At 34.9% G+C, this 144,179-nt stretch overlaps 9 protein-coding genes, 1 long non-coding RNA gene and 3 pseudogenes across 10 annotated transcripts; 7 read left to right on the top strand and 6 right to left on the bottom strand.

Moving 5' to 3' along the window:
* Nucleotides 1–1,031: 1,031 nt before the first annotated feature.
* LOC106417318 (ABC transporter B family member 14-like) lies at nucleotides 1,032–15,089 on the bottom strand. The gene is made up of 9 exons (XM_048756933.1): nucleotides 14,645–15,089; nucleotides 14,502–14,556; nucleotides 14,254–14,429; nucleotides 13,737–13,937; nucleotides 12,220–12,479; nucleotides 11,601–12,141; nucleotides 2,877–3,651; nucleotides 2,500–2,741; nucleotides 1,032–2,391 (listed from the first exon to the last, which is right to left on the bottom strand). Exons 1-9 carry the CDS (start codon nucleotides 14,882–14,884, stop codon nucleotides 1,186–1,188), a joined length of 3,696 nt encoding a protein of 1,231 aa, XP_048612890.1. The 5' UTR covers nucleotides 14,885–15,089; the 3' UTR covers nucleotides 1,032–1,185.
* Nucleotides 15,090–15,751: 662 nt separating this feature from the next.
* LOC125586959 lies at nucleotides 15,752–18,737 on the bottom strand. Its single transcript, XR_007323495.1, has 2 exons — nucleotides 17,470–18,737; nucleotides 15,752–17,068 (listed from the first exon to the last, which is right to left on the bottom strand). It is a non-coding gene; the product is annotated as an uncharacterized LOC125586959 (long non-coding RNA).
* A 3,974-nt stretch (nucleotides 18,738–22,711) lies between these two features.
* Nucleotides 22,712–23,170, top strand: LOC106417319. Its single transcript, XM_013858140.1, has one exon. The coding sequence runs from the start codon at nucleotides 22,712–22,714 to the stop codon at nucleotides 23,168–23,170; it is 459 nt and encodes a 152-aa protein (XP_013713594.1).
* Nucleotides 23,171–26,259: 3,089 nt separating this feature from the next.
* Nucleotides 26,260–29,658, top strand: LOC106417320 (putative pentatricopeptide repeat-containing protein At1g43010). The gene is made up of 2 exons (XM_013858141.3): nucleotides 26,260–28,300; nucleotides 28,502–29,658. The coding sequence occupies exons 1-2, from the start codon at nucleotides 28,022–28,024 to the stop codon at nucleotides 29,462–29,464; spliced, it is 1,242 nt and encodes a 413-aa protein (XP_013713595.2). The 5' UTR covers nucleotides 26,260–28,021; the 3' UTR covers nucleotides 29,465–29,658.
* An 11,256-nt stretch (nucleotides 29,659–40,914) lies between these two features.
* On the top strand, nucleotides 40,915–45,834 carry LOC106417321 (annotated as a pseudogene).
* A 12,852-nt stretch (nucleotides 45,835–58,686) lies between these two features.
* On the top strand, nucleotides 58,687–60,183 carry LOC106418650. Its single transcript, XM_013859394.3, has 3 exons — nucleotides 58,687–59,092; nucleotides 59,491–59,779; nucleotides 59,865–60,183. The coding sequence occupies exons 1-3, from the start codon at nucleotides 58,776–58,778 to the stop codon at nucleotides 60,072–60,074; spliced, it is 816 nt and encodes a 271-aa protein (XP_013714848.1). The 5' UTR covers nucleotides 58,687–58,775; the 3' UTR covers nucleotides 60,075–60,183.
* An 18,536-nt stretch (nucleotides 60,184–78,719) lies between these two features.
* LOC106418652 (nuclear transport factor 2B) lies at nucleotides 78,720–80,231 on the bottom strand. Its single transcript, XM_013859395.2, has 2 exons — nucleotides 79,230–80,231; nucleotides 78,720–78,966 (listed from the first exon to the last, which is right to left on the bottom strand). The coding sequence occupies exons 1-2, from the start codon at nucleotides 79,536–79,538 to the stop codon at nucleotides 78,892–78,894; spliced, it is 384 nt and encodes a 127-aa protein (XP_013714849.1). The 5' UTR covers nucleotides 79,539–80,231; the 3' UTR covers nucleotides 78,720–78,891.
* A 66-nt stretch (nucleotides 80,232–80,297) lies between these two features.
* Nucleotides 80,298–82,503, top strand: LOC106418022 (F-box/kelch-repeat protein At3g04660-like). Its single transcript, XM_013858712.3, has one exon. The coding sequence runs from the start codon at nucleotides 80,945–80,947 to the stop codon at nucleotides 82,106–82,108; it is 1,164 nt and encodes a 387-aa protein (XP_013714166.2). The 5' UTR covers nucleotides 80,298–80,944; the 3' UTR covers nucleotides 82,109–82,503.
* Nucleotides 82,504–92,039: 9,536 nt separating this feature from the next.
* On the top strand, nucleotides 92,040–93,240 carry LOC106417322 (protein Brevis radix-like 2). The gene is made up of 4 exons (XM_048757294.1): nucleotides 92,040–92,262; nucleotides 92,347–92,353; nucleotides 92,684–92,822; nucleotides 92,896–93,240. The coding sequence occupies exons 1-4, from the start codon at nucleotides 92,040–92,042 to the stop codon at nucleotides 93,238–93,240; spliced, it is 714 nt and encodes a 237-aa protein (XP_048613251.1).
* A 22,601-nt stretch (nucleotides 93,241–115,841) lies between these two features.
* LOC111206129 lies at nucleotides 115,842–116,534 on the bottom strand (annotated as a pseudogene).
* Nucleotides 116,535–117,112: 578 nt separating this feature from the next.
* LOC111206127 lies at nucleotides 117,113–118,048 on the bottom strand (annotated as a pseudogene).
* Nucleotides 118,049–119,054: 1,006 nt separating this feature from the next.
* Nucleotides 119,055–120,458, top strand: LOC106417329. Its single transcript, XM_013858147.1, has one exon. The coding sequence runs from the start codon at nucleotides 119,055–119,057 to the stop codon at nucleotides 120,456–120,458; it is 1,404 nt and encodes a 467-aa protein (XP_013713601.1).
* A 13,771-nt stretch (nucleotides 120,459–134,229) lies between these two features.
* Nucleotides 134,230–138,393, bottom strand: LOC106418374 (non-specific lipid transfer protein GPI-anchored 1). Its single transcript, XM_048756869.1, has 2 exons — nucleotides 137,803–138,393; nucleotides 134,230–134,637 (listed from the first exon to the last, which is right to left on the bottom strand). Exons 1-2 carry the CDS (start codon nucleotides 138,158–138,160, stop codon nucleotides 134,411–134,413), a joined length of 585 nt encoding a protein of 194 aa, XP_048612826.1. The 5' UTR covers nucleotides 138,161–138,393; the 3' UTR covers nucleotides 134,230–134,410.
* Nucleotides 138,394–144,179: the final 5,786 nt, after the last annotated feature.

The following is a 144,179-nucleotide window of genomic DNA, read 5'->3' as shown; positions in this document are numbered from 1 at the left end:
TTTCAAATGTTCCTCAATTAATATATAAGGGATTGTAGATGAGTTATTCTTGGGTTCACCCCCTAGGTTCACCAACCAATAGGATTGTGTTATTTCATATTCGATATCTTTTAAAAAAAGAAACAAAATATTGTCAAATTATATTATATTTTTAAAATTAAAAGGTAAAAAAAAAAAATTAAAAATAGTAGTAATTACAAAAAAAAATATTTTTGACGTCATCAGCAAAACATTAAACCCTAAATCCTAATCCGTAAACCCTAAATCCTAAACCCTAAACTCTTGGGTAAACCCTAAACTCTAGGATAAATCTTAAACTCTAGGATAAATCTTAAACTTTTAATCAAAATCAATAAACACTAAAACACTAAAGGGTTTAGGGTTTAGGATTTAGGGTTTAGAGTTTTAGGGTTTAGTGTTTTTATTTAGAGTTTAGGATTTACCCAAGGGTTTAGAGTTTACCCAAGGGTTTAAGATTTACCCAAGGGTTTAGAGTTTACCCAAGGGTTTAGGGTTTAGGATTTAGGGTTTAGGGATTAGGATTTAGGGTTTAGTGTTTTGCTGACGACGTTAAAAATATTTTTTTAATTTTTTTTTTCTGTAGCTATTATTTTTTTTTCACTTTTTTATTTTAAAAACATAATATAACTTGATAATATTTTATTTCCTTTTTTAAAAGATATCAAATTTGAAATAATGAAATCCTATTGGCTGGTGAACCTAACTCTAGATTGTATCGTTGTTGGCAAAAAAAAAAAAAAATTCTATTGTTTGTTGTCATCTTCCGTTGCAGAAAATACGCTGATGAGGTATGTTTTTTTTTCCTTCTTTAATATGGACCTCTAATTTTATTTTATTTTATTGGCCTCTAATTTATGAAATACATGTTTGCCTTTATATATGGTACCGACATTCAGATCAAGATAAGCTATGAAATAAATATTAGTGCAATGTGATAACTTAAGAGTTCTATACGCGTTAAAATTAATTTATGTGTGCTAAATTAGATGCATATATAACAATCAAGCATGTTGTGTAAATACGTGTATATTTATTAAAAAATTCAAATAGACGTCCATATATATAATGTATTAACTAAACTATGTGATAATTTAGCGGTATCAACGAGAAAGCTAGATGCATGTCCCATGCTGTGCCAGTAATTCCTTGTTTTCAATTTTCACTTTACACCACTTCTTGAAGACTCGTCAATTTCTTATAAAATCCGTCCGACTTAGAAACAAGCTCTCTGTGAGTTCCCTTCTCCACAACTCTTCCTTTGTGCAACACAGCGATCGTGTCTGCTTTTCTTATGGTTGAGAGCCTATGAGCCACCAGCACCGTGGTTCGTCCCTTCATAAGCTTGTCAAGCGCCTCTTGGACCAGTTTCTCCGAGGTCGTGTCCAAAGCACTCGTTGCCTCATCAAGGAGAAGCACTGAAGGATCCTTTAGGACCGCCCTAGCGATAGCCACTCTCTGTTTCTGACCACCTGATAACTGCACTCCCTTTTCACCCACGTGCGTCTTGTACCCTTCTCCCATCCTGCTTATGAACTCGTGCGCGTTCGCAGCTTTCGCGGCTTCGATTATCTCTGCCTCCGACGCGTTCTCGTTCCCGTACTTGATGTTCTCGTGTATGGTTGTTGAAAAGAGAGCTGGTTCTTGCTGGACTAACGCTAGCTTCTTCCGCAAGCTACGTAGGTTTAAGGTTTTTATGTCTTCGCCATCTATGCAAAGTTTACCGTAGTTCACATCGTAGAATCTCATAATCAGACCAATCACCGTGCTCTTTCCCGAACCACTAGGTCCCACGACCGCAAGACTTTTCCCGGCTGAAACTTTTAGGTTTAGGTTTTGGAAAATGGGGATGTCAAGTCTTGCGGGATACACAAAGCCCACGTTTCTAAACTCTATATTTCCTTTAATCTGAGTGACCAATATTGAGTTAGGCTTGTCCGGATGTATCTCAGTCTCTCGTTGTAAAACCCTAAAAACCGACCTGAGTGCTTGCGTGCCCTTCACGATATCTGGTGTCAAAGCAAGTGTTTCCGCTACGGAGTAAGCCGTGACAAGCAATACCATGAAAGATTTGATACTATCCGCAAAGTTCGTCTCCTCCCGCTTAATCAAAACCGAGATGTACCAGAGTCCAAGAGCGTAGGAACAGAACGCGAGACACTGAGACAAACCGTATCCAAATCCAGAGATATGACCTCTTAGAAAGGCATTCTTGGTGGGTTTCCTTAGCTCACAAGCAAACTGCTCCGAGATTGTCTTTTCAGCACCAAAGGAAGCGACTGTTCTTATATTCTCAATAGCTTCACGCGCCACTGAAGTTGCTTTAGAGTAAGCCCTTGTGTAATCTCCTCCAAAGCCTTTTAGAAACAATTGCTGCACCATAACACATATCAAGCTTTATTAGATTCAAGATCAAGGGAAGATACACAAGGAGGGTTTACTCTAAAGCAACTTCAGTGGCGCTTGAAGCTATTGAGTTACCTCGGTAAGTGAAGCGGCAATGAGAAGAGGGAAACAAGCAGTCACAACAGCTGCGACACGCCAACTATAGAAGAAGGCAACTGCTAATGCAGTGAATGTGAGAGAGAGGTTTTGGACGATTGTTGAGAGGCGATCTGCTAGAGAACTCCTCACCAAAGTTGCATCAGCAGCTAAGATTGAAGTGAGTGAGCCAGTGTTGTTATCTTCCATATCGAACCAACCAACCTCATTCGAAAGAACCGCTGCAAATGTTGCAAGAAAAATAAACATTTAAGAATCAAATCAATTCCAAATAAGTAATTTTTGGGGGGGGGTCCAAAGCCATTGTTTCATTTTTGCTATGCTCTATAAAGGATGTTTAAATAATATGTGCATACCTGAGAATAAGGATAAGCGAACCCTAGAAGTAAGACGCTCTCCCATAAGTGTATAGAAATAATGTTGGAGGAGATAAATGAGAGGTGTTACAACTCCAACTCCAACGAAGACAATAGCTACCTTCTCGACATCGCGCTTAATCACACTTGCAAAAGGCGAATAAAACACGTTTAACACGTAAGCAATCCCCGTGGAGAACAATGCTGGCTGTGCTCCAGCAAGAACTGCACCAATTGAGCCAAGTAATGCATAGGACCACTCTGGAACATTTAGCTTTATAAGTTCCCATACCATAGAAGATGAGCTTAAAATTTCTTGATTTGAATCTTTTTCATTAGTCTTTTCTTGATCATCCCTAAAGCTTGAAGTCCTCCTTGAACTAGCAACCCTTCTTGAACTTAAAGATCCAGCCAGAGATTTACAAGATTCCAGCATAGCTGATTGAGGATCTGGCTCTTGGCAATTCACAAGATTAGCGTAATCTCCTCCTCTTGATATCAGTTCTGCGTGGCTACCGATTTCGATAACTTGACCATTTCTCATTACAAGAATCTTGTCAACATTTCTGATGGTTGATAATCTGTGTGCAATGACGATTGTTGTTCTTTTTTCCATAATATTGTCGAGTGCTTGCTGAACAATCTTTTCTGATTCAGCATCAAGTGCGCTTGTTGCTTCATCTAACAGTAATATTTTTGGGTTCCTTAGAACCGCCCGAGCAATGGCAATCCTCTGCTTCTGTCCTCCTGAGAGCTGAGTTCCTCCTTCTCCAACCTATCATAGTGGTGTGACCAACAAGGAAGTGGATATATGAAAGATGTGCTATGCGAGTGGCTCTAAAAGGTGACCATAAAAGAAATAATAGGACAAAGAGAAAAATAATTGAAGAGGAACAAAATAATAAGAACTAGGATAAGATCTGCGCCTTGGTGAATTTATTTGTATATATTTCGATAGTTTCTTTTATATTTTTGATCATTTTATTTATATATATAAAATATTTTTTGTTGTTATTTTATAATTTCTTTCCGATGGATCAGATCAATTTTTATTAAAAATAATGGAATAAAACTATAATTAATACATCATGGGTTGATCGGATTAGACATTAAACAAATTATGACATAAAAACTGTATTTTTCCATCGAACACATTCTTGAAAAAAATGAAGAGTATTGTTTTCACAGTTGAATTATTTTGACTTTTATCTTCCATATGGTTTTGAAAGCTTTCAAATCAACCATCGAATTGATATATGTCATTTTACTGTTTTTAGTCGTATACTTAAGGAAAACTTACATTTTTGTAATTTAAAGTCGTTTTAAAAAATTCAAAATATAACATATAAGAAAAAATCTAACATATAAGAAAAATATAACATATAAGGTGTCCTCATTTTTGTATTTTAAAGTCGTTTTTAAAAAAATATATAACATATAAAGTTTTCTCATTTTTGTATTTTAAAGTCGTTTTAAAAAAAATATATAACATATAAGAAAAAATTTAATTTTTTTATTATATGTTTAATGTGATTGTTTATTTTTTTAATAATATAAAATTAAACAAAATGAAAAAGGATGCAAAAATTGTTATCAAATCTTTATTATTTATAATCATTAATTGTATATATATGTTAATCATATTAGGTAATTTCGTAGCTTTTATTTAAGGAAAGAATACACACTTCTTACATTTTAGGTTAATATAATGTTCTCTAGTGGACATTAAACAAATTATGACATAAAAACCTTATTTTTTCCATCGAACACATTATTGAAAAAAATGAACAGTATTATTTCCACAGTTAAATTATTTTGACTTTTATCTTCCATATGGTTTTGAAAGCTTTCAAATCAACCATCGAATTGATACTTGTCATTTTAATGTTTTTAGTCGTATACTTAAGGAAAACTTACATTTTTGTAATTTAAAGTCGTTTTAAAAAATCAAAATATAACATATAAGAAAGTTTTAACATATAAGAAAAATATACCATATAAGATGTCCTCATTTTTGTATTTTAAAGTCGTTTTAAAAAAATATATAACATATAAGGTTTTCTCATTTTTGTAATTTTAAAGTCATTTAAAAAAATTCAAAATATAACATATAAGAAAAAATCTAATTTTTTTATTATATGGTTAATGTGATTGTTTAATTTTTTTAATAATATAAATTTAAACAAAAATGAAAAAGGATGCAAAAATTGTTATCAAATCTTTATTATTCATAATTATTAATTGCCATATATATGTAAATCATATTAGGTAATTCCGTAGCTTTTATTTAAGGACAGAATACACACTTCCTATATTTTAGGCTAAATAATGTTCTTTAGTGTTATATAATTATGGAATAATGTGACACCATTAGATTAAACTATACTTTATATTAGATGTTCTAGAATTCTTTGAAATGGTATTTAGAAGGCATTTAGAGTGACACCTAGGATTTGAGGTTTTTTTTAATTAATAAAAAATTAAGGTTCTAATTTTTCAAATGCTTCTCAATTAATATATAGGGGATACTTATTCTTTATTATTCCTTGCCTGATTTAATAGTTTTGATCTATCTATACTATTAAAACATAATCCATCGTAAAATTATGTCCTTGTTTTTTGATTTATTTACAAAGCGTCACTCATTAAATTTAGGGAATCATTATTAAACAAAATCAGCCAGCAAACAAATCTATTTAAGGAATATTCCAAAAAGTTATCAAACTTATTCAGACCATTTATGTTACATAACATTACATGTATTAATAATATATGATACGTTTTATGTTTCTTCTTTTGTTAATGATACGTGAATTATGAATATTAACTATATAATTAAATTTTAACAAAAAATTACGAAATATATATCACCAAATAATATACGACTAGATGATAATCCACGCGCATGCGCGGGATGAGTTTTTTATGTTAATGTTTGTTCATTAAATGGTTTAACATTTTGCAACACTATAATTTTTATCGACTGTAATATGACGAATACAAATGTTGGTCTCTTAAATGTATCATCGTTGTTGAAGAGTTAACGTATTGCAACTCATTTTAATTATTTTAACACTTCATATGCACATAAAGAAAACATATTGTGGTGCATGTGGTCAGAATAGTTTTGCGGCTGACACAAATCATCAAAACCAAATATGCAACATTGATTGTAAAATAACAAAAGGGGATTAGGTTTTCTGCTTTCGATTTGTTTACTTTTGACTCTCCATAAGTGATTTCATTTTCAACTTCTATAAAATTGGGCTCTCACTTTCTTTTTTGTTTCACTGATATAAGTTTTGTTTCTTTTTTTTTTTAAATTTTTATGTGAATTCGGTGAATTATAAGTGTCAATTTAAAAAGATTGACATCTGTAAAGATTAGTTCCACTCCAGATACATATTTAAGAATCAAAATTTTTAAGAAAATCACTGAAAAACTCTATTCACAAGTTAGTGTTCAAATCTAATATATCAAGTTGTTATAGAATATAAGTGCAGACTCGGAATATAAAATGTTTGTCTAGTATATATTCACCAGTTCGGTCTAAAAATCATCTAATTCTAGAACAACAACAAAAATTACTTATTTTATTAACCTACGCTTTTGAGGTTTAGTTACTTAAGAATATACCGATAAAAATATATAATACTTTACCATTTTAGTACATGTAAACTTTGTATAAACTAAGAACTGTTTGATTTATTAAATGATAAACTAGAAAACTTATAATAAATCGTTCAAATCTCTCATTCTTACAATTATAATAGATAGATAGAATTATAATATATAGATATGATATTATATATGGAGAAACAAACATTAGACGAATGATCAAATCTCTCACTCTTCGAACAAACTCAAAAGGAGGTGATTGGAATCTTGTCATGATATTTCATTAAAAGCTTTTTAGGAATACAAATTAAGACTAAATCCTTTAATCTCAGAAATAATATATATATATATATATATATATATAGTGCTTCCATATTAAAAATCACTTCGATTTGAAGAACTGTATTTCTGGGATTGACAGGATCAAATAACATATTAGGAACAACCTATTTAAAAAATAATTTGTATATAAAAAAGTATATATACAAGAGTAAGTACATAAATAAAAACTAATATCTTTTGTTTATTTACAATCATGTTTTTAGTAAATAAATAAATATAAATCATTTTATTTACTTTATATGTTATATAATTAAACTTTAGTGATATTGACATAAATATATATATATATATAGTATATTTTAATATAAATATTTATTATTGACACTTCCTACTCATATGATTTTATTAACATTTGTATATTTGCTGTAACACAATTTTAAACCGTCAACCACAAAACTTTTAATGTGAGATTCTTTAATACAAATTTCAAAATTAAAATACTAAAATCTAAATAATTTTTTGATGCAAATTTTAAAATTAAATACTTATATATTTTATATAGTAGATACTTTAATTTAAATGATATTAATATATATATATATATATATATATATATATATATATATAATATGAAACTTCATTTTCATACGATTTATGATCATTTGTTTCTTGCTTGAACAAAAAAAATTAAACCATAGATCACAAAATTTTCAATGTGAGAATTTTACCATTTTTAGTAATTTATAGTCGTTTTACAAAACTCAAAATATAACATATAAGAAAAAAATCTAATTTTTTGTTACATGCTTAATGTGATTGTTTAATTTTTTAATAACATAAAATTAAACAAAAAAGAGAGATGATACAAAAATTGTTATCAAATATATATTATTCATAATCATTAATTGTAATATATAAGTTAATCACAGTAGGTAATTCCGTAACGGAAAATTGCCACAAATACCACATTCATAGTACCAATTTTCATGTCTACACTTAGAGATGGCAATTGGGTCTTCCCGTCCCGTCCCGTCCCGCCCCGCCGCGGTCTTCAGTTCAAACGGGTCTCAGCGGGACAGGCCCGCGCGGGATGCGGTCTTGTCGAGGGCTGACCAATCCCGCCCCGCATAGTACATGGGCTTTGCGGGTCGGCCCGCGGGACGTCGGGTCATCATACCTGCATAAACGAAACAATATGATCAAACATAACTCACTTGCGTCTGGACACAGAAACAAACATCAAAATATATATATAAACTCTTGTTCAGTTATCAAAACTAATTTTTTTCATTAGCTCTAAACATTAAAACATGCACGATTGGTTGTTCAGCTATAGAAAACAAAAGGCTTTGGAATATTCAGGGACAAAATTTAGAAACACATAATGACATAATCAAGAAACATAACAACATCTTGCTTGTTTCTTAACAAATCAGATGCCGCAAACGTATGTAAGTTTCTTGTTTGTTATCTAAGCTCTTAAACATAAAACGTTTTTCTTACTTGTGGTTTCGTCTTAGTGATCTTAAGCATGCTCTCATCTCCTCTGCTTTTGAAGCTGGGCTTGGAGACAGCAGTATTGTTCAAAGAGTCCATGGGAGCAGCTGTAGAGAACAAAGATAAGAGTAAATGCATTATTAATAGATTTTTTGAACATGGATGCTGGATAATTAGGTATCTGTTGAGGAAGTGTGTTCTGTACTAAAAAAACAGAGCTTTGGATGTAGTTCGGTGTAGTCTATTGCTCTACTATGTCGACGACGCTCTACTATGTAGAGGAGAAGAAGAAGATGCTCTGTGGTCGTTGATCGAAGAAGAAAAAGTGATGAGACGGAAAGAGATGAAGAAACGAAAAGAAAAGAGAAGAGAAGAAGAAGGCGAGTCTTTGATCACATGCAAAAAAGATGAGTTGTGTACAAGAACTTGTGATTGTCGATCGAAAGGGAAAAAACATAGAGAGCAATAATGGCCATAGGCCATAGTCATCACCCGATCACCATTTAGCTCTGTTCTCGGTGAGAAAAGTGCAGCGGGCCTCAATGTTTGCCCGCATCCCGCTTCGGCCCGTCCCGCTTCGGCCCAGTACCGCCGCGGTCCTGTCCCGCGAGACCCGCAACTAAACGGACCACAATATCTTTGCCCAATCCCGCCCCGCAATGGGTCTTTTCGGGTCAGGCCCGCGGGCAAGCCCTTGAACTGCCATCTCTATCTACACTAATCACTTTTACTCTCACTTTTAATGAATGGTAGAAGACACTTATACCCTACGGTTAACTAATCTAGACTTAGGGTTTAGAGTTGAGGGGTGAGGTAGAGTTTTTGGAATATTAAATTTAGGATTCTAATAAATATATAAATAAATATTTAAAAAATATAAAAAAAATTTAGAAAATAGTTTCAAACATAATTTTCGATTTTCAAAAATAAAATTTGAAAAAAATAAAAAAATTCAAAAAACAAAATTCAAAAACAAAAAATTATAAAAAAGTTCGAATTTGAAAAGTATAAATCGAAAACATAAACAAAACATTATTTTTTTATTTTTTGTTTTATTTTTTATTTATTTAAATAATGATTTATTATATATATTGAGAACAAATGTATAAGATTTTTTTGCCAGTTAATGAAAAATGTATTTTTGAAAATGTCCGTTTAGTGGTGGTAAAGATGAAAAGTGATATCTTGAAAGTGGTAAATATGAAATTTCCCATTCCGTAACTTTTATTTAAGGAAAGAATTGAGAATATTCTTTTCTACAATACTAATCAATTTGATTGTTAAATTAATAAAAAGTATAATATACATTTATGTGGACCAATTTATTTTCCTAAGAATTCTAAGAATCTTCTTAATGATGACATGTGGCTACAAAAACATGTTGTAATGCTCCAAGATTAATATATATGAGATTTTTCATTATTTATATGTTCATTTCCTATATATACAGGTCAAAATTCGTTTTTATTATATACAAAGTAAGTTAATACGGTTCAAAATTTTCAAAAATTTAGATAATATTAAAATAAAATAAATTATACTGGAATAAGTTTTATCTTATATATTTTTAAATTAAATGTAATTCTTTATAAATTGATATTACATAAATATTCTTAATATATGCGCTTAGAAAACTGTAATTTTACATAAATCCTATTTAATAAATTCTAATTATTTTAAATTAATATATTTTTTTGTCATCAACGTAAACAAACTCATAAAATTAATATTTAAAAACTTAAAATAATGTTGTTTTTTTTAAAACCAACCTACGATTTATGAGTAGTCATTTTTATAATTATTGTTTTCCAGGTTATTTCATTGAATGTACAAAATATTTATCAAGTGACAACGGATTGAACAAAAAGATTTTTTATTTATTTATGTTATTAACTAACAAACAGGTTAATAATTTTATAAACAAAAAAATAATCTTACGCTTTAAAAGAGCTGATCAAAATCTAGTGATTCTTTAAATTAAAAGGAACTAGATGATAACCAGCACACATGTGCGGGGTGAGTTTTTAATACTATTTTTTGTTCATTAAATGGTTTTACTATTTTGCAACAATACAATCTTTACCGATTGTAAAATGACGAATACAAATGATAAAATTTATTATATTTTAATATAAATATTTATTATTGACACTTACTGCTCATGATTTTATTAACATTTGTATATTTGATGTAACAAAAATTTAAATCGTCAAGCACAAAATTTTTAGTTTGAGATTTATCAATAAAAATTTCAAAATTAAAATATTAAGATCTCAATAATATTTCAATGCAAATTTTGAAATTAACATATTTTTATATTTTTATATTGTATATAATTTAATTTAAATGATATTAATATGTGTATATATATATGTGTAATATGAATATTTATTAATGAAACTTCATATTCGTACGTCTTATGATCACTTGTATCTTGCTTGGACAAAAAAAGTTAAACCATTGATCACAAATTTTTTAATGTGGGACTTTTACCATTTTTAGTAATTTATAGTCATTTAAAAAAATTAAAATATAAGATATAAGAAAAACCTTATTTTTTTTATTTTATGCTTAATGTGATTGTTTAATTTATTTTAATAATATAAAATTAAGAAAAAAAAAGGATACAAAAATTGTTATCAAATATATATTATTCGTAATCATTAATTTTCATTTATATATGTTAATCATATTAGGTAATTCAATAGCTTTTATTTAAGGAAAGAAATGAGAATATTCCTTTGTACACTAGTAATCAAATTGATAGTTAATTTAATAAAGAAATGTTTAATATATATTTATATGGACCAACTTATTTTTCTAAGGATTTTAAGAACGTGATGTCTACGAAAATATGTTGTAGTGTTCCAAATTAATATATAGGGGATGAGAATGAACATTTGGGAAAAAAATATTCTTTATAAATGGCGTCAAATTGAAGGAATGGAGAAAAATTAGTCATTCCCACACATTCATTTTGATCACCATTCAGAGCCACGTGAAAACATATGATAAACAAAAGAAGTAAATGATACAAAGATTTAATATGGTTCACTCGTATTTGTCCACAATTTTTTATTATTATTAAATGATGAATATATTTAATGCTGGATGCTATATATATATCCGTTCTAAGCTAAGCCAATACAAGTGTTTGAATTAATAATCGTGGTGGTCCATCCAAAAATGACCCTATATTTTTGGGTCAGCGAGATCTCCAGCTCACTATACTACTAACGTGTCATACTAGATTTAAGGTATATCAACATGATGACTATGAAAATAAAAATAAAAGAATTGATGACTATGCAAGTTCGAGTAGATTACCTGAGTACTGTAACCATCGGGTAATGATTTAATGAAATTATCTGCATTGGCTGCTTTAGCAGCTTCTATAATCTGATCCATATGTGCATCCTCTTTACCAAGAAGAATATTGGAAGCTATGGTCGTGGCGAATAATGCCGGTTCTTGACTCACTAAACCCATCTGCTTCCTCAACCATTTCAGCTTCAAGCTCTTGATGTCATTCCCATCTAAGAGAATCTCTCCGGACTTGGGTTCATAGAAACGTTGAACCAATGATATGATAGTGCTTTTCCCTGAACCACTTGGACCGACAAATGCAAAAGTCTTGCCTGAATTTATGGTGAAACTCAGATTCTCAAAAACCATGTTTGGTCTGGAAGGATAAGCAAAAGACACTTGATGAAACTCAATATTTCCAGATACATTTTGCAAAGTTGTTCCGTTGTCTAATTTTTCAGAACCTTTATGAGTCTTGTTTCCTATCATTCTGAATATATTTGCAGCAGCAACTCTGCCTTTAGAGATCGCGGATAAGCTAGGGGCGGCTTGACCCAAGGAGCTGTAAAATTGCAACAAATGGATCAATACTATGAAATGTCACATTTCAAGCAAAAAGTTCACGTTTTTTTGGACTTACAATCCGCTGTAAATGACATTCAGGATCGTTGTGAAGGCTTTTGCACCGTTTGTTTTGCCGTGGCGTACAAGCAAACTAGCATACCAGAAAAGCAAAGCCCAAGCACAAAACAAGAGGCCATATGTTAATCCAACTCCTAAGCCTTTAGCAAGACCACTCCTTTTACCAAGCTTCAGAGCTTTCTTGAGAGATTTTGAGTAAGAATTTACAGCTTTTTCCTCTCCCACATATGCATACACAGTTCTGACCTGTGACAAAACCTGTAGATCCAAGTGTTCATAATGAAATATAAAAAAAGAGATTTCGATCCATAGTTAAATCCACAATTTTTAGCATGTTTTTCTTTGGTTGATCTTTTTAGCATGTCAAACAAACTTTATTCGTTAACTAAAATCATAAACTCAACCACAAACGAAATGAGTTTTGCGTTGGTATTTACATTTTCTATATTAACATTCTTATAAAAGAACTTAAAAATATATTCTTACAATCCCTTATATATTAATTGAGAAACATTACAACATTGTTTTATAGCCACGTGCCACCATGAGAATGAAATTCAGAATTCTTAGAGAAATATGTTGGTCCATCTTAACTTATATTATACTTTTTATTAAACTAACTATTAAGTTAATAAATAGTGTACAAAAGAATATTCTCGCACTTTCCTTAAATAAAAGCTACGGAATTGCCTAATATGATTAATATATATATGACAATTAATGATTATAAATAATAAATATTTGATAATAATTTTTGTATCTTAGCTATTTTTGTTTAATTTTATATTATTAAAAGATATTAAACAACCATATTAACAATATAATAAAAAAATAATTTTTTATATTTTATGTTTTGAATTTTTAAAACGACTATAAATTACTAAAAACGTCAAATGTGTCCCACAAAAAAATTGTGATAAATGATTTAACTGTTTTTGGTAATAACAAGATACAAATGATCATAAATCGTATGAATATGAAGTCTCATTTACTAGACATTCATATTATATATTAATATAGTTTAAAATTAAACTATATAGCATATAAAAATACTTAAATATGATAATTTCTAAATTTGTATTGAAAAAATATTGAAATCTTAATATTTTAATTTTGAAATTTGTATTCAAAAAATCGCACATTAAAATTTTGTGTTTATCATATGAGTGTGAATTCTCAATAATAAATATTTATATTAAAATATACTATATATCTATGTCCATGTCATTGAAATTTAGTTATATGTCATATAAAATAAAAAATGATTGCTTTGATTTATTTACCAAAAAAATATCGTAAATAAACAAGATAAATAAACAAGATGTATTGTTTTGATTTATGTGTTTACTCTAATTTAATTATATACATAATACATAAATGAATACAAATAAATAATAATAGATAAAAATTATTTTTATATATAACATAATTGCGCGGGTCTTAAGCTAGTGGGACTTTATTTGTGAAAACGTTTTTCACATGTAAATGCAAACGCACGTATGAAGCAATGCTAACCTCTTCTGCTACTTTGCCTGCATCAGCATAAGCAGCTTCACTCTTCTTTGAGATGGTTGACATTATTAAGGCATATCCTCCTCCTGCAATTGCTATCAATGGAACCACTGCTAATGTGAGCAGCGTTAGTTGCCATACTGACAAAAAACCGATCACAAATCCAGCGATGAACTGACATAGGTAACGCAAAACATGGCCAGTCTGATACAAAACAGAAAAATTTCTTCAGTTACATTTGTTTGCCCTAATTAATTCATTCTCCTATTTTCATATAATATATTTTGTGTGTTGCTCGTTCATATTAAAAAAAAAATTAAAATTTAATTATAAATGTATTATTTCTGTAATTTATTATTTCTAATGATTTTAAACCAATAATAGATTAATTAAGAGTTTTGAAAATATACATTTCACGATTACTAATTTAAAATGAACAAAAAGTTAAAGATTATCTTTTTGAAGTCATTTTTAAAATAACTATCGTTCGTAAATGGTGGGAATGTATTTGAGAAACTACCTTGTCGCCAATTGCATCTTGAACCAAGATGGTGTCACTTGAGATGTGGAAAATGAAATTTGAATCTCTAGCTTCTGTATCGAAGAAAGTAATGTCTTTTGCTAAAATTGATTTGAGATAAATTATACGCAGTCGTGCTGTTTGTCTTTCCCCTGTTTGCATCCAACAAGCAACTCCTGCCAATACAAGCACTCCAAATTTAAACATGAGAACACAACTAAAACTCGGTAATATAGCTAGAAACCTACCCATCCAGGCTGATACCAAGTTGACCAACCCTAAGTAGACCAAGTACAGAGCATTCTGGAATAGAAAAATCACCAAATTGTTATGAACCATAATCAAGAAAGAGACTACATAAACATCCACTAATAGCGGGTTTCTGAGAAACCTTTGAAACACTGGAGGATATGGCTTTAGAATCCGTAGAAAGATTGCCAAGTGAGTCTAACATTTTCCCAAAGAACACGAAGAAGAGTGGAAGTGTACCACCATGAACACACGTCCCGAAAGTACCTAGGAACATCAAAATGTAATCAACTTTATCTGCTGCGCTAAACAAACCCATCAGGGACACTGATTCTTTCTTCATCTTTTTCTTATCCTCCTTTGCTTCCCTATCGTTCTGCATGTTTACCTTAAAGGATGTCTCTATACTCAGTGAGCACAGAGATGTATTTGAAAGCGCAAAAGAGCAGAGAAGTATTTAGGGTGTGGGTTGCTTGCGGGGAAAGGGGAGGTGAGGAGAATAATATATATATATATATACTTGGGTAAATCCGCCCTACGGACGGTACAGTAACGTTAAAATAATATAGAAATATCTTATATTTGAATGAGCATTTGTAAATATAAATGTTTGGATTGACATTTGTTTTTAACTTCAACGGGGGTTGGTTATATCATTTGTGAACCATTATTTCTATGCCATGTTTAATTAGTTATGTAGGATATTAGAATATTCAGCGTGAGAACCGTCATTGACTACATAATACATCTTGTAATATATTGTCCTTACTTCATGCTTTATTTGGTTTGGACATCAGAGCCATAATAGTTTATTTGATAACATTCATGCTCTACCAACAAAAACCGCATTCATGTTTGTTATTTTTTTTGGTATGGCACTCATGTTTGTCATTGTAATTCGTATAAATGGAAATATATTTTTATTTGTATGAGTGTTGTTGTAAGATCAACATAATTAAAATATAAATTAAACTATTAAATATAAATAATATCGAATCTTTGATTCAATTCGTAATAATTAAATGTTTGGATTTTATATTGTTGGTTGAAATCAAGTGGTGATTCCAAGTTGCCACACGGCCCACACCCACTTTTTTTTTACAATCTTTGTGTAGTTCCACATTGTATACCAAACTCGGTTAGATGTATCGAATTCCCAAAATGATATAAATCAAATTTACGCATGAAAAGAAATATTAAGAGGAAAACGGGAGACTCTAGGCAGAGCTAAGAGCAGGAGAAGAGATGGTTAAACATAGAAACCGAAGAATGCTGTCAGTGTTTATACTCGGATAAAACCGGCCCTCACAACAATCCTTTCACTAAGACCACCTCGTGAATAAGCTCGATCTCTTCTTCTGTTTAGGACTACCGTCTAACCATTCTCCCATTACAACAAAGTTTTCATTAAAACCACCAATTACAAACCATGATTCAGCTTCAACTCTGGGCTCAACCTGAAATGTGATAATGATATACCTCAAAACCAGGAGGAAGCTTATAACATGGAGAGAGATCAACAACTACTCATAATAAACCTCAGGTTAAAGAGAACATAACTCTTGAGAAAAATATACAATGACTGAGGTGACAGAGAGATTATGTAAGGATGTTCACGATTCACCTGATTTATTACTGGGTCGCTTTATTGCCGCTAAATACTGTAACCCTATAAGAGAGATTGAAAGAAGAGAATGCTCATTCTGTAAAAAGGTTATTTCTCACTTTCTTGATTGTGGCCGACCATGAACACAATGAAGATATATATCTGCAAAAAAATATAAAAGACATAACAAAGTTTGGTATAATAAGTTTTCTCCTTTAACTTTCTCACAATCCCAACAAAAGTCCAAAAATTTTGTATACTTTTTTATTTCATTCAAATTCATTTAAACAGCCAAAGTCGTCATAATGTTTGCGTTTTACACGGCTGACTTGACATAGAATTCCTAAATTATGTTTGTCATATTGATTGTTGTTTCCTCTGATATTTGGATTTCTCAGCAGAGAAATCACTAAACACAGTTAGTTCCCCACCCTAGAATAAAATCAGACGGTGCAGTTTGAGTTGTTGGTTTTACGGACCTGTTTCTCAAAATAACATTATAAATTAGCCAAAGAGCTTTAAAATTGTAACTTTAGAAAATCTTTGTTTCTCCAACTGATTTTTCTACAGGTGGAACAATGGTCATTTGTAAGGTAAGGACATAAACTTTCCAACAATAACATAACTCAAGAATAAATAAAAACAAAGAATGGATGCTACACTGAGATTCAAGTTCCTTAGTCTCTAGTTGTCAGCGAGCTAAGATCAACTGATCAACCTTATCCTCATCTTTTAGATTCGCAATCTCTCCGTCTTTTACCCCAGTAGCCTATTCATTCGCGCAAAGTTGTTTGGAGAAACCTCTCCAAGATGTTTCCGGAGCTCACATTTTGTGTCTTTCCCAAACTGCAACAAATGTGCTTTTTCACGCTAGATTCTCATAGCTTTGTCTCTCAGCTACTTCTGAGAACACTCTCTTTGAAAATGTTTTTTAAGTACATCAAACTTACTTTTCATAACCTATAAAGATTCCATAATTAAACAAAAATTACATTATATTCTAGCTAAATTGCTCAGATGTATTTCTTTGGTGGTGAAAACGTTAATTTGGAAGTAGGGTGAAGAAATTGTACCAATCAAAAGATAGAGATTTATATATTAACTATGCTCACCAATATCCCGCCTTTATAATCTCGTTATGAAAAGTGTATTTTGAAGCCTTAATTACTTTGTCACTAAATAGATGCACAAATGAGAAAACGAAACATGGGTTGATGATTTTACAAACCCTTAATGGTTAACCAAAAAATATAAAAAAAAATCAATCTAATCTAATTAACTTTATGAAATTGTAAATATCAGAATTGCTCTTAAGTAATCCGAAACTGAAAAGAACTGCGAGGGAAGATGAGGAGGCCAACCTTTACATCAGTCAAGAGCGTGTCACACCTTTATCCTGGTGGAGAAGCCTCCTCTGGTAAATCTAGGACTGGTTTCCATGCCTCCATCATCTGATTCATCACCTCTCTCCAGCTTAGGAAGAAGCATCTGTCTTAACCGAATCGTCCGCCGCAAAACACAAAGCTGTTTTCGTCTCACATTAACCTCATACTCTGTAAAAAGTCTGTCTGCAAACGGCTTCATGAGTGCGCAAGCAAAAAGAGGTTTCGTTGTCCAGGAAGAGAAATGATAGAAGATTAATCTATTTATGACTGCTTTAAAATCAGCAAGGAGGAGAGAAGGATTCTTCACCATTCTGGTTTGCCAAAGTTTATATGACTGTAAGAAATGAAATGATGAGTTTTACAGATTGAAGACTAATCTACTTATAGTTGTATTTCACCGACTGGGAAAAGAGAGATGCATTGAATGAGAAATAGTGCATTGAAGGAGCTCTAGAAAGGTTCGTCTATAGTTTTGAAGATGACGTTTGGAGTTGTTAGGCTCATCATGTGTATTAGCAGCCAGTTTGACCAAGCTTCCTAAACCCAAAACAATTGTTGCAGTTAATATTGAAGCCTATTAATTGATATCCGGTTATTGAAACTTAAAACCCATTCAAAACGTAAACAAACTAAAGAAATCAGATATATTAACGATCAAAGCCCAATTGGCTCAAGCTTAAATGAAACGATGAGTTTCATTCGTGTGGAACACGTGTCGCGTTTAGAGGAGTCGATTTTATGACGTGGATGCTTATGTGTCTCAACCAGGAGAGAGGAAACCTTCTTCTATATAAATAGATAGATATTTTTTTTGAGGAGGATAAATTGATATAATGGGAACTCAAAAAACAAAAGAGCTATCTACTGAATTAGTAGTTCAAATTGTATTTAATGTAAAGAGTTAATATGGAACTGTAATCTATCCATCCCTCAAACTGTATCACGGACTCTGACAACTCATATAATTAATGCCAGACCCGACGCTTGAGGCACGTGAGACGTCGTATACTTTGATCATATGGCCAAGTTAACTTTCATAGGGACCACACATTTAAATAATAATAATATGCCGGCGACTACTTCCATAATTGGTATACATCCCAAGTTTAACTCTCATACCCTCGATCTAGGCGTTCGGGTACCCGTTGGCGTTCGGATTGGGTTTTTCGGATTTCGGTTCTTTTTGATAACACCTCCTAGATTCCATTCTAGTAAATTTGCAAGTACAGGTCGGATTCGGATATAACACATCGGGTTCGGATCGGTTTTGTATCACATCATAGAACCAATAAAGTAACCATATATCATTCGGATTCGGGTTATATCGGATCGGTTTGGATATACCGGAAATAAAATCTAAAATTCAAAAGCAAAACATAAGAAATATATATTTATTTATATATAATTAAGTATTTAAAGTAGTTATTTAAATTTTAAATACTTATTGCTAGATACCATATAAAAATAAATATGAAATTGAATATTTGAAGTATATATTCATGTTTCATATAATTACATTGTATATTTGTTTGGACATTCGGACCGGTTTCTTCGGATATCTTTTCAGATTTTTTGGTTTTTTCGGGTTTTCGGGTTATCCGTTCGGGTTCGGTTAATAACACTTCGGGTTCGGATATGTTTTGTACCACCTTACGAGATCCATTCGGGTAGTTTTTACATTTCGGACCGGGTATGGATCGGGTTTTTCGGTTCGGGTTCAGTTTGGATTTCGGATTATGGATTTTATGCCTAGACCTATCCTCAATTATTGTTTCTATTTTTATCGTTATTTTTCATTTCAGAGATTAGCTGTGTTCTTTTTCATTGGTTTCTTAATATGGCATGTATATCATTTGTCGTTAAAAGTTATATGTATATATGTGTACGCGTGTAAGGTAATTTGCTGTCTACAAAACAAAACGAGAATCAGAATTTTGTAAAGTGAACTTTTTCATTACAATTAGCAGTGTTAGAATCATGTAAGAGCAGGGCCGGCTCAATAAATTTATGTACTTTTCAAAAGGAACAAAATTGGACTTTCAAAACTTATATTTTATCTTATTAATTTTAGAATAAAATTTTATATTAAAATAATAAAAGTTTTTTGGTTCTTTACATTTATTTTTCTTAAAAATATGTAATTTTATATAAAATAGGTATATATAAAAAATTCGAGATCTCTAAATCTAATTATAAGAGCTTTTCCATTGGCAAATTCTGGAGAATTATCTAACGAGATAAAAATATAGAAAAATAAGGAAGATAGATGGCTGAGGTACTTTAAATACCCGTTGAAAATTTTTGATGACACATGTTTCACTTTTATTAGTAACTAGTGGTTTGCCCGCCCTACGGGCGGGATGTTGTTTCAATTATTTATGTGTTGTATTCTATTGTATTTTTAAATTTGATATGCAGTTTTTTTTTTTTTTTTTTGCAAGTGTATGGATGGTCAATAGTTTTGAGTGTGAAATTCTTGTTATCATGGCTGTTTTGAGCAGCTTCAGCCAGTGTTAGAGATGATGGCATGACATGTCGGATGTTGGTTCTTGACGACTACATAACTCTAGAGATGATATCTCATTGGATGTTTTGAATGAGTTGTTCGAAACTTGATGTTGGTTGATCTGCTTTCATTTTGTTACATATTTTGTGTAACAGATAGTTGTTGTTTTTGTGTTGGAGGTTTTGATTTATAGTCATGTAAAATTTATATTTATAAGACGTTTCATCTTTGGCGTGGTAGTGTAATCAGTTGTAAAATTTTATTGAGTTAATTATAAGACATACTCCTTCCGTTCTCGAAAATAAGATCTTTTAGAGTATATTTTTGTTCCACCAAAATAGATTTTCTATATTTTTAAGGTGTATACTTTTGAGAAACATTAATTGTGAATATTTGAATTAATCAAATTTTATTGGTGGATAGTTATTAAAAAATGTATTGAAAAATAAATTATAAATTAAATTGTAAATATTTATTATATTCTTAATAAAATTAAAAATTCTAGAAAATCTTACTTTCGGGAATGGAGAGAGTATATTTTTGTAGCGTAGGGGAGCTATAAATTATTTTGAAATTAACAATGATCCTCTTACATTGGTAATAGTTTAGTAATTAAGTTTGGGGGATCAACTCGGTGTTCCGTTTGCCAAAATAATTTATCAATATGTTTGAGTTATTTATTAATTTCACTAAGGAGTATTTATTTGTTTTGTTTGGTTTATATGCAGGTTTTATTTTAAAATCAAGCACTGTTTTATGCTTTGTACTTAGCTGAGTTTGTCTATATTATGTGCACGTGACACTAAGAATAAAATTCTCCTAAATAGACCATTTTAAAGCTTTTGTTACAAAAAGAGATTCTAAGGTGGAAAATAACCAAAATGTTCATTTAATAAGTCTTCTTTGCAGTTTCAGATTATTATTTTTTTTTTTCAAATTTGAACATTTTTATAATAAAAAATTTTGAAATTTTTTTTGAAATTCGAAAATACTTTTTGAAACTATTTAAAATATTTTTATTTTCAAATTTTTAGTATTATTTTTTATTTATAAAATTTTAAACATCTACCCTAAAGTGTAGATTAGTTAATCCTAGGGGTATAAGTCTATATTTACCTCTTTAATGAAACATTTTGGTTATTTTGATCCTTGAAAACTATATCTGTGACAAAAACTTTTTTTAGGGCTATCATAGGGTATTTCTCCACTAAAAATATTGTTATAAGTTAGGGTAATGGGTAATGTTAATAAAACGTAAGGAGTATGATTCATGTGTAGTTTGTTGGGATTCATGTTGCATTCAAATGATTTCTTATGTCTGCGTACGTATTGTAGCTAGTATATATGTGACTTTGTATGTCGTTTTGGAGGTCCATTAATTAACTTAATCAGTTATGGCTTTGCTTAGGTGGGAATTTTTTTGAAAAAACTTAATGAAAACAATTTACAATAGTAGTTGAAGGTGAAAATAGAAGCAAAAGCTCAAGGAGAAAAACAGAAGAAAAAGTTCTAGAGGAAAAATGAAACAATAGCAATGCATTTGTTTGTTTGATATTCTCTCAACAATTGAAAATGAATTTCTTCATCTGCAGTGATAGTTCATGTTATTGATGTGACACTTTCTTGGAGGTTTGAGGAGCTCGATATTAAATAACGCTTGTTTTTAACAATATCGAAATGTGGCAAGGATCTTTTTATCCTTCTCCAGCAGCGATCTGATTTTGATTTACTGTTCTCTCCACCAAGAACATCCATATATTGTTTTCTTTCATCAAGGTTGTATTTGCACATAATATACCGTAAAGATATGTAATGTTAAAAACATACGTATAATTGTCGTACACCCATCAAACAGAACAGGGGAGGTGATTGAGTCATTTATTAGTGTTATTAAAGTAGAATAATTGTTTCATTCTCTCGATATAGTGGACCTCAACGTTGTTATTCTCCAAACATTTCTCTATTATAAAAGTGAAATTATCCAATATACTCAATGGATTATCAGAGAAATATCGGAGGTTCATGTTTCTAAAAATGACAGGCAACTTCTGTCCCTCAAGCGTAACCATTAGAACCATCCAAGTGTAGTTAGTGTTATAATTAACTGATTTTCGGACAAAAGGATTATGATTGGTTAATTGTCCCCTTCTTGCCTAATTTGTAAAATAAGTTTGCATATTCATTGATTAAAGAAAACGTATTACAAAGAATTAAATGGAGGATGATCGTTAAAAAAATGATTAGCTAAATATTTTTTAGAATACATGTCTAAATTAAGATTGTGCCATGTCCAAGATGAGATTAATTGGAATATACTGTAAAATTTGTGTGTTTATTGTTTGGCTGCTAGTGCTTATTAGAAAGAATGACCAAGGGACTATTGCAAAAACAAAAACTCACGTTGGAACAATTTCATTGACGGTGTTTTTTTGAGTTATTGACATCTTCCTAGTACGACATAACTATTTATTAGACTTTAGGCCTTTAGGGCCTTATACATACGGTCTCTTTTCATATTAATAGATGATGTCTTCTCCATGGGCCTTAACTATTAATTGGGCCACATGTAGATGAAATGAAATCGAACAGAACGCAAAAATACGACCTGAGCTCCGAACTCCAGATTCTGATCGAGATCCACCGTCTTCCTCCACCGCAACGCTTTTGATCGCCACTACTCGCCACCTATCCACTGTCGCATCTCCCAAAACCATGACAAAGAAGATCGACCGAAACACCGACGGCTTGCGCAAACTAAACATGATTAGCTTTACGATTCCAATTCTCTTCAGCCATAAACTCGGTATCAACTGTTACGGCTCCACTGTGTCTGTAGCTGCCGATAATCTTGCCGCTCACGCATCTGGCTCAGCTGAGAATAGAGCCGTAGAGAAGACAGCTTTTGATGTGAAGCTGGAGAAGTTTGAAACGGCGTCGAAGATTAAGGTGAATAAGGAGATCAGAGCATTTACGGAGCTGGGACTGAAAGGAGCCGGAGGCGATGAGAATCCAAGAGGCACGAAGATCTCGTCAATGTTTGAACAGCAGCCAACTTTCAAATCCGCTAGGAAAATTCTTGAATCCGCCATTGGGTTGATGCTTAACAGAGAGTGTTCTTTCAGAGAACAGAGAGATGTAGTTGCTCATCACATTCACCGAACACATTTATAGGCGAAGGTGCAATCGGTTACCGTAGATGTTGATGAGGATGATTAATTGCGAGGAAGTGGGAGGAGAGATCGAAATCACTTGAATGATTGGAGTAATGTAGAGGAAAACAGAAAATGCAAACGTTACAAAGAAGCTTCTGGGATTTGATTGCGCGTGTTCTTAAGCTAGTACGCTATTAAATACCTGGAGACTGCACTCATTATTTCCCGAGGGTCAGCACTTAGTAGGATCAGGACTTTACGGGTCCCCCATCCGTTCATATAATCCCAACAAAGTTAGAAAATATGGATTGATTTTATATGGTACAGTACGATGGAATCTAGCTAGTCATTATTAGTCACGTGGTATTCTCTTTTTCTACATATTACTAATGGTTATATGGTTTAGTAGTTTTTGGGGAACAATTAGCCATGTTAACAGAACTTCAGTGGATACACTAAACACTGTTAAAATTTTAGTTACTTAGAATTTTGATTTAAAATGGTGGATCTTGTATGCACTTGAACGGGTAGGATTTAAAGTGTTTGATTCGGTTAGTTGAATTTTGGTTCAGTTTTCAATTTTCAGCTTAGACAAATTTAACTACCCAATTAAAATCATATGTACTATAGTTTAGTTCGGATACCTGTGTTTTTGGTTTGTTTGATTTTGAACAGAAAACTACAACTATTATATTTACTTTGAACGGGCAGGATTTAAGGTGTTTAATTCGGTTAGTTGAATTTTGGTACAGTTTTCAATTTTCATCTTACACAATTTAACTACCAAATTAAAACCATATGTACTATAGTTTAGTTCTATGTTACATGGAAACGGAAGCGGGTACGTGGAAGCGGGTACGTGGAAGCGGATACGTGGAAGCGGAAGCGTATGGAAGCGCGGAAACGAGATTTTTAAAATAATTAGGAAACGGGTACGTGTTAGAAGCGTATTCATATATATATATATATATATATATATATATATATATATATATATCCACAAGGTTATGATTCCGATTCCGATTCCGGTTCCGAAACGGGAAGCGGACGTCCGATGAAGCTTCCGTGCAACGTAGGTTTAGTTTGGATACCTGTAGGTTTTGGTTTGTTTGATTTTAAACAGAAAACTATAACTATAATTACTTTTTAATAAAAACTAGGTGTTTCGTCCGCGCATACGGACATAAATTTTTTTATAATTACTTATTTACTTATCAATACAACCATTACTAATTAAAAGATTATAATAATAATTTATTATTTATGTTTTCATTTGAAATTTTTTAATTATTATATTTTTGAAAATTTCTTTGTGCACTATATTTATCATATAGTAAAATCATTTAATATTCTCTTTTCAATTCTATAAAATTAAGAATTTTTCCTGATTAATATTTAGGTATGTGGTTTTTGTTTTAAATTTTTAATTAAAAGATTTTTAGATAACAATACAATATATATATAAATTATCTTCTGAAAACGTATATATAAGAATTATCTTTTTATTTTTAAATATATTTAGATTTTGGATAATTCTTATTATATTTAATTTTAATCACTTATCTAATAAAAAATCTTTTTTATTTTGTGATTAATATATATGTTTTATTCATTAAATGTATAAACAAAATTAACCATTCTAACTTTAACGTAAGAGTTCGAATTCAAAAATGCACTTCGCAAATAATAGTATAGATTAGTGAATTTCAGTATATATAGTTAGAAATATAATTAACTAAATAAGATTTAGTCAAAGTTCATTGGACAATTTTTCTTTACGTTTTTTTTTGGTAAAATGTTAAATTTATGTTTTTTGGTTTTTGGCAGATTTTACAAAGGTGAACTAGTAGCAGAAGAACATAAATTAAGCTAATCAGAGCATCTAATAGATAGAAAAGCTTAAGCAAAACAAGACATGGACCGGAAAGAGACTGGTATTAGCGGAGCAGTGACGGACATAAGACAGAGACATGAGTGGATTGAGCACCCTGTTGCCACGAGCAAACCGGAGAGAAAGGCGCCCTCAAACCTTGGATTCACCGGCGCCTACAGCTTCCGGGAACCCACTCATCACCACCTCCACTAAGAATCACATCTCATACCCGAAAGTCCGTCCAAAATCACCTCACCGGCAGCACGAGGAAGAGTCAACAACCGGCGATGCCGTCGTTCGGGACAGCAAAAATAGGAGATTGCTGCCTCCGCTCCACCATCCCGGGACCGTTACACCCGTTTAACCCACCGCCCATATAGGGTAATGGGACAGGTTGGGCACAATTCCTCCAGAGCTGCGACCGTCGAGAGAACTCGAAGACCTAATAGCCAAACTAACACTTATCCCTTGCGTCGGACCCAATCCGCTTTCACAGAAACCACCGCACAGATGAAGAGAGGACAGAGATACAGCGACGAGGAGCGCCAACCTGTCAATTCCACACCGCCTCTGGAGAGAGGCTTGAGCCCCACGCGCCAAGAACGGGCTCGACGAGCGATGGAATGACTCAACATCACGCGTCGCCACATGAGAGATCCACCAGGTTAGACGATGACCAACCCCGGAAACCCTCTACGCGCTGCCACCGTAGGCCAACAATGGACCCAAATAGGAGCAGAGGAACCAGAATCACAAGCTCCAACCCCACCAAAAAACTCATCACCAACTAGCCACGCGCCACACTACACCGGAGACGAGCACAAGGGAGATTGCTTGATGACTCATGCGCCGCTGACTCGAAGAGACTCAGCCGAAGAGATTGAAAACTGCTCCGAGTAGAAGAACCAACCGAAACCTAGAGATGAGTTCAGCGGGAGCAAAGGCCGTCCTCTAGCCCTTACCAAACCACTAAACACGCTCCAGATCTGGAAAGGATCCGCCGGATCTGAAATCGGAGCCCACCACGACTGAGTTCCACCCTAGTCGAAGAATGAGATGATACGGAGGAAACAAATGAGGCGGGAAGAAGAGAAGAGGAGAAAACGAACGAAGCTCCGACGACCGCCTAAAAAGGACACGGCGGTCGCCGGGAAAACGAAAATCAAGAGAAGAGAAAAGTTAGAGAGAAAACAAGAGGAGAGCAATTTTTCTTTACTTTCTTGGGATGCATTCCATAAACGATTCATGTTCGAGAACTTCATAAGACAAGAGAACATAACTCATGAAGATAAGGTGAAATTTTTATTTGACATGTTTTTATGACAAAAAAAAAATGGACATGTTTTTATTCAAAACTGAATGAATGCCAGTTATATATGTGTGTGTTTCGGTGTGTGTAAGGCATTAATTTCTTTCAAAATTTGACGAAAATATAGTGTCTAAGTGGGATAACGAGTTTCAAGAGAACTTGTGAACAGTTTGGATAGTGATATACTTCACAATTGTGTGAATCAAAAAGCTTGGAAGGTCATAGAAGATCCAAATGTAGCAAGAGGAGAATGCGTAAAGATTGTATCCCAGTGAATGATTCTAAGAATTCTACAAAATAAGAAAAAAGGCAAACAAGTGTAAAAGATCTAACAAAGTTCATATATAATATTGCATGTCTGGAGTCACTTTTCCGGCGGGCACATGCATAACTGTCTGTACCAAAACATGAATGTTCTAAAACGTACACATGAACAATAAATTGGGTTGAATCTCAGAGTGGAGTAGCTCTTACTCTTCATGTACAACCTTAAATTCTACTCAACACTTAGTCACTAACTTGTTTGGCGTTGATCAGTCCACTTCAAAATCTAACTGATGGAGAACTCTCAAATCTTCAATCTAGCTAGTCTATATTGCATCGTTGTTCAATAGTTAGATTCAGCACTAAAATTCTAACTTAACATGTAAATTAACTTATTTGACAATTGACATGAGCCTTTGTAGACATGGAACCACTTTTCTTATTTTTGTCAACTCATCTGATAGAGACCTATCTTTAAATAAATTAAAAGTTATTATAATAAAAAATATTGTAAAAGATTTTTAATAATAATAATAATTTAAAGATAAAATAAACATCAAAAATAAAATAATTAATAACATAAAATAAGAATTTATTGAGTAATAAAATGAATTACTGCTAAATAAATTACCTTTCCAAAATATAATATTTTTATTATGAAATAATATATATGTTATAGGTTTTATGTTAGTCCATTGTATATGTAGATATATTTTTATATTTTATTTATAAATTTTGAAAATATATTATATCCTTAAAAAATTAAGGATATAATAAGATTTACATTAATAAAGGTATAGTTGACCAAACTAATAAAAGAAAAAAAAAATTAACAAAATATGATCAAAGTATTTTTTTTTTCAGTTCTCCTGAAAGGAAAAAAACCCTTAATAATTTTTTTAGCGTCTAATTAAGTCATCTTCACGCTTGTAGTTGTAGGCTTGTAAAGCACACATGTTACATAGAAAAGGACGCATGAACAAAACACCCGAATAACATCTACCATGATTTATTCAAACCCTACCGCTTCTGCTGATATGCTCTCCTACTGGTTTAGCCTGGCCCTCTAATATCTCACTCGCTCTGGATCTTCTATGCATCTTCTGTCTTCATCTTTCTAGGGATTGCCCGTCTACTGAAGCTCTCCGCCTTGCATGTTGTCTCTCGACTGATCCGTCTAATAGGTTCAGATTATTTTCTTCATTTTGGATGTAAATTGGGCCTAGGCCCGCAGCTATTAACACTCTATAGGCTGACTGTAACTACCCAATGGGCTCACCAATTCTCCCAAATTTTACCGACTCTTTTCTCTCGCCAGACCCAATGGGCCTAATACTTTGCTCTTTTCTCTCGCCGGACCCAAGCTCTCTGTCGCCGGATACGCCGCATCTCTCTCTCTCTGTCTCTCTCAAAACGATTAGAGAATGATGCAAAGCCTTGGACGATACTCAAAACGATTTCTCTTGTTCAGGAAAACACAGCCGATGATTCAGTTCACGCGTACCCTAACGTCGGCGAAGCTGAATGACACTTTACATAGTCGGGTCATGGCGGTGGAAAACAGGTTCCCGTTCCTATGGAGAGTTAAGGTCACACCTGTGCTGAACGAATGGCTGAAACAAGGCAATGAAATAAACCCTACGGATCTTAGAGCCGTCATCAAAGCTCTCTGCGAGTCTCAGCGATTCGACCACGCCCTCCAGGTCTCACTTACTTTCTCTCTTCTACGTTTCTAACTCTTTGAACAATGACACTTTAAAAAAAATTATAATGCCTTTGTGATAAATTTTTATAATGTCCTAATTAAATACAACTAAAGTTGTAGCATCAAATCTTAATGTTATATAAGCTACTACTACCTATGGCTCCTGGCCTGTTACAAAAGTCTGTTTTTGGTGATGTAGGTCTCGGAGTGGATAACTAAACGAGGGGTGTTCGAGCTAAGCACTGAAGATGTTGCATCTCGGCTTTATCTTATTGAGATTCATTCAGGGTTGAGTGAAGCAGAGAATTTCTTCAAAAGCGTTCCCGAGAACATGAAAGACGACTTAGTCTACACCACTCTCTTAAGCTTCTACGCAAAAGACAAGGAAACACGACACGAAGCCGAAGCCACTTACCAGAAGATGAGGGAGAATAATATGCTCTTCAAACCTAACCCTTACTACAAGATGATCTCTCTCTACGGCCTTCTTGGAGAAACAAATATGGTCGACGAGATTGTTAGGCAGATGAGAGAAAACGGAGTTCAGCATGACATAACTCTCACGTCCAATAACGTTTTGAAGACTTACGCGAGTGTCCCTGATGTGGAGGCAATGGAGAAGTTTCTGAAAAGAATAGAAGATGAAACGCCACCGCTTGCGTTGGCTTGGCAAACGGGAATAAGCATGGCGAAGGCTTACTTAAAGAGTGGTTCAAGTGGAAAAGCGATAAAGATGTTGCGTAGAACAGAACAAGTAGTTGATGCAAAGTCGAAAGACGCAGCGAACAAGGAGTTAATGGAGATGTATGGGGAGGCTGGAGCTAAACGAGATGAGTCCCGCCTCTATATCAGTCAGAATGCTAATCAAGGACGGAGAAAGGGGGCGTATCGATGTAAAGGAAGTGGCGGACGAAGCTCTAACCACCCGGGATATTACTATGGTGGCTGTGGTGGTGGATGTGGCAGTATACGTGGTGGTGGGGATGGTAGCCGCGCTGATGATAACGGTGGTGGTGATGATAGCCGTGCTGATGATGACGGTGGTGGTGTCGGTGCTGATAATGACGGTGGTGGCGTCGGTGCTGATAATTACGGTGACAGTGGCAGCCGATGTGGCGGTGGGTGTGGTGGTGGTTGTGGTGGATGTGGTAGCTGGGATTGAGAGTAGAAAACCAAGTAGAGAATCATTGGTCATGTTTTTGTGAAAATAATGGTTTACTTAATTTTTTGTAATTTAGGCTTTCATTTAAACTAAAAAGAGAATGAAAAATGTTTACAAGCTTTTGGCTTTAGATAACCGGGCCAAGCCCACACTTAAAACTCATAATAATAGAACCTTTTCTGACCCAGAACCCATTAGAGTACAGTTGGAGAAGATGATCAGTTCTTTGCTTCTCGCAGCGGAAGTCCCGAAGCTTAGAAAACGGTTGTGGAGATGAGAGGAGGGTGGGGATCGCGATGTGATCAGATCAATCTGGAGAGAACCATGCTTGCATCATCGCCGAGGATAGAACAGGGTTTGTTTCTCTGAAACTTAGAATCTAATTTCTCAGTTGCCGATCTATGATTGCGAAGATTGCATCCACTGGTCGGAACACGTTAGTGTGCAGACGAGCATTTCTTTCGTTCCATGTCCAGTACATGGTTGATTTCCAAGCAAGGAGGGTGAGGAGAGTCTGAGGCCGTCTTTGCTTGTTCCTAGGGAGTCCGATCATGTGCGCCACTGTAGAATCCCAGTCCCTTGCTGGAGTAATCCGACATCGAGAAGCAACCCGCGACCAGAGATCGAAACTGAATGAGCAGGAGTGGTAGAGATGGTTTATAGTCTCCATTGCAGAGTTGCAGAGAAGGCAATGTGGAGGTACCTGTAGCCCCCATCCTAATAGCCTATCTCTTGTGGGACAACGATTTTGGATCACCAACCAAGCGAAGAAACTGTGCCGTGGAATCTCATATGGAGACCAAACCGTCTTTGCCCAAGTTACATCGCTAATGTCACCACGAAGGTATGTGTATACTTCTCCCGTACTAAAGGATCAGGAGATTTTACCTGCCAACTCCCATTTATAGTAGTCATCTTCCTGAGTGAGGGTGATGGTAGTTAGGTAAGTGTAAAGTTGAACTTGCTTTTCTGTCCTTGCAGGGGGAAGCCGCCACACTCCGTTTCTGCAGAGCGATGCTACTGAAGCTTTTGAGGGGATGCCAAACCTAGTCGGGGAGTTACTTAAGAACGTGGAGAGGCTTCCAAAAGGAGTCCAATTGTCATGCCAGAACCTCGCTGATTCTCCATTCTCTAGGCTCATTTTTATTAGGGGGAAGACCTCTTGTCTCAGTTTGAGGAGCTTGTTGGCCAGCCAAGAGTAGGAACTGCTTGGCTTAGTAGTCCAGTAATTGTGGATGGAGCCTTTGAGGATCACTTCTTTAAACCATGCTACCCACACCGAACCTGCCCTGAAGAACAACATCCAAATCAGTTTAAAGCAGCACGCCTTATTCCAAGTGTGGAGGTCTCTGATTCCCAAACCTCCCTGATCTTTTGTAAGTACCACTGTCTCCCATGCAACTCTTGCAGAGTTGTGACTCTCAATATTTCCCTTCAATAAGAACACACTGCATAGGGAATCTATTCTCTTTACACACGCTTTTAGCAGGATAAACGCAGAACACCAGAAATTAGTAATCCCTGCAATCACGGTTTTGATGAGGAGGAGCCTGCCTGAGAAAGAAAGCGACTTCACCGACCAAGAGGAGAACTTCGATTTGATCTGATGAATGAGTGGCTCACAGTTGGCTAAGTTCAGTTTCCTTGAGTTAAGGGGAACTCCCAAGTACCGTACAAGTAAGATCCCACACGCCATTCCCGTTGACGCTTGTATTGTTTCCACTTCTTGAGTTGAGAGGCCTGATGCAAAGAAACTTGTTTTCTGATAGCTGACCGCCAAACCAGATCTCTGCTCAAACTCATGGAGGACTTGGAGGACGTTCTGAACTGATTCTAACGATCCGTCGATGAAGATCAGGAGATCATCAGCGAAAGATAAGTGCGTTAGTTTCATCTTGCTACACTTGGAGTGGTACTGGATGTGTCCTTGGGCCGCTGCATTGTTAAGCATAAACGATAGGCAGTTCATGGCTATCACAAAGAGGTAAGGAGACAAGGGATCACCTTGTCTTAATCCTCGTTTCCCTTTAAAATAACCTGAAACCGTACCGTTGTAGCCAATCATAAAGCTCGTTGTGCAAATGCAGGCTCTAAGCCAGAAGATGAACTTAGGAGGAATGCCAAGACCTTCAAGGCAAGAGAAGAGGAACTCCCAGGAGATAGTATCGAAAGCCTTTGCTATGTCCACTTTGATGGTGATTTTTTTTTTGAACCCTTGTTTTTATGATATTCATGGATAAGCTCACTAGCAAGCACCGTGCTTTCAACCAGCAGGCGATCCTTCACAAAGGCTGTTTGGCAAGGGAGTATAAGGTGCTGCAGGATGGGCTTTAGCCGCGCGACAAGGAGTCTCGAAATGACCTTATACACAGTGTTCAGGCAAGCTATGGGGCGGTACTCCGATATTTTTGAAGCTCCAGGGAACTTTGGCACCAGAGTTAAGTCGTAGAGTTCGTTGCAGCTGAGAGAAAGCTTGAGGAAAAGAACTGTTGGACGGAGAGTACCGCTTCTTCACCCAGAGTGGCCCATGCCCCTTTGAAAAACCCTGAGGTTAGTCCATCAGGGCCTGGAGCCTTGTTTGGGTTGAGTTTGAAGAAGAGCCTTCTTATTTCTTCGGATGTAGGGGTCGTGATCATCGCCTGGGCTTGCAGAGAAGTGCAGGAGAAGTTTAAGAGCTGCACGAACCAGGAGGCTGACGAAACAATTGACGGAGGATGATAGGTCTGAGGCCCCAAAATCGATTTGAAGTGTTCTGCAACTAGTAAACTCATCTCCATAGGGTCAGTTACCAAGGCACCAGAACTTAGGAGGAAGGACCTGATGGCGTTGTAACTCGCACGGACCTGACAGATACGGTGGAAGTAAGTAGTGTTTAAGTCTCCCTCCTTGAGCCAGTTTATCCTTGATTTTTGCCTGAAGTAAGCTTCCTCAATCTCACGCAGGAAGAGCCATTTTTGGTGGAGATCTCTCTCCTCCTGGAACAGCTGAGGGGTGGGAGCTTGAAGAGCTTGTACCTGCACACACTGTAACAAACCGTAAGTTTCACTCACTCTCTCTTGTATTTTTGAGTAGTTCTCTCTATTTAAAAGTTTTAGATCTCTCTTGATAACTTTGAGCTTCCAACATAATTGTGTCAGGGTAGAGCACATGCTTCCGGCGCGAATCCAGGCATCATTTACCACCGTCGAGAAGTCCGGGTGTTTGGTGAGATAATTTTGGAACTTGAAGGGTTGGGTTCCAGCTTTTGGGAGGGTGAAGGCTAGGTCAGTTAGACATGGGCAATGATCAGAGAAAATCTGTGGGAGGAAAGTTGTGTGGGCGTGCGGGAAGGAGGAGATAAGGGAGCTGTTGACGAGAAGCCTGTCAAGCTTTTTTGTGATAGGATTAGAGGGTTGGTTGTTGGTCAAGGTGAGAGTGGGACCATTATAGCGAAGATCAAAAACCCCAGATTGCACTAGATAGTCCTGAAGAGAAACATTTGAGTATCCAGCGCTGAGACAGTAGGGGAGGAGTGCTCATCATGGTGTAGTATTTGATTAAAATCACCCCCAATCATCCATGCAGTGTCGTCAAGATTTAAAGTGCTTTGAATCTGTGTGAGTTCGATCCAGAGATCATTCCTCTCAGCAGACTCATTGGATGCATAAACTGCAGTGTAGTATATGGTTGGTTGATTGGGAAGGGTGAGTAAACAAGTGAGGGTTTGGCGACTCTTGAATACAACCTGAAGAGTGACAGGGTGTTTCCAAATCAAGACAATCCTTCCATCTTCATCCTCAGAGTGATTCGAGGTGAAGTTCCAAGAGGGGCAGAGATGCGACATAATAGGGTTCAGAAAAGGTTCTTTAATATGAGTTTTAAGGATGGCTCCAAAAATGGGCTTATGAAATAGAAGCCAGCTTGCAAAAGGCCTATGCTTATCCGGGTCATTTAGACCACGGACGTTCCAAAAAAAGAGTTTTACACTCATTGGAAAGTTGAAGAAGGCTTCTCATCTAACTGGGAGGGGCCAAGAGAACCAAAAGAAGAAGTAGAATTAGCAGGGTCAGGGTGGGAAGAGGAGGTAGAGGTGAGGGTTTGAATGGAGGAGGGGTGTGAATCAAAGAGGGTTAGGACAGGAAGGTCAGCGAGCGGAGCAAAAGGGTTAGGATTTAAGGAGTGGTTAGGTGTGAAAGTTGGGGAAGAACGGGATCTTTTAAGGGAGGGCCGAGGTGGAGGGTCAGGAGAGTTTAGATCAAGAGACGGAGAATGACTAATCAAGGGTTGATGAGGTAGTGGAGGAGGAGGTTGATGAGATAATGTGGAGGAGGGTACTTGGATTTCCATATCAACAGCAGGGGGTTGTCAGTGGGGGTTGAAAAGGATGGAGGAGGTTCAGAGGAATTTGGAGGGGGAGCAGTTTGAGGTTCCAAAGGTTTCTTTCTGGTTTACTTAATTACCGTCGAATGTTTTACTTATTGGTAATATATAATATTACTTTACCATATTGCCAACATCGTGTTCTACATCTTGTCCAGCAACTTTAAGATATTTTTAATGCACCAATACGCAACATCTGGACTCAAATCCCGGAAGACTTATTATCTATGTATCCAATATAGAGGTGGTCATAAGAAAATCGTCAACAGCTTCATTACTCTTTTGGGTTTTGTCAATATACGCTTACATCTTTAGACCTGAGCTTTTCCTTTTGTACAAGAAGACATTAAGTCATCAACAACTTTGAAGCATTTTCTCAAAAGAATAAAGAAATGAACTCTCAAAAAATTAGAAAACCCATTCTCAAGTAGATGTTCATATTGTAAATACCAATGCTTTGAATCCAACGGAACTTTAGCAACCAAAATATTGGAGATGGGCTTCACTCCATCAATAGAACTTATTAAACAATGAATTCGGCATATTTAAAAGATGGCAATTTTTTTAAACCTGACCGGTAACTGAACCGGAAAATATTTGGGTCACAGTTTAATATGGTTCGAACGGGTTCAATTGGATTTAATTGGGTTAAACCAAATTCAATTTAATGATATTTTGTAAATAATATATATATTCTTTACAAAAATCATATCAAATAAAATGTTTCAGTAACCAAACTGTTTTAAATACTTAAAAATGCCAAACTGAAAATGTGATAAAAAAGTTATAAAATAATTTAATAGTTCAAATCTAAAATCAATAAAAAAACACATTTAAACTTCATTCTCCAATCATCACTCCAAATATTCATCACCTTTAAAAAAATCATGTAAACTATGTTTTTATTTACTCGTGTAATGAGAAGAAAGAATAAGTATAATGCTTTGTTTTTTATACAAATTTAGAATTTCATGAATGTTAATTAAAGTCTTCAGCACAAGAGATCATGTAATTATATTTAAACAAAGTGAAAAGTAGACATAAACAATATCTTGGCATGAATGTGAATCTTGTAATTTGTGAATTGCAAAAAAGGAAAAAAATGAGTTACGGCGTTGTTTTATTAATTTCTTACAGACTTCATTCTTATTTAAAAGAAGAAAATTTAATTATCTTATTAACAAAACTTTGGTTTACATACGAACCTCGGTTTGGCCATTTCATTGGATCGTCGGCTTTCAGGTTTTTTAACGGTTTAATACGAATTTTTAACTAGTTCAATTTTAATTGGGTTTTGCTATTAACTCATCCCGGACTGGTCTCCGGTTCGCGATTTAACCCGGTCCGACTGCTGGTCCAGGCTTAAAAACACTGAAGAATGGAAATCACCAAAAATCGGTCAAAACCTTAGAAAAAGGAAAAATATCTTGACTTCAATCTTATATAAATAAGGAAACTCCTCAAAGTCTAAAGGAAAGAGGTTCATCTAGACACATCACCTATCATCTAAGCACTTAGCCAATCATCTATGTACATCGCCTATCATCTAGGCAGCATTCCACCAAGGCTGAAAGGAGAAGCCGAGTACAACTCACCTTGACAGGTTTGAGTTACTAGCTTAGTTGATCATCACAATTTAAGACGATTTCAACTCACCTTGACATGTACGAATAACTCGCCGAGTTGAATGACTAAAAATATTTCAAAGTAAACTCGCCTTCATCTAGGCACTAAGACAGGTTCAACTCAATTCTTATAAGCTATTATCACTTAATCTACTACCACAAATCCAAGGTACTACATTACGACCTCTCACAAATTTTCAAGGGAATTATGAGAGGTTTAGTCAAGGATCTTAGTCATGGGCATTTGTTCTCGGTATTGGTTCCAGATCGGTTCTTCGTTTTTTCGGTTCTTTGGTTCTAAATTTTAGGATCTGTTCGAGTATTTAGCAAATTCAGTGTGCACCGGTTTCGGTTTCTTCGGTTCTCTGTTCGGATGACAAATTTGAGAACCGGATAATGTCCAAGATAATTTTGAATCCTAATCGGTTACGATTTTCCGGTTAATTTGGGTTAACAATTAATTTTTTTTGGATTTTTGGATTAAATATCAGATTTTTGGGGTTTCAAATAAAAATTTGGATAGTTCTGTTAATTTTAAATATTTCATTTAAAAAATATTCTAGTAATTCGTTTTTTTGGTATTTCAGTTTATAAATAATATTTTAAAATTATTTGATTATTTTAAAACTAAATACAGTACAATTAATTTTTATAAGTATATAAATTATATTATATAAATTTAGGTATATGTTCGGTTCTTGATTCAGTTCCAGTTCAGTTTTGATTCGGTTCCGGTTTGATTCTAGTTTTTTGGTTCTAGAGATTCGTTCGAATAATTGGTAGGATCCAAACCCGAACTAAATCTTTTTTAGGTTCAGTTCATTTCGGTTCCAAATAAATGTGTTCATGCTTAGATCTTTGTGTTGGATTACACATTTAATTTTGACAATTGATGCTTGCTTAACATGTACGTAGATAATATTTTGGAAAATTTGATCAACTACGGTTATGAACTCAAATCCTGACACATGACTTATGTGATACGAAGTACTTAACATCAAAACCCTATAATCTATATACATCAACTAAATTCTGAACATATTTTCACGGAAAATAACTTTTTCTGAAACCGAATGTGGATAACTTTTCCAACGCTTGAACTAATATTACGAATTACTTATATCAAACCATATATATAAAACTATACAATCAACATACATCGACAAAATGACAAAATTTATAACATATTTTCATGTTACATAATTTTTCGGATACAGAAAATACATATTACTCCACCAAAAACATAACAAATCTCAGATTTGCAAGGGATTTGCATGGAGAATTAGGTAACATATAAACTCATACATGTTCTCTCAACCACTCGAGCCGCTTACTCCTTTGCTCTTCTCTCTCGCCGCCCCGCCGGACCTCTCACTCTCTCACAGTGCATCTCTCTCTCACCTGATCTCAAAACGATTAGAGAATGATGCAAAGCCATGGACGACACTCAAAACGATTTCTCTTGTTCAGGAAAACACAGCCGATTCAATTCTTGCGTACCGTAACGTCAGCGAATCTGACACGTTACATAGTCGGGGTCATGGTCGTGGAGAAAAGTGCTGGAAATGTCATAAAATCATTTGTACTTACTCTTGCTAAAGTCGTAACGTCGAAGTTGAACAATCGTATAATATTAGGTAGTTATAATGTTTTGCTAGAAACCGTTTATAATCTATGAATTGTGAATTCATTGCTAATAGTATATGATCCTACAGGGTCATACATCTAAACAAATTGGATCATAAATATTTGGGGTTTTATACATTTATTTATATTATATATGATATATAATATGAATGTAATGTTATATAATTTGCATATGCACGTAATGTGCAATGGTTGCACGTGGGCTAAGCAATTAATGAAAATGGGCTTAGTCTTTTATTCTAATGAGATTAGAATTAGGTTACTCTCGTATAAATTATATAAGGTGGCAACGTGACTTGTTAATTGTGTAACAAACGTGTCTGACCAATACGAAACCCTAAGAGACAAAAGAGTTTGTCAAGTTTTTTGAGATTTGATCTAGACGGCACTAGCATTCCGTATCGATCTAGTTTGTGTGCGTATGGATACCAGTAGAGACACGACGTTTGGAGTGCTTGAATTTTTGACTTGGTTTGTTTGTCTTTCCGCTGCAAAACTTCCAGGTATATTTGAGACTCTAAGGTCTAAGTTTATTTCAGTATTGGCATGATATTCTAGGCAAATTGAATTCATAGGTTGATTTATAAATTGTTATAAACCAGTATGAATTCCAACAATGATATCAGAGCCATGTTGTTTAATATGAAATTAGATCTTGTTAAATCTATAATTTGGTATAGAAAATAAATTGATATGCTCGTATCTAATCTGATTAAGGTAGATATACGGCATGGTTAGTTACAACATTACGAACATCCAAACCCGTATATGGAGATATATGTTTTTGGTTGTGGTGTTCTTGAAAACTAATACGTTTATGTTCAGAATAATATTATTTAACATGAACATTATGATTATTGTAATCGATTAGTTTTCACATGTTGTATTGTCTTAAATTGAACTTGCATGTTTCGTAGTTGCCGCTTGTATAAATATATTATTTACATTTTAACATATGCATTATAGTAATGTCTCAATTTTTTATGTAAATAAATATATTTAGATTATCTCGGTCATATCAAAGTGTTGATATGGATTTAGATATTTATATACATGTATATATATATATTGATTTGGTTAAATCAACTTATTAACGTTCTAATTGGATTAGAACTAATATTATTCAATAAATAATATATTATTTTAATTAGATTAAAATAAATAAATTATTTATAATTCAATTAAAATACATATTAGATATGTATTAGTTATATTCATATTTTATATTAGATATAAATTTTAAATATAAATTGAAATTGAATTAAAATTTGTTCCTCAATTAATTTCATGTACTTTTGATGTCTATCCAATATTATCAACTATCAAGGCTCGTTTCGTTGTAAAATGGGCTTGCCAAAGCAAACTGTCTGCAATTACATGAGTGAGGTAGATGGTAATGGTTACCATATGAATATAAGATTGGTTCACTTAACTAAGCTTTCAAAACGATTTTGGGCTTAGAGACATAGGTTGGATAAGACATAAGATGTTGTCTGACAACCAAGAATTATATTGGATATAATTAGCAAAGTGTTGCTTACCTAAATAGCTAAACATTCGGGCGATGAGCCAAAGCTCACTCGGGTTCTAGTGAAATATGGATCTTGGATTATTATATTCATTTGAGGAAAATGTTTTGAATATAATATGAGTTTTCTTAATTGTTGAGATTTCTCTAATTCCTATACATCATATTAATATTTGCTATTCTTCTATTTCTGAAAAATTAACTCCTCACAACCCACTTTCATTGCGATATGTCCTTGAGAAGGACATATTGAATGGATAAAATTTTCTCCAATGGTATAGAAACCCGAGAATTGTTCTCAAACAAGAGTGTAAAACTTTAAAGGAAAGGATAAGCTAAGCTGGATTAGGAATCCTAGCCAGCTTGATCCTTCTCCTAAGTTTAAACCCTACTTGGAAGATCTGAAAAATAAAAAGACTTTTGAAATATCATCTAGGGGTATTTATGTTATAGAAGTAAATGTTACTACTTCTGGCTCTACTTCTTGGGTATTGGATACCGGCTGTGGTGCTCATATTTGTACGGATATGAATGGCCTAAGCAATAGTAGAATTTTGGAGAAAGGACAAGTAAACCTACGCTTAGGAAATCGAGCAAGGGTTGCTGCATTAGCTGTGGGAACATTTCACTTGTCTTTACCTTCAGGCTTGGTTTTAGAACTTAAAAATTGCTACTATGTACCTGCTATAAGTAGGAATATTATTTCCATTCCTTGTTTGGATTTGGAAGGATTTCAGTTTTCGATCAAAAACAAGTGTTGTTCTTTGATCGTAATGATATCTTTTATGGTAGCGGTCCATTAGAGAATGTACTTTATATTCTAGACCAAAGCGTGTCTGTCTATAATATCAGTACCAAAAGATTCAAGTCTAACGACACGAATCAGACTTTTCTTTGGCATTGTCGTTTGGGCCACATAAATAAGAAACGCATTCAAAAGCTTCATAGTGATGGACTTTTGAGCTCATTTGATTATGAATCATATGAAAAATGTGAATCTTATTTATTGGGTAAAATGGCTAAGACTCCTTTTACTGTACACGGTGAAAGAGTCAAAGACTTATTGGAACTTATACATACTGATGTATGCAGACTAATGAGTATAAATGCTAGAGGAAACTATCAGTACTTCATTACATTTACTGACGACGTCAGTAGATATGGTTATGTTCATCTAATGAAACATAAGGCTGAATCTTTTGAGAACTTCATAATGATGTACAAAATCAGCTTGAAAATAAAATAAAATCTCTTCGATCTGATCAAGGTGCAGAATATTTGAGTCAAGCGTTTAATGATCATCTGAGAGAATGTTGAATTGTTTCACAAGTCACTCCTCCAGGAACACCACAATGGAGTGGTGTGTCCGAAAGGAGAAATCGAACTTTATTAGATATGGTTTGGTCTATGATGAGTCATACAGATCTTCCACCATCTTTTTGGAGATACGCTCTAGAAACGTCTGCGTTTACGCTAAATAGATGTCCATCAAAATCAGTTGAGAAGACACCATATGAGATGTGGACTGGAAAGGTTCCAAATCTGTCTTTTCTGAAAGTTTGAGGTTCTAATGCTTATGTCAAACGTATGTTTACTGATAAGCTTGGACCTAAATCTGATGAATGCTACTTCATTGGTTGTCCTAAAGAAACCAAAGGTTATTACTTTTACTACCCTACCGAGAACAAAGTGTTTGTTGCTCATAGTGGTGTTTTTCTTGAGAGAGAATTTCTTTCTAAGAAGAACAGTGGGAGTAAAGTACAACTCGAAGAAGTTCGAGAAACACAGGAGATGGTTTCATCATCTTAGGAAGATGATCAATTAGATTTACGAAGAGTCATAGAATCTACACCTGTGGAACCTGAAGTGCATAGGTCCGAAAGGACACGTCACGAACCTGATAGATATGAGGTTTGGGTGGCGGATCATCATGATCTATTGATAATAGAGAGTGATGAACCTACGTCCTTTGAGGAAGATATAATAGGCCCTGACTCCAATATATTGCTTGAAGCAAGCATCTCGGAGTTGGAATCTTCGTTTTAATGAGGCAATCAAAGAGTTTGATTTCATTAGAAATAAAGAAGAATCTTGCGTTTATAAGAAGACTAGTGGGAACGCAGTTTTCCTTGGAGTTGTACGTAGATGACATACTTTGAGGTTGTTTCTTAATGAAAGACATGGAAAAAGCTACATATATCCTTGGAATAAGAATCTATAGAGATAGATTAAATAAGACTATTGGATTATATCAAGATGCTTATAGCGATAAGGTCTTACATAGATTCAAGATGCATGATTCCAAGAAAAGCTTTTTGCCAATGTCTCACAGCATAACTCTTAGCAAGACTCAGTGTCCTTCGACACAGGATGAGCGAGAGCGCAAGAGTAAAATCCCATATGCTTCTGCTAAAGGATCTATCATGTATGCCATGATCTATACTCGTCCAGATGTTGCATGTGCTTTGAGCATGACAAGTGGATACCAATCTGATCCATGTGAAAATCACTGGACAACCGTCAAGAATATCCTCAAGTATTTGAGAATACTAAGGATAAATTATTAGTCTATGGAGGAATTGATGAGCTTGTTGTAAGTGGTTACACCGATGCTAATTTTCCAGATTGACAAAGATGATTTTCGATCACAAGTTGGTTTAATCTTTTGTCTTAATGGATAGTGGTGGGTTGGAAGAGTTCCAAGAAAAGCACCATAGCATAGTCTCAATGGATGCAAATGTTGTTGACCCATTGACCAAGCCTCTTCTATGGCCTAAGTATGAGAGTCATATTGCAGTTATGGGTACTAAATATCTTAAGATGTGATCTTGATTTTAGTAGAAGACTTTATGTTTTTGATATATGATGTTCATATTTACATACATTAGTTATGTTTTCAAACTAATGAAATTGTTTCAGATTTATTTGATTATTGGATAATTAAATAAATGTACCAAAATAATTTATATCATTCTTATAGGTCATCAAGTACGTGACTTGATCATGAAACCCTGTAAGTGAAAGATGCTATAAATTACTTAGGTCTCTAGTCAAGGTTGTTAACGTGTGACATTAATAACCATGAATGGCTAGTATGTGAGGTGATTGATGACTAAGTTTTATGGAGTCATTCCATATGTGGTATTGAAGTCAATCACATGGATATGTGTTAGAGAACACATGATCGGATTGACCCGCTATGAGAACTCTACAAGATTGTTATATGAGTGTCATAAGAGTTTCTCATTACGACTATAGAGTATAGTCCTTAGACCCGAGTTCGTCATGATTCTTTATTTATGGATTAGTTCACTTTGACCTTGTCAAACGTCAGCTGTAACTGGTGATTATAAAGGCATTGATTAGGTGTTCTATGAAGTTTGTAAAGAACAGGGATGGAACAAGATGGGATTTGTCCCTCCCATATAACGGGAGATAAATATCTCTGGGACCATCGAAGATTTGATACTGTGAAATGCATGGCCATGCTCAAACGAGGTGAATGTCAGTCATTTGTTTTTATTAGTATAAATCAGAGTTCGATAAACGTGATCTAGCTTAATAAGGATGACACTAGTTCTTGCCTTATGCTGAGATCGAGATATAGAGACAAATAGATTATAAGAATAGATGATTCTAGTATAAGTGGGAGATTGTTGGGAATTTTCTAAAAACTCTTGCTAAAGTCGTAACGTTGAGGTTCGACAATCGTCTAATATTAAGTGGTTATAATGTTTTGATAGAAACCACTTATAATCTATGAATTGTGAATTCATTGCTAATAGTATATGATCCTACAGGGTCACACATCTAAACAAATTGGATCATAAATATTTGGGGTTTTATATATTTATTTATATTATATATGATAAATAATATGAATGTAATATTATATAATTTTCATATGCACGTAATGTGCAATAGTTACACGTGGGCTAAGCAATTAATGAAAATGGGCTTAGTCTTTTATTCTAATGAGACTATAATTAGGTTACTCTCATATCAATTATATAAGGTGGCTACGTGACTTGTTAATTGTGTAACAAACGTGGCCGACCAATACGAAACCCTAAGAGACAAAAGAGTTTGTCAAGTTCTTTGAGATTTGATACCGGTAGATTCACGACGTTTGAAGTGTTTGAAATCTCGACTTGGTTTGTTTGTCTTTCCGGTGTAAAACTTCCAGGTATATTTGAGACGCTAAGATCTAAGTTTATTTCAGCATTGGCATGAAATTATAGGCAAATTAAATTCATTCGTTGATTTATAAATTGTTATAAACCGGTATGAATTCCAACAAAAAAGATTTCTAAGGAGGGTTAAGGTCACACCTGTGCTTGACGAATGGCTTAAACAAGGCAATGAAACAAACCTTACGGATCTGAGAGCTGTCATCAATGCTCTTTACGAGTCTCAGCCATACGATCACGCCCTCCAGGTCTCCGTTTCTTCAATCTTTCTAAATCTTTATCACTTAAATCTCACGAAAGAATATACATATATATATATATATATATATTATATATATATATGATCTTGGTGATGTATTTAGGTCTCAGAGTGGATAACTAAAAGAGGGGTGTTCGAGCTAAGCACTCTAGATTTTGCATATCGGCTTTATCTTATTGAGATCAATTCAGGGTTGAGCAAAGCAGAGAAGTTCTTCAAAAGCATTCCTGAGAACATGAAAGACGACACAGTCTACACCACTCTCTTAAGCTTCAACACAAAGTCCAAGAAAACAAGGCACGAAGCCGAAGCCACTTACGAGAAGATGAAGGAGAAAGATCTTCTCTTCAAACCTAACCCTTACTACAAGATGATCTCTCTCTACTGCCTTCTTGGGGAAGCAAATATGGTCGACGAGGTTCTGAGGCAGATGGAGGAGAATGAAGTTGTCCATGACAAGACTCTCACGGAGAATAACGTTTTGAAGGCTTACGCGAGGCAATGGAGAAGTTTCTGAAAAGAATCAAAGATGAAACTACGACACCATTTGCATTGGCTTGGAAAACGGGAATAAGCATGGCATAAGCTTACTTAAAATGCGGTTCAAGTGGAAAAGCAATAGAAATGTTGCGTAGAACAGAACTAGTGGTTGATGCAAAGTCCAAAGACGCGGCGAACAAGGTGTTAATGGAGATGTATAGGGAGGCTGGAGCTAAATGTTGAGAATAACTTGATCCTTAACCGGTTTATTCTCACTTGACTAATTCACCTTAGCACACTTCTTGTTGTTGAAGTTTGTTAAGGACACACAAGATTTGGTGACCTAGTTCCCTTTCGGTACATCTGGGGAGAGACGATTCACTAGTATCAAGTGTATACAAGAGCTTTTTTACACAACCACCTCTGTGTTTCTCTATTCACCTAGAGACAACACTAACAATAAGCTAAGACTTGAGCTTACTGAACCTGTGTGTATAAGAGATGAAATCTACACTCTAAAGAAGAAGAAGTAGTCTGAGACTCTTGACCGGATCTCTCTTTGCTTCTCCTTAACCTTCTGTAGATATTCCTTCAATCTTCTCTTCTTGCTCTAGCTTCTTGTCTCTCTCTCTCTAATCTCAGATCTGTGTAGAGTGAGTGTTCTCCTCTAGGCAAGAGTTAGGTTTAGAGAGTTTATATAGTGTCTCCCTAAACCCTAACACTAATGGGCTTCAGTCACTAAGGCCCAAACATAACAGATATCCCTAGAGCATCAAAGTGCAAGATGCAACTTTTCTGAAGTGGACACTTCAGTGCTCTAGATAACTTCACATTCCCTACAGCCTCAAACTGCAGAAGACAGGTTTCTGAAGTGGTCACTTCAGTGCTGTAGGTGAAGTGCAGACCAAAGGCACAAAATCAACAAATCTCCACCTTGGGCATTTGGTCACTTGTGCTTGCCATATCTGTAAATGAAATGCTATCTCTTTGTCGATTTACCTCAACGTAAGATGAACCTGAGACTTTTGTCATGGTCTCAACTAGTGAATCATTCCCGCAACCCTTCCAGCTTTACCACCAAAATATAAGCAGACCTGTCACTTTTACCGGCGACCCTTAGCTCTAAAACCGAACTGCCTTGGATTTTCTTTTCAGACTTGACCACCTGAACCTTTTGTCGATTTCCCAGACTTAACTGTCTGAAATCTCTTTGCTGCTGCGAGGTGATAAACCGATAAATCATCTCGCGCTTCCGCTATCTCAACTCAGTTGGTGACATTGAGTGTCACCAGACACCTCTCAAAGTTGTTTCCTGGTAAACTTTTTGTCAACATATCTGCAGGATTTAGGGAAGTATGAATCTTCTGCACCTTAGCTGAACCATCCACAACCTTGTCCCTGATGAAGTGCACTTTATTCTCAAAGTGCTTGGTCCTGTCATGGTGAACTGGGCTCTTCGCCAAACAAATTGCACAATTTAACTTGAAACTTTCTGACTTAAACCCCAGTTCACTGCAGAAAATCTTCAACCAAATCCCCTTTTTAGCTGCCTCTGTGAGTGACATGTACTCAGCTTCAATAGTTGAAAGAGCCACAACATGCTGAAGAGTAGACCTCCAACTCACAGTATTACCATCAACCTTGAAGACATACCCATATATTGACCTTTTCCTGTCAAGATCTGCAGAATAATCTGAATCACAGAATCCTTCAATCTCAAACTTGTCTGACTTCTTGAGGTTTAGACACACATATGATGAACCTTTAGATATCTCAAGATCCACTTAACCGCAGACCAATGAAATCTTCATGGATTCACCATGAACCTACTAACCAAACCGACCGCATACACTAAATCTGGATGAGTACCAATCATGCCATACATCAGACTTCCCACTGCACTTGCATAAGGAACTGAGCTCATCAACCGTGTCTCCACAACCAACTCCTCTGGAGTTAGACTCTTAAGCTTGAACTGAGAATATGATGGAGTTACAACAGCCTTGCAATCCTCCATGTTAAAAGTTCTCAAAACCTGCTTAAGATACCTTTCCTGTGATAGCTTCAGAATACCCTTCTTCCTATCCCTGATGATATCGATACCAAGGATCCTAGTTGCTGGCCCTAGATCCTTCATCTCAAACTTTTCCTTCAAACTTGCTTTCAGCGCTTTGATCTTCTCCATATCCTTTGCTGCTATAAGCATGTCATCAACATACATTAAGAGATATACTCTATCATCAATACTTGATCCCTTAGTGTAAATACATGGATTTTTCCTGCATCTCTGGAACTTTTGAGACTTCATAAAATCATCAAACTTCTTGTTCCACTGCCTAGGTGACTGCTTTAACCCATACAGAGACTTCTTCAGTAGACAAACTTTGTCTTTGTTTCCTTTCTCTATGAAACCTTCTGGCTGACTCATGTAGATGACTTCATCAAGTGTATCGTGCAAGAAAGCAGTCTTGACGTCCAGTTGCTCCAACTTCAGATCAAAATTCACCACAACTGATAACATGATCCGAATAAAAGCATGCTTAACCCCCGGAGCAAATATCTCATTGTAATCCACTCCTTCAACCTGTGTAAACCCTTTAGCTACAAGTCTCGCCTTATGCATGCGATCTTCCACTCCTGGAATACCTTCCTTAATCTTGTAGATCCATTTACACCCGATTATCCTCTGCTTTTCCGGCTTTGGAACAAGCTCATAAGTATCATTCTTATCCAGAGATTGCTTCTCCTATCCCATAGCTTGGTTCCACTTATCCCAGTCTCTACTTCTTCTAGCTTCTGCTAGTGACTTTGGTTCATCCATCTCCATGCTTTCTGCTGCAGCCAAAGCATAAGCTACAAAATCAGATCCTTCAAACCTCGATGGTGGTCTGATGACTCTCCTTTCCCTATCTCTTGCCAACAAATAATCATGAAAAGACTCATCTTGGTTCTGATTTTTCCTCATCTTCTTCCTCAGATTCCTCTTCTGATTCTGTTTCTGATTGTGAACTTCCCGAAGTATCTCCACCTTGACCAGTAGATTCCCCACTTCCTGAAGCTTCTCCACCTTGACCGGTAAACTCATGAACTGAACCACTTGTAGTTGGCCCTTGAATAAGATCAGTGCTAAAAGTGACTTTCTTCTTCTTCTTAGAATTAGCTACTTCCATCTGACCTGGATCTTTATACAGCTTCTCTTCATCAAAGACTACATTCCTGCTAATAGTACATCTTTCCTCTTCCGGTAACCACACACTGTAACCTTTAGTACCTTCTAGATAACCTACGAAGAATCCCTTAACAGCTCTTGGACCTAACTTGTCCTCTGTTCTGTGTACATAAGCAACACAACCAAACCGCCTAAGGTGACTGTAATCAACATTTGACCCTGACCACACTTCCTCTGGAATCTGAAACCTCAAAGATGCATTAGGAGACATGTTTATCATATAAACTGCAGTCGACGCTGCCTCAGCCCAAAACTTCTTCTTCATTCATGTTTCTGCCAACATACACCTGATCTTATCTGCTATTGTTTTGTTCATCCTCTCAGACACTCCATTCTACTGCGGAGTATAAACGCAAGTCCTATGTCGTTTAATCCCTGAGTCTTGACAAACCTTATCCATCAGATTGTTGCAGAACTCCAATCCATTATCTGTTCTTAGACACTTTATCTTCTTCTTGGTTTGATTTTCCACAAGTACCTTCCACTCTGAAAAATTCTCAAACACCTCATCTTTACTCCTTAAGAACCTGATCCAGACCTTCCTTGAGTAATCATCGATGAATGTAAGAAAGTATCTACATCCCGACAGAGTTGGCTCATTCGAAACCGAGCCCCATAGATCACTGTGAATGTATTCAAGAATACCTTTTGTAGAGTGTTTGCCCTCTGGAAAGCTTTGCTTGTGGGACTTTCCAAATACACACTCCTCACAGAAATCTAAAGTGTGGACCTCCTTTGAGTCTAAATAACCTCCTTTGACCAGAAGATTCATGTTCTTATGACTCATGTGTCCTAACCTTGAGTGCCATCTGTTTGTCAAGTTCACATCAGCTCTGACAACAGATGCTTCTCCCTTCACCATTGATCCTTGCAAATAATACAGACCATCTTGATATTTCCCAGAAATAACCGTCTTGCCATTCTTGTAGAAAGTAACTGTGAAGTCTTCTCCTTCATACTTGTAACCGCTCTTTTCTAACTGGCCATAAGAGATGAGGTTCCTGCTCATGGTTGGCATGTATCTCACCTCAGTCAAGAAAACCGTATCTCCTTCTGAGTTTATCACTACAAGAAAACACATGCTTAACGAGGAAATTTAACGAGGAAAAACAATCCTCGTAAATTTACGTCGATTTTACGAGGAACTTACGTGGAAAACTAAAGTCATCGTTATTTCCTCGTAACGTAACGACAAAAGTGTTTCGTCGTAAAGTGGATGTAATTTGACGAGTATTTTACGAGGAAAAACTATTTCCTCGTAAATACGACGTAAACTTTGCGTGTTATTTACGAGGAAATAGTTTACGTGTATTTAGCGAGGAAATTTTGAATCCACCAACTTTGTAGGTGTTACACGTTTTTTTTTGCCACCTAATTAATTTTCGTCGTAAATTCATAGGAAAATTACAACTACCAGATTCGAAATTTCCTATAAATATGGATGTTTGAACATCATTTTAAACACACCAACAACAAAAAACGTGAAAGAAAAAAAAATGGCTGGCTCCGGGACTATTTACGAGTTGCGGAAGTGGATGTATATGCATAGAGATGCTAACGGGAGAGTGACGAAAGAATACCTTGCGGGTCTGGAGACATTTATGCATCAAGCAGATTCAACACCGCTCGCCCAAGAAAGTGGTAAGATGTTCTGTCCTTGTCGGAAATGCAACAATTCGAAACTGGCAAACCGTGAAAATGTTTGGAAGCATTTAATAAATAGAGGTTTCACGCCAAATTACTATATCTGGTTTCAACATGGAGAAGGTTTTAATTATGATCAGAATGAAGCTAGTAGTAGTAATAGCAATTTTCAGGAAAAAGAACCGGTTGATCATCATTTGCATAATGAACATAGTTACCATCAGGAGGAGATGGTAGATTATGATAGGGTTCATGATATGGTAGCTGATGCATTCGTAGCTCATGATGAAGATGAAGAACCTAATATAGATGCAAAAAAGTTTTACGAAATGTTAAACGCGGCGAATCAACCACTTTACAGTGGTTGTAGAGAAGGTCTCTCTAAATTGTCGTTAGCTGCTAGAATGATGAATATTAAAACTGATCACAATCTACCTGAAAGTTGCATGAACGAATGGGCGGACTTGTTTAAAGAGTATTTGCCGGAAGACAATGTGTCTGCTGATTCTTATTATGAGATTCAGAAACTGGTTTATAGTCTTGGGTTGCCTTCGGAGATGATAGATGTTTGCATCGACAACTGCATGATCTATTGGGGAGATGATGAGAAGCTAGAAGAATGTCGATTCTGCAAGAAGCCACGATTCAAGCCGCAAGGACGGGGACGTAATAGGGTACCGTACCAAAGGATGTGGTACCTACCAATTACAGACAGATTGAAAAGATTGTATCAATCAGAGCAGACTGCTGGAAAGATGAGATGGCATGCCGAGCATACTCAGACGGATGGTGAGATGACTCATCCATCAGATGCAAGAGCCTGGAAACATTTCAACAAAGTACATCCGGATTTCGCTAGCAATATCCGGAATGTGTATCTCGGACTATGCACAGATGGATTTAGTCCGTTCGGAATGTCAGGGAGACAATATTCATTGTGGCCAGTCTTTCTTACACCATACAACCTGCCACCGGAGATGTGCATGCAACGGGAGTTGCTATTCTTGACCATATTAATACCTGGTCCGAACCATCCAAAAAGGTCCCTGGATGTTTTCCTACAACCACTGATAAAAGAGTTGAAGGATTTGTGGTCAACAGGGGTGAGGACGTATGACTGTTCAACGAAGACGAATTTTACGATGCGAGCGATGCTTTTGTGGACCATAAGTGATTTTCCTGCCTATGGGATGTTGTCTGGATGGACTACACATGGGAGATTAGCTTGTCCATATTGTAATGGAACGACAGATGCGTTTCAACTGAAGAATGGTAGGAAGACAAGTTGGTTTGATTGTCACCGTCGATTTCTTCCCATTGGCCATCCTTACCGAAGAAACAAGAATTTGTTTAGGCACAAAAGGGTTGTGAGAGACACTCCTCCTCCATATCTAACTGGAGAACAAATTGAAGCGCAAATCGACTACTACGGAGCTAACGAAACAGTTCGTTGGGGTGGTAATTGGCATGTCCCTCGTAATATGCATGATTCTTACGGTGTTCATCACAACTGGCACAAGAAGAGTATATTTTGGGAGTTGCCATATTGGAAGGATCTTCTTCTGCGCCACAACCTCGATGTGATGCATATAGAGAAGAATTTCTTTGAGAACATCATGAATACAATATTGAATGTCCCAGGGAAGACAAAAGACAACATAAAATCGAGGTTGGACTTGCCGGATATTTGCTCAAGAAGCGAGTTACATATTAAAAGCAATGGACAAGTTCCCGTTCCGATATTCAGATTATCTTCAGAAAAAAAGTCGGTGTTGTTCAACTGGGTGGCATCAGAAGTGAAGTTCCCTGATGGGTATGTTTCGAATCTCTCTAGATGTGTTGAAAAGGGTCAAAAGTTCTCCGGGATGAAGAGTCATGATTGTCATGTCTTTATGCAACGACTACTGCCCTTTGCATTTGCGGAGCTACTTCCAACAAACGTACATGAAGCACTTGCAGGTACGTAGTGTATTATATCACAATAATTTATAAAATAGTGTGTTTAATTTTTTTTGGAATATAAAAGGCATTAGAGCATTTTTCAGGGATCTGAGCACACACACTCTTAAAGAAGAAGTTGTGGAACAGCTCCAGGAGAACATTCCCATCTTATTGTGCAACTTGGAGAAGATATTTCCTCCCGGATTTTTTGACGTCATGGAGCATCTAGCTGTCCACCTCCCATATGAGGCATTGCTTCGTGGACCTGTACATTACAGATGGATGTATCAGTATGAGCGAGCCATGAAATATTTGAAGGGAAAAGCAAAGAACCTCGCCAAAGTTGAAGGTTCTATAATTGCTGGAAGTTTGACGGAAGAAGTTTCTCACTTCACATCGTACTACTTTGCGTCAAAAGTACGTACCCGGAGAAGAGCTCCAAGAAGATATGATGATGGTGGTGTTGCGCCAACATATGCAGTTGCTGGTGTTCCAGACATCTTTAGCCAGATTGGGCGACTCGGTGGGAAGTCTAAAGAGGTTTGGTGGTCGAGTGAACAAGACGCTCATAGTGCACACACCTATATTCTACTCAATTGCGAAGATCCATTGATGCGTTATTTTGAAAGGTAACATATATTGACACTTCGAAACACATATAAGTATAATTAATTGTATAATTGCGAGAGATTCATTCCTATAAAATGTGATTTTACAGCCTATTTGTTTCTCAAGTCGAAGAAACATTTCCTGGTATATCCACAAGTGACGTAGACAAAAGGAAAGATCAACACTTCATTAAGTGGTTGCGGAATCAGGTATTAACTCAAACTCTTTTTTCATACATGATCTGTATTTCATTAACATTCTCTTTATTTTTGCAGGTTGATTATGACGACGACGATGCAGATTATCCTAAGTGGTTACACGAAGTAATTCAATCTCCACTTGTAAAGGTCACCACATCACAGATGTATTTCACACGAGGCTATACTTTTCATACATATGAGTATGGTAGACAGCGGGCGACCAGTAACTATGGAATATGTGTGAAAGGGGAAACAGATTTCTACGGGATCTTGACGGAGATTATTGAAGTCGAATTTCCAGGGATACTGAAGCTGAAATGCGTCCTCTTCAAATGTGAATGGTTCGACCCCGTCGTCAACAGAGGTGTTCGGTCTAACAAATTCGGTGTAGTTGATGTCAACGGTGGACGAAGGTACAACAAATTCGAGCCTTTCATCTTAGCTTCACAAGCAGACCAAGTTAGCTTCTTCCATACCCTCGGATGAGAGATTCAGGTATATATTGGTTAGCAGTGATCAAAGTTACACCTCGAGGACGAATCATCAGTGGAGAAGAACCACCATTGCAAGAAGAACAGATAAATGAAGTCGAGGAACCTGAACAAGAAATTGATGACATCCTTCTCATTGATCCGCATAATCACGAGTTCGAAGATCTTACCGATGATGCCACAGACGAAGCTGTTGAAGACGAGTTTAATGAAAATGATGATGTTTCTAGTGATGACGAGAATGTCGATGTATCCGATTGATGTATTTGTTTTATGAATAAGATGAGGGAGTTTGTTTTATGAATAAGATAATGTGGGGTTTGTTTTATGAATAAGGTAATGTGGGAGTTTGTTTTATGAATAAGCAAATGTGGGAATTGTGGTTTGGAATGGAAATAAAGATTGGGTTTGGAATATATGAGGTAGAAAATAAGGAATATGGGGTTTGGGGTTTCGGATTCTAGGGATTTAAACATAACACTCGTTAATTCCACGTAAGCACAAATCGTCGTAAAGACCACGTATAAGAAATCGTCGTAAATTCCACGTAAGCAGAAATCGTCGTAAATACCTCGTAAGCCAACGAGGAAATAACGACGAAATTTAAAAATAAAGATGGAGTTTGGAATATATGATAATAAGGAATATGGAGTTTGGGGTTTGGGGTTTGGGGTTTCAGGTTTAGGGTTTGGGGTTTGGAATATGGGGTTTGGGGTTTGGGGTTTCGGGTTTGGGGTTTGGGGTTTAGGGTTTCGGGTTTCAGGTTTGGGGTTTGGGGTTTGGAATATGGGGTTTGGGGTTTGGGGTTTCGGGTTTGGGGTTTGGGGTTTGGGGTTTAGAGGTTTAGAGGTTTCGGGGTTTGAGGTTTGGGGTTTGGGGTTTCAGGTTTGGGGTTTGGGGTTTGGGGTTTGGGGTTTGGGGTTTAGAGGTTTCGGATTTTAGGGATTTAAACATAATACTCGTTAATTCCACGTAAGCAGAAATCGTCGTAAACACCACGTAAAAGGATTTAAACAAAACACTCGTTAATTCCACGTAAGCCCAAATCGTCGTAAAGACCACGTTGGATGAAATCGTCGTAAATACCACGTAAGCAGAAATCGTCGTAAATACCTCGTAGTGTAAAAACTAGAAAAAAAGGAAAAGGAGAAAAATACCAGATTAACATGTGGCAAGACTTCCAGCAATTATAATACGTAAGTCTCGCCCACATGAATTCTAATATCTTCTCCTTTTCCTATTTTTTTTCAAATATTTATAATTTGAATAGGATTTTGCTGAGGAATGTGATTTGAGATAGGGTGTGTTTTGGGAGTTTGTGTGTGGTTTGAGAATGAGAGTTGTGGGTATATTTATAGGAAAGCAAGGCTCGTTAATTCCACGTAAGCAAAATCGTCGTTAATACCTCGTATATAAAAACACGGGCCTTTGTGATTCCTCGCAATTTCCTCGTATTGAAAAACACGGGCCTTTGTAACTGCTCGCTATTTCGTCGTAACCTTACGACGAATTTGCGACGATATGTAATCTTATATATACCCCCGAGCGCTCACTCTTTCTTTCCTCTCTACTTCCTCTCCACTTCCTCTCCATTTCGTAGCAATGGTAAGCCTCTCTAATTGCTCTCTAATTTGGTTAGTTTAGGATAGATTAGGTGGTTAGTATAGGGAATTTAGATAGGTTTACGGATTTTATGTTATTTAGTGTTCATTAGGTGGATAATGTTGGAAAATTTACTGTTGATATTAATTTTAAAAATCTAATTTTTTTCTTAGGTTCGAAAAGGAAGACTTACTGTCCATTACAGAGAGATCTTCGGTGAGCCGGGTAGTCGTTTAGACCCGGCCTCTTCTTCAGCCCCCGGTTCATCGGGTCAGGAGACTGTCCCCGAGACTCAGTACACTCAGAGAGTCTTTGGGTCTACTTCTTCTAGTGCACCATCGGCTCCTCATGTGCCTTCCCCGATGGCTCATCCGACGATGCCTCCTCCTGTGCCTCCTCCGATGGTACCTCCGATGGCCGCCGATATTCATCCCGATTTGATGGTGCCTCCGAGTGCTCCTTACTCGCAGTACACTGTAGAGGACATTCTTCTTCTGCCAGGCAGAGAAGGTTTACCAATCATCGACCCCGACCGACCGGACGGAACTTTGTGGTATGTTGCATTAATTTTTTTTAGTTCGTTTAAAATCCTTTTATAACATTAAAAAATAATTTATATTTTAAATTTGTATTTTCCAGGTGGGGGGTTGACGGATGTCTTGCATCGGACGTAACCGACACGATCAAAGGTTACTTCTCCATGGCACCTCCGAACTGGAGTAAGACGCCTCACTACGTCAGAAAGACGTGGTTCAAAATTTACGCTGTAAGTTTCTATTAATTAATTATATATACTTTAATTTTTTCATGATTTATATATATACTTTCTAAAAAACTAATTGTTAATTTATTTTTTCCAACAGCAAAAATATAATTGGGCCTTGGGGATCACTGAGAGGGTGGGGAAGAAGTTTAACGCGAAGGCGAAAGTTCGCTTGTTGGACACGGTCTCCAACTGGAAGGGTGACTGGATCGTGAAGGGGTATGAGCGTGGCAAACCCGCTGAGCTCACCACGGATGTGTGGGATGGCCTCATCCGTTATTGGCGCCTTCCTCATTCCATTAGAATCGCCCAGGCTTGCTCTAACTCCCGTAACACGGTCGATGAGCACGGAAATGGGCCGATGCTTCACACTACGGGCCAAAAACCCCACGCCGGTGTCCGTTTGGAAATGGTAATTAAATATTTTATTAAATATTTTTTTTAATATATATATTTTATTCTAACTTTCTTAAATGTTTTTTAGGCCAAAGAGACGGGACATCTCCCGTCTCTTATGGAACTTTACAAGAGGATCCACAAGAACAAGGCGGGCGTATTTGTAGATGGCAAGTCCGAGCAAATCTACAACGACGTGGTTGCTCGGGCTGAAGACCGCCAGACTCAGCTGACCCAGCAGTCTACCGACGGATTACCCGTCACCTTATCCACACTTGAAGTGGATAAGATTTACGAGGAGGTAAATTTTCAAAAATTTTAATTTTTTATTATTCATTTAATATAACTTTAAATTTTTACTAACAATATTTATTTTTTGTTTTTAAGGTTGTCCCTAAAAAAAAGGGACGGACGTTGGGAATTAGTTCCGTCAACGATGTTCCGAGAGCGACATCGTCTTATGGTGAGCGACGAGATGATGAAGTCACTGAGCTGCGTAGAGAGTCCGCTCAGCTGCGTAACGAGTTGGCCGCGACAAAATATCGTATGGGTGGAGTCGAGGGCTTCTTGGACGTTATAGCGGCCACAAATCCGGAATGAGAGTCCATGTTGAGGAACATGCGACAAAAATATATTCGAGGCGAGTCATCCGACGTGCATAACGAGGCGGATGTTACGAGGAGGAGTGATGAATTCTACCAGGCGATGAACGACCCTTAGTTTTTTTTTTCCGGTTGTTGTATTATAAATTCAAAACTTATTTATATATAAAATATTTTCATATTGATTTATTTTTATTTTAAATTTTAATTTTATTAATAAATTAAATAATTTTAATTATTTTTTAATTATATTTTTAAATTCTGTAAAATAATAAAAAGGAAGTAAATTCGTAGCTAATGTACGACCTATTTACGTGGAAACCTTACGAGGAAATGACAAGAAATAATAAACGAGTATTTTACGAGAAAACATTTACGAAGAAATAACGAGGAAAGATAAACGAGTATTTTACGAGAAAATCCTTTCGTGGTCGTTACGTGTATTTTGCGAGGAAACACTTTCAAGGTATTTACGTGTAGTTTACGAGAAACTCATTTCGAGGTATTTACGAGGAAATATAGCGACCTCCTTACGTGGAATATTGACGTGGTCTTACTTCGTCTTTACGACGAAATATATTTCTCGCTAAGTTACGACGAATTAGCGAGGAAATATGTGTTACGACAGATGAGTAACGTGCAAACGTGGTTCCTCGCTAATTCGTCGTAAAGCCTCTTTTACGACGAACTCACGAGGAAAACCGCCCTCGTTAAGATTATGTTTTCTTGTAGTGTATGATCTTCAGCTTGCCAATACCTTTGACTTCACTGAAAGTATTATTTCCCATTAATACCTTTCCACCATCAATCTCCTTGAAGTCAAATAAAGCATCTCTATCTGGTGTAATGTGGAATGTACATCCAGAATCCATGGCCCACTCACTCTTGGGGTCTTTTTCACTTGCTGTCAAGATCATAAGAAACTCCTTTTCCTGAGCTACATTTGCAGAATCAGCTGCTCTCCCATTCTTCTTTTCAGGACAATCTTTCTTGAAGTGTCCTTCCTTCCCACATATCCAACATTCTCTAGCTTTATGTTGATTCTTTAGCCTAGATTTAGACCTTGAATCCCTGCTCTTGGATCTTCCACTTGACTGACCAGAACCCTTCCTCTCAGGTCTACCCCTGGCCACAACCAAACCTTCTGCATTTGACTTAGCCTTTCCGATGAGCCCCTTTTCCTTTAGCTCAACTTCTTTGGCATACACAAAACTGGTTACTTCATTCAGAGTCAGTGTTTCCTTCCTATTACCGTATTTAAGTGTATGAACCAGTGAGTCGAACTGCCTTGGGAGACTAGACAAGACCTGGATTGCTTGGTCCTCATCCCTCACATTAATGTTCAAACTTGCCAAATCGTCTACCAGTTTCGGAAACCCATCAAGATTCTCCTCTATGCTTTTGTGCTCTTCCATCTTAAAGCTGGCAAACCTCTGCTTCAAATAAATTCGGTTAGGTAAAGACTTTGTTTGATAATCCCTTTTCAGAGCCTTCCATACTCCTAGAGCTGTTGTCTCCTTCATAACCTTTCGCAAGATCATGTTGCTAAGAGAAGAGCATATCAGATTCTTTGCTCTCTTATCCTTCTCCTTTTTCAGCGGATCAACCGGAGAACTCCTAGCTTATGTGACCTCACCTTCCTTTTCTTTTCCTTTAACAGAACTGCTGGATTCTTCTTCTTCTAGAACAAAATCCAAGCCCTGAAGCTCAAGCTGCATAAGCATTTTAAACTTCCATAAACCAAAGTCTCCTTGACCGTCAAATTTCTCCACCTCAAATTTACCTTGAGCTAGTTCCATGACTCAAGACTTTATCCTCTGCTAAAGCTGAACATCCAGACCAACAAGCTTTAATTTCTTCAAACAACTCCAAGTGCTGAACAGAACCAGTAACCCTTGAACCTGTGTGTAGCCAAACACCAATAGCATATCAGAAACTGAAACCGTAATCTTTCTCTGCTGAACCCGATGCTCTGATACCACTTGTTGAGAATAAGTTGATCCTTAACCGGTTTATTCTCACTTGACTAATTAACCCTATAACACTTCTTGTTGTTGTTTGAGTTTGTTAAAGACAAACAAGAATTGGTGACCCAGTTCCCTTTCGGTCCATCTGGGGAGAAGACGGCACTCTCCACGATTCACTAGTATCAAGTGTATACAAGAGATTTTTTACACAACCACCAATGTGTTTCTCTATTCACCTAGAGACAACACTAACAATAAGCTAAGACTTGAGCTTACTGAACCTGTGTGTGTAAGAGATGAAATCTACACTCCAAAGAAGAAGTAGTCTGAGACTCTTGACCGGATCTCTCTTTGCTTTTCCTTAACCTTCTGTAGATATTCCTTCAATCTTCTCTTCTTTCTCTAGCTTCTTGCCTCTCTCTCTCTCTAATCTCAGATCTGTGTAGAGTGAGTGTTCTCCTCTAGGCAAAAGTTAGGTTTAGAGAGTTTATATAGTGTATCCCTAAACCCTAACACTAATGGGCTTCAGTCACTAAGGCTCAAACATAACCGATATCCCTAGAGCATCAAAGTGCAAGATGTAACTTTTTTGAAGTGGACACTTCAGTGTTCTAGATAACTTCACATTCCCTACAACCTCAAACTGCAGAAGACAGGTTTCTGAGTGGTCACTTCAGTGCTATAGGTGAAGTGCAGACCAAAGGTACAAAATCAACACTAAAGAAGATGAGTCCCGCTTCTATGGGCGTATTAATCAGAATGCTAAGCAAGGACAGAGAATGGGAGCGTATCGAAGGAAAGGAAGTGGTGGACGAAGCTCTCACCACCCGGGATACTATGGTGGATGTGGTGGTGGAGATGGTAGCCGCGCTGATGATAAGGTGGTGGTATCGGTGCTGATACTGATGGTGGCATTGGCGGTGGATGTGATAGTGGTGGTGGTGGATGTGGTGATTGATGTGGTGGTGGCAGCTAGGATTGAGAGTAGATAACAAAGTAGAGAATCATTGGTCATGTGTTTAGTCAAAATAATGGTTACTTAACTACAGTCAAATGTTTTACTTATTGGTGATATGGCTTTACCATATTGTCAACATTGTGTTGTACATCTTGACCATCAATTTTTAGGATATTAATAAAGCACCTATAGGCAACATTTGCATTCAAATCACATAAACTTTATGTTGTATATATTCTCTATGTTGGGTGACCCATGCGTCCAATATAGAGGTCAATCCAGTGAAACTTTAGCAACCAAGTCACTTTTGTAACAAAACACTTTTTGACAGTTTTACTTTCACCATTTTAAAAATCTATTGTAAACATGGACTCCAAATCAAATAACTGGACTAAAATATAAAAATGACTTGATATCTTAAAACCAACCAGCGTGCGGTCAAAGAAAAATCTGGACTCAGAAGCATAGTAGTTAAAAAATAATGAAAAACAAAGAAATACTAAAACCAAGACTAAACAGAACCCTTAATCGATCTTTCTTTAAGAGGCTCATCACCATCTGATCGAACTTAATTTAGTTTTCAATAATTTAATTATATTGCAACATAAGACATGACATGACACGTTGAAAGGCAGGCAATGAACACTCACGACTTCACTTTGACACGTGCAGATCACCCAAGCTTCACGTGGAACTACGTCAATAAGAGTTCCTCTCTTCATAAATCATGGTCCTGCAGCTTCTGCGTTATCACAGTCAAGTACTTATCCGTTAAAATCATAATCACACCAAAGTAAACAAACAATAAAAGGAACAGAATCATGTCAGGCGTATCTCTTGCGGTGGGTCCAAGAACCGATAGGGACAAAACATCGTCGTCAAGTGAGAAGGGACGGTGGTCGGAGATGACGGCAGCCGGAGGTGGCGGCGGTGGTTTGATGGGATCACTGAGGGTAATAGAGCTACAGCTGGTCGCGTTCATACTAGTCTTCTCAGCGAGCGGTCTCGTACCGCTACTCGACATGCTATTTCCAGCGTTTGCGTCTGTCTATATAATCGCCCTCTCGCGTTTGGCTTTCCCTTCTCACAGAGTTTCCACCGCTGCACCTGAAGTCTTTCACGGCAGCAGACTCTTCAGGTTCCATATCCATCACAAGAAATAAAAACACGAGAAATACCTTGAAATAGCAGAAAATTTTCTAAAACAGTGTTTATGTGATTTTTTTTTATTTTAAAAAAACTATTTTATTAATGAGATTTACGATTTAATTAAATTTAGAGTTTCGTATATAGTGGATGGAGATTAGGGTAAAGATTTAAGGTTTGAAGTAATTTTACACCTGATGATGAAAAAAGAAGAAGTAATTGTACTCTTTAATAAATGTTATTTTTGGAAATTTTTTTTCTTAATATGCAAATTTTGAATAAATTGAATAATTTTTTAAAATGTGCTATTTTGGAGGTTTACCCTAAAAATAATTCTCTTTGTTCACTTTCTTGATAAAGATTCTGACCATTTTTTTCTGATGCTGCAAGGGTTTATGTGATTTCCGGGACGACGATTGGTTTGTTTTTGCCTCTAGCTTATGTGTTAGGTGGTTTTGCAAGAGGAGATGATCAAGCGGTGAGATCAGCGACACCACACTTGTTTCTGCTGTCATGTCAAATCCTGACAGAGAATGTAATAAGTGGCCTATCTCTCTTCTCGCCGCCTGTAAGAGCTCTGGTGCCACTGCTCTACACAGTCTGGAGAATCTTTGTCATCATTGATTGGTGCAAAGATGTTTGGTTCAACAAATCTTTACCAGTCAATGCTACACCTAATGTAAATGGCTAATACCACTTTTACTTGGAACACAAGCCTTCTCTCCGTTTTTGAATTAACCTTGTGAGAAGCATTTGTTTTGTAGGTGGCTGCGTGGTTCTGGTTTGGACGGTATTTAGCAATAGCGAATTTGGTTTACTTTGGAGTCAATCTACTATGTTTCTTGATCCCTAGGTTCCTACCTCGTGCCTTTGACCGTTACTTTAGAGAAAGAGACGAGGTCCTCGCTAAAAGCCAAGAAGACAAGCCAGTTCAAGTTCCTAGAGAAAGAGTTTCAGACCACAAATCTGATTGATAATTTCTTTTGTTTCTTCTGAATGTGTAATGTAACGAACTAAGTTGTTTTTTATTGTGATGAAAAAATATTAGGAAGTTAAATGAAACAACGAGGTTGTGAATGTATCCTTCCCTGCTGCCTCAACCTTTAAAAGGAGCTTAATACCGACTGTCCATGAAACTAACTAGAAGATCATTAACCATGATGCCTCTGTGCGGCATCTTCCCTGCTGCTCCATAGATTGGAGCCAAGCCTCCTGTGATCGGTCCTGGATTTGCTTTCACCTGACCAGAACATGTGAGATAATAACCAAAGATCAATTGAAGAAAAGAAACGACGAATTAGAGTTACACATATATGAAAGCTGATGATCCAAATCAGACATGGATAGTTTGAGAATTAAGTGTTGAGAGTTAAATTAGTTGAAACAACAACGTTTTGGTCTTTAAGATCATATACCTGTTGGGTCTCTGTAGTGCATTCAAGTGCCATCCTTTAGAAGACATGATGTCATTAACTTACAAGATATCTAATGCTTTAGAACCAAACGCCACAATTGTCATATCTGGCTTTCTAACGACAAATCTATAAGAATCGAAACGACAAGGACCATCCAGTTTGAAGAAAGATTTATAATATACAAACCCGTCCTCTAGTCTCTTAGATGCTTCGATATCTTGCTTGTGTTCTGGAGGTAGCTTGTGGAACAACATAATCAACCATTTAAAACAGTGTACGCTGAAAAGCATGAGAGAGATTAATATTGTGAAACCTTCTTCGCCGAGAGACATCATTGCAGCCCAAGCACCATCATTGAAGTTAAGATTTTCATAGTTTTCTTGTTTCTTTCATTTCCCCTGTCATATTCATGATGGAAGAAGTAAAACGTACTTACCAGCAACAAATTGGTGCTATTTTGTAGATGCAGGGGCATATATTTTGCAGGCAGAAAATCCAGATGTCAGTTAACAGATCATAGATGAATCGGTATATATTCAAAACTATATTTTGCAAACCACATAAACAGAATATACAAGAAATTTAATTTCAAAATAGAGGAGGAACGTGACAGTATGAACGATTCCAGGAGGGATGATAACAAGTAAACCAGAGTAATTCATATGCGCTTCTTGGCAATGAGCCTAGAGAAATTAGTGGAAAGTAGCAAGCAATTTACCTTTCTGATCTCATGATTTCTGTAGAGAACTGTACTAGTTCCTTTAGGAGCCAAACCATATATTTTTGCACGTCCACTGAGGTAACTCCTTGTACAGAAAAAAAATCAAAAGCTGGGATCTCGTACCTGGGAACAGTGATGAAGAACAAATAAGAATCACTCGTTATCATCTAGTTAATTTTAATAGTACATGTAATGCAAAACCTGAGATCCAATGCGAACCTAAGAGAAGTGGCAGTAAGACAGACACATGCCATAGATTAACATATCCTCATTTCTCAAAGTTATGAACACAGCTTCTCAAGTCCTAAACCTATAAAGTAGATCTCCATCTCTTCTTTTCAGGACTAAGGCAGGTCTTTGAATAGTTGATAGAAGAAGAAAAAAAGGTTTATAGAAGAGAACATAAATGTCCTAAAAATTACAGTAGTAAAAAAAAAAGGGTCTACCTCAATAGGATCTATGATGCCATGAGGGAACCCTGGTGCTGATCCAACAAATCTGAAACAAAATAATTTAAAAAATCATGAAAAATAAAAACAAATCACACACATTAACTTTAACACATTACGATGATGGTGTTTCTGTTAACGTGCCGCGTCATCGCCTTCACATCAGCTATGAAGTCTTTGTCTACTGGAACTCGCCACAACTTGATGCTAAAATACTGAGCCGCCTTATCATAAGCCGAATGACCCGACTCAGGTATAATCCTACACTTACATTGTTCCATCAACTATTTTTGCAGTAGATAATAGATCAATATGTCAAATGATGAGGGAGAAAACATACATTTCTGGCCGTGTGATACCTTTCTTGTACTTCATATAGTCAAGATCAAACTCTGACAAACGCGAGTTTAGCGAGGCTCTAGCTTGGATCTAAAAGCAAAGACAGATTCTAGATCATAAGAGAGAACAAGAGTAAACTGAAGCTTTTCATTTTATTTCTTGCTTAAAGGTTTATTACAATGCAATAGAGATATTTATACTCAAATGTTAAAACCCTAGTAGAATGCCTTGCTGTCTCTTAGGTCTTTGTCTCAGCTTTGGATTCCAACAGCTGGAACTAGTTCTTCAATGTAATTGGCTCTCGTTGTCCGTACGATCCAGGACCACTTTCTTTGTCTTTTACTTCTCTTTTGGTTTCAGTACACAATGTGACCGTTGCTTCCTTATTCTTCTGTGTGGGCTTTACGTTTGTGTCTTGTGGCCCTAACTCATTCTTAGTAAAGCTTGTCTCAGCCTTTGGCATCCTCTCTAGCTCTAGGCCCACTATCTTCATGTCTACATCTCTTTGTTCCTCTGTCTCAGAAACAGAACATGTTTCTGATCCTTTCTTCTCTTTCATTCTCCAAGTCTCAGTCTTCTTATCCTTAATGTCAACATCCCCCGCAAACTTTGTGTGGGAGAAACGACCACACCAAGTTTGAAACGCAGTTCTTGGAAGCTTCTTGTGGCTAAAGACTTTGTAAATATATCTGCTAGCATTTGAACCGAAGGAATATGATGCACAATCAGTTTGCCCAGAGCCACCTTTTCTCGCACAAAGTGAAAATCAACTTCAAAGTGTTTTGATCTTTTATGCATTGCTGGAGTAGCTGACAAGTAAACTGCAGACAGATTGTCACAGAAGAGTTCTGGAGGTATAGCTTGAGGAATTCCAATCTCCTCCATGAGATTAATCAGCCATACTATCTCTGCAGCCGTGTCTGAAAGTGTTCTGTATTCAGCTTCAGTAGAACTTCTAGAAACAGACTGTTGCTTCTGAGCTGACCATGAAATAATGTTTGAACCCAAGAAAGTACAGAAGCCACCAGTAGATCTTCTTGTATCAGGACAACCACCCCAATCACTGTCACTATATGCCCTTATAACTGAATCAGTGTTGGAGTTGAATGAGATTCCAAACTTTGTTGTTCCTCGGAGATATCTCAGTACTCTCTTTAGAAGGAGAAAATCTGTTTCAGTAGGAGCATGCATCTTCTGGCATATGTAGTTGACTGCAAATTGAAGGTCTGGTCTTGTCAGAGTCAAGTATTGTAGCTTGCCTGCTAGACTCCTGAAGTAAGTTGGCTGAGGGAACAGCGCTGATTCATCAGGTACTCTGTGGAGCTGAAGAGGTAAAGGAGTTGCTACCGGAGTGCATTGTGACATTCCTGATATTTGAAGAAGATCTTCAGCATATTTCTCTTGGTTGAGGAACAAACCTTCCGAATGAAAGTGAGCTTGAAGGCCAAGGAAATAGTGAAACTGCCCCAGATCCTTCATTTTGAATTCCTTGTTCAGAGCTTCAAGAAGTTGGCTGATAACATTCTTGTTGCTTCCCGTTAAAGCTATATCATCTACGTATAGAAGTAAGAGGATAATGTCTCCATTCCGTCTATAAATGAATAAAGAAGGATCTCTGATACTACATTTGAAGCCAAAGTTAAGGAGAAAATCACTGAATCTGTTGAACCAGGCTCGTGGAGCTTGTTTAAGTCCATAGATTGCTTTATTTAGCTTGCAGACATAACCCGGTTTCTCTTTGTTGATGAAGCCTGGAGGTTGATGCATGTACACAGTCTCTGTCAGATCACCATAGAGAAAGGCATGTTTGACGTCTAGTTGTCTGATGTCCCAGTTGTTGACTGTCGCAAGGTGAAGAATAGCTCGGATTGTGGGAGACTTAACCACTGGGCTGTAAGTATCCAAATAATCAATTCCTTCCTCTTGATCGTAGCCTTTTACTACCAGCCGTGATCTGAGACACTTCACTGTACCATCAGCGTTTAATTTGATCCTGAAAATCCATCTGCATCCAAGTATATGCATATCGGGTTGATATGGAACCAGAGTAAACGTATCTGTTTCATCGAAGGAGACCATTTCCTCAGTCATTGCTCCAGTCCAACCAGGGTGTTTTAGAGCAGCTGCTACTGTCTTTGGTTCAGTAAGTGTTGAGGTCACATGGAAGAGAACATATCGAGGGTTTGGTTTTGTTATACCAGCCTTAGATCTTGTGATCATTGGATGATGTGGCTGTGTAGATATAGGTGCTGAGGCCGCATTTTCAGGTGACCTTGTAGTGAGATTAGGACTGTGACCTGGAACTGAAGTTGATGAAGTACTTGAAGCTTCATTTGATGTCGCTGAGCCTTGCAAAGTCACAGGTGTTAGCGTACCAAACTGCACCGTAGTTGGAGAGCTTGAAGTCACCAGAGGCGATGATGGTCTTATCGATTCAGAAACTGTGGGGCTTGAGATTTCAGGAGAAGGTTGTAAAACTGGTAAGGGATTAGATAGGTTCACAGAAGGAAGAGTACCAAAATGAAATGTTGCTCTGGGATTTTCAGTAGCAGGGTTAATATTGCTAGAGGAGACAACTCTTATAGATTCTGAAACCGTTGCAGGAACTGATGCAGAGCTATTTGGTGGGGAAGGTTGGTTTTGAGAGAGAGGTGGCTTATGAAGAAAGCTTTGATGCCAAGCAGAGAGAAGAGGAGTTGCTTGTTGATGAAGATGAGCGTAGGTAGTGGTAAAAGGGAACTTGTGTTCATCAAACAAGACATGACGATTGATGTAGACTCTTCCTGTAGGAGGATAAAGGCATCTGTACCCTTTATACTTCTCATTGTATCCTACAAATACACACTGCAATGATTTTGGATCTAGTTTGTTTGAGGAGTAAGGTCTGAGAGAGGGATAGCAAGCACTTCCAAAGGATCTTAGAGCAGAATACTCTGGTTTTCTGTTGTAAAGAGCTTCATAGGGGCTTTTGTTTTCGGTTAGGGATGAAGAAGGAAGGAGATTTCCAAGAAAAGAAGAGGTAAAGAAGGCTTCCACCCAGTATTGTTGAGGAACCTTTCGATCAAAGAGCATAGAGAGTCCAAGCTCAGTGATATGTCTGTGTTTTCTCTCTGCCATACCGTTTTGCTGAGGGGTATGAGGGCAAGAAATCAGCTGTTTGATTCCTTGATTGGCTAGGTGAGTGACGAATCTGTGGCTTGTAAATTCACGTCCACCATCACATTGAAACATCATTATCTTCTGATCAAGTTGTTTTTCCACCAGAGCTTGCCACATGTTGAATATTTGTGGAAAATCAGACTTCTGTCTCAGAGGATAAAACCAACAATATCTTGAGAAATGATCAATGAAGATAACATAATATTTGAAACCTTGAACAGAGACTACAGGAGATGGACCCCATAGATCACAGCTTATCCTTTCAAGAGGTTTACTAGATACAGAAACAGAACTAGGAAAAGGTAATCTAGCACTTTTGCCAAGTTGACATGAGTCACAGATCTTGGTAAAGCTTTTATTGATACTAATAGATAGACTTGAAGACAGTTTCTGAAGAATCTCTGAGCTCGGATGACCCAATCTTCTGTGCCACACATCTGCGCTTGCTGCTGTTTGTCTTGCTGTATAGAAGGCAGAGAACATCGAGTTATCCAGAACATAAAGATCCTTAAGTCTGGTTCCTTGAGTCAGAATTTGCTTGGTTAGCTTGTCCTTAACATATACACCATCACAATCAAAAGTAAACTCACAAGGATAATCATCAGTGAGCTTTGAAACAGACAGTAGAGATTTGGCTATGTTCGGACAAACTAATACATCTTTCAGAGAGATAATACCTGAGGAACCGGAATTGGTTTGCAGAGGCACTGATCCAATGTGAGTAATTGGTAGGAAGTTGCCATCAGCCACCATTACAGAATCATGGCCATGATAAGATTGAGCAGTCTGGAGGTTCTGTTGAGAGTTGGTGATATGAGCCGTTGCAGCAGTGTCAGGATACCACTCAGTGCCATGATAAGATTGTTGACCAGAAGAGGGATCATTTGTAACTTGCATTGCAGCCATGGCTGAGGGTAGTTCTTCACTCTGGTAAGATATGTCAAAACGTCGATAGCACTTAAGAGCATTATGACCAAAGCGACCACAGATCTGACAAGTTGGCCTTGTTGAAGTATCTCCTTGAGAAGAGTTGGTGTTTTGCGAAACTTGCTGATGAAAACCTCGACCTCTAGTTGAATATCCTCTGCCTCTGCCATATCCAAACCTTCCGTTGTTGCCTCCACGACCCCGATATTGATTAAAGTGAGGAGTTTGCTGTGAGTAGTTAGCACTTGGAGAGTAGTTGTTGTCGGTTGTAGAGACTTGAAAGGCCAGGTGAGGAGATACTGACGTCTGAGCTCCTTCATATGACTTGAGTCTATCATCAAAACCAGTGAGGCGAGAAACTACATCTTCAAACGTTGGAGCTAAATGAGAGTCCATAGCACCTTCAATGCTTGTCTTGATTGGTTCATATTCACGTCCCAACCCTTGCAGAGCCGCAAAGATTTTCATTTTCTCTGTTACAGGACTTCCTACTGAATGAAGTTGGTCACACAACCAGTTCTTTCAGATAGTCACTCATGGTCTTGTTGGTTTTAGAAACAGTTTGAAGACGTCTTTGGAGCTCAAAGAGACGAGAGGAGGTTCACTACAAGAAAACATCAAGGATTCTGAGGGAAAAAATCGTCGGAATTTCGTCGGAATATCGTTATTCCGACGCAATTCCGACGAAATACGTCGTCGGAAATAATTCCTTGGAATTTCTTTTTTCCTCTGAAATCCCTCGGAATTTTCCGACGGAATTCCGAGGAAATAAATTTCCGAGGAAATTCCGAGGATCCCTTGTTTGTCGGAAAAGTCCTCGGAATATACCGAGGTAGAACTTCGTCGGGATAATTCCTCGGAAGTTCATCGATCGATGCGTGTTTGGACATATATACATCGATCGATAGGAGTATACCGACGGACTTTTTCCTCGGTTTATTCCGAGGAACTGTTCCCTCGGTATATTCCGAGGGATCCGTTCCTCGGAATTTTCCGAGGGAGTTGTCCCTCGGAAAATTCCGAGGGAAATGTCCCTCGCTATATTTTAAAAAAAAAACGGATCGATCGATGCGTTTTTGTTCAAAAACGCATCGATCGATGTAGTGAAAAATATAATTAATTTCCTCGAAATGTAAAAAATATTAATTTTTTTGAAAAAATAAAATTTCTGAAATTTAAATTCGAAAATATGAAATTAAAAGTAAAATTGAAATCATACTAATTAATATTCAAAGTTTCACAAATAAAAATAAAACATTCCGAGATTGGGGAAAAAAAAACTACGGGTCTGGCACGTCCGGGAACACCTCGTTCGGGTACATCCTCTGCATCATCTCCATCATTTGCTGGTTCAGCCTCCTCTGTGCCTCATAGCCCGCCTGTTGAGCCGCCATCTGGGTCTCCAACAAAGATATTCGATCATCTTTGTCCTTCAACTGAGCCGTAAGTACTTCTGGATCAACAAAGGGCGGTGGTGCAGAAGAAGGAGGAACCGACCGGGTGCGACGACCCAAACCGAACAAACGTCCCTTCTTCTTTGGAACCGACTGAATAGAAAAAAGCCAAATTTAGAAATTTAAACCAAGAAATAAATGAATTGAACTTAAAAAAAAAAGAACTTACGGATTCAACGATTTCGTTGATTCGAAACCGGGACAAGTTGGTCGAAGCCGTCGAAGCGTCATCCTCGGTTTGAAGCTGAGACACTTCGTCTACCACCTGAGTTTGGACCAGGTCGACCACGTCCCTCACAAGACCGTCATCAATCTGGCCGGTCTTCTTGTTGGTATACGCCCTCCTCATTAGGGCGAGATCATCGACCGGCTCGCCATCATTTTCTTCCGCCTTGAAAAAAAACATAAAATTAAAGAAACATTAGAAATTAGAAGAAATGCACAATAAATTTAAATTCTGAAACTCAAATAATTGAAGAAAAAGCGGTTGAACTTACCATGCGATCTCCGAGAGTGGCAATAGATTGAGCACCCAAGTTATGCTTGTAGATGCCCTTCCCTTTACGGTCGCTCCTGCGGTTGGTGGAGTTGGTGGAAGAAGTTTCTTTCGTCTCCTCCTTATCCCAATGCGCACACAACTCCTTCCAGACCGTATCGTTCATCGACTTTGGGACCTTTTAATTAAAAAAAAAAGAAAAAGTTTAATAAATTAAAAAATAGTTTAATAAATTAAAAAATTGTTTAATAAATTAAATCGAACCTTATTGATTTCCCACTTCTTCTTCCACTCGTGGATCTGCTTCCCATAGTTGTCCATTACTTTATGGACGAAGTGGTGATAGATAAAGAGCGTCTCATCGGAATTCCAGTTGAACTCTTGCTGAAAAAAAAACACAATTAGTAGAAAATTTATATTAAAGATTAAAAATATAAGTAAAAAATTAGAATACTTACCGCAAACTGACGAAACCACAGAACCTGCTTGTCGGTTGGGAAGTGAGTGAAAGTCGGATGTCCACTGTCGAGGGCCGAGTACATCATACGGTTGATCCATGCGCTGATCCCGTTCCCGGATCGGTTGAACCTTATTAAAAGAACAAACGGTTAATAATGAATCCAAATTTAAAGAAAAAAAATGTTTAATTACCATGTTTGACCCCGTCCATGTGGATACGGAGTGAGATACGGAAGATGGTCACGACCGGGCTGTTGAACCAACTCCGCAACCCTCATCACTCCCGGAGGACCCGGAGGAACAGGAGCGGATGCAGCAGCGGGAGCGAGAGGAGCATGAGCGGGTGCAGCAGAGGGAGATGTATGGTTGGAGCTGTGGGGCGAAGGGGAATCCTGAAAATGGCTGGAATCCCGAGACTGGCTCCCCGTACCACCACGACCACGACGCTGTCGAGGCCGGGTCTGATCATCATGAGACCTGTAAATTAAAAAAATATATTTAATAAATACAGAAATATATAAATTAATTTTTTTATTAAAAAAAAATCCCAAATAATTTAATCACAGAAAAAGATTTATATATATTAAATTTTTTTAATAAATATATAAAAATAGTTCTAATAAACAAAAATAGTTTTAATAAATAAAAATTGTTTAATAATTACAAAAAATAGTTTTAATAATATATATATATATGAAAAATATTTTTAAATCCCAAATAATAGTATTTAATCACAAAAAAGTTTTATAGATATTTAAAATGTTTTGTAAAATCCAAAAAATCGAATTTATATAGATTTTTTTTTGTAAAATCCAAAAAATCGAATTTATATAGAAAAATCGTTTTGTAAAATACAAAAATCGATTTTATATACAAAAATCGATTTTATAAATACAAAAAATAAAAAAATTATAAAAAAATTCTAAATCAATTCAACAAAACAAATTATTCAACCAAATCACAATTCTAAACCTATTATACAACCAAATCACAATCCTAACCAATCACCCTAACAAAAATCTATCAAAACTACACAAAAACCTAACAAATAGAACCTAAGAGAGTGGGATAGGGTCCTTACATGATTTGTGTAAGAGAAGAGGGAGATCGCCGGAGATATCGTCGGATTTCAGGGGGAAATCGCCGGAGAGAAGGGAGAGGAGGCGCAGAGGAAGAAGAGAGAAATGGGGAAGAAGAAGGGCTCGTGGTTATAAAACCTAGGGTCCGACGGACATTATCCGTCGGAATTCCGTCGGAATTCTAATTTCAATTTTCGCGAAATATTTGCCCGGTAAAATGAAAATATTCCGAGGAAATTCCGACGGATAGTAAAATATCCGTCGGAATTTCCTCGGAATATTCCGAGGAAATACCGAGGAACTAGTGTTTGGGGTTTCAAAACATCAATTTTTTTTGCCGTATTTCATTTCTTATACAATTGTAATGCATACCATTGAGGATTCTTTGTATACATGAGCATAAACCATGAAATAACAAATTTCAAAACTAATTGAAAGTATTCCCTTTACCGTTCGTTAAAAGGTATAAGTGTTTCTCTTATGTTGCGAGATTTCGTTCATACAATCGGAAAAGTGTTAATTATACGGTAAGGAACAAATTTTTGACTTCATAATGAACGTAAGACACTTAATAAGGGTTATATAGGTGTTATTCAAACGGCAAAACGTTGTTTTCGGTTTAAAAACCCTATTTCCTCGGAATTTCCTCGGATTATTCCGAGGGAACTCCGAGGAAACCCTCTTCTTCCTCGAAATTTCCTCGGAATATTCCGAGGAAATTCCGACGAACTAGTGTTTGGGGTTTCAAAACGTAATTTTTTTAAAAAAAACGCATCGATCGATGCGTTTTTGAACAAAAACAAATCGATCGATTACTAAGATGGCCCGGGCCGTAAGATTGTGATCGATCGATGAGAGTATCCCATCGATCTATCGACAATCTGAATTGTTCCTCGGAATTTCCTCGGAAAATCTTGTATGTTTTTTTAAAAATGCATCGATCGATGCGTTATAGAACAAAAACGCATCGATCGATTACTAGGATGGACCGGGCCGTAAGATTGTGATCGATCGATGAGATTAACCCATCGATCTATCGACAATCTGAATTGTTCCTCGGAATTTCGTCGGAAAATCTTGTATGTTTTTTTAAAAATGCATCGATCGATGCGTTATAGAACAAAAACGCATCGATCGATTACAAGGATGGACCGGGCCGTAAGATTGTGATCGATCGATGAGAGTATCCCATCGATCGATCGACAATCTGAATTGTTCCTCGGAATTTCCTCGGAAAATCTTGTATGTTTTTTTAAAAACGCATCGATCGATGCGTTATAGAACAAAAACGCATCGATCGATTACCAAGATGGCCCGGGCCGTAAGAATGTGATCGATCGATGCGTTATAGAAACAAAACGCATCGATCGATGCGTGTTCGGAAAACAGAATTATAAGGCAAAACCCGACCTTTTTTGGATCTAAACCTTAGAACTCTCATCCCCTCCGATTTCCCCTATAATTCGCCCCCCCTTTCTCTCTCTATAATCATCCGATTTGAACAATTTTGGGCTCTATTCCACTTGATTTTTCGAGCTCTACCTGATTCCTACACTCGTCTTCACCCTAAGACAGGTATACTCCGCGAATCTCCACATTCTGAAATCGTGTTCTTGAGCAATTTTTGGGTTTTGTGAATTTCTTATTTCCGTGTTGATTCCTTGATCAAATATGCATGAAACAGATGTTTAAACATGGAATAGAACACAATTGTCTGTGATCAACGAGTTTGGAACACATTTGAGATGATTTAGGGATTGAGAATTTTTTTCAATTTCGTTTTTTTTATCACAACTCGATTTCGCTTTTCATTTTCATGTTGCTTTGAGTTCTTAATTGATTATAACCATGTTGAGAGCAATGATTCTATTTTGTAGAGAATGAAGCGCACGAAAACATCAGCAAAGAAGAACACACAAGAAGAGGGTTCGTCTCAGCGAGAGAAGCAAAGGCCAAAGAAGTGGGATAAGTCTGATACCACCCACTACAACAACATGAAGAAGGTAGCCGTTCCGGCTACACAACTAGCATGTCCTGAGACGATGACAATATTGGGAATCAAAGCAGACATTGAAGGACTGTTCCAGAACATGGGTCTAGGCCAACTATGCAACCTCAAGGAACCCACTTATCCGGAGTTGGTACGCCAGTTCATAGCATCCGCATACGTCACCCGTCCCGATGATAGCCATCAGGAAGGTTTTCTGGCATTCGTAGTGCAGAAAGTATACTATGAGGTATCTTTCACAGACCTCTGCGGACTATTTGGATTGAGTGCGGGGGAGAGGACATATGGTCTTTATTGGACTTCAGAGCTGTTGAACTTCTGGGAAACGATTGGCACAGGGGTTTATAGATCTTCTCAGGCAAAGGAGTCACTTATCCGGAGCCCAGTACTGAGATATGCGACACGCCTCATTGGCTCATTGCTATACGGGACAACCACAGCCGCATCAGTCACGCAATGGGAGTTGTGCCTCCTGTACCAAGGTGTGAGGCATTTGCTACCGGCATTTGGAAACTCTACATTCCCACCTGCTACTGCCTTCAACATGGGAGCGGTGCTGGCCGCAAACTTAGCAGGATACAAGGGGAAAGTAACCAAATCCAAGAGCAATGCATGTGGATTTGGTGCAGTGATTACTCGGATCCTTAGACATGTGGGTGTAGACTGTGAGAACCACCAGGTAGCACTGGACAGATCGAACAACATTGCTTGGAACTACCTGGATGTCATTTCTCTAGTAAGTAAGGAGTTCATAGCTGGTCCCCACTCGAGGATCGATCGGGATGGTCCTTACGTCTACGTATTCCAGGACCGAGCGAAGAAAACACTCTACTGCCACCTGCCTCAGATCGGCCTGACTGCTCTACTTTCAGAGGCTGCAGTTGAGTTTCTACCCCCTGCTACCGCACTAGTAGACAAGCCATCCTTCTTCACGCCAAAATATCAGACCAAAGGCAAGGGCGTGGTTGATGAAGAAGGACAAGATGAGGCTGCACAAGCCATTCCAGATGATTCACAACCCCATCAGCTACTCCCATCAGACTCCAGCCAGTACAAGCTGCAAGAGCTTCCACCGAACGCCACTTCGCGCCAGCAACAACATTGGAGAGATCAGAGCATAAAGACAAACAACGACATGCTACACAAGATCTGGGCTGCCATTTCACGTATCAGGCCGTGTCGTTGCCAAAAGGATGATGTAGTTCATCGGGACAACTCTCCATCCAGCTCTGGTTCGGGTTCGAGTGGTACACACAGGGTAAGAAAGAGGTCCAAGAGACCCAACGATGCAGGAACATCTGGAGCAGGAGACGAGGAGTAGGAGCTATCACCGGCTATTTTATTTTCTTTTCTATTCTAACGTTTTATGGTCTTATTTTCTGTTAATTTTGAACTGAGTTTTTTTTTAGGTTTCTTAATTATGAGTTCGTATTTCTTTTACATGGTTTCTTTGTTTTATTTGGTTGTGTTTTGTGTAGCTTTTAATTCGTATTCAGCTTTGCCTTGCTAGATAAACCAAATAACTATTATCCGAGGAAAGAGGTTATATCAAGTGTTCCTCGGAATTTCCTCGGTATTTCTTAAAAAAAAAAAAAATAAGTTCAATGGTAGTCTGTTTCCGAGTCATCATCACCAGATGAATCTGAATCTGGATCTTGGTGAAACTCTCCAATTACTGGTTCATCCTCTACGTGAACGACGGCTTCCTCTCCAAAGTCGGTTAAATCGACTACAAGGCCAACTCCAGCTAAATCTTCTGCTGCACTACAGTTGCCGGATGTGCTTGGTTGTAGTGGGTCTTCCAGCTCAGAACTTCCCTGAACTCGGCCTCTCGGGTTGAGTCTTGTAACAGTAACCCATGGATCATCTCTGTTCCTTACCCGGGGGTACTTGATATAACAAACCTGTAACATTTAGAAAAATTATAAATTAATACACATGATGATGAATCATTCTGAATAATTAACATTTAATTACCTGATCGGCCTGGGAAGCAAGAATGAAAGGATCATAATATTGCAGCTTTCGCCTCGAATTTACTGATGTAACACCAAATGCATCTGTTCTCACACCTCGATCTGGGGTGTTGTCGTGCCAATCACAATAGAAAACAGTACAGCGCAATCCAACCATGCCCAAATACTTGATTTCCAAAATCTCATGTATGTGTCCGTAGTATACATCATCTCCTGATGCAGAACAAACGCCAGCATCATAAGTCGTACTCGAACGTCTCCTCTTCTGAGTTGTGAATGCATATCCTCGAGTACAAAATCTCGGATATGACTTCACAACAAAGTTTGGTCCAACGACCATCTCACGTATCCAATCGTCAAATGTTTCACCTCTGGCCAAACCAGCAGACACCTATTAATAGCACATATATATATATTATATCAATAAATGTGAATTAGTATAAATATGTGATAAAATATATTTTAATTTGTTTAAAGCACTCACATAAGTAAACATCCATCCAGTAAATTCTCTCTGCTTCATTTCTTCTAGTTCGTCCTCTGTGGCGTATCTATACTCGAACCGCTTTTCTGCCATGAAAATCCTGTATATGATGACAATAATGTAATTAATTAAGATTTAAATTTCAACTTGTTAAAATAAAAATTTGTAAGCTCATTTATTTACCTCTCATATTGAAGAACGTCTTCGCAGTTGGTGAGCAAATATGTTTGCAAATGACTGCGCTCCTGCTCAGTAAGTCGACGGTCCTTTGGTTTTCCGCTAAGTCGTCCAACGTCTGTGAAAATGTCTGGAACCGTAACATGATATGTTGCCCGTTCGCCTCTATCATCATGCCGAGCAGGTCTTCTGTTTTTGGTCTGAACTTCTGCTGGAAAGTAGTACTCGGCAAAGTTTGAAGTTTCTTCATTGATCATCTGTGCGACTATAGAACCTTCCACCCTACTTAAATTTTTCACCATCTTCTTCAAATGGAACATATACCGCTCATACAGATACATCCATCTATACTGCACAGGACCACCAAGTTCCAATTCTCTTGCCAGGTGAATAACAAGATGCTCCATAACATCAAAAAATGAGGGAGGAAATATCTTCTCAAGGTTGCACTGAATCACGGCTATGTTAGTCTTCAAATTTTCAATACCTTCAAGAGTCACTGATCTCGTGCATAAATCGCGGAAGAAACCACTTATCCCTGCAATTGCTTCATGAACATTTCGTGGTAATATTTCCTTGAAGGCGAACGGAAGGAGGCGCTGCATCATTACATGGCAATCGTGGCTTTTCAAGCCAGTAAACTTTCCTTCCTTTCTGTCGATACAGTTACGCAAATTTGATGCGTAACCGTCTGGAAATTCCACATCGTTTGAAATCCAATCAAAGAACGCATCTTTTCCCGCTGCATCAAGTCGGTATATGGGAAAAGGAGCCCTACCATTCTCATCAACATGAAGTTCTGAACGAGCACATATATCGACTAAATCCAGTCTTGACTTCAAATTATCCTTTGTTTTACCTTGAACATTAAGGATCGTGTTCATGAGATTGTCAAAAAAGTTCTTCTCAATATGCATGACATCTAAATTATGCCTTAGCAGATGATCCTCCCAGTATGGCAGATCCCAGAAAATACTTTTTTTGTGCCAGTTATGTAGTTCTCCAACAGCATCTACCGGAAAACGCTCATGTCCACCGACTTCTGGCGTCCTTTCTGCACCAAAATCTCTTAGTTGTATCTTCAAATCTTTCCCACAAATTTCCGGAGGTGGACTGTCAAACACCCTCTTGTTCTTCGTAAACAAATTCCTACTCCTACGATATGGATGATCAGGTGGTAGGAATCTCCTGTGACAGTCAAACCAACACGTTTTCCTTCCGTGCTTTAGTTGGAAAGCATCAGTGTTATCTTGACAATATGGACATGATAGCCTTCCATGCGTTGTCCATCCAGACAACATACCATATGCTGGAAAATCACTTATTGTCCACATTAGTACTGCCCGCATTTGAAAGTTTTCTTTACACGAAACATCGTATGTTTCAGCACCTTGAGCCCATAGTTGTTGCAACTCATATATTAGTGGCTGAAGAAACACATCAAGTGATCTCTTAGGATGCTCTGGTCCGGGAACGAGAATCGAGAGAAACAAAAACTCTCGTCGCAAGCACAAGTTTGGGGGGAGGTTGTATGGTGTAAGAATGACGGGCCATAGAGAATACTGTCTTCCACTCTTGCCAAACGGACTGAAACCATCAGTACATAATCCAAGGTAGACATTTCTTCTCTCATACGCAAAGTCGGGATACTTTGATTGGAAATGCTTCCACGCTTTTGCATCTGAAGGATGTCTGATCTCACCATCTGTTGAGTGCTCCGCATGCCATCTCATTGGTTGCGCTGTGCGTTCAGACAGATACAACCTCTGCAACCTTTCCGTCAAAGGTAAATACCACATCCTTTTATATGGCACTGGAACTCTTCCACTTGTATCTTTATAACGAGGCTTTCCACAAAATTTGCATGTAACCCGCTGTTCATCCACCCTCCAATAAATCATGCAGTTGTCGCTGCATACATCTATTACCTGATACGATAAACCAAGACCAGCTACGAGTTTCTGAACCTCGTAGTATGAACCAGGAGCTACATTATCCTCGGGTAGAATACCTTTTACAAAATCAGCAATCGCATCCACACAGTCTTCAGCCAAATTATAATCTGTTTTAATGCCCATCAATCTTGTAGCAGATGATAAAGCTGAATGACCATCTCTGCAACCTTCGTACAATGGTTGCTTTCCAGCATCCAACATATCATAAAATCTCCTAGCTTCTGCATTGGGTAAATCTTCCCCTCTAAAATGATCATTTACCATCTGCTCAGTACCTACACCATAATCTACATCCGTTCTAATTGGTTCTTCTAATCTAACCGCTGGCTGAGGTTCACTAGTACTACCATGTTCATAATCAGTTTCCCCATGATGATACCAAATTTTGTAACTTCGTGTAAACCCACTCAAATATAGATGAGTCCAAACATCCCACTCTTTAATAACCTTTCTATTTTTACAATTAGAGCAAGGACATCTTAACATACCTGTTTTTGCTTCCGGTTGTCGGTGAACTAACCCCATGAATTCAGTTATACCTCGTTGGTATTCTTCCGTAAGCAATCTCGTGTTCGGATCCAAATGAGGTCGATCGATCCAAGAACGAAAATAATTTGAAGAAGACATATTTTTTATGAATCAAATTCGTGTGTAAATAGAGTAAGAGGGAGGATGAAGATATGAAGTGAATGAAGAGGAAGAGGAGTGCTTGTATTTATAGTTTAAATCCTGCCGACATACCGAGGAAATTCCGACGGAATTCCGACGGACAAAACTAGTTCGTCGGAATTTCCTCGGAATTTTGTAAAATCCCCCAACGGCTATAATATTTCCTCGGAATTCATCGGTTTTTTCCGAGGAACAGAGTTTTCCTCGGAATTTCCTCGGAATATTCCGACGGACTGTAGTTTCCTCGGAATTCCGTCGGTATATTCCGAGGAAATTCCGAGGAAACCCAATTTTGTGTTTCCTCGGAATTTCCTCGGAAATTCCTCGGTATATTCCGAGGATTTCATTTTCCGTCGGAATGTCCGTCAGAATATCGCTGTTTTCTTGTAGTGGTTACCCTATTGAAGTGATTCCCGAGAGATACCCAAACTTCATGAGCGGTTTGTGCTCCAAGAACTATGCTCAATATGTCTTCAGAGAGAGAGCCAACAAGCCACGCTTGAACTATCTGGTCAGATCTAGCCCAAAGTTGATAGTCAGGATTAGGTATGTCACGAAAGCCTCCATTGATGTTTGGAATATGGATAGTTGAAACAGGTGGTGGAGAAGCTCCATTCACAAAGCCAAGAAGATCGACACCAGAGAGAAAAGACTCAAACTGGCGCTTCCAGTGGATGTAGTTGCGCTCAGTAAGCTTGATGGTGACGCAGTTTGTGATGTTGAGCTTCGGTTGAGAGTAAAGATCTAAAGCGTTCTCCATGGCTCAGGATGTACTCACTGAGCTCTGATACCATAAAAGCAAAGACAGATTCTAGATCATAAGAGAGAACAAGAGTAAACTGAAGCTTTTCATTTTATTTCTTGCTTAAAGGTTTATTACAATGCAATAGAGATATTTATACTCAAATGTTAAAACCCTAGTAGAATGCCTTGCTGTCTCTTAGGTCTTTGTCTCAGCTTTGGATTCCAACAGCTGGAACTAGTTCTTCAATGTAATTGGCTCTCGTTGTCCGTACGATCCAGGACCACTTTCTTTGTCTTTTACTTCTCTTTTGGTTTCAGTACACAATGTGACCGTTGCTTCCTTATTCTTCTGTGTGGGCTTTACGTTTGTGTCTTGTGGCCCTAACTCATTCTTAGTAAAGCTTGTCTCAGCCTTTGGCATCCTCTCTAGCTCTAGGCCCACTGTCTTCATGTCTACATCTCTTTGTTCCTCTGTCTCAGAAACAGAACATGTTTCTGATCCTTTCTTCTCTTTCATTCTCCAAGTCTCAGTCTTCTTATCCTTAATGTCAACAGGATCAACATGGATTTCACTGAAAGTATGACACAGAATCCATTTTTGTTTGTGGAGATTGAGGTTGGTAGTTAAGTGAAACGTTTTGAACATAGAAAAGGACAAAGTGAACCCTTTTTTTTCTTTTGGCGCTTTGTGTGTTGGTTGTTTGCGTGTGCCGTCACGAGAGTTACGTCTCAAATGGCTGGAGAAAAACTAAACCGAACGAAAAATTGGCTTAACCGGCAGCAATACTAACCAAACAAAAACTGGGTTAAACCAAACTGATCCTTGACAAGTAAGTAGTGACACAACACATTTCCTCAAGCCAGTCTCCAACTGCAATCCCCACAACGCAACTCGGACCAAACACAGATTCTTATCGCTTTTACCTAAGTCAAATGTTGCAACCGAGTTAGTAAGAACATTAGTTTTGTTTTAAAAAATTTATGGTAACTGATTACTAGCCGCCTTGCAATGAATGACTAGACTAGAGTCACAAGCCTTCGGGTAAGAAAAAAAAAACACTTTGATAGGCTAAGCTTGGACCTGGAGATGCGGCCAGTGGTCAGTGGATAGAGGTGAAAATAGCATATTGGAAACAATTTTAATTTGTCTTATCAAGTCACTGGAATGTAAATGACAAGCGAACAAACCCCATTCAAATACAAATACAAAAAATAGAGTCTTGCTCTGTTCTCAAGATAAATCATCTATTAAAATAGTGTATAGTATCTGAGATTCTTCTTCAGGCGTAGTTCAATCTGAATATATCGTTGAACACGTAAAAGCTTCCTTGTGGCGTCGGCATCAAATGAAACATCTGTATCACAAAAAAAAATGAAAATGCTTTGTAATCAATCATATTAGAACAACAAGATCAAAGATAACAAACGGACAAGACAAATGTGTATCAGAGTTATAGGAAGTACGACATTGATAGATAAAAAGTCTTGAACCAAAAATGTCTAAAACAAGCACATGCCAAGCAGATCTAGCACATGGTAATATAGCCAGGTTTACAGATCTATCAACCAACTTAAACCCTAGCGATCCAACTATTCAAAGAAAGAGAGAGAGAGACACCTGGCTGAACTTGAGGGCGTGTTCCTCGCCGGCGAGCTGGAGATTACCGGAGACGAAAACGAGCATACCGGAGGCAGGACCAGAAGGCTGACAATCGACAGTGGAGATGTTGTGTTTGCACTGCTGGAAAGGGAGAGAGGTGAGCTTGGCGACGATGCTCTGGACTCCTTGGATCTTCTGACCTTCGAAGGTGAGCATGGAAGCTTCCTGGTAGAGACCCCCCAGACCGACACGGGTATTGTCGAAGGTCGAGTAGTAATGTTCCACGAAGGCCTTGGCCACAGCATCGGGATCCATCTGCGCCGCCATTAGAGATAGAGAGAGAAGACGATGAGGCAGAGGCAAGTATTGGAGTTTAGAGCCGGAAAGGGTTTTGGTATTGTATTTATTCAGAGAATGATACGCCTCAACGTCGCGTTGCAACAACGCTCATATTTTTTTCTTTCTTTTTCTCTATTTTATTTTCTTGTCAAGTTTGTGTTTTTCTTTTTTTTTTTATCATCTCGTTTTATTAAAAGACCAAAATTCAATATATTACAACAAGCTTAGGAGAAAACCCAAAGAACAGGGCCAAACATACAAGTCTTATAGGGCCACCCACAAGGCCAAGTAACGTCAAGCCCAAAGGAAGAAAGAAGCTCAATCACGACAGCTCATGGAGATGCGTCAAACGCATGCGGAAGGTGGACGTGTGTCGGAAGAACAGAACCTTCCCTAACTTCACCGATTTTGAAATTGTTGCCGGAAAAACTAACTGGAACTCTACCGGAACAGGAGACACATGATTAGAACAGCCAGCCAACATGAAAGCTCGAGATCAGTAGCCACAACCGTAACAACGCTTCAAAGACAGTCGATTAGAACAAACCAAGATCTGATAACCCGAGAGAAAGCTGAAAATCTAAACTTTTTATTTTATTTTTTTAAAAAGCCATGTTTAATGATAAAAATAAGCTTGAAAATGGAACCACCAGTTAAAAGTATTAAACCGCTGGCAGAGTTTCTAGGAGAAAGATATTGTATCTCATTTCTTTCTATTTTTACATTAGTTTCCCCAATTATGTAATCACTAAAACTTTATTAGATACCGCCACTAAATATGGTTTAAGGAATTTTTCCATTCACATAATAAAGAAGAGTATTTGTCTGTTACATCTTCAAAATATGAGGTTTTATTTACAAATCTATAAAGCATTAATACGTCAAAGAATTGGTATTGTGGGCATAGAAACGGTGGTAGCATAATGGTAAAAGACGAATTTGGGATAAAAATATATATTTGTCGGTTCAAGATTTCATTTCTATTAGAAACTAAATTGATATTTGATTAGTCATGCGAAATAAAACTTTGTTTGCCTCATTTAGATAAATAGATTCGAATTAAAAGTTGGTTTTGACATTTTAAGAATTATTTGGGTTGCGGCCCATACATCTTCAAAACTTTACTTACCTCATTTAGGAAAACATGTTCGAATTACTAGTGAGTTTCGAACTTTAGAAGATTATTTGGGTCTCGGCCCATACATTTGAAACCTAGCTCGCCTCATTTAGAAAAACAAGTTTGGATTACTAGTAGGTTTCGATCTTTAGAGAATTATTTGGATCTTGGCCCACATATCTACTAGTATATATAAAAGTTATCTCTAGGTTTAAGAAAGATATTAGGGTTAAGAGTCAAAAGAATCCAACAGTGAGAGGCAGGGTTGAAAACAATCATGAAAAGGGTAAAGAGGTCTAAGAATCAAGACGAAAGGATTGTAAACGATCCGTTTACGAACCTTGCTAATGACATGATCATAGAGATTCTCATGAAACTGCCGCCGAGATCCATAGCCAGGCTCCATTTCGCTTCTAAAGAATCGTCATCGATAATCCTTGACAAAAAGTTCATCCAGTGGTACATGACCCGATCTTTAACTCAGCCACGTTATCTTATCTCACTGCACCGTGGCGGATACATGCAGATGCAGCTTTTTCAATCCTTGTCTCAAGACCATCCGTATAATCATAACATGGTTAGTTATGAAATGGAACCCGATGTACTGTATGAATTTACTCCACCTGTTCGCGGCTTGATCTGCGGTCGGGACTTTACCAAGATGATTGTCGGAAACCCTAGTACGGGTCAGTTCGTATCGTTACCTAGAATCAAAACGAGGAGGCAAGATATATTGTCTGTTTTTGGATATGATCCAGTTAATGATGTATACAAAGTGTTGTGCATGACTGTGGTACTTAAACGCAGTCACATGTCTCGTAATGGTAATGCTGTATCGTGGGAGGATATTGTGTCGGAGGAGCATCAAGTGATCACTCTAGGAGCTAAAGAAAAATGGAGAATGATCGAGTGTGAGTATCCACATCGTCATAACTCTGGATGTAAAGGGATATACAAGGATGGGTTTATGTATTATTTAGCTACTTACCAGAAAAAAAGATCTCTAATGAGCTTTGATCTGAGTTCTGAAGAGTTTAATGTTACTAAGCTACCTGAGGATCAGATGCTTCAACAGTATGGTGAGCTGGTGAATCACGCTGGAAAGGTAACCATAGCGCATCAGGCATATAACCGCAACGTTGACCTATGGGTTCTGGAAGATGCCAACAAAGAAGTATGGTCAAAAAATTTTGTGGTTCCTCCTCTGTCGATAGATTTTTTTGGAAGGTTTCGTGACCTCGTGTTCATGGGTATACTTGGTACTGGGGAGATGATATTCGCATCGCGCTCATCCCCTCCGTTCTTTTTTGTTTGTTTCGATCCCAAGTCAAAAAAGGTCAGAGAAATTGCGATTCATGGAATGGGAGGGGACTCTCGTGATAATATCCAAATCTTTTTCGATCATGCAGAGAGTTGTATGGTTTTGCCAAAGGTATGTTAATCCTTATTACTGTAATTGTGACTCCTGATAAAACAATGTGTTCAGTCTTTTCATCAATTACTTTGTATGATTGTGGATTATATATATATATATGCATGTATGAATTGTTTAAAGTTTTGGTTTTGGCCGGAGCTAAGGCCATCTTTAACCCTAGCACCTCTAATGGGTTGCTTAATCATTTTTTTACTAATAAATGATTAAGCACCCCTTAAGCACCACTTTTTCAACAGCTTAATTAAGCACCCTTCAAGTAGCACTTCTTATTTTATTAGGGTATCTTATTATATAAAGCTTGGTTATTCAAAGTTGTTAATTAACATGATTGCGATATGTGTCAATTAATTTATTAAGATTGTGACATGTGTCAAAAAAAAGTTACAATTCTTTTTTATTAGGATTTAAAAAGATTTATCTTATTATATAAAGCTTGGTTATTCAAAGTTGCTAATTAACATGATTGCGATATGTGTCAATTAATTTATTAAGATTGTGACATGTGTCAAAAAAAAGTTATAATTCTTTTTTATTAGGATTAAAAAGATTTAGAAAAAGAAAATTATTATTACATTTTTTTGGACACTAGAAAAGAAAAATTATTACAAAAATATAGTTTTTTATTCTTTTTAGGAGTTAAGAAAATAAAAATTGCTATTACATAGCCTTTTACAATAAAATATAGTTTATTATTCTTTTTAGGAGTTAAGAAAATGAAAATTGCTATTACATAGCCTTTTACAATTATATTTGTATGGCTCTTTTTATAATATTTTAAAAACATTTGATAGTAAATTTAATTTTTGAAAATTCTATAAACAAAGAATAATTGTAAAAAGCTATTTGAAAGTATTTTTTTCTTTTTAAAATATTTTGTATATTTTCATCTTTAAAGATACTAAAGAAAAATATTATAAGATAAAATATTAAGTTTTTTTTAAAAAAAATTAAATAAAAACGAATTATAAAAACCTACAAGTACAAGAAATTATTTAATAAAAATCAAATAGAAAAACTAACTATAAAATAAGTGATATTCCTTTTTTTAAAACCTAAGTAAAAAAAAATGTAAAAGTACTCTTATTATTTTCATATAAATAACTAACTTTCATTTTTAACCGATAAATGTATGCTACAAAAATATAAACCAAAATAAATATTATTTTCACATCTATATTTAGGTTTAAAGTTCCTCATATTATTTTCAAAAAAAATAGTATTGACAATAAAAATATTATCTGAGTATTTTCTTTTAATTTCTCTAAACAACTCAATTTTTTATCATCTTTTTCACATCTTATGACGCTAACACAAGTTTTTATTATTATTATTATGTTTTTATCGTACATAATTATGTGTAAATATGAGAAATATATGTTTGTATGTATAAGACAAAATATAATTAACTAAAAATAATTTTTTTTATTGAAAATATATTAGTTGTATGAAATTCTTAAAAAAACAAGAACAAATTATAGTTAGAATTTTCCTTTTTAAAAAAATTTAAAGTAACTCATTTCTTATAAATAACTAACTTTTCTTTTTAATAGATAATTTTGTGTTAAAAATTATAAACCAAAAATAACTTCAAATATTTTACCCGATATGATTGTGACATTTGTACAAAAGAAAACATTGTGTATGTATTAATAAAATTCTATCATTATGTGAAAATAATTTTTTTTCCTAAAATCCTAAACAAAAGAAATTTGGAAAATAACTTTTTCCTCTTTTAATCTTAACCAAATAAGATTTTTTTTCCTTTTAAATCCTCACCAAATAGAATTGTAAAAGTAATTTTTACTTTTTAAATTTAATGATAAATATGATACTGAAATATCTAATTAAAATATTAGTGATATTTAGAAAACGAATTTTGAAAATAATATGATACTGAAAATATTTAATTTAAAATATTAGTGATACTGAGAAAACGAATTTTGAAAATAGCAACTTTTAAAAATAGTTAATATTTGTTGGAAATAATTATTTGATAGTATTTTTATTTTCTAAATCCTAGAAAAAAATAATTATAAAAGATTATGTAGTTTAATTTTCTTTTCTAACACCCTAAAACTGTAAAAAATATATTTGATAGTTCTTTTCCTTTAAAAAGAAAATTCTAAACAAATGAGATTTGTATCATATTTTTTAATTCCTAACTATAAGAGAATTGTAAGAAGTTATTTGATAGTATAGAAAATTTGATGATGAATATGATACTAAAAATTATTTAATTAAAAATGATGTGTAAAAATAGTATTGATATGAACCGTAAAAATCATAATTTAAAATTATTTAATAATAACTAGAAATAATTATTTGATAGCAATAAGATTTTTCTGAAATTCAAAACATAAGATAATTGTAAAAGTTTATATGATAATACTTTTCCTTTTCTATAATTCTAAACAAAAATATAAAAAAGTATTTGATAGTTTTTCTTTTTTTAATTTTAAATAAAAACAAGATTTAGAAAATATTTTTTTCCCTTTTTAAAAAATCCTAACAAAAGTAAACATACCTACTTAATAGTATTTAAAAAAAAGATTTTGATAACGAGTATGATGTTAAAGCTATTAAATTTTAAAAAAAAATCAAAACTTAGGATGTTGTCGTGATTGGTATTTATGTGTTTGGTTATACGAAAATCAACCACATGTTTGATATGCATTAGTTTATAATTCATTTAAATTTAAATGTTATTATGAAAATCTATCATTAATAAATAATGAATCAAGAAAATTATTTAACATCAGATAAGTTTAATAAAACATTAAATTAGTACATAAGAAAGTGTATAATGTTGTCATTGCTTCTTGGCCTTATTTAACTTCTAAATTCCTTTTTATTTCATTATAATTATTATTTTGGGTTGGATCCGGTTTAAATTTTTACGTTTGGATGTTTTTTCTAGCTCTAACAAATATTAACTGAAACTTATGTGTATAAACGAGTTCTTAACTATAAAATAAATTTCACATAACATATGAAAAAATAATTTAAAAAAAAAATAATTTTTTTAAATATTTTTTATTAAATTAAAATATCAAATAAAGCCCGTTGCAACGCACGGGTCTAAATCTAGTTTGTTATAAAAGTAATGGAAAAACCTATTTTTATTCATAACATACAGATTCCTTATATAGGAGATTACACCGTCATAGATAAATGGAAAGATTACAAATCATAATCTCTTGGTTATGAACCATCCACAATCTGGTTCATAACACTCCCCTTGGATGACATAACCATTTAGAGCTTGTAATGTGCTTTAATGTTGCCTCATTAAAACCTTACCAAGAAAACTCAATTGGGACAAAACCAAGGTGAAGGAAAAAGAGTACAACACACATTACTCCCCCTGATTTGGACATTACTGAAGGTCCCTTGGACCTCTCCAATTTTCTGCAATTGGTGATGAAGATCTTGGGCAGAATATGCTTCGTCCTCGAACATGATAGTTGGTTCTTCTTTACCATCGGTCATGCCACAATCTGATCGAACATATTGAGTCATCGACCTCAAATACACACACACACGAAATCTTGGATGATGTTGTTGTGATATGCGTGTACCACCATGTGTAAAACATAACCTGCCTGAAAACAAATCAACAAAACCAAATAACCCCTCTTTGGACTGGTTAGTATAAAATAAACCAAAATCAAAGGTTTCTTCATCGTCCTTCTTATGGACCAATCAGATCAGTGTCTAAAACAAAATTTCTGCATCGTCCATCTCAGGACTAAATGGACTTCTTTATCGTCCACCTTTGGACTGAATGGATCAGTGTCCAAAACAAGTGATCTCACGCCCATGTACGAGATAATGGGTGAGACTGGTCCATATTAAATCTCTTGAGTACCCTTTTCTGTATATACTATTTGATGCACAAGGATTTCATTGTTAATGTACTCAAACTGTAATCCCAAACAAAACTTTGTTTTCCAAGATCTTTCATCTCAAACTCTTTCTTGAGATATTCAACTGTTTGAGAAATTGTATCCAGAGGTTCATAGGATATTCAGATCATATACTTTGATGATTATCAATATTATTCTCGAGAACTTGTTGTACATTCAGCTCAATACCCTCTAGTACTTTCATTATCCAGTGGACCATATAAATATGCAGTCACTACATCAACTTGCTGCAAGTCTAATTTTCTCTCTTATATAGCCAGACTTATGAGAAATCTAAAAGTAGTTGCATCCACCACATGGGAGTATGTCTCCTCATAATCTATTACTGGTCTTTGTGAGAATCCTTGTGCAACATCAGCTTTATATCTCACGATTTCTATTCCTCACAAGACCCATTTATATCCACTGGTTTTAACATCATATGGCGTCTTAATCATATGGCCAAATACACATTTCTTCCTTAAACTATTTTACCCCACGTTTCATTCAATCCAATTTGTTCTACGAGTGCGCACTCTTATATTGACGTGGGTTCATGATCCTCGCTTATATTCATAAATTCAAGTGCTACCTTGTATGCAAATAAATCATCTTATGTCGACATTCCTTATTGGTTCCATTATGTTCCAGACATGATATAATCGATTGAGATTCATTATTATCAGGACCTTTAATACTTTGCAGCTTGGCGTCCCAAGCTACATTGTTTGGTACATGTACCTTAGAGCCGGCCGGCCTTATCTCCATGTCTGGGATGGTTTCCTTAGTAACCTCAGATTTGGATTTTGATTATCATTCTCTGCACCTTTCTTTTGTTTCCGAGGATTCTTATCTTTTGGAACCTATTTGGTCTACCACGTTTCATACGTTGGCTAGACTCTGTAGCAACTTGACTGTGTCTCTTCTTGGACATCAAATTCGTTGGTGCTTTACAAGCTGGTTTATATATGAATTAGTCATTCTTTTTCGGGTCAGCAAATGTGTCTGGTATTTGATTAGCTAGCTTTGTAAATGTATAATCTTTGGACGTCTATTTCACATTCTTTAGTCCGAGGATCTTGCCAAGACATTGATGGTTGATTCCATTCTATTTCTTTTATCATTCTTTACCAGCTTTATTTTTTTTTCTCCTCCTGGTCTTAAAATAATCTGTGTACCTGGCCTCAAATATAATCACCCATAGTTGGCTAAAAGTACTTTATTATTGTGCGAGAATCATATCCAACATATATCTCCATCCTCCTTTTGAGGTCCCATCTTAGTTCTCTGTGGTGGAGCAATTAGTACATAGACAACACATCCAAATATCTTATGATGGGGTATGTCTGGCTCTTGACCCGTTAATAATTGTGATAAGGGATATCTATGCTCACTAAATGGCATGATGCGTATTAACTTAGGTGCATGTAAATTTCGTGTGGCCCAAGCTGTGAATGAGAGTTTTGAACTCATAAGTCATGGTCTATCAATCAGCTATTTGCGTTTTAAAAGATTTCGGCCAAGCCGTTCTTGGTATGGACATGTATCACAGAATTGTCCACACTTACCCCCATGGACATACCATAATCATTTAAACGCTTGGGACATGTATTCACCAGTATTATCTAGACATATAGTCTTTATTATGAAAAAGGGGCTCGTAGCCGTTTTACTGGTGATGGCCTAATGAGTTTCCCTTGTGTACATGCTACACACGTGAGATTCTTTGGGATAACTCTTCTTATCTTTTAATGTGTGCCTTTTGAATATCAATTTTTGCATCATGTTTGGACCAGGATGGCCAATCCGGTCGTGCCATAAAGTGTATATTTTCACAGGCTTTTAGCATCTATCATACTGATCTATGCATAGTCTAGGTCAGTAGAGAATGCATGTATAGTCTTTAGGACTTATTATGGCCTTGGACGATTTTATACATATATCTGAAGGAACTATTTGTTTCATTCGCCCATTGTTTCAATATGGAAACCATTCATTCTTATATCTTTAAAACCCAATAGGCTGCTCTTGCTCTTAGAGCTGGGTGAATATAACGCATCACTGATTTCTAGATGCATACTCTTAGGCAATAATATATTAGCCTAGCCATAGTCTTCTTTCAGACTGGTATAATGGCGTTTTTCATTGTACTCATATACAAAAATCATTCATTCATTTAATCTAAGCAGACAATGTAATAGAAATAAATTCAAGGAGATAAAAATCAGAGAAAGCATACAAGCAAAGCAATCACACAAGTTTGATGTCGAAATCAGATTATCAACTTGATTCTTTTAGGCAATCATAAGTCTCATATTCCATAAGATCATCTTGATCATGTTCGAAATTATTTTCACCATCTTTATAGACCAAGTGGGTTTCAGGATTCTTCCCTTTCAGACTCTCTTTGATAGAGGTCACAAAAATGTTTGGGAGTCCTTCATATATTAGCCCAATGGTTCTCCATTCCACATCTATGGCACACTGATTTGGTCGAGCTTTGTGGTTTAAAGGATATACCACGGCCACTGCCTTGACCATGGCTCAAATTGGGTTGATACCCACGGCCTCTGCCATAGTGATTCCCACGGCCAAATGTGTTATAGTGGCCATGGCCACGTCCTTTCCACCCTCCACGGCCATGACTGTGTGGTCTATCATTCTAGACGTGGTTACCTTTTTTTTTTTTTTCTGCGGCCTTATTGGTATCAGGTAATAGGGTTAATCCAGGAGGTCTCAATTCACTGTTTCTCATCAGTAATCCATTATTTTGCCCAGCTAGCAATAGACTCATCCACGGACTTGGGATTCCTCCAATCAAATAGGGCCTTTGGTAATAACACCGTTCTTTGGTGATCATATCTCGATTTTTAACTCTGTCCAAAGGTCTAGAGGATTCTCTATAGTCAGATACTTTTAATAAGATGATGGCTAATAATTAATATTGCTATGTATCAATCTTTCTCATTGGCATTATTGCCTTCTATGATATATTCACCAAGTCTTTTTGACTTTAGGATAATCTTTATATTCAATGCCCATCGTAAATAATTATCTCCAGAGAGATTTAGGGCAGCAAAATCCAGGTTGATTTTCGACATCTCAAATCATATATCACTCAATATTTAGGTATAATTTTCATGCGGTCTTACTCTTAAGAACAATCAATTCGGATTTCAATCTTGTGAGGACAATGAGACTATCAATCTTAAAGGCATTTAATCCATCAGTTAATTTCTAGCAAGTCTCAGCAATACTATTTCTATGTGCTCATAATATTATGGTTTATCAAGACTAGCAAAAACGGATTCAATTAATCATGCAATTAGGGTTTAACAATCAATGAATTTTAGCAAGACTAGTAAAAGGATTTATTAATCACTCAATCAGTTTCAAGGCTGATTTTAGCAATACTAGAATATAGATTTCAATCATGAATTTCAATGAATCAATTTCAAGGTTGATTTTAGCAATACTAGAATATAGATTTCAAGCATGAATTTCAATGAATCAGTTTCAAGGCTGATTGGTATTTAACATAAACCATGTGTAAATAATTTATCTAGTATCTGAATTTATCAAACCTCAAAAACATATAATCAGATCAATCAATTTAATCGAACTTAGCATACAATCTTAAACCTCAAGACATTAGATTTTATCATGAATCTATCAACCTAGCATACAGATTCTCAATTCTCAAAGACATCCAAATCAGATCAATATAACCTATCATACAGATTATTTAGGGTTTCTATTTAAAATAGATCAGATTACAAACTATCAATCCTAGCAGATGATATTAAACCTCAAGAATCATGCAATCAGATCATTCAGATTTTAAACAAGTAAACCTCAATCAATCTATCAACCTATCGGATTATATAAGCAAAGCAAACTAGCAACCTGTCGGATTCAATCAATGTTTTAACAGGCTGGTCGGTTTAAACAATTTTAAATCAGATGAACAATTAACCAAGCAGGATGAGAAAATAAATCTATGAATTTAATGGTCAAACAATTCTAGCAACATAGCATCAGATTCAATCAGATTTAAAACTTCAATGATCAAAACCGAAAACAGTTTTGATTTCAAAATATTCGATTAGGGTTTTAATATGTAATTTGATAATTGTAGTATAATTAATTCTGATACTTATATTATTTAGGGTTTATAGATATAGGGTTAGGATTTTAACTTATAAAAACCGATTTGGGGTTTTAATCATGTAGGAACATGATTTAGGGTTTGAGGTATCGAACTTTTAGAGCTTCGATTTACTCAATTAGGATTTTTGATCTATTACCCTATGGTTTTGATTCATAAAGATTAGGGTTTTAGGGTTTCATTCTTTATCAATCAATCCATGTTCGATTATGGGTTCTTAGGTTTTGAATTACCTTTTAACCTTAGATGATTGTTGAATCGGGCCACCAAAGGATTTGAGCCACGACCTTGACAAGAACGGGACGCGAGCTGGAATGGATCGAGTCGCTTCTATCGGGTCGCGGACGTCCTTTGTTGCTTGATCGGGAACGCCTTGATCGTCGGACGCGAGCTGTCTGATGCTGTCGCGAACGAGGAAGAGGTCGCGTGCTGGAGCTGCTCTCGGGTCGCGAACGTCTGAGCTAAGATCAGGAATACCTTGGGCTGAAGCTGATCGGGGACGCAAGCTGGAACAGATGAGGGAACAAGAGACGCGATCAGGGTTTAGGGTTCATCGGATCGCCGGCTAGGGTTAGGGTTTTAGGGTTTTCGATTCGGGTATTAGCTTAGGGATTTAGAGTTTCGTGCTGATAACGTGTTATAAAAGTAATGGAAAAGTCTATCTTTATTCATAACATATAGGTTACTTATATAGAAGATTACACCATCATAGATAAATGGAAAGATTACAAATCATAATCTCTTGGTTATGAGCCATCCACAATCTGGTTCATAACAGTATTTTCTTTTTTTGTTAAATCCAAAAATTATTAAGCACCCCACTTAAGAACCCCGGTTAATGGTGCTCTAACAAGCTTCAGTTTTTTTTTAATTTATATTTTGAGTGATTATAAAGAGTTTTGTGTTAACTTAAAAAAGGAAAAGATCTCAACAATCCAAAAATATACTCAGCAATTCCAAATCGAGAGAAGATCAAAGAAGCGGTTATAGAAAACAAAAAGATATTTGTAAAAAACAGATAAAACAAAGCTGAAATTCATCGAAGATGGAGATGAATCTCAAATTAAAGCATAACAAGATTGTGTTATGAGAACCACCCATTCGCCGGAGTCAGAAGCCGGCCAAGACAGTGCTTTGAAGGCCACCGTTTGCCAGAGGCATAGCCCGAACGTCGGGAGTCAAGCTCCGGTAACAGATCCGGTCAGCTTGACCGAACCTCTCTCTCTGAAGGATAAAGGAAAGAAAGAGAGAGACCATTCAGATTAAGAGAGAGACCATTCAGCTTCGCTTTCTCAATCATCTATTTCTGTGAAGAGTTTGGAAGATAGAACAGAGAGGAGAGAGAAAGCCACGGAAAACATTTGAAAACTTACATAGTTTGTATTTATTTTGTAGGAGTATCTAACTAATACTAAAAGGGATATATAAGGAGTAGCCAGACTGTCCACATAGGACAATAAAATTAGCCAAGGACAATAAAATTAGCCAATTAGAGGAGTATATTTTGCCATGTCACATAGCCACGTCACTTGGTTATCTTGGGCTTACGATTCTGGTTATCATGGGCTTACGATTCCATCTTCTGCGGTTTTTCATAACCAATCGTGTTGATATAATGGGCCTGAAGCCCCGTTACACCATCAAAAGTAAATCGCACAACAATTCTTCATCGCTTTCTCTTCCTCTTCTTCCATCAGTTTCACGATCTCACCTCTAAACAATCAATACATCATCCACTTCCTCATCCCTTTACTCTCATTTATGGATTCGTTTTGGTTTTCCCCTACAGATTTTGTTTATAAAGCTCTTAATCGGAGTCTTATTTCGATTAAGTTTCCTAAAAACTTTCCACTAATACAACGCAATGAGTTCCAACGGGAAATCCGCATTATCTGGTGATTCCTCCTCGGAGAAACCAAAAGGCGTTCAGGCTGAGTCCTATTCCGGACCGATCAACCCCATCGACACACCCTGTGTCTCTTCCAGCCACTCAATCGGCGAGCCCTACTCGAAGCAAGCCAAAGTAGTAGTGTCGGTCTCCTCCGGTCTGACCAAACTCAGCGTACCTGATTCGAAGAAACCCAGTGGTAAGAACCATTATTGTTTCTTTATGAAATTATGTGATTATTATAGAGTCCGTTTGACTTTCATTAAAAAAAACAAATCTGAAGCTTTGAGGTTTATGACACTAAATTACTTGAAGTGTGCTGTGTATTGTGAGAAACGTTATTGAGATGTGGATTATGTTTTTGGTACTTTAATCCGATCTTAATTGAAAGACTCCAAGAACAGTTGTGTTGGGGAAAGGAAGACTTTAGTGAAACTTGTAGGTGGGGACACATGTATGAGAGCAGCAATGATCTAGCTAACTAACTTTCTTCAGCTCTCATTGATGATTAGAACATATATCGAGTCATTGTTCACTTGGTTGTTTTATTGTCTATAGTCACTAAGACAGCTCTTCAATTGTTGACTTTTTTTTATTAACAAATGTCTATTTGCTTGTAGCCGTGAGATGTTTGATAAATGGGAAGCTCAAGAATGGTGGGGTGAGAATTTTGAGAAGGTCATGGAGTTATACAATGTGCAGCAACTTAATCAGCAGAGTGTCCCTGTTCCAACCGCTCCTCCTAGATCCAAAGATGAGGTATACACTCTTTGTACTTTGATTCTGATGGAACACATGAATGGGTCTTAACTATAACCATTTTTTTTACTAGAGCTGCAGCAAGAACAGTCCTGCAACTCCACCTCTAGACAAAGAATGTCCTGGAGGAAAATGCTTACTCACGGCTAACCAAGCAAGAACACAAACACAAAGTCGGTACCACCGTGATTCGTCTGGTCTTGCAACGACGCCAAAGCTTTCTAGCATAAGTGGGACCCGAACCGAGACATCATCGGTTGATATGTCTGCAAGAAGTAGTGGCTCATCAAGGGAAGAAGAAGAAGAAGAAGAAGATGGAGATTATTCAATGGAGGTCTCGGTAAGTAATGCAAGTGACATGGAAACAGAATGGGTGGAACAAGACGAAGATGGTGTTTATATCACAATCAGAGCTTGACCAGATGGGAGTCGTGAGCTTAGACGTCTTCGCTTCAGGTAAAAAAACAAAAACTCATTACCCTTTCTGTTGCTAAGAAAAGCACTTGACAGCATATGGTTCCTGTTGTTGTTGTTGTAGCCGAGATAGGTTTGGAGAAACAAATGCAAGATTGTGGTGGGAAGAGAACATAGCTCGGATTCAATAGCAGTACTTATGATGATGCTCTCTGCAACAAGAATCTGACAAAACACAATCAAAAAACTTTTTAATTTATTTTTCAAAAAATGTTTTTACGTGTAGAATTGGACAATTCAATATGATTTTATTTAAACTAGAGTTGATGCATATTCTATTACATTTTTTAATGACGATACAAAAACCTAATGAAGAATTTCACAATAACCGAACAAATATGGGAAACCGTATTCTTCGATTTAGGTCACCATATGAAGAAATTCTTCACGTATGAAGAAACCTTATGAACAAATTCTTCATAAGGTAAAGAAATTTTGATTCTTTATTCTTTTTTTTTTGTAACTGAGTTAAACCTTTCATTTATTCGTCTCTGTTTGTTTTAGGCTTTTAGGTAACCTAATTGGCTTGACTAAAGAGCAGATAGATGATCCAAGTCTATATCACATCACTGTTCAGAAGAAGAGTGAGACTTCAGAGGAAAATCAGAAGAAGAAGAGTGAGACTACATAGGGAAATCAGAAGAAGAAGAAGAAGAGCAAGACCAGGGAAGGAAATTAGAAGAAGAAGAGCAAGACCAGGGACAGAAATCAGAAGATGAAGGGAGTAGAAATCTCTTTCTGAGGAGAAGACATGCTCTTCATGATATTAATAACTTGTGTGCAATGCAACCCTTCTTTTCTTTTGTCTAGATATTAAATGTGTTATGCTGTTTTTGTGTGGATGTTTAGCAGCAACTCAAGACAGATCAAAATCTACATTCCAGCAATTTGTTCACAGCTATTCCTATAGTGGATCAAAATCCAATCTTATATACGCATCGAATATTCTTGAGGTTTTTCAATAGTGTTGAAGTCCATCAGCTCTACCAATTGTACCTCGGTAATTCCTCTTTTCTACGATGCTTCTCTCCTGAATAATAAAACCCATCATCAGTCTCAATCTAGCTAACACCTGCTTCTTTCTTTCACCACAACTAAATTGCAATATTTTAATTTTTAATTTTAACCACAATGCAATTTTTTTTTACTTTGTAATAATTATTTTGATCACAAACCCATTCTGAGAAAACAGCAGTATTATACAGATACGAGTATGACATTATTCAAACTAATTATATATAGATATATATATATATATAATGCAAAAACATCAACTTAGATGGAGAGGAACAAAAGAAATCAAAAGATAAATGTCCTAATATCCTTAAAAGTTATAAATTTAATGGGTTTCAAGTCAAAGGAAACATTAACATTTTTTTAAAAAAAAAGACTGTTAATTTAAAATTTATTTTACGTAATAAATAAATGTGGTAATAAATATAATCTTTCAGTCAAAAAATAAATATATTCATATTAAACTAATTTTAAATCATTTTAATATGTTTGTTTATTGGGTGATATATAATTTACAATAATAAAATAACAAATTTTGAATAGTGAAATTTCAAGATAAAGAATATATATATATATATATATATCTTAACTAATAATTTAGTTAACTTTTTATTAATCTTACTAATACCCTATATAAAATTTGAATAAAAACAAGAAATTATTTCAAATAGTTTTAAATTTGCATTTACTTTTATATGTCTATAACCAGTTCCAGTTTATATCATATTGTTTATTTATAGAATACATATAAAAATTAAACTAAACTAATATTATAGAAAAAAAACCAGGCGTAGCCCGGAAAACCCCCTAGTCATTTTAATGTGAATAGTGAATACAATATTAGCTTAAACTATTAAATGGAAAATATATATATATATATTGACCCATTTCCGGCCCATCAAATTCAAACCTATCAAGGCCCAAACCAATTTTTCCAGGTCTATGGTATTTTTTTTAAAATACCCATTTTTCACTTTGTTTTCTTTACCGTAACATAAAAAAAGAGAAAGTTAAAAAAATTTATGAAATGGGAATGTGGAATTTCTATAGAGTCAAAACTACCAGAGATCATCGCCGTCGCCGGAGCCACCGCACGTCGTGTCCACGCCAGCCTTGCCACCACTGTTCGTAGCCATAAGTAACGTCGCAAACCGCCGTGCATTTAAGTTTAGTGTAGGCCATTTTAGTAAATCGTCCATAACTTTCTAACCGTTGAGAATTTCGTGCATGCAAGGCCACCACCGTGTTCCTCTCGGCAAGACGAAGCTGTAGCTGCCGACCATGTCGCAATCGGAGTCACCAGATGAAGCCGTACACGCCGTCAGAAATTTTACCGGCCACGTGCATGCATTACACGTGTCGCTGCCGGAAATCGCTTCCACCACCTCGCTGCCCTACGTCACTGCTGCCCTCAGCCGTCGGCCCGGTGACCGGTTTAAATTAATTTTGGTTTGTTAGAGTAAACCGGTTGGTTAGAATTAATTAGATTTTGGTTACAGTAAACCGATCAGTTAAGTCAAATTGATTTTGGTCAAGGGTTGACCGGATTGATCTTTGACCAAACATGTTGACTTTTTCGTAGACCTTGACCAGACCCGTTAAACCGTTCGAAGAGCATTCTGACTCGATTTTTTGCCATGGTTTCATATTTTTTTTTTGATGAAATTTTAAATAACAAACTACTTTAGTACTAGTTTTATGGAAAGTTTAGTTTCAAATCATTTGACTCGAGTCTGTTTTAAAGTCTTGTTTGTTTATTATTATTACTAGGTGCTTTCCTGCACCATGTGGAGAAATAAAGTTTAAAAATTATATTCATAAATAAATATTTGTTAATTTTTTGGTTTTATTATTTGCATACAATATTTTAATTCTATGAAAAAATTAAGATAAAATAAATATTTTTATTTACATTTATATTTAATAATATATATACATATATATATATATATATAGATCTTGGAAGTATTTTTATTTATTTATTTTGGTTAATATATATTAAATAAAACTCTGTAAAATTAAAAGAAAGTTTTTTATGTATAATTAACAAAAAATAAAATTAAATAATATTTCTAAAATTTTTAAATATTAAGAAGAAATAATAATAATATGATTAGAAAACTAATTTTTTAAAATGCATAATTTTTTTAAGATTTGTTTTAAATTATTTAAGATTTGTTTTAGTAATAAAAATTATAAAATTATTTAAATAAAATTAAATAATATTTTCAAAAATTATTATATATTTCTATATTTCTAACTTTACTATTATTGTTATCTCTATAATATTATTTTAGGAGTCACTATCTTATGTGTTTCGCTCACGTTAATCTCATGATAGTTTATTACGCTCCTACCCTTAATGAATTAAAAATATTACATGTAAATACTATTATTGAATGTTTTATTTCACTACAAGAAAACAGCGGCATACTGAGGGAAAAAATCGTCGGTATGTCGTCGGAATAACGCTATTCCGACGACATACCGACGAAAAAAGTCCTCGGAAATAACTCCTCGGAAATTCGTCTTTCCTCGGAAATCCCTCGGAAATTTCCGACGGAATTCCGAGGACTTTTTTCGTCGGAAATTCCTCGGAATATTCCGAGGAATATGTCGTCGGAATATTCCGAGGGATACACTTCCTCGGAATATTTCCAAAATTCAAAAAAAAAAATTATAAATTTATTTTTTTAAATTGAAATTCAAAAATATAAAATTAAAATTGAAATAGAAAACATATTTAAAATACAAAAAATAATAAAATAGTTTTTATAAATAAAAAAATGTTTTATAAATACAAAATTAGTTTTAATAAATATAAATATTTTTATAAATATGAAATCATCTTTTTATAAATACAAAATAGTTTTTATAAATACAAAAAATAATAAAATAGTGTTTATAAATAAAAAAAATGTTTTATAAATACAAAATTAGTTTTAATAAATATAAATATTTTTATAGATATGAAATCATCTTTTTATAAATACAAAATAGTATTTATAAATACAAAAAATAATAAAATAGTGTTTATAAATCAAAAAATGTTTTATAAATACAAAATTAATTTTAAAATATGAAATCATCTTTTATAAATCCAAAAAACGAATTTATATACAAAGAACGTTTTGTATATTTAAAAATAGTTTTTATAAATACAAAAATAAAAAAATAGTGTTTATAAATCAAAAAAAATGTTTTATAAATAAAAATTAGTTTTAATAAATATAAATATTTTTATAAATATGAAATCATCTTTTATAAATCCAAAAATCGAATTTATATACAAAAACGTTTTGTAAAATCGAATTTATATAAACGTTTTGTAAATACAAAAATAATAAACAATTTATAAAAAAAGTTCTAAATCAATTCAACACAACCAAATCACAATTCTAAACCTATTACACAACAAATCACAATCCTACCCAATCACCCTAACAAAAATCTATCAAAAAACTTCTAAAATCATCAAATCTACTTAAAAACCTAACAAATAGGACCTAAGAGAGTGGGATAAGGTCCTTACATGATTTGTAAAGGAATGGAAATGATTCGCCGGAGAGATCGTCGCGAGAGAAGGTGGAGAACGCCGGAAGGAGAGAGAGATCGCCGGAGAGGAAGAAGAGAGAAATGGGGAAGAAGATGCGGTTCGAGTTTATAAAACCTTGGGTCTGACGGATATTTTCCGTCGGAATTCCCTCAGTATTTTCAATTTCAATTTTCGCGAAATATTTGGCGGCTTGTTTGCCCGGTTAAATGAAAATATTCCGAGGAAATTCCGACGGCCACTTAAATATCCGTCGGAATTTCCTCGGAATATTTTCATTAATTCGAGGAAAAAGAATATCATGTGCATGTATTTCTATTAATTTATATTGTTCCTCGGAATTTCCTCGGAATATTTCGAGGAAATACCGAGGAACTAGTGTTTGGGGTTTCAAAACATCAATTTTTTTTGCCGTATTTCATTTCTTATACAATTGTAATGCATACCATTGAGGATTCTTTGTATAGATGAGCATAAACCATGAAATAACAAATTTCAAAACGAATTGTAAGTATTCCCTTTACCGTTCATTAAAGTGTATAACTGTTTCTCTTATGTTGTGGGGATTTCGTTCATACAATCGGAAAAGTGTTTATTATAGGGTAATGAACAAATTTTTGACTTCATAATGAACGTAAGACACTTAATAAGGGTTATATAGGTGTTATTCAAACCGCAAAACGTTGTTTTCGGTTTAAAAACCCTATTTCCTCGGAATTTCCTCGGAATATTCCGAGGGAATTCCGAGGAAACCCTTTTCTTCCTCAGAATTCCGTCGAAATATTCCGAGGAAATTCTGAGGAACTAGTGTTTGGGGTTTCAAAATCTCGAATGTTTTTTTATAAACGGATCGATCGATGTATTTATGTCCAAAAACGCATCGATCGATCACTAAGATGGACCAAAGCGTAACAATGTGATCGATCGATGAGATTATCCCATCGATCGATCAAGGATATCAAGTGTTCCTCGGAATTTCCTCGGAATATTCCGAGGAAATTCTGAGGAACTAGTGTTTGGGGTTTCAAAATCTCGAATGTTTTTTTATAAACGGATCGATCGATGTATTTATGTCCAAAAACGCATCGATCGATCACTAAGATGGACCAAAGCGTAACAATGTGATCGATCGATGAGATTATCCCATCGATCGATCAAGGATATCAAGTGTTCCTCGGAATTTCCTCGGAATATTCCGAGGAAATTCTGAGGAACTAGTGTTTGGGGTTTCAAAATCTCGAATGTTTTTTTATAAACGGATCGATCGATGTATTTATGTCCAAAAACGCATCGATCGATCACTAAGATGGACCAAAGCGTAACAATGTGATCGATCGATGGGTATATGTCCAAAAACGCATCGATCGATCACTAGTTCGTCGGAATTTCCTCTGAATATTCCGAGGATTTCATTTTCCGTCGGAATGTCCGTCAGAATACCGATGTTTTCTTGTAGTGTTTACTTTCCGTTTTAAAATGTTCAAATAACATATATAATAAAAAAGGAAAATTTAAAAATTTTTAAAAATAAATTTAAAAACGAAAAATATATATATATAATATAATTTCATTAAAAAGGAAAGTTCACAAAATAGAAATATATCATTTAAAAATATTTTTAAATAACATAAAATATACTTATGAAGTAATAAAATATTTCTTTATACGCAAACTGTCATAAATACCACATTCCTAGTATCACTTTTCATGTTTACACTAATCACTTTTATCGTCACTTTTAATGAAGGGTAAAAAACACTTATTATACCCGTAGGGTTAGTTAATCTAGGGTTTAGAGTTGAGGGGTGATGTAGGGTTTTTGGAATGTGAAATTTAGGATTCTAATAAATATATAAATAAATACTTAAAAAATATATAATTTAAAAAAAAATAGTTTCAGACATAATTTTCGATTTTCAAAAAGAAATCTTTTACAAAAAAACAAAAACAAATTTCGAAAAAAAAATTCAAAAAAAAAATTATAAAAAAGTTCGAAATTGAAAATGTATAATTCGAAAACATTAAAAAAAACATTTTATTTATTTATTTAAATAATAATTTATTATATATATAGAAAACAAGGGTATAAGAGTCTTTTGCCACTTAATGAAAAGTATTTTTGAAAGTGTCTTTTTAATGGTGGTAAAGATGAAAAATAGTACCATGAAAGTGGTAAACATAAAATTTTCTCTTTTTTATATCTATATTTTCTTAGATGAAAATATATATTTGCTTATAATGTGATTTAATAAAACAACATTCACACACATAATCTTGATATTAGAAAAAAAATATTTAATACATAATTTTGAAGAATACAAAATATATATTTTCAAAGTAATAGAAATAATTTTTATATATCTATCTATTTTCTTAGATGATTACATATAATAATTAAGTAACATAAACTGTTATATGTTTAATTGAAAAATAGTTTATAATTAGTATTATTGAAATGTTTTATTTTTTTTCATATATTTAATTGACTATAATATCTTTTAATTACATCAAAAAGAATCTATAAATTATATTTTTACTTATATAATATGATTTTTAAAATACAATCACACAATTTTTTTAAACTGTTTATTTAAGAGATATTAAAAAAAACATTAACAATAAACATCTTTTGATCAAATAATTACAAAATATTTAAAACAACATAACACTATATACTTTAACGAGGTAGATATATTACATTTTTATCATTGTTAAAATTATTTGTTTTCATAATATTAACTTTGCTTTATAATTTTATGTTTTTATGTTTGTGGAACGTAATATGACTATAATTAAAATACCAAAGCAAATATGAATTATTATGTTTAAGATTATTTAAAATAAATTCCAGTTTACCATTTCAGTTTTTTTTTGTCACGAACCATTTCAGTTTAATTATTGTAAATATTGATATGTGTTCATGAGCTTCCAAAAAATGTATTATATGTAACTTCATATTGCTCATCGCTTTATTTTCTGACATTTTTTTTTTAAAAATGAACATATAATTTGATAAATATTGTAAAACTACATTCACATTTAAAAGACAAATAAAATTAATTTGATTTTACTTAATTATAATAAAAACAATTATAATTCAGTTTGAATTTGAAAAATATATATATATAACTCAATATACTCACAACATGACTAATCCAACTTATATCTAAAATCATATACTTAACCACAATAAAAATATATAATTTTATAATAATACTTTATTTTATAAATGTAAATTATAGGATGACTCAAAACATATTAACAAATGAAAATAAAATATTAACCAACTATTATAATTTAGTTATTTTTAAAAAATTTATATATATGCATGACACTGTAGAATATTATCGTTATATTAATTTACATGATTTGGAATTAGTCACTTTAGTTTATTTTATATTTCATTCTAAGATCAATATATCTTAAATTATACATAATCTTCCTCAAATATATTTACATATCTAAGGCAACTACCAACGTAAATGAAAATAAGAAAATTAATCATAATTTTAATATATTTAAAATAAAAAAATATTATTATTGAATTCAGAGAAATAGATGCAATCTAATATATCCAAATGATGACTAAATCGGCTCTAAAAACAACAAAACCGACTAGATATAACATATCTAAAATCATATGTCTAATTAAAGTAATATAATATTATTAAAATAAATTAAGCATAAAAATTATAAGTTAATTTAAGATTAAAAATTAATAACAATCAATTATTATAATTTATTTATTTTGTAAATATTTATGCCCGTGCATGAGCACGAGAAAATCACCTAGTAATAATGATGATTTATAAGTTATTACCTTATTGTTAATACTTACCAAAATTATAAAAAAACATTAAATATACATATCCATGTCACAATTAGTCCAAGTGAATGACCCTAGGAACGGATCACTCTACTGGTACGGATTGGATATGAACTCCGGATGGAGAACTGGATGAATTGAAGGGTCGCACGAAGGTTGCGGAAGACCTCTGATATTCCCGACTCCAATGGTGCTTCATATGACTCACAAGACCACCAAATGAAGGTTCTCTTGTTGTTTCTTGATATGACTCACAAGTCCAACGATTTGAGGAAGTGTTTACTTGGATATGACTCACCAAGAAACAAGACAAGTTCTTACAAAGAACAAAGAGTTTCAACTCAGAAAATTCAAGACAAAATCGATTATTATTTCGTGGCTCTTAGGCCTTATTTATAGGATTATAAGTTGTAGAGATCCAAAGAAGAATATGCTAAAAACAAGACATAAAAGACCGAAAACAAAGACTTGACTAAATAAAGTATTTGACTGAAACTTGGACTGCCTCTTGATATAGTCTCAACCAGGACTTTGAAAAGTGAAGAATATGCTCCTGATATGGGCCAAAACATGTTCATTTGAGGCCTGGTCGAATTCCATATTTTTCCCTTAGCCAATATTTTATCAGTTTCTCCATTTGGTCCAAACAAGTCTGTTTTGAATCTTTTTAAAACCATCAAGCCCAATACTTTCTTGGTCATTTAGAACATGAATATTCACCTTTGGCATGATTGAATTGGTCGTTGGTTTATCAGAAACAAAGTTAGCCATTTCCAGCTTCTCGGGTGGTCTGAATTCGCGAGAACTGAAGATCTCTTGATTTGTAAAATGGCATAACTGTCACATATGAACTCTGTTTGATCTGATTCTTCTTCGAGGAGCTCCGTAATTGAGTTGAGAACATTCTACAAGTAATTTCATGCATATAAGCCTCGTGGTTTGGAAGATATGAGTCAAACAATGAACATATATATTTAGTGCTTCCCATGATCAAGTCATGCATGTTTTTTGGCCCGGTGCGCTACCCAAAGGCACATCACCAAGCCATGTCATTTTTATTAGTATGCTATGTCATCATTTTGCTTTTAAAATTAATGGGGTGATGAAATTTGTCAAAATCACTTAGTAAATAATGTATAAGGGATTGATTGTTAAACCGGAAATAGGATAATAAAGGATTCAACGGTTGATTAAAATGATTGATGTTAAGAACTGTTATATATATACGAGTCCATGTGCAGAGATTTGCGGGGGGAAAAAAGTTTGTAAAAATTTGTACTAGGCTGCCTATGTTTGAGGAGATTTGCGGGGGCACATGAAGTCTGTGCTTATGACGCCTATGATTGTGGAGATTGGGGGGGAGGGGGGTACAAAGACGTTTGTACTTACGATGCTTTAGAGATTTGCGGGGTACATAGTAGACTACTGTACTAGCGATGCCTGTAGAGTTATATACATATATTTGTATGAGGGGAATGAGGAGTGTAGAGAATAGCTATGTACTATCATCGCATTGGTTGTAGATGTCTAAGTGCACTAGACATATATTGATTGTTGTGTGTGGTGTAATAGGCACCTTGTGTGTTTCATGTTAGAGTTATGCCTACATAGTTGTAGTGCTATGTACAGAGTCAGTGGTTTGCGGTTTAGCATCTCATACCTTATTGAGTGATTGTCCTATTTCTCACCCTTCTTTTTTTCCTCCTGCAGGTTAGACCGAGTAGCATGAATGATTGTATCGGACTGGTGTTGTTTTTGGGATATTGGGGTTTTGGGCTTTTGCGCGTTTTGGTTTCTTTTCTGTTTTAGACTTTCGTTTTTGTGTTGTTATCGATATTTGTGGAGTTTATTATATTTCGGATATATATTTTATGTATTGGGTTTCTAGCGTGGATATTGACTTTTAAGTATTTATAAATGGAAATTTTAGATATTATTATTTATTATATTATTTCAGAAAAAGCGGGTGTCACAATATATCTCAGGTAATTATATGTTTGCAGTTAAACATATGTAAAATCTCATTTTAATGTGAATAGAATATTTGCAGTTAAAAACAAAATACTCATAAAATTTTAATTATGTAAAAACAGAAACAAAATATAGCTCACATGCATGTATTACTCTATAAATTAAAATTAAAAATATAAATTTCAGATAATTATATGTTCTATTTGTAAATATAAACTGATAATATATACTTTACATGTTCTGGAATCTATTTAATCATATATCCGGGACTGACTGGAATTCAAAACATAAAATATATATCTTTGTCAAAAATATATATGCACTTATAATTAGCTTTACCTGATGGCGATTGTGTGACTGCCGACGGTTCCTTTTTTTTTTAATTGTTTTTCGCTCAATAATACGATTACAGTTTTTGCTATGATCGAAATACGATGATTCAAAAAGAACCATAAATAAACGGTGCAAACATTTTAGTTGACGATATCAAGAGGCCGAACACATCTACCTGTTTCTTCCTCCGCTTCCACGTTCTCTATTTCCTCGTCCCGAGAAGTCTACCTACTTATGCGAGCTATTATGTATGACTTGTTATCTTGTTTTGTTTACACAATGAATGATTGCCACATGCCATGAAAACTTAACCACCTGTTTTGAATCTGCTTCGCCAAGTTTGTCGTGTGACCAAAATTGTAGCGATTATTATTTTTTATTTTTATTTATTTGGTAAAAATTGTAGCTATTATTCTTGTTCTATTCTGCGTATTCTTCGTTTCTCCCAGGCTATGAAAATCAAGTGATATCATTTACGCCTTATACTCTCTTTGCTTTTGATTTCGAATGTTAATAATGTGTTCAGTTCTTTATTTACATGTTTTACCATGGTAATGGTGTACTTATGTGCATAAATTAAATCAATCCTCAGGCATTTTAAACAGGGCAGAAAAATGTGTGGATTTCCGAGGAAACATATTCAACATCTGACCATTAACATAGTCTCCAACTTATAACGTTTATTTTGAAGAAAGAAAAAAAAAGTAGATCAAAGCAAATATTTGTTTTATAATTTGTATATTGATTCTGTCAATATGATTAGACATGTATTTATACAGCTTCAAATTTTGATTTTGATTTTGTTCTTTAGAAAACTAAATCCCCTATATATATATTAATAGATAAATATTCAAAAAGTTATAACCCGTAGTTTGTAATAATTAAAAAAGTGTCTTGTTGAGTTGTCACGTAATTAGAATGCTAATTTTGCTTACGTGGCGGGATGAGAATCAATTGAAAATTTTGTTAGTCCAAAATCAAATTGCTAGGAATATTATATTATATATTATGTTCATTATGGACCATTCATTTATCAAAATAAAATTATTATATATTCTTTCCTTAAATAAAACCTACGGAAGTACCTAATGTGATTAAGATATATACGACAATTAATTATTTTAATTAATAAAGATTTGCTAACAATATGTATATTTTCTATCATTTTTGTTTAATTATTTATTATTAAAATAAACTACACAATCACATTAATCATATAATAAAAATTTAGATTTTTTTGTATATTTTGTATTTTGAATTTTTCAAAACGAGTATAAATTACTAAAACTGTTAAGAGTCTCACATAAACATTTGTGATTAAGGTTTAAATTTTTTTCTATAATAAGCTACAATGATTATAAAATCATATGAATAAATAATTTTATTCTAATATCTGTTTATGTATATATATATATATATATATATATTTCATATAGTTTAAATTAAACTATACATCATATGAAAATACATATTTATATTTTGATATTTGCGTTGAATATATATTGAAAAGCTAATATTTTAATTTTGAAATTTTCATTGTTTTTTTTAAAATGATTATAAATTATTGAAAACACTAAACATTCCACATTAAAAAAAAAATCGTTGGTATAAAATTTTGTCACATAAATATGCAAATAATCATAAAATTATATGAGTAGAAACCTCATTTAATAAATATTCATATTAAAATTATACTATATATCTATGTTAATATCATTTAAATTTAATTATATATCATATACGATAGATAAGATTGATTGTTTTGATTTATTTACCCTAAAATGATTCCGAATAAACAAGAGCGGTCATTTGATTTATATGCACACGCCAATTTATTATATTATAGTAACGGATTTATTAGTAATTTAAAATATAATTATTATTTTATTATTTCATAATATGCAAAAAAACATAAAATAAGTAATAAATATATAAAAAAATTATTGTACACAAGGCGCAGATCTTAACCTAAGTATGTATTTCTTTAATAATTTTAAATCTTAAACATTTCCTAAATCTGAGGCCAAAACAAAATAACGAAATGAGAATAAACTCAAAAATCAATATTTATATCGGGCAATAACCAAAATAAAAAAAATGACACAAAAATGAGAAAAATATTGAAGATAGATAGGACTGACACGTGAATGTAAACTTCTCATAACCATAATTAACTTTTAAATTGCTAAATCATGATATAAAACCGAGATGACATAGTTTCATTGTAACCAAATAGTAAGCCTAAGATTCTTCGACCTAAACGTTGTGTTCTTATGCGGTAAGTGATTTTTTGACCTAAATATTTTAAAAAATGAAATCAGCTCATCAGTAAACAAATTATGTAATTAACAAAAAAATTATTTAAAAATTATTTAAGGGCCAAAAATATTAATTCAATCAAGAATATAAATTTTATTTTTCCATACAATATTTCGTAAATAATTTTCATATAAATTCACCCAGCGCAAGGCGCAGGTCTTATCCTAGTTATCTACTAAAAGAGTTTTTTCTCGAATGAATGTTAAATTTATTCAAAAGCAATTTGTTAATCCTAAAAGAATATACCATACCCTTGAGAACAAAGGCTCCATACACCTCCAATTTTGATAACAACCCAATTCATCTAGTGTCTACAAATCTCCTATATATTAACAAAGAAACATTTAAAAAGTTGTAACTTTAAGTTTATATTAATTATAAAAAAAATTGTTTAAGTGACACTTAATTAGGATGTCAATTTGACTTACATGGTAGCATAAGAATCAATTGAAAAATAAGTAAGTCGGAAAACTTATATTAACCCAAACATAAATGTATATGATATGATAAACTTATTACTTGGCGATCTCATTAAATTAATACTTTGCAATCTCATTAAATGTGACTTTCTTTAAATGGCTCAAAGTTGATTTATATTGTGATCCAACATAATATATATATATTTTTTAAAAAACTGTAAGATATACTCTTAGTTAGTATTACTTGGACATCAATTTAAATCAAAGTTTGTTATATATATTATATTATTTCCTAAGTATTCCATGCTTTTCCTATAAATCGGAAAGTAATGATTTTTTTAAGTGTTGATTTTTTTTATTAATAGCAAAGAGAGGCATCTATTCAAAATTGTTTTCTTAATAAAAGAAAAAAAAATATTGTTCGGTTCTTAGGCCTTCCTCACCTACAAAAATTTATATAAAGAGTAATACATAAATTAAATTGTTTTATTTTATTACCAAACGAACTTATATATCAAATGTTTTTCCTTGCAACACAATTCTTTAGAACTTAAATTATGAAAAAATATATTGAAAAATAGGGAAAAATTTTGGCACCTGCTTAATTGTTTTTCGTAGTCTAGGAAAACATTAATAATGACCTTTCGTAATAGTTAATGATATAATCATGTTAACCTAACTTCCATTCTATACAAAGTATCGGTTAACAAACAAAAAATACCATTAAATTTCTATATTTGGACCTTAAGTATAATAATAGTCGGGCTGCAAAATGTTATGTTGTCTAAATGTGACACATAACCAAATTATACTTCAAATAATAAGTCTAATTCAATTTTAATTGTCTTTTTAATATTTTAATTTTTCATATTATGTTGTCAAAAAAAAGTAAAAATCTGATATTTTGAAAATTAGTGTAACTTTAAAATCAAAAATATATAAATTTTATTGACCGATAAGTTAGTAAAAGAAAATATCCAAATATATCGGTGCAACATATAGATGATTATATAAACAATCAAAAATTGTATACATATAAGAAAAATTCAATCATATATAAATCTTAAATTTGTCAATACAATATTTTTAATATCTATCTTCTATTACAATAAAATAGAGTTGTATTTTTTCTCAGCCTTCCACATCAATAGGAAGAGGAGGGCAAATTGTGACACCTCGCAGCTCTTCATTCTTCTCTTTTCGTCGTTAACAAAAATGATATGGCCCATCGTGTTTTGTTCACATTTAAGACCATGTACAATGGTTTCAACACCCTCCCCATATTCAATACCCTATTTTTCTCTTTTTAACACTTCACATCATCTTCTTTCTCTTCCACCTCATTTATTCAACACTCACTTCAATCTACACATGTACAATAGTTTGTTTAAAAAATTCAACACCCTACCCCACAACTTTTAATTCATATTTTTGTTTTTTACAATTAACTTAAAACTAAAATAACAAAACTTTTAATAATATTTATTTTGAATTATTATACTTAGCTTAATTTTTAAATAATACCAAAATCGGCATTAATAAAACAATCAAACTTAAAAACATATTTATTTTTTTAAGTAAGATATTTTCAAAATTTTATTTTCAAAAATACGAAACTTATTATTATTAAAACAACTAAAATTAGGAAACTTTAAATACACACAATACAAACACATATTATTAAGAAATTTTAAACACACGATACAAAGCACACAAAATGAAAATACATTAAAACTCTTAAATCACATACATATTTAAAAAAAAATTAACCATGAAACATTCCAAATTTTGCCCATATGTGTTTAACTAGATCTGATTATTAATTGAGGATCTTTTAAATAGTTATAACTTTAATTTTGTAAAAATTAAAAAAAAAACTCATCATATGTGGCAGTCCGCAGTTGTGTATGTCATCTACATTTTATTTAAAAGAATTCTAAAGCAACTTATGTAAACTATAGTTTAAAAATATAATGTTGGTCCTTACGAACCTCCTTTCCTAAAACTTAATCCGTACCTAAAACTAAAGATGCATCTTCTAAAATCTTGCTACTACACGTAGCCACATGAGACATCTTCTAAAATCTTCAACCGAAGCCAATATGACAGGGTTGTTTTAGCTCACATAATTGAACCTAAAATCTTGCTACTATACGCTCAATGACATGTTTGCTCCTCATGAATCACATGCTAACAATTCTAATGACTTGCACTCATACAGTACACATTAGAAAGAGAAGTAGGTCATGTATTATCCCCTATATATTATTTGTAAAACATTACAATTTCTTTTTGTAGCCACATGTCATCACTAGGATGATTCTTAGAATTATTAGAGAAATAGGTTGGTCCATCTAATTATATAATAAGCTTTTTATTAAACTAACCATAAATTAATTATTAATGTCATTTATTATTTCCTTAAATAAAGATTACGGAATTGCTTAATGTGGGTAAAGTATATATGACAATTAATGATTTTGAATAATAAAGATCTGATAAAAAAATGTATCTTCTATCAAATTTGTTTAATTTAAAACTATTAAAATAATTTTAAAAAAAACACAATAACCATATTATAGAAATTTAGATTTTTCTGTATATTTTATATTTAGAATTTTTAAAAATGACTATAAATTTCTAAAACTGTTAAAAGTCTCACATTCAAATTTTGCGATCCATGGTTTAAAATTTTTGTTATGACAAAATACAAATGATTACAAAATCATATAAATAAAAGTCTAACTTAATCAATCATTAAGATTTAAAAAAAATATATATATATATATATATATATCATTCTAAATTAAACTATAAACCATATTGAATAAATAAATATTTTAGTTTCAAAATTTACTTTGAATAATTTTTTTTGATAAAATTTTCGAACTAACATTGATAAATTTTTTTAAATTATCAATTACTAAATTATTAATCCCACAATGAAAATTTTGTTATCAGTAATTTAAAGTTTTTGCTATTAAAAATACACATGATAAAAAAACATATGAGTAGAAAGCATCATTTAAAAAAAAAATAGACATTAATATTAAATATATACTATGTATGTTAATATTATTTAAATTTAATTACATATCCTATCAAAAAATTTTAAAAAATGTTTGGATTAATAAAATTGATTTATACGTTCGCACCAATTTAATTATATATGTAATAGTTATTGACTTTTAATTATTCAATATATATTTATTATTTCATAATATATAAGAACATATAATACATAAAATAATATATATATATATATATATAATGTTTATCCTGCGCCTTGCGCGGGTCTTAATCTAGTATTAGGTTATTAATTGAGCCAAAATTTATTCCGATTTTTGATACTAGACGTATACGTACAACATTAGAATTATTTCATGTGTTGTTATATAATATGTATAAGACATAACCGGTTTAATATATTCATTTTTGATACTAGACGTATACGTACAACATTAGAATTATTTCATGTGTTGTTATATAATATGTATAAGACATAACCGGATTTAATATATTCATGTGACCAAATTAGTTTTAGTTTTGGATCAATGAAATATATGAATTTGGCTTTGCAATCGTAATGGGCGTATTAAATTGTGTTTAAAGTGAAACTTTCCTCAATATAGGATTAATGCATATAGTTATTATAGTCTTTATTTTCTATATATATTGCGAAATCAAATATGGTAGTTTACTAATGGAAAACTTTGTGTGCACGGTAATTCAAGATCAATAACACAGATTACGAATATGCAAAAGGAAGTTTGGCCAAATGAATCAATTAAAATTAAATCTCTTGCTTAAATAAGACTAATATTAATGCGTATATTGATTATATTGGAATTATAATTTCGTGAAATTGACAATCATATATCCCCTATATATTAATTGAGAAGCATTTGAAAAATTAGAACCTTAATTTTGTATTAATTAAAAAAAATCCCAAATCCTAGGTGGCACTCTAAATGCCTTCTAAATTTCATTTCAAAGAATTCTAGAGCATCTAATATAAAGTATAGTTTAATCTAATGGTGTCACATTATTCCATAATTATATAACACTAAAGAACATTATATTAACCTAAAATATATGAAGTGTGTATTCTTTCCTTAAATAAAAGCTACGGAATTACCTAATATGATTTACATATATACGGGAATTAATGATTATGAATAATAAAGATTTGATAACAATTTTTGCATCTTTCTTCATTTTTGTTTAAATTTATATTATTAAAAAATCTTAAACAATCACATTAACCATATAATAAAAAAATTAGATTTTTTCTTATATGTTATATTTTGAATTTTTTAAAATGACTTTAAATTACAAAAATGAGGAAACATTTATATGTTATATTTTTTTTAAACGACTTTAAAATACAAAAATGAGGACACCATATATGTTATATTTTTCTTATATGTTAGAATTTTCTTATATGTTATATTTTGAATTTTTTTAAAAAGACTTTAAATTACAAAAATGTAAGTTTTCCTTAAGTATACGACTAAAAACATTAAAATGACATGTATCAATTCGATGGTTGATTTGAAAGCTTTCAAAACCATATGGAAGATAAAAGTCAAAATAATTCAACTGTGAAAACAATACTGTTCACTTTGTTCAAGAATGTGTTCGCTGGAAAAAATAAGGTTTTTATGTCATATTTTGTTTAATGTCCACTAGAGAACATTATATTAACCTAAAATATAAGAAGTGTGTATTCTTTCCTTAAATAAAAGCTAAATAATTACCTAATATGATTTACATATATATGACAATTAATGATTATGAATAATAAAGATTTGATAACAATTTTTGCATCCTTCTTCATTTTTGTTTAATTTTATATTATTAAAAAAATAAACAATCACATTAACCATATAATAAAAAATTAGATTTTTTCTTATATGTTATATTTTGAATTTTTTAAAATGACTTTAAATTACAAAAATGAGGAAACCTTATATGTTATTTTTTTTTAAAAACGACTTTAAAATACAAAAATGAGGACACCTTATATATTAGATTTTTTCTTATATGTTATATTTTGAATTTTTTAAAACAACTTTAAATTACAAAAATGTAAGTTTTCCTTAAGTATACGACTAAAAACATTAAAATGACATGTATCATTTCGATGGTTGATTTGAAAGCTTTCAAAACCATATGTAAGTTAAAAATCAAAATAATTCAACTGTGAAAACAATACTATTCACTTTTTCAAAATTGTGTTCGAGGAAAAAATAAGGTTTTTATGTCATAATTTGTTTAATGTCCACTAGAGAACATTATATTAACCTAAAATATAAGAAGTGTGTATTCGTTCTCTAAATAAAAGCTACGAAATTACCTAATATGATTTACATATATATGACAATTAATGATTATGAATAATAAAGATTTGATAACAATTTTTGCATCCTTCTTCATTTTTGTTTAATTTTATATTATTAAAAAAATAAACAATCACATTAACCATATAATAAAAAATTAGATTTTTTCTTATATGTTATATTTTGAATTTTTTAAAATGACTTTAAATTACAAAAATGAGGAAACCTTATATGTTATTTTTTTTAAAAAACGACTTTAAAATACAAAAATGAGGACACCTTATATATTAGATTTTTTCTTATATGTTATATTTTGAATTTTTTAAAACAACTTTAAATTACAAAAATGTAAGTTTTCCTTAAGTATACGACTAAAAACATTAAAATGACATGTATCATTTCGATGGTTGATTTGAAAGCTTTCAAAACCATATGTAAGTTAAAAATCAAAATAATTCAACTGTGAAAACAATACTATTCACTTTTTCAAAATTGTGTTCGAGGAAAAAATAAGGTTTTTATGTCATAATTTGTTTAATGTCCACTAGAGAACATTATATTAACCTAAAATATAAGAAGTGTGTATTCGTTCTCTAAATAAAAGCTACGAAATTACCTAATATGATTTACATATATATGACAATTAATGATTATGAATAATAAAGATTTGATAACAATTTTTGCATCCTCCTTCATTTTGTTTAATTTTATATTATTAAAAAAAATAAACAATCACATTAACCATATAATAAAAAATTAGATTTTTTTCTTATATGTAATATTTTGAAATTTTTAAAATGATTTTAAATTACAAAAATGAGGAAACCTTATATGTTATTTTTTTTTTTAATAACGACTTTAAAATACAAAAATGAGGACACCTTATATGTTAGATTTTTCTTATATGTTAGATTTTTTTCTTAGATGTTATATTTTGAATTTTTTAAAACGACTTTAAATTACAAAAATGTAAGTTTTCCTTAAGTAGACGACTAAAAACATTAAAATGACATGTATCAATTCGATGGTTGATTTGAAAGCTTTCAAAACCATATGGAAGATAAAAGTCAAAATAATTCAACTGTGAAAACAATACTTTTCACTTTTTTCAAAAATGTGTTCGATGAAAAAAATAAGGTTTTTATGTTATAATTTGTTTAATGTCCAATCCGATCAACCCATGATGTATTAATTATAGTATTGTTCCATTATTTTTAATAAAAATTGATCCGATCCATCGGAAAAAAATTATATAATAACAACAAAAAATATTTTATATATATAAATAAAATGATCACATATATAAAAAAAACTATCGATAATATATATATAAATAAACTCACCCTGCGCAAGGCGCAGGTCTTTTCCTAGTTCACGTATTAATTAGCTAAATATTTGTAATTATTCTTGGTTTGACACCTACATTATATATAAGAGGAGTCATAAGACCCACATATTCATATATACTCGCTCCAGATAAAAAGACTCTTACTCTCTAAGAGATCAAGATTGACAATAACTGTGATATATCTCAAACCAGTTGGGTTTAATTGCGGGTTCGGTTTGGGTTAGGTTTGGTTTAGTTTATTTGGGTCTAAGAAAACTTAAACCAAAGTCAACCCATATTAATTTGGTTTGTGTTTGGTTTGGTTCGGTTTTAGTTTGGTTTTGTTTGGTTTAGTTTAGTTTGGTTTGTGTTTAGTTCGGTTTAATTTGATTTTATTTGTGTTTGCTCAATTCAATTGTGTTGATTTTCTAATTTTATCATACTTCAGTTACAAAAATCTAATTTATAAAAAACATAAAAATCATCATTTGACACTAAATCATTATTTTCTTCATATTTAAATGTAAATCCAAATATCACAATAAAAATATAGAAAATGTGATACGTTTATTTTATGTTATCATCTTCAAACCAAATATAAATATCATAGGTAACGTTTCGGTTTTGATCTTAATGTATGAGATTCATATTCTTTTATTTTATTTAGTTGTGTTTATTCTATTCATTTAGAAGTAAAATGTATAAATTATATTTAATTGCTTGGGTTAAAAAATTAAATATATTAAACCTTAGTATTATTAGTATATTTAATTAATCTAATAAAAAAATACTTCGGCTTTTTGATTTGGTTCGGTTTTAAAATAGTGAACCAAATGGTTTAGACATTTAATTTGGTTTTGATCGGTTCGGCTTTTTTGTCCACCCCTATATCTCATTTCTGATTTGAAGTCATTCAAATCCATGTGAAAGATTAAAGTCAAATTATTTTGTTCTCTATTATTTTCAACTAAAGATTAATAGTTTTGTATTAACATTCTTTAGTAAAGAAACTTTGTTCTAATTTTAAACTAATCACATGTTCATTCAAATCAAGTGTGTTGCCTATGTAGTTCAAAGCTCTAGACTTACAAGACTTATGGAAATCTAATGATGGTAATGTAGTACTATGTGTTTTGAAGTTTTGGCATATTGAATGAGGAGAAGGTAATTTACACAAATTATTTTATAGTATGGGTATCTGAATCTCCTTACAATACAACACCTTATAAATCCACTTTTTCAATTCAGGATTCCAATCACCACATATTGAAGACAGAGAAAAAATAAAATACTGATTGAGAGGTATATCAGATTTTTTTAAAAAATTCAGGATTCCAATCACCACAAGATTTGAAGAAACATTTCAGATTTTTTAATCCGAAAAACTATTTGTAGTTTGATTTTAGAGTTTATGCCTTATAGTTCTTTATATTATTTGTCTACATATAGTTTCAGTAAGTTTTAAGAAACAAATTATTTACTTTTAAAATCAAGTATGCTTTGAAGGAGTTTCTAAGTAACTACAAAACTACTGACGAAATCTGATGCCAACATTTGAATCGGCAACCATCCATGTATTTGAAACATAAAGAGGCATGACCACATTCTTGAGGGAAGCTCTATTCCCAAAAGTCATGTTCCAGTAGCATACATACAGCGTGAACGCTATTGTGTAAATCTCTTATTCATAAGTCATAACTATAATGAAAAACAAACAACAATAATTGGATGACTAACTTAATCGTTCCTTGAAAATATCAGTTTTTATATTCAATGTTTTGTATATTACATATGATACATGTTTTCTGTAATTATAAGATACAACCTATGAATAAAAAATGCATAAATAAATTAAAGTGTTTTTATGATATTCTCATCATGTCCAAGGCGCATGTCTCTATCTAGTTCATGATGTATAGTTGAATCACGTAATTCAGATCTACATTGCAAATGCTGCTAGCACCTCAGTAGAATATGGTTGTGGTGTACTCGAACCACTTGCCTCAGATTGATCATAATCGGTCCAATTCTGAGCATATGTATTTCGTTCATCCTCAACAATCATATTATGCAATATGATACATGACCGCACGATGATAGCAAAATCTGATATCTCCCACATGCGAGCTGGTTCACAAATGATTTTAAACCGAGCCTGTAATACCCCAAATGCGCGCTCGATGTCCTTCTGATACCCTTCTTGATATTTTGCAAATAACTTGTCTGGTTCACTTTGAGGAAGTCGGATTGATTTGACGAAAGTTGGATAAGAAGGATAGATACCATCAGCTAGATAGTATGCCATGTCATATGGACGTTGATTTACAAAAAAACTTTACTCTTGGAGTATTACCTTGTTCAACATCATCAAACACCGGCGAACGATCTAGAACATTTATATCGTTTAATGTTCCTGGACATCCAAAAAAGGCATGCCAAATCTATAGATCATGAGATGCAACTGCTTCAACTATAACCATGGTGGTTCCCTTATCTCCCCGAGTAAACTGACATTCCCATGCAGTTGGACAATTTTTCCATTCCCAATGCATGCAATCAATACTCCCGATCATCCCTAGAAACCCCCTCATCTCACTGACATGCAAATTTTTTCGCAAGTCATCTTGAGTTGAAGCTCTGAGATACTCTTGCTCATACAACCGTATGATTCCTTTACAGAAACAGTGGAAGCACTCCAATGCTGTAGTACCTCCTATTTTGATATATTCGTCAATCGCATCGGCATCAACACCATACGCTAACATTCGCATGGCAGTAGTGCATTTTGCTAATGGATAAATATCTTCCTTATTTGCTGCCTCAACTCGTTGGGTGAAATAGTTGTCACTGCTTGATACATCTCCAACGATCCGAAGAAAAACATGTTTTCGCATCCGGAATCGCCAACGAAACATTTGTTCATCATATGTAGGTTAATTGGCAAAGTAGTCATCAATCAGCCTTTGATTCGCTGCTACATGATCTCTCTTGAAGTATTTTCTCTTGCTACGAGACGTATGGTCTTCCCCATTTTTTTTCTGGCGCTCTCTAAACCGGTGTACGATATACCTCTCTTCAAGCTTACACTGTTTTTTGTACACTTCGATATCGAAAGGAAATTCTGATGGATCCATTGATATTTTTTTGTAAGATGAAATTGTTTTATTGAAACATTTACGGGAAAATTAATTTCCATTTATAAAAAAATGAGTGGATGAAATTCTGGACTTCAAGCAAACATTAAATTTGCATAAATAATAGATAACGATTGGGTTCTCTTACAAAATCAGAAATTCACGGATTGCATACAAACAAAAATTATTAAAGTGAAAAAGGACACGCAATATTAAAGTCGAAAAAGGAAAACACATTATTTAAAAAGAAAAATACAAACAAACATTATTAAAGAAGAAAAAAAACAAACACGCATTATTAAAAGAGAAAAAAAACATACATTATTAAAGAAGAAAAATATAAACACACATTATTAAAATAAAAATACAAACACACATTACTAATTTCCAAATAGATCGTTGCTCAACTTCTCTAACAGCTGTTTGTTCTTGTCAAAAGATGTTCTTTTTCACTTAGCTTCAAGAACATCTTCATAATTTTGGTTTCAGTCTTTTCTTTCATCAATCGATTTGCCTCCTCTTGTGTCTTGGCTATTTTCTCCAATCGTTCCAACACTTGTTCTTTGAATTGTTTGTATTCATTCCACTCTTCGTTGACGGTTTCCAAAGTTGCGCCTTTGCTTTTCTTTTTGCCTTTTTTTTGCTGCCTCTCTCCCCATTGGACGAGCACTTGATCCTACAGAGTTTGATCCTACGGAGTTCGAATCACTGGCATCACTCTCTCAGGATCTCTTAGATCCACTACTTGTAGAGCCAGTATTTCCTCCTACTTGACTACCATAGAGCGGTTGATTACGAACAGCAAGCCACTCCGACATTAAATTGAAATGTTCATTCTTACCACTTGAATATAATTCGTGCACTTTTGCCATTACATCATTCTTCGACCATCCACTTTGTTGCATACGCCTAGCGCTATCGTAAGCGCCACTCCATTTGCTCAACTTTTTATTCATATAGTTAAAATGATTTCTGCATGAAGCTCCATCACGGAGAGAATCAAATGAGCAATGCTCATTACAGTACTCAAAAATTTTACTCCAGTATGCTTCGCTTTTCTGGTTCCTGCCAACAATGCTGTCTGTTCCATATTTAATCTATCCACTAAGTAGCACCAAGTTTTGATCGGTGGTCCACTTAGGGCTTCTACGGCGAGCTTGAGCTGATTCATCTGCATTTGCGTTGGGAATGGGTTCGCTAGCACCACTCATGCCACCAAGAGCTGTATAGGGTAGAAAATTCGGGAAATTCAGTTGCTCTCGGAACATTTGCGTCACCCGTTGGAGTAGAAGAAAGTGAAGGTGTTTGAGAAAAATATTGCATCATTGATCCGTAATTTGGAGGATAATTCGGAACAGATGATGGCATGAAGAAATTTGGTGGGAAACCATAATTTAGTATATTTGGGGTTGGTTGGAAGTTTGGTTTTGAAATTGATAATTGTTGGGATTTAAGAAGTTAAACGGAAAATTAGAAGAGTTTTGGATGTTAAAAGGATTATTATTGGGAATCATTTAACCAAAAAAAAGATTTAAAACACTAAAATAGTTGATTATAATGAAAAATGATGTATTTTTTCTGTATCCAAACGAAATGAGAGTAATCTCTATTTATAGATTAAAAAAATCTTGAATTTTGATATTTTTAAAATAGTTATATTATTAAATAAATGAGTTCGAATTATTGAGTGGGGATAAATATCAAAGGAAATATGTACAGCCAATGGGAAGATGACATTTAAATATTATCCTAAATTAAAAAAAAAAGGAAAATCATGTAACCCGCGCGCGTGCGTGCACGCTCTCAACCCTTTCTATCCATTCACGGTGCGACACGTGTCATCTGTGGACCACAAAAAAAATTCAACAGGTGAAACTTTTCAACGCCTGTTTTGAATACACGTCAACTGTGGAAAGTGGGTTTCAACACCTTCGTTGCTCTTGGTCTAATAACAGAAAATATCCTCTGTTTGGGCCTTCTTGCCGTCATGTTATTTAGGCCCAATGTCTAAGGTTATCATTTTAGCAATATCGGCAAACAGAACTCAGCTGTTGTTTTCCTTCCCTTCAGGTAATACCTCCTCCTAAGAACTCTCTAAAAAAGTCGTAACACACGTTGAAAATTACGGGTCTTTTTTCTCTCTAAAGTGGGCGATTTCCGGCAACCTAGTATTGGGCCTTACTTTCCTTTTTAGGGATTATTCTCTTTTCCCCGTTTGGGTGGATTCCCATTACCGGCGAGCAAGCTACGGTGGTCTCTTTTGGAAACAGCTCCTTAGTTTCCTTTTCAATTCCCGGTCTTATTTAATTGATAGTCCGTCTTTCCTTTTTTCAACTCATTTCTTTCCTTTGGGTAGTTCCATATTGATACTTCTTTCCAATTCACATGAATTCTCTTAAAATCGTATCGGAATTTTCCCCTATTCATGGCAATTTAACTTCTATCACGCTAGACTTACTTCCCCAAAACTTTCTGGTTCCATTCAGCTCCGCCTCACACAAATTCTTATCGTTGATTTTCATGGCTGATTCTCTCCAGAAAGCTATTAGCGCTATGTCTATTGAAGATGAAGCGCCTTTGGTCCTACCGGACAGTCCTCTGTTTACTGTCTGTGACGAGAATGCTACGAGTTTGCTCGGTCGGTTGTTGAATACAGACTGCCAATCCATGGCTCGTATGATTGATTACATGCCTACAGCGTGGAGGGTTTATGGAAGGGTTCGAGGCATTGCTCTTTCTCGTGACCGCTTTCAGTTCATCTTTCAAAGGGAGGAAGATTTGCAGACGGTGTTGAATGATCGCCCATGGTCTTACAATCATTGGACCATGGTGTTGGAGAGATGGACTGCATCGCCTCCTGATGATTTTCTCACTACCTTGGAGATATGGATAAGGATACGACACATCCCAGTGAATCATTTTACCATCGATACGATGTACATGCTTGCGAAAGAAATTGGACATGTGGAGGATATTGCTTTCGATCCTAAAGTCTCTCACTTCAAGGACTATGTGCGTGCAAGAGTTACCTTCAAGGTGGACAATCCTGCTAAGGCGTCGAGAAAACTATCCTTACCGTCTGGTGGCACTGTCAACATTAAGTATGAATATGAGAAAATTCATAAAAGGTGCTTTTACTGTCTACGTTTGACTCATGAGAAAATTAGATGTCCACTCCTCAGAAAGGGGCATGGCTCGATCAAAAAAGGTGACTTGCAGCGTTCTACTACAAAGGTGGATCATCTGTCTAGTGGTGTGGCCCCCTCTCAGCCGCAGATTGCCTCTTTGGAAGCCCCCCCTGGTTTCCCCCCTCTGTTCCCAGAGCTCTCAAAAGAGGAACACAAGATGGCAATGATGTATATCTCTCATTCTGATGAGACGGAACGACTTGCTCGTATCGAACGAGTTAAACAAGGCATTGCTGACAATGCTCGAGAGGCATCTTTACGCCTTGTCAGAATTACAAATGAATTTGATAAAGGGAAGGGACACGTCTATCATTATCCTGACAGTCTCGCTAAGCCCATATCCTTGGAGGCAAGACTGGGAAGTTCTAGCTCTCAGCCAAAGAATATCATCATTGAAGAAGAAGAAGCTGAATCCTCTGATACTCTTTCTGCTGCATTCTCTGCGCCTGCTCATATTTCGACGGGTTTTCAGCTCGGCCCTTCTTCGGAGGGGCGAGTCTCCAGAAAATTAAACTCAGGCAAGACACAGAGGAAACGTCCTTCTTCATGGAAACGGAAATCTACTACGCCACTTCAAGAGGCGCTAACAACAATCCCTGCAGAGGAAAGCGATCTTTCTGCAGTACCCAGTGCGAAAAGGAAGCAGAGCTCCTCTGTTCCCTTCTCAGACAACAAAACCCCAAGACACACAGTCTCTTCGGTGGCTTCCGTATTGAAGCCGCTGCTCCCCCAATGAGCATCTTCTGCTGGAACTGTCAAGGGGCTGGAAGTCCTGAGACAGTTCAACAACTCTGGGTTTTCCGTCAAAAATATTTCCCGGATTTTCTTTTTTCTTATGGAAACGAAGCAAAAGATTGGTTACATGAAGGGTGTGCAGCAGAGTTTGGGTTACGATCATCTTGTTACGGTTGAGCCAGTTGGGTTAAGTGGTGGACTGGCGGTGTTATGGAAGGATAGCTACTCGGTGTCTGTGTTATTGTGTGATAAAAGAATCATTGATTTGAAGGTGGAGTTGGGTTCTGTTAAGTTTTTCTTAACTTGTGTGTATGGTGATCCTGTCAAAGCGAAACGACAGGAAGTCTGGGAGAGATTGATAGACATTGGTTTAGTTCGTGATGAGGCCTGGATCTTGGCAGGTGATTTCAATGAACTGATGTCTAATGAGGAGAAGCTAGGTGGAGCTACACATAGTGATGCTAGCTTCTGGGATTTCAGGAACATGGCGGAGAATGGTAAGATTAAAGAACTGCGCCACACGGGGAACTAGTTGTCTTGGACTGGTGTGAGAGATCATGTCTGGGTCCAATGCCGGTTGGACCGTTGCTTTGGAAATAGTGAATGGTTCTCACTGTTCCCACGTTCCAACATGGAATATTTGGAGATGTGGGCCTCTGACCATCGGCCGATCCGTATTGTGTTTGCTCTGGAGAAAGATGATCCTAGTAGGTCCCGGTTTTTCTTTGACAAACGGCTTATCAACAAGGCAGGCTTTGAGGAGCTGGTGAAGCAAAGCTGGGGTTCTACTGAACAGGATTCCAGTAATACAATGGATAGTATTGGCTGCTGCAGGAGAAATATTTTGAAGTGGAAAAAGAAGGCAGACGTGAATTCAAGAACTAAGATATCACGACTACATGAGGACTTGGAAAAGGAAATAGCCAAGCGCAACCCTTCCTTCTATTTTATGAAGAAGTTGAAAACTGATCTTGCTGAGGCCATTAGAGATGAAGAGCTATACTGGAGGCAGAAGTGCAGAGAGGAGTGGTTACGATCAGGAGACCTAAACACTAAATATTTCCACAATTGTGTGAAAGGTAAACGGTTCCAGAATCATATCCTCATGCTGCTGGATGAATTTGGTCGGGAACACTTCACAGAAGGTTCGAAAGGGAACATCGCAGTTGAATACTTCCGTGAGCTTTTTAGAAGCTCCAACCCTTATGATCTGGAATCAGTATTTCGAGGCTTCAATGGTCGAGTCTCAGAGGAGATGAATGATCGTCTAACTGCTCCAATCTCGGCTGATGAGATCAGAAGAGCCGCGTTCAGTGTCAAGGGGAGCAGCGCTCCTGGAGAAGACGGTCTTACTGGAGTTTTCTACCAAAAATTCTGGCATATTGTTGGGCCTCAACTCACTGCAGAGATCAGTCAGTTCTTCAATACAGCAGTCATGCCTGATGGTTGGAACCACACACAGTTGAGTCTGCTCCCGAAGATCACTAAACTTACCAAAATGCAAGATCTTCGCCCTATCAGCTTGTGTTCAGTTCAGTATAAAATCATCTCAAAGGTTTTATGCAACAGGCTGAAAGTGGTTCTCCCGTCCATTATATCTGAAACGCAAGGTGCGTTTGTAGCGGGAAGACTTATCTCTGACAATATCCTCATTGCTCATGAGATGGTTCATGGGCTTCGTACTAACCCCAAAGTATCAGAGGTATGTATGGCCATTAAAACGGACATGTCAAAGGCTTATGATAGGGTAGAATGGAACTTCCTTGAGGTTCTAATGGAGAAAATGGGATTTGACAGAATCTGGATACGATGGATTATGGCGTGCGTCAGTTCTGTCTCTTTCTCTGTTCTACTGAATGGGACTTCTCACGGGTTCATTCGTCCTGAACGAGGTATTCGCCAGGGTGATCCTCTCTCGCCGTTCCTATTCATACTCTGCGCAGAAGCCTTGGTTTCTTGTCTCAACACAGCTGAATCAGAAGGTCGAATTACGGGCATTAAGTTGTCAGCTTCAGGTCCATCAGTCCATCATCTATTATTTGCTGATGACAGCCTTCTTCTCTGCAATGCGAGTACAGGTGAAGCCTCAGAGATTATGTCTTGCTTAAAAGAGTATGGTCAAGCTTCTGGTCAGATGATCAATCTCCAAAAGTCTTCAATCATATTTGGCTCGAAGGTAGCAGAGAGTGTGAAGATGAATATTAAAGAAGTCATTGGTATTGAGCAGGAAGGTGGAGATGGGTATTATCTTGGTTTACCGGAATGTTTCAGTGGTTCTAAGATTAAATTGCTGAGTTTCATCAAAGAGAAACTCCAGGGGAGATTACAAGGATGGTTTGCGAAATCTCTCTCTCAAGGAGGTAAGGAAATCTTAATAAAATCAGTGGCGCTTGCCTTGCCTATCTATGCCATATCTTGTTTCAAACTTCCTAAGGACGTATGTGCAAAGATAACAAGTGTAATGACAGAATTCTGGTGGAGCTCAGGCAATAATAAGAAAAAGATATCTTGGGTGGCTTGGAAAAAGCTCTGCAAGGACAAAGAGCTGGGTGGCATGGGGTTTAGGGAGATCGAAAAATTCAACCAATCTCTACTTGCTAAACAGGCATGGAGGATTTGGTCAAACCCCACGTCATTGGTAGCTCGGATACTGAGACAACGTTACTTTGCCAGATCTTTCTTTATGGAATGTGGTGTTGGAACACGTCCTTCTTACGCTTGGAGAAGCATACTCCATGGAAGGGAGTTATTGTCGCAGGGGCTACTGCAAAAGATTGGTGATGGCACTCACTCAAGAGTTTGGATTGTAACTGGCTCATGGACGGCACTCCGAGACCTCTACGTTACCGTCAGGATGCTATCGTCGACCTTACTCTCACAGTTAGTGATCTATTGGACTCTCACCAAGGGAGCTGGGACAGACAAAAGGTCAGTGAAGTGATCTATGAGGAAGATGTGGATTTAGTGTTGAACAGTAGTTTCAACTTATCTGCTCGTGGCCAACTGATATGGGGTTTCTCTAAAAATGGATCCGACAATTCGAAATCTGGATATAAACTTGCAGAGACAATAGAGATGAATCAGACGTCGTCGGGCTCTACTCTTCCCCCCCCCCCCCCCCCCCCCCCCCATTGAAAAGAGACTGTGGAAAGATCTGTGGAAAACGCAAACGACCCCCAAAATTCGACACTTCATGTGGAGAGCACTCTCAGGTGCCTTAGCGGTGAAGCAAGGGCTGCATTCTCGAGGTATCTTACTTGACACTTCATGTCCCCGCTGTGGTAAGGAACCAGAGACAATATGTCATGTCTTGTTCCACTGTGAAGCTGCGAAAGAGGCTTGGAAGCTAGCTCAAATCCCATTACCTCCAGCTGGTTTTTCTGTGAATTCAGTATGGTTGAACTTCTATCACCTTCTATCAGTCAGTAAAAAGCCTTCCATTGAGAATGGGTCCATCCTCTCCTTCCCTTGGATCCTTTGGCAAATTTGGAAAGCGCGTAATGCCTTTGTCTTTGAGCAAATACACTGGTCGGGTTCTTTGATCTTCGCTAAAGCTTCAGAGGAAGCTTATACTTGGATGAATCTCCATATTTTACCTCCACAGAGCTCCATTAGGACGTCTTCAAACTGTCAACCTCAGGCTCTGTGGGTAAAGCCACCAGCGGGCACATTAAAATGCAATGTAGCTTCATCCTGGATTAACCCAACGCGGAACTCTGGTGCAGCATGGTTAGTAAGGAACTCAGATGGAATTCCTTTGTTCCATAGCAGACGTGCCTTCTGTCCAACGACCTCACCCTTGGAAGCTGAACTTAATTCGCTCTGGTGGGCAGTAGAAGCAATGTATGATATTCATGTGAAGAGAGTAATCGTTGAGGTGTCCTCTGATATGGTGATGGAAGCTCTTTTTTCACCTTTGCTGTATCCACACTTATCACAAGGTATATCAAGAATCTCAGATCGATGAACTCCTTTGATCAAAGCCTGGTGACAAATGCGCCTAAAGAGGCCAATTCTATAGCTTTGCAAGTTGCATCGAGCGTCACTAGAGACCAGAGATTTCAATCATACATGGCAAATGGTGGTCCTAACTGGCTATCATCCTCCATTACAGCCGAAGCTGTGAACGCTAGGTCCACCTCTACGATTCCTTCTGGTCACTAGGCGGCTTGGCTGTATGAAGGTTTGGATTTTCCTCCTCCTCTAAGTTGTTGCTGTTCCCATGACATCTTTTGATGTTGTTTTTTTTCTTGGTCTTTACTTTATCAATTCTTTGTTGTGATTTCTATCGTCGTTTGACGTGAACTATTTGAATGCATAATGCTTTGATAAAAAAAAACTCTCTAAAACGGCTTTGGTTTTCATTTATGTGCTCCTTAAATCCGTGCATTAACATGATTTAACCCACTCGTCCTACTCTCTAGCATTGAATAGACCTCTTCATCTTCCAAGGTAACGGGCAACCTCTTCTATAAATTTGCAAGATCCCAGCGATGAACAGCACCATCTTTACAAATCGAGAAGAATCATGGCTGAGTAATTATGTTGCTTTTATTTGTTTTCCCCAATAAAGTATTTGGTAAATTGTTTTTTTTTCTTCTAGATTGTTAGGCATTGTATAAAATGTTTTAGTCGAGGATGATAGGGATTTAGGGCAAATTGTGCTTGACCGACGCTGTGCTCTATGATCGAGAACGCGGCTTTGATAATGGCAAGCTTATGAACCCTAACCTCCTCTAATTTTCAACTAATTGCAACTGGGACACTGGTTTTGGACCAAATAAGAAATCCTAATTGAGATTTGACATTTGAATTTACAAATTGGGATGTAATTCTGAATACGGTCTTTGGTCTTTGGCTTCAGTCGGCTGGAACTGTTGACCTTAAAGAAGGCTCGGGCCGTTGTTTCCGCAAAAGGGAAATGGTGGTGATCCTGATGGGAATCCAAGTTCGCCAGGAACATCACAACCATGATGTCTCGATTACCGATCAAACAGATGACTATCAAGATGAGGTAATATGAATATATGATTGAAGGGGTTAGGTTTCGTTCTATTTGTAGTGCTAATCGTGTTATAAATGTAGGATGACTAATAAAAATGAAGTGTTTGGGATGTATTGTATCCAACGACGTCTGGGAGAATGGGTTACGAGATACAAAGTGCGTTGATTCTTCTGTGTACACTAGACGTTTCTTGGTTTACTTTTCAAGTCCTTTTCATATTCCTCTATTATTTTCAAATGTCAGTTGGTTTTTAGTGGGTTCATTACAGAATCGCATGTTGAAATGGAGTTACAGTGAGGAATATGCTATTACTCATCGATATGGGATGCGTAGCGTTGACAACCCAAGGTAATAAGATCAGCTATAAGGAGTATTTGGCCACTCTGCATTTGGGATACCGATTTCATTAGTGTTTACCCTCTCTTTATGTGTATCCATGTGAAAGATTTAACTCACATATTTAAACCATGATATTTAGAAACAAATGAAAATAATATATAGTTGAATTGTTTTGTTCCGGTTGTACTGATATTTTATCTTATCTTAATCATTTCTTTTTTTTTACAAAGTTTTCCAAGTTGAGATTATTCTTTGTAATTGTCTTAGAGTTGCAGGGGATAACGTTTTAGGAAGTTAAACAGAGAAAGTCAACAAAAGGTGCGGGCTTGGCAGATGAGTTTGTAGCTTGAAGCAGACCTTTGTTCTCTCTGGAATATTTGTAGTTAAGGAGTTGTTTAACATAAGTAGGAGTGCCGAAGGTCTTTGGGAGTTACGATTGAGGATTATTCTAATCATAAAAAAAGCGAAACTTAGGTCTTGAGGCGTTCTTAGATTGCGAGTGAGAGTTCAACATATCTTCCAAGTGTTGTGGATTTGTAGATATTTTATTCAGATTCGGTTATTTAGTGTACGTCGGTTCCATTTGTAAGTCATCTTCTTACATTGAATAAGAAGTCACAGAGATTTGAAGGTGAGATTGAGAGTTGTTATTTAAAGTTTAGAGCTTATATCTTATCAAACGGTTCTGCTACTAATATAGCAGTAAAAAATTTGGACATCTCGAGGAATGTGCAGCAGATTGTAAAGTCCAATCAGTAAGACAATGCTATTAACGTGTATCTTCTGCAATGGCTCTGACTCCATGGGTCCGAGACCACCTCCAGAAACAAAACCGACCGGCAGGCGAACGAAGTGATACGGAAACGTCACCTGGATTACCTAATGTATTGAGCGGAAACATTGCTGGAGAAGCTCTCTTTCCTGCGCCAGAGGGTTCCATCAAGAAGGCACACAAGAATTTATAACACAACTCTTGAATAAGATTATCTTACTTTGTATTTGGGCACCCTGAGATCATCTCCTCTGTCTTGAAATTTCTGCTCACTAAGTAAGATGAATTTTCTAAAACAAAAGTTAAGAGATGCCTCCCGTAAAGCCAGCTTACCCTCCTACCACAAGCTAATCACATTCTTCCACGCTTAAATTGGTGGTATATGTGCCCAAACAGGTTCCGAGTCTAGACTTTGGAGCTGTTGAGACAAAGAGTGGAAGCTCACAAACCTCATTGGAAGATGAAATTTGAGGGAAAAACAGGTTCTCAGATTCTCAAAAGTCTTATGTGCTACACTAACCGTAACAAACATGATGACCAAACAATATATATATATATACATATACAATCAAACGAATATGAAATAACATTAAATATATTGATTAAAAATGTAAAGATATGTCGGGGAAAATTATATTGTATATTTGTGATAAAAATTCCAGTCACATAAATGGTTACAAATCTAAATAAAAACTAAATTAATAAATATAAAATGACGTGTATCAAATAGTTATATAATTTATATAACAATTAATTTGAAATTCTATTAGACTACAAATTTTTTCATTGTTTTTTCTCTTCAACAAAAAAACCAAAAAAGCTATACTAATACATAAATATATATTCCGAACCAAAACCTTTTAATTTCAAATGAAAATGGTAATTCCAAAAAAATAAAATATTAAGACAGTAAAAATAATTAATCAAATAAATATAAATCGAAAGCAAAACTAAGTAAAATAAATCAGAACAATAATTTAGATTCTTAATTACTATTACAAATAAAAATCAACAACTAAAAAAATTAGTCATTAGTCGTTACAATGCCTATAACAACAATAATTCTCATATTAGGAAACCAAAATATGAATAAATATAATTGTAAAACATGACACATAATGTGATAGTTAACTTATCACGAAATCACTAATCGTAATCTTGTTGTAAAAAAATCACTAATCGTGAAATAAGCATATAAAACATACGAGAACAAATTAATTGAGGAACACACAAATAAAAACACTAAAATGACAAACATATCAATATACTCAATAAAATAGATAGAAATAGAAATAAACAAACTAAACGAACCCGTATGCATTTTCATGTTTTCCTATTAGGATTTTTGGTTTTAATTGACATTACTAATTTAACATTTAGACCAACTGATCGAGCTGACAAACCATTGCTTTCCTCCTAATACCTCCATCGGTTTAACATTATCATTGCCCTATGGCTAAATCTAGACTTTACCACCTTTCTAAATCTGACTTTGTTATGTCTTAGATCATCATTTAATTGACGTAATTAAGATTGCCATTAAGGTTCCCTTTTTGCCATTAAGGTTCCTTAAACCAATCATCCCACTATGAAAAAGAAAAAAATACACCAAGTGATTATAAATGATTAAACAAAGTATACATTACTCCTATTCAACTTTCATGTAGGATAAATATCACCCACATTAAACTATGAGAATTGTTTGTATAAAACAAAAAACTCATCACTATGAGATTGAAATAGCTAAAATAAATAGTGTGAGGCCAAAATTTTAAACATAAATTTATTACGAATCACTTGATATAAGAATCAATCTCAACCATTTTGGAAAAAAAATACCCCATGCAAAACGATGACAAACTCTTAAACGCAAAAAAAATTATTTACTCAACGGACTATAGATTCCAAACTTAAACGACCAACAACACAAAAATCTTTGAAAGCCCACAGAGTTTTTGAAATATATTAGCCGAACACTTCTTCTCCAATCCAAATTGTTCATACAAATCAAATTTACCAGTATTGTATACTATAAATCAGCTGCGGAAGCATAGAAACTCACTCACATCACATTTAGTTCCTCCTCCAAATGACGTCATGCAATCACTTCCTCGCGCACAACATTTTTAAAAAGCTAACATCATTATCACACATATCAATTCCAAATCCAAACCTAATGCACTACCAACTAAGAATTTAACAAAAAACTCAAATAACAAATAAGGTAATGATCTTAGAAAAGAAATTATAACAATTGTTCAAACGTTAAATGTTAACAAATAAAATTTACAACATCATCTTAGAAAACAAATTATATTTATTATATTCAATTTAAAGTAGTTTTAAATGTTTTGTAAAATTAAATTATATTTTACTATAAAAATTTTTATTGTAAATCTACCCGCCCGTAGGGCAGGCCAACCCCTAGTTTTAATAATATAATTCAATCCGCGCAAAGCGCAGTTCTTATCCTAGTGTTTTTATTATTGGTGCAATGAAATTTAAATCACTTCAAGAATTAACAAATTCCAATTCACGAAAAATCTTGCAAAAGTTGTGGGTTCATTCTTCACGGATCCTAGATGGCTTCAGCTTCTACGAGGAGAGACATAGAGCTATTCAAGACAGAAAAGGCAGACACGTGATATTCCTTAAAATCTCATAGCCTCTCCAACCTACGTTCCAACACATCACACAAGTTTTCTCCAGGATGACTATGTCAGGAAAATATATAATAGCTTTGCGGAGGCTTTGGCCTTGCAACACATATATGCTCAAGATTGATCAAGAACACAATATAAAGAATTCTCTTTATTAGCTTAAGAAACTTCTTCAAAAACTTAAGCACACAATCTCAATCTCTTAGACTCTTAAAAGGTATGCACCACTCTTGCAACTCTTTATATAGATGTTATGTTTCCTAACTCTTAGGAACTAACTTTCCTAAACTCTTAGGAATTAACTTTTCTAAAACATATCTAATTTAGGAATATAACTTGCCCTCTAAGTTAACTTCATGTTTATCTCCAACATTCTCCCCTTTAAACTTGAAGTTAACTTCTCCAATGTCTTGAACTCCCACAAGATCCTTCATCTCCTTGAACTTGATTCTCCCTAAGGCTTTAGTTAAGATGTCTGCCTTTTGATCAGTCCCTGGAACATGCTGTACGTTGACTAGCTCATTTTCGATGCACTCACGGATAAAATGGTATCGTTTGTGTATATGTTTGCTGCGACCATGGAATACAGGGTTCTTAGTGAGTGCTATGGCCGATTTATCATCAAGTCGTATCACCACTCGATCACTCGGTGTTCCAACAGTTTCTTCTAACAACTCTTGAAGCCATATGGCTTGTTTTGCAGCTTCGGTTGCTGCCATAAACTCAGCCTCACAAGATGATAAAGCCACCGTCTCTTGCTTCTGAGAACACCAAGTAATTGGACAACCATTGAGATAAAACACGTGACATGTAGTACTTCTGCCGTTATCTTCGTCGATGTTATGACTTGAGTCACTAAATCCCTCAAGCTTCATATCGTTTGCTCTTTCATATACGAGACCAAGTCTTGTCGTTCCCTTTAGGTACCTTAGTACCTGTTTTAATGCTGCTCCGTGAGATACCTTTGGATTATGCATGTATCTACTGAGAAATCCAACGCAGAAAGCAAGGTCAGGCCGAGTGTGAAGTAAGTAGCACAAGCACCCGATCTTACGTCTATAATCTCTTTCATCAATGCTATCTTCCTCGTTTGCCTTTGATATCTTTAGACCAAACTCCATGGGAATTTGCGTAGCATTACACTCATCCATGCCAGCCTCACTTAAGATTTTGCTCACGTATCTTCCTTGCTGTAACGTTATCCTCCCCCTTTCTTAATGAACTTCAATCCCGAGGTAGTAAGTTAACAACCCGAGATCACTCATCTCAAAGTTGCTCGACATCTCTTTCTTAAACCCATGTAACATAGACTGATCTGAGCCCGTGATCAATAAATCATCGACGTATACGGCGACTAGAAGAAGACGATCTCCCTCTTGCTTGCGATACAAGGCAGGCTCCTTTGAACATCTTTTGAATTTTATCTGCTGTAGGACTTTGTTAAGCTTTTCATTCCAAGCTCTCGGAGCTTGCCTCAGTCCATATAAAGCTTTATTAAGCTTGTATACCTTCTCTTCTTCTCCTTTAACTTCAAATCCTTCTGGTTGTTTGACATACACGATTTCTTTCAAGTCTCCATTGAGGAAAGCGGTTTTTACGTCTATATGGTGGATCTCCCATCCCTTTGATACAGCTAGAGCAATAAGAAATCTTACAGTTTCTATGCGTGCAACTGGTGCGATGACCTCTTCAAAGTCAATACCATGACGTTGAATATATCCTTTAGCTACCAATCTTGATTTGTACTTGTTGATGCTTCCATCTGCGTTCCGTTTGATTTTAAAAATCCACTTTAAGCCAATCGCTTTTACTCCTGGAGGTAGGTCAACGAGATCCCATGTTTTATTCTTGACAATTGAGTTAATATCTTCTTTGCATGCTTCACGCCACACTCTTTCCTCCGTTGCTGTTTTAAAATCCCACGGCTCCTCGTTCAAGAGCAGCAAGAGACGCTCTCCTTCTTCCTCCGCAAGATAGATATAATCATCGAGATACGTGGGTTTCTTACTGGTCCTGCTTGATCGTCGCACTTGCAGTTCCTCTGTTTCCTCTGATGACTCTGGTTGCGAATCATTATTCTCTTCCTCGATAGCTTCTTCGATTGTATCTTCACCGTTGACTATGTCACTCGTGGTTTCTTCAAGTCCCTGGTTCCCATACTGACCTATCGTGACTTTAAAAGTTCCAGGTTTCTCAGCTTCATCTCTTCGAGTCTTGTTCCATTCCCAAGCTTTATCTTCTTCGAATACAACATCTCTACTAACAACTATCCTTTGATGTGTGGGATCATACAATCTGTATGCTTTAGAACCGGACTCAGTTCCAAGGTGCACAAGAGTATGAGATCTGAAATCCAGTTTCTTCAAGTTTTCCGTCTCTACCTTAGCATGTACGACACACCCAAATACTCGGAGGTGTTTGATATTGGGTTTTATCCGTTTGAACGCCTCATATGGTGTTTGAGAGACCAGAGACTTTGTTGCGATCCTATTTATGAGGTAGGTCGAGTGTCTTATTGCTTCGCCCCACAGATAGTTTGGTACCTCCATGTGCATCAAGAGGCTCCTTGTCATCTCTAACAAGGTTCTATTGCGTCTCTCCACCACACCGTTTTGCTGCGGGGTGTATGGGGCAGTTAGGTGTCGTTGTATTCTTGATTTTTCACAAAAATCACGAAACTCTGTGCTTGTGAACTCTCCACCTCTGTCCATTCTCAGTGTCTTGATGGTTTTTCCAGCTTCATGCTCAACTATCTTCTTAAAGCGTTTGAACTTGTCGAATGCCTCTGATTTTTCTTTCAAAAGTATAGACCACATATATCGTGAGCAGTCATCTATGAGCACGAATATATACCTATTTCTTCCAGCAGTGGATGGCATTATTGGTCCACAAAGATCACCATGTACGAGCTCTAATACTTCAGACGCACGGTACGCCGTAGATGTTGGGAATGGTCTCCTTGTTTGCTTAGCTCGTAAGCAAGAGTTACAAATCTCTTTCTCGACCCTTAGCTCGGGTAGACCAGCGAAAAGTTCCTTACTTATCATTGCTTTCATAGCATCAGCTCCAAGATGTCCAAGACGTGCATGCCATCGCGATGCCTCACACTGTGTTTGTGTTTGTAAACACTTATGTTCTTCTATCTCCATCAGAACTTTATACAGCCGGTTTCTTGATCTTGGTGCCTTCACGATGAGGTTACCATCCTTATCATGTAGAGTAAGATAGTTCTCTCTCATTCTCATATCACATCCCGATTCCGTGGCTTGACCGAGACTTATAATATTGCTCTTAAGTTCTGGGATAAAATAGACGTCTGCAAGTGTTTTCTTTTTCCCGTCTAGACTCACGAACAGAATGGAACCTTTCCCTTTGATATCTATCTTCGAATCATCTCCAAAACGAACTTTTCCCGTGATTGTGTCGTCTAAGAACTGAAAGTAGCTTAGGTTTCCAGTCATGTGGTTGCTGGCTCCGTTGTCGAAGTACCACACTCTGTTGCTATCAGTACTTGATTCAAACTCTTTAGGTTTCACGTTTCGTTCATTGAGATAGACGATTTCTTGCATCATGAGTCTGTCGGCTTCTTGGGTTTCATCTCCATCTTTACTCTCAGTTGTTTCTTGTAGCTTAAGCAATCTATCGGGACATGTAGCTGCAAAGTGTCCTAGCTTGTCACATCTAAAACATGTTATCTTTGATGTGTCTCGACTTTCCCAATAAGATCTTCAGTTGTCTCGATTGTCCCAATACGACCTACCACGTCCTCTTCCTCTGCCATAGTATCGACCGCCTCGACCATGTCCTCCTTGATAGCCTCGGTATGCTTGTGGCTCTGCATTAGTATACATGATCTTGCTCTGATCTTCTTGTGTGTCTTCCTCCTCTTCTTCCGCCATGATACGCTCCTCGTATGCTTTCAAACGCCCTGTAACGTCTTCAAAACTCGCGGTGTTTAAATCCAATAGTTGCTCGAGCGAAGCGACTATATGGATATACTTCTTGCGTGGTAACCCTTGAAGGAATTTTTTTACGAGTTTCGCTTCATTCATACTCTCACCCAATGCAGTGGAATTTGATGATATCTCTGTTAACTTGCCCACGAAATCATCAATCTTATCAGTTTCTTTCATCTTTAGCCGCTCGAATTCAGTCATCAAGGTTTGTAGCCTTGCTTCTCGAACCCTATCTGCTCCTACATGTCGGGTCTTTATTGTGTCCCAAACCTTCTTTGCGGTCTCAAGTGCTCCAACTTGTAGGATCATAGTCTCCGGGATTGATTGAAAGAGAAGGGCTGTCGCTAAGTCATTCTTGTCTCCTTCGGTTGATTCGCTCTCGACTACTTCCCACACTTTATGAACCCTAAGTACCATCTTCATCCGTATTGCCTATACGGTGTAATTGGTTGCTGTTAACATCGGACACTTTATGGATGAACCTCCATCCTTCTTAGTTGTCGTCATTACCAAGTCACCCATGATTCTCGATCAAACTCTTGATCAACTGTTGACAATCAGTTTTGGCTCTGATACCAAATATAAGCTCAAGATTGATCAAGAACACAATATAAAGAACTCTCTTTATTAGCTTAAGAAACTTTCTCAAAAACTTAAGCACACAATTTCAATTTCTTAAACTCTTAAAAGGTATGCAACACTCTTGCAACTCTTTATATAGATGTTATGTTTCCTAAACTCTTAGGAACTAACTTTCCTAAACTCTTACGAATTAAATTTTCTAAAACATATCTAATTTAGGAATATAACTTGCCCTCTAAATTAACTTCATGTTTATCTCCAACAACACAAACTCAGTTAAGTTAAAATCATCTCTCCTTTTTAGGCTTTGTATTGGAACTTGGAAAGGGGATTAAAATTATGGGTTTATACAGTTAATTTGGTACTACTGACCACAGTCTTGAGAAAAGCTTCTATTTTGTTAAAATGTTGTTCGACAGCTAGCATGTGAAAGCTCAAATTAATATAACATAACGTTATGTGCGAAAACAGATCCAATAACGTGGGAAAGTTACTCATTACAACAAATGGTTCGAAGCACGAAACATACATGAAAAGAAAGTCTTGAACGTTTGAAACAAAAGCACCACAACATAATAAAGCAAATGATTACATCCCTAATATCACGTGTGCCTCAGCAAAGCCCCACATGTTTACAGTCTAAGCCAAAGCCATCATAGGCAAGGTCGAGACGAAGGAGACGGTAATCAAAGTGATGGCTAGAGCCACAACGGCGTGACCATCTCTTATAGAAGCTGATCCTCCTTTCTCACTAGACGTCGCTGGAGTTGCCGGAGACTTCCCTGCCGGTGCCTCCGGTGTTATTGTTGTGGCATTGCTTGTGAATACGGCTGCGTCTGGTGAGCTCGGCGAAATCCCAAGAAGGTCTGTTCATTCATGCACATTTCAACACAGCGTCACTTAATTAGAAATGTCAACTGACCAAAAGATGATTGTATTACAAGAAGAATACTTCTTGAAAATTTAACGAAAATTTATCTTCATTTCACATAACGTTTTTTAGGAAGCTACCAGCAAAATCCCATGTATATTAATAGAAAAACATTAAAAAAATTATAACCTTAAATTTATAACAATTACAAATGACTTTACTGATTTGTCACTTAATTAAGATGTCAATTTATCTTACGTGACATCATTACAATTAATTGGAAAAAAGTTGGTCCAAAATCTAATTACTGGAGAACATTATATTAACCTAAAATATAAGAAACGCGTATTATTTCCTTAAATAAAAACTATAAAGTTACCTAATATGATTAACATATATCTGGACAATTAATGATTATGAATAATAAAGATTTGATAACAATTTTTACATTCTTTCTCATTTTTGTTTAATTTTGTATTATTAAATAAAATTAAACAATCACATTAACCATATAATAAAATTAGATATTTTCTTATATGTTATATTTTGAATTTTTTAAAATGATTTTAAACTACAAAAAAAATTAAAAATCCCTTTGAAAATTTTGTGATCAATAGCTTAATTTATTTGTTATAACAAGATACAAATGATCATACAATCGTATTAATATGAATTTTAATTTAATAGATATTCATATTAAAAATATATATTATTTAATATTTTAATATCGTTTAAATTAAACTATGTACCATTTAAAAATACATAAATATGTTAATTTTTAAATTTGTATTGAAAGAGTATTGAGACCTTAATAATTTAATTTTAAAATTTGCATCGAAAAATACCACATCGAAAATTTTGAGATAAATGGTTTAAATTTTTTATTACATCAAATATATAAATTTTAATAAAAACCATATGAGTAGGAAGTCTCAATAATAAATATTTATATTAAAATATACTATATATGTATGTCAATATCTTTGCAATATAATTATATACCATATAAAATAAGTGAAATAATTATTTTGATTTATTTACCATAAATATATTGTAAATTAATAAGAGGTATTGTTTTGATTTATGTGATTACTATAATCTCCTATATATTAATTGAGAAACAATTTATTACTCTAGCAAGTGTATGATTTTATTAATTAATATTGTTCGAAAATCTTACAAGAGTTCGATACAACTAAGATTTGTTTAGAAGTTATTGAAATCACTTAGCTAGAACATGGATTGCACAATAAATTTACTTTTCTAACCCTAACCCCCTTTCTATTCGTCACAATACCAACAAAGAATATTTGGAAGTGTCGATTGACAATCTGAAATGGTAACGTTTCGTAAGTTCAATCCATTATTTTTCTTAAATGGGTCTAGAACCATTTTTAATGATTAACTAAATGGGCCACATACATAGTAAAATGTGTTTTGGTTTAAAAAATTGTTGCATACCCAAAATCAATATGAACCATCATCATTTTCGTTTAAAATTTTGTCACAATAAAAATATAGGGTTGGGCAAAAAATCAGAATCCAAAAAAGCGAATCAAGGCCGATCCAAACAATAGTACTGAACTTTAACCAAAATTAGTTAGATATCCGAATGTGTTCAAAATTTTGGTATCTAGAGAACCGGAACCGAACCCGATCCAAACCGAAATACTTTAGGCATCCGAATATATTCGAACAAGATTTATATATTTAAATATATTAGTTATTTTAAAATTTAATATCTAAATAATAAAAAATATATAAGACGTTTTTAAAGTGTCCAAAATACTTGAAAATATATACAAATAGTTATAAGTACATGTTTAAAATAGCTAAACAATACTTATAATACCTAAAATACTTAAAATATCTATTGATTTCATATCCAAATATTTAAGCTAAGCCAATTTTAATGTTAAGTGTAAGTATTTTGGTATACATTATTCAAATTTATATGTTATTTATTATTTTTATATTTACATTTTGAAAAATTTAAAGTATATATGAACTTTAATTTTTTTTTTAAAGTTTAAATAGGTTATCCGAACCCAAACTCAAATCAAACCCGCAAAAATCCGAACCGAACCGAACCAAACCCTCAAAGATCTGGTTCGAACTAAATGGTACTCGAACGTCCACCTCTGATAAAATCTAAAAAAAATTATTGGTAACAGAATGTATATTGTTATATACATTTATAATATTTAAGTACAATATAATTTTTTAAAAAAATCACCCCCGAGTTTCTTATTTGATTGTAAAAACTATAAAAATTTGACTCTATTTTGGAAAAAAATGGCGGTAGGTTATATTGATAAATGTTCGACAAATTAAATGCGATTCTGTAAAATAGTTGCAACCCGAGGCACCTGTCGCATTAAAGTATTTAAAGCAAAAATTGGTTACTGGTTGGTTTCTCGTTCTCTTAGCATAAGAAAACAATTTTATATGTAATTCTGACAACGAAATTAAACTAATGATTAAATCATCAGTTAAATTATAAAAAGGTCATTCGCCCTGGAAAATTAAAACTTGTAACAATAAAAATAAAATTAATTATATGACATGCATGGCGCTTCATTTAAATATGGCTTGAAAATGACTCAATTATTTATATGAAAAATTAAAAGGATAATAATTTCAGTAATATGTTTTTAACTCTCCTCAAATGTGCAATTGTGAGAAACTGAATCTCAAGATGCAATAGAATATTCGTATCTGAGCAAAACCATGTATATATCAACAAAATATATATATATATATATATATATATATATATTTTTTTTTTTTTTTTTTTTTTTTTTTTTTTTTTTTTTTGTCAACAACATAAATTCTACAAGTTTCAAATATACAACGATAACACAATAATGCCAGTTGTATAAATCAGTGAACTACTTGTCTTAGTCGAAACAATAAGTATCATATAGATAGTTCTACTTCTACCGGTTCATGCTTTTTCACCTGCTGTTCATCTTAAACTCATCAAAATATATACAATTTCTCTAGATATCCTCAATATCTAACTAATTTGCATGTCGTTGATTAGCATACACACACATGAAAGACTGTCATAATCAGATCTTAATTAAAGAAAAACGGGATAAGAACTAAAAATTAGAAGTATATGTAAGGAAAACAGCCAAAATAACGAGAAACGTACTTGGACAATTGGAGATGCTAGCGTTGTGGAGCTGACAAGCCGTTGGAAGTTGAATAAGTTTGACTTCTTGAACACCAAGATCCTTCAAAGCTTGTCCTCCTGTCTTGGCTTGTTGTATCACGTAACACAAACACTTTGGATCTTTCTCTTTTATATCTTCAATAGCGTCACAACACTTCTTAGACGGAGTTGGTGCCTTCCCGGTCGCGAAGTCCAAACACAAAGTCACCTTTTGAAAATCTTGGTTACATTCGTCCGACAATGCTCCTCCGGCCGCAGGAGCCGTCGGTGTTGCCGCGGAGATAGATGCAATGACCGTCATGGTGACTAGGAAGATGTGGAAATGAAGATCCTTCATTATCAGATGCTTTCTTTTGTTTTTTTAATTATTTCTTCCTTGCTTTCTTTTTTTCTTTTGGCGATTTGATGGACTTGATTGTATTTAAAACCAAAAAATGGCATTAAGGTGTGTATTAAATGCCACCGTGGTATGTGTAGTTGGGAGCTTAGATCGACACCTATACATAGTAACATTAACGATGCTGATATAGCAATTGACTTATTGTCATTGACGTTTCTTTTGTTTACATGTGGTAGTACTATCGAACCGCGTGCTAGATTGCCAGTTTTGTATTTTCCGTTCGTGGTACATAAATGATCATCGAGCTGAGGAAACTGTCTTACAGGGTCTTAATATCTTCCAAATAGCTTGCAAAAGCCGGCCATTCTTGTGGTTCTGAAACCATCTTCACCAATTGAGAATAATTTGTTGCAAATGTGACTTGAAACTGGCGTAGATTCCTCATACATTCTATTGCTCAAAATAGCGCTTTCATCTCCGCACGAAGAAGAGAGAGACTAGCTCTGACATGTTTTGCCCCCATCAAACCATCAAAACCTGGTAAAGTACTACCTTGTTCTGAGAAGATATCATTTCCTTTTCAAAAACCATATGTGAAACACCAACGTCCTGGGATTGACGGAAAGGTCGCAGGCACTACTTGTTATGCTGCCCTCTGAATTTTAATATTAAGTATATTTGGATTTTTGTTAAAAATATATAATTAAAATAGGTACCTGAACTCATGTTCGAACCGAAGCTGCAATAATTCGAACCAAATCCAAACAAAAATTTGTAAATATCCGAATACGATTTAAATTTTTTAACTCTAAAAATCAAAAATTTAGTTAGATTAACTGAATCCGAACGGATATATGGATGATCATCCCTAGAAAAAAACTACACAATAAATCTTTAAGTACGATAGGCGCGGATTACTGCCTAGTATATATGTAAAATAGGATGCCATGATATAAAATAACAAATTGTTTGTAACTTGTTTATTAAGTTCTGCACGGTCTTGTTTGCTGCCAGTGTATTACATCCTAAATTCTGGTGGATGATCAGAAAAAGGTATTGTTTTATGTTGTTTCACTAAGCTTTGTTTGACCTATTAGGTGTGTAAATATGTGAAATGAATCGTAACCGTACTAATAACCTAACACCTGTATCCAGAAAAAGCATGCATATTATTTTAGCAAAAAAGTGATTTTTTTTTCTGAAAAAAAAAGGAAGAAGTGAATTTATCATCTTTTGGCAATCTTCTCATTTATTTTTTTAATTTTGCACCGACCTCCTTTATTCTATTTGTATTCTTTCTTTTGTATCAATTGGTTTTAGATGAATTGGAACGTTCTCTCTTTAACATAGTAGTAGTAAGGGCTGAGCAAAATACCATTCGTTATCCGTTTCGATTCGAACCGAAAATTTGGATATATGTAACTCTACGAAGCAAAACAAATACTAAAATGCAATATCTATAAGAATCGAACCAAATCACAAATACTAATATTTTTAGAAACGAATATCTGATCGAGTCCGTTATACGCATATATACATATATCTAAAGAATTATAATATAAGTTATATATATGTTATATTTTATAGAAATTTTACAAATTTTTATTTGCTAAATTTATTATATTAGCTGTTAAAATTTTAAAAAACAAATAACTTCTTATTTTTGTAATAAAATATTATTATTTTATATTATTTTAGGATTTTTTTTATTTTTAATTTATTTTACAGATCGAATCAAATATCCGGTCAAAAATCTAAAAAATTTCAGATATCCGGAACAGCAAATATCCAGATAGTTGCGGATCGAATCGGATCAGATAATTGATTATTCGGACAAAACGGATCGAATCACTAATACTTCCAAAAATTCGAATATATGATTCTTGCTCACCCCTAGTACTAGTGGGTCTAGTACGGTACTGATGTCTTTCCTAGAATAATGTGTCTAGACTTAATTGTCTTGGAGACATCCGGATACTTAATTTTGGATCTCGTATCTAATTATCTATAGGGAAATTTGGACTCATGTCCATTGTAGAATATAAATTAACGTAATACACATAGCAATGATGGCTACAATATTCTCTATATTTTGTGTAATATTACACTATCTGTCCCCGACCAATCACAAAGCTAGATTAACTTGGGTTTCTAATTTTCTTTTTTTCTTTTTCTTCTTTCCCCTCTGATTTTGTTTGATCTGTAGGGCTTCAATTAATTAGTTATAGTTAAGTATTAATAGTAAGAAAAAACATATATTTTTTTTCATATATGCCATATCTAATTTTTTTTTTAAATGGACATAAAAATTTTCAACAAAATGTGTAAATTGATCTCAGCAAGAAAGATTTTTTATTCTATATTATTTTTATAGAATAGTCCATATTTATAAAAAAAATTCATATTTTATGATAAATCTGTATTTTCATTATGAAAACAATGGTTTGTGAAAATTTAAAATTAACATTTGCTTTTTACAATATTTTACATACATTTAAAATGAATATCCCATTCTCTCTTATTGCAATTTTTTTTCAACAACCAATACAATCATTTCTAATATATTGTAACTAATATAATAAATCATTATATTTAAAATATAGTATAATATATTATAACATTCTTTCTCTCTACTATTTTTTTTTCTTTTTTCTCTTTCTTCTCATTTCTTTTCACTCTTTTTTACTATGTCTTGTTCATCCGCTCCCTCTACTCTCTCCACTCACTTCAGTTCTCCGTCCCCCCTTTCTTCCTCTTCCCCTCTGGCCTCTGGCCTCTTTCCTCCTTCCACCCTTCCTCCATCCTCCTTCGTCCCACTTTTTCCTCTTCTTTTTTTTTTGCAGTTGGTAAAATAATAATGTTTTATATCTGTTAATATGTTATTGTTTACCTTTAATAATTGTCTTCTCTTCTGTATGTCTATATCGCCTCAATCCATGTCAAAACATTAGGCCAGTGCAACTTGTTTGAGCGCATGTATTGAGGATCTGACTTCCTTGCCTAAACTAGACCATATATCGTATAATATAGCTTTGTTTGAGTCACTTCCTACACATGTATTGGAACATTATGCAACATCACATAGAAACGTGGAAACGAAGCGAATTTGGACGTATATGATTTTTACCAAAATGTGGGCATATTACATTGAATATAGGGTAGTCTCGTTCCTGTGCATGGGTATATTGTATAATTTTGGACCCTTTATAAATACACAATTACCAATTGTTGTGACTTTGTGTGTGGCAGAACTTAACTAGACTACATAGATTATAGTATAGTATTGCCTCTACGTTTCTCCATAACCCAACATGCGGATTCAAATTAAGCACATATGTTTTTAACTTCACTCCTCTCCCCCCCACGCACGCGCGCTTACAGAATTATTCCTGGCAATATTAGACGTAACTAGTCTCATCGGAAGCTTTCCACTGTAAAATGGCTATAAACTTAATATTAGGGTCTAATATGAATATTCACCGAATTCACTCTTATCTATAACTATCCCATATTCCACACGCTCTCTGTGTGTCAAACAAGGATTGATTTTTTTTAATTCAAATTTCCTATATAAATAATTTTGGAAGAATATTTTTTTTGTTCACAATTTTGGAAGAATATATATATTAATCATTCGGCAAAGTTTAAAAGAAGGTCTTTTCTCCATTTCACCATGTTAGATTTTTTTTTTTATTATTATCAAGATTGATACTTTACTAGTTCTATGTATATGCAACATATATATTTCTTTTTGTTAGAATTTTTTTTTTCAAATATGTATATGGAACATGTAAAAGGGAAGGATTGTTTTTTTTTTCTCAAAAAAAGAGAGGATTCATGATAAGTGTAAAACAAAAGAAAATAAAAGAGTCCGAGTTGAGTGCGATGGAAAATGATAAATATGCATCCACACGAGATTAGTGGCTACGACGTGGTTACCATTGAGTGATTTTCCGTTCACGTATGAACAAAGAACGACGTCTTAATTTTTATTTTTTTGATATCCCAAACCCATGGAAATAACCAAACTAATCATCAAAGAGGCTATGCGACTGACGAATATGACTTAAAGCATGATTTTATATCTGTGTGATCACATGATGAAGTAAAATGAAATGCATTCGAACATAAATTGCTTAACAACCCAAAATTTACTTACCAGTAGACTACCATCACGTGGTTAAAGATGTCTTAATTTCTAGTACTTTTTTGGAAGCCTTTTAAAAATAAAATAAATCTTTTGTTTTTATTTTAATATAAATATTGGAAACCCAATAATAAATATTAAATTCTATACCAATTTTGATTTTGTGACGCAAGATACAGACAAATACAAGTAGCGGACATATGATAACAACGTATATAATATAACTAACAAAACACATTTTTTTACGACACAAATTGTTCTTTTGTTGCTTTCATTCATACGATTTCTACAGAAACCTACTCTTACTTTTTCTGAAAATTGGCCTAAAAACCTACTCATTCTTCTTTTCTTTTCTCTTGTATTTTGTTATAAAGAAATATATCTTGAGCTACAGAATTCTTAGAACAATGGGCTATGTTCATTGTATTAATAACTATGTGTACCGTGGGAACCAAAATTCACACCGTCGATATTTAGTTAATGAAGGAAAGTCAAGTAAACCTAACTTTTCCTGGAGGTCCGAACTATCTGCGTAATCACACGAAATCGAAAAAGAGATATATAACAAGATATCGATAAAATGTCGCTCAAAGGCGTTTTATTGATTGATAAGAATAAAGTTACAGAATTTCACCGAGAAAAAGATGAATACAGAATTGCTAACAAAAGAACCCCAGAACAAAGCGGAAAAATGTTCTAAGTATGACCTCGCTAGTCGAGCCACAAAAATTCTAAGTATTCTATGCTAACAAGAGTTCTCTATGTCTCAAATCTCGGGTCCTTTGCTCCAGCTCTCGTTTTATATGTATCCAAGGTCGGTGGCGTCTTCCTTTTTTGCCTATGGGCCCAAGTTTATCCATTTGCGGAAATATCCCATTTTTCTCCCATCTTCGTAGTTATCTTCGGAAACTTGACATTTTTCCTCGAAACTTGACATTTATCTTCTCCTGCGAGTAAAAGATAAACCGTCATAGTAGTCTTGGACTCATTCTCGTCTAAAATCGCAAGTGGGTTTTTTAGCCGCGTCTTTAGACCTCTTTGGGCTATTTTACGACTTTAAGTGTTTTTACGATTTCTTTGAGAAATCACCTTTTGGTATGACGCCGTTTTTAAGAGAATTCAAATCAATCATATAGCCGAGACCATTGGTGGTTTAAGTTAATTGTTGCCGTTTTATACGATCGATTCGAATTTATATGAGAAAACAAGCTTTCGCGGTTTTTGTCGTAAAGTTTTAACGGTAACTCCGATCGAGACGAAACAAAGGATAGTGCGGCCATGGGTTCAGAGAGTAGAGCTACGAGTACGCATGGCACTAACATTTCGCATTGGGTCGGGACAAACCACGATTGCCATATGGCGAGCGGGCCGGGATGAATCGTGCTTGCCATATGACGGGCGGGCCGGGACGGGCCTTTCTCGTCGAGTTGGCCGGGACAGATCATACCTCGGCTTTATTCGCTTTTTTCCCGGAAGTTATTCGAAAAAAGTCAGGTTTTCGTAAACTTTTGACTCTCTCGAAGTAGTTCCGGGGAAGTTTTACATTAGTAGTGATCCTAGCCGTTGATTTCAAGATTACTGTTTTTGATCCCAACATGTATGTGATTCTTTATGTCGGTCTGTTGGGTCACTTCTCAAACTCTCTCATATTGGAAAGCTAAATACATAAAATACAAAATTATTAATATTTTTTTGAAAATATATTAAATTAATTCAAACAAAAACAAACTGTTTTACACTCTGTGTTGCATGGATTGCTTAGTTTTTTTATACTACATGATTTAAAAACTGTAGAACTATCACTATCTTGTAGCAAACTAACGAGCTAGTCCTCTTCATAGCGTGATGCTCTGTATGGAGTATAGCCTA

The sequence above is a fragment of the Brassica napus genome, chromosome C5 (assembly GCF_020379485.1).
Source record: "Brassica napus cultivar Da-Ae chromosome C5, Da-Ae, whole genome shotgun sequence".
Classification (NCBI taxonomy): Eukaryota; Viridiplantae; Streptophyta; class Magnoliopsida; order Brassicales; family Brassicaceae; genus Brassica; species Brassica napus.
The sequence above is the reverse complement of the archived record's forward strand: the minus strand, read 5'-3'. Positions and strand labels throughout refer to the sequence as shown.

Excerpts from the sequence above, each read along its gene's own strand:
- LOC106417318 (XM_048756933.1), bottom strand. The coding sequence starts at position 14,884 with ATGCAGAACGATAGGGAAGCAAAGGAGGATAAGAAAAAGATGAAGAAA. Across the intron at positions 14,557-14,644 it reads TATCCTCCAGTGTTTCAAAG|AATGCTCTGTACTTGGTCTA; the intron begins GTTTCTCAGAAA and ends TTTCTATTCCAG. Across the intron at positions 13,938-14,253 it reads AAGATGCAATTGGCGACAAG|ACTGGCCATGTTTTGCGTTA; the intron begins GTAGTTTCTCAA and ends GTTTTGTATCAG.
- LOC106417319 (XM_013858140.1), top strand. The coding sequence starts at position 22,712 with ATGACAAAGAAGATCGACCGAAACACCGACGGCTTGCGCAAACTAAAC.
- LOC106417320 (XM_013858141.3), top strand. The coding sequence starts at position 28,022 with ATGATGCAAAGCCTTGGACGATACTCAAAACGATTTCTCTTGTTCAGG. Across the intron at positions 28,301-28,501 it reads GATTCGACCACGCCCTCCAG|GTCTCGGAGTGGATAACTAA; the intron begins GTCTCACTTACT and ends TTGGTGATGTAG.
- LOC106418650 (XM_013859394.3), top strand. The coding sequence starts at position 58,776 with ATGTCAGGCGTATCTCTTGCGGTGGGTCCAAGAACCGATAGGGACAAA. Across the intron at positions 59,093-59,490 it reads CACGGCAGCAGACTCTTCAG|GGTTTATGTGATTTCCGGGA; the intron begins GTTCCATATCCA and ends TGATGCTGCAAG. Across the intron at positions 59,780-59,864 it reads CAGTCAATGCTACACCTAAT|GTGGCTGCGTGGTTCTGGTT; the intron begins GTAAATGGCTAA and ends TTTGTTTTGTAG.
- LOC106418652 (XM_013859395.2), bottom strand. The coding sequence starts at position 79,538 with ATGGCGGCGCAGATGGATCCCGATGCTGTGGCCAAGGCCTTCGTGGAA. Across the intron at positions 78,967-79,229 it reads ACGCCCTCAAGTTCAGCCAG|ATGTTTCATTTGATGCCGAC; the intron begins GTGTCTCTCTCT and ends TTTGTGATACAG.
- LOC106418022 (XM_013858712.3), top strand. The coding sequence starts at position 80,945 with ATGAAAAGGGTAAAGAGGTCTAAGAATCAAGACGAAAGGATTGTAAAC.
- LOC106417322 (XM_048757294.1), top strand. The coding sequence starts at position 92,040 with ATGAGTTCCAACGGGAAATCCGCATTATCTGGTGATTCCTCCTCGGAG. Across the intron at positions 92,823-92,895 it reads CTCCTAGATCCAAAGATGAG|AGCTGCAGCAAGAACAGTCC; the intron begins GTATACACTCTT and ends TTTTTTTACTAG.
- LOC106417329 (XM_013858147.1), top strand. The coding sequence starts at position 119,055 with ATGGCTGATTCTCTCCAGAAAGCTATTAGCGCTATGTCTATTGAAGAT.
- LOC106418374 (XM_048756869.1), bottom strand. The coding sequence starts at position 138,160 with ATGAAGGATCTTCATTTCCACATCTTCCTAGTCACCATGACGGTCATT. Across the intron at positions 134,638-137,802 it reads TAGCATCTCCAATTGTCCAA|ACCTTCTTGGGATTTCGCCG; the intron begins GTACGTTTCTCG and ends ATGAATGAACAG.